At 39.8% G+C, this 121,896-nt stretch overlaps 24 protein-coding genes across 31 annotated transcripts; 14 read left to right on the top strand and 10 right to left on the bottom strand.

The window, feature by feature from the left end:
- Nucleotides 1-13,629: 13,629 nt before the first annotated feature.
- On the bottom strand, nucleotides 13,630-18,395 carry Herc4 (HECT and RLD domain containing E3 ubiquitin ligase 4). Its single transcript, XM_068287251.1, has 12 exons — nucleotides 18,056-18,395; nucleotides 17,721-17,993; nucleotides 17,467-17,644; nucleotides 17,019-17,255; nucleotides 16,210-16,936; nucleotides 15,879-16,140; nucleotides 15,495-15,821; nucleotides 15,129-15,419; nucleotides 14,476-15,065; nucleotides 14,195-14,420; nucleotides 14,021-14,134; nucleotides 13,630-13,950 (listed from the first exon to the last, which is right to left on the bottom strand). Exons 2-12 carry the CDS (start codon nucleotides 17,787-17,789, stop codon nucleotides 13,798-13,800), a joined length of 3,174 nt encoding a protein of 1,057 aa, XP_068143352.1. The 5' UTR covers nucleotides 17,790-17,993; nucleotides 18,056-18,395; the 3' UTR covers nucleotides 13,630-13,797.
- Nucleotides 18,234-19,991, top strand: sturkopf (lipid droplet associated hydrolase sturkopf). Its single transcript, XM_068287259.1, is given in 3 exon segments — nucleotides 18,234-18,761; nucleotides 18,828-19,429; nucleotides 19,431-19,991. Coding segments are annotated over 3 exon segments (933 nt in total). The 5' UTR covers nucleotides 18,234-18,568; the 3' UTR covers nucleotides 19,569-19,991.
- Nucleotides 19,919-24,029, bottom strand: Ctr9 (RNA polymerase-associated protein Ctr9). The gene is made up of 6 exons (XM_068287250.1): nucleotides 23,874-24,029; nucleotides 23,714-23,812; nucleotides 22,694-23,629; nucleotides 21,789-22,625; nucleotides 21,265-21,722; nucleotides 19,919-21,187 (listed from the first exon to the last, which is right to left on the bottom strand). The coding sequence occupies exons 1-6, from the start codon at nucleotides 23,913-23,915 to the stop codon at nucleotides 20,020-20,022; spliced, it is 3,540 nt and encodes a 1,179-aa protein (XP_068143351.1). The 5' UTR covers nucleotides 23,916-24,029; the 3' UTR covers nucleotides 19,919-20,019.
- Nucleotides 24,030-24,317: 288 nt separating this feature from the next.
- Nucleotides 24,318-26,487, top strand: Nt5a (5' nucleotidase A). Its single transcript, XM_068287252.1, has one exon. It carries the CDS (start codon nucleotides 24,457-24,459, stop codon nucleotides 26,038-26,040), a length of 1,584 nt encoding a protein of 527 aa, XP_068143353.1. The 5' UTR covers nucleotides 24,318-24,456; the 3' UTR covers nucleotides 26,041-26,487.
- A 163-nt stretch (nucleotides 26,488-26,650) lies between these two features.
- Acat2 (Acetyl-CoA acetyltransferase 2) lies at nucleotides 26,651-28,381 on the bottom strand. Its single transcript, XM_068287255.1, has 5 exons — nucleotides 28,232-28,381; nucleotides 28,032-28,153; nucleotides 27,825-27,937; nucleotides 27,145-27,760; nucleotides 26,651-27,089 (listed from the first exon to the last, which is right to left on the bottom strand). The coding sequence occupies exons 1-5, from the start codon at nucleotides 28,272-28,274 to the stop codon at nucleotides 26,805-26,807; spliced, it is 1,179 nt and encodes a 392-aa protein (XP_068143356.1). The 5' UTR covers nucleotides 28,275-28,381; the 3' UTR covers nucleotides 26,651-26,804.
- Nucleotides 28,382-28,453: 72 nt separating this feature from the next.
- Nucleotides 28,454-30,087, top strand: Rac1 (ras-related protein Rac1). The gene has a single exon (XM_068287260.1). It carries the CDS (start codon nucleotides 28,840-28,842, stop codon nucleotides 29,416-29,418), a length of 579 nt encoding a protein of 192 aa, XP_068143361.1. The 5' UTR covers nucleotides 28,454-28,839; the 3' UTR covers nucleotides 29,419-30,087.
- Nucleotides 30,088-31,528: 1,441 nt separating this feature from the next.
- scf (Calumenin scf) lies at nucleotides 31,529-32,920 on the bottom strand. The gene is made up of 2 exons (XM_068287258.1): nucleotides 32,329-32,920; nucleotides 31,529-32,263 (listed from the first exon to the last, which is right to left on the bottom strand). The coding sequence occupies exons 1-2, from the start codon at nucleotides 32,792-32,794 to the stop codon at nucleotides 31,749-31,751; spliced, it is 981 nt and encodes a 326-aa protein (XP_068143359.1). The 5' UTR covers nucleotides 32,795-32,920; the 3' UTR covers nucleotides 31,529-31,748.
- A 122-nt stretch (nucleotides 32,921-33,042) lies between these two features.
- LOC137574821 (queuine tRNA-ribosyltransferase accessory subunit 2) lies at nucleotides 33,043-34,558 on the top strand. The gene is made up of 2 exons (XM_068287253.1): nucleotides 33,043-34,163; nucleotides 34,221-34,558. The coding sequence occupies exons 1-2, from the start codon at nucleotides 33,073-33,075 to the stop codon at nucleotides 34,414-34,416; spliced, it is 1,287 nt and encodes a 428-aa protein (XP_068143354.1). The 5' UTR covers nucleotides 33,043-33,072; the 3' UTR covers nucleotides 34,417-34,558.
- LOC137574822 (GDP-D-glucose phosphorylase 1) lies at nucleotides 34,559-35,951 on the bottom strand. The gene is made up of 2 exons (XM_068287254.1): nucleotides 35,503-35,951; nucleotides 34,559-35,453 (listed from the first exon to the last, which is right to left on the bottom strand). The coding sequence occupies exons 1-2, from the start codon at nucleotides 35,878-35,880 to the stop codon at nucleotides 34,599-34,601; spliced, it is 1,233 nt and encodes a 410-aa protein (XP_068143355.1). The 5' UTR covers nucleotides 35,881-35,951; the 3' UTR covers nucleotides 34,559-34,598.
- Nucleotides 35,952-35,982: 31 nt separating this feature from the next.
- On the top strand, nucleotides 35,983-37,359 carry LOC137574824 (SAC3 domain-containing protein 1). Its single transcript, XM_068287257.1, has 4 exons — nucleotides 35,983-36,139; nucleotides 36,204-36,377; nucleotides 36,445-36,981; nucleotides 37,041-37,359. The coding sequence occupies exons 1-4, from the start codon at nucleotides 36,084-36,086 to the stop codon at nucleotides 37,324-37,326; spliced, it is 1,053 nt and encodes a 350-aa protein (XP_068143358.1). The 5' UTR covers nucleotides 35,983-36,083; the 3' UTR covers nucleotides 37,327-37,359.
- Nucleotides 37,360-37,655: 296 nt separating this feature from the next.
- Nucleotides 37,656-41,222, top strand: phol (pleiohomeotic like). Its single transcript, XM_068287261.1, has 3 exons — nucleotides 37,656-38,071; nucleotides 38,161-38,482; nucleotides 38,541-41,222. The coding sequence occupies exons 2-3, from the start codon at nucleotides 38,336-38,338 to the stop codon at nucleotides 40,461-40,463; spliced, it is 2,070 nt and encodes a 689-aa protein (XP_068143362.1). The 5' UTR covers nucleotides 37,656-38,071; nucleotides 38,161-38,335; the 3' UTR covers nucleotides 40,464-41,222.
- A 434-nt stretch (nucleotides 41,223-41,656) lies between these two features.
- On the bottom strand, nucleotides 41,657-42,883 carry ghi (ghiberti). The gene is made up of 3 exons (XM_068286930.1): nucleotides 42,687-42,883; nucleotides 42,548-42,593; nucleotides 41,657-42,350 (listed from the first exon to the last, which is right to left on the bottom strand). The coding sequence occupies exons 1-3, from the start codon at nucleotides 42,738-42,740 to the stop codon at nucleotides 42,190-42,192; spliced, it is 261 nt and encodes an 86-aa protein (XP_068143031.1). The 5' UTR covers nucleotides 42,741-42,883; the 3' UTR covers nucleotides 41,657-42,189.
- Nucleotides 42,884-43,246: 363 nt separating this feature from the next.
- On the bottom strand, nucleotides 43,247-44,400 carry PIG-C (phosphatidylinositol glycan anchor biosynthesis class C). The gene has a single exon (XM_068286987.1). It carries the CDS (start codon nucleotides 44,335-44,337, stop codon nucleotides 43,477-43,479), a length of 861 nt encoding a protein of 286 aa, XP_068143088.1. The 5' UTR covers nucleotides 44,338-44,400; the 3' UTR covers nucleotides 43,247-43,476.
- Nucleotides 44,401-44,660: 260 nt separating this feature from the next.
- On the top strand, nucleotides 44,661-45,728 carry Dpm2 (Dolichyl-phosphate mannosyltransferase subunit 2). The gene is made up of 2 exons (XM_068287275.1): nucleotides 44,661-45,224; nucleotides 45,586-45,728. Exons 1-2 carry the CDS (start codon nucleotides 45,116-45,118, stop codon nucleotides 45,726-45,728), a joined length of 252 nt encoding a protein of 83 aa, XP_068143376.1. The 5' UTR covers nucleotides 44,661-45,115.
- Nucleotides 45,729-45,733: 5 nt separating this feature from the next.
- On the top strand, nucleotides 45,734-47,381 carry LOC137574832 (nicotinamide riboside kinase 1). The gene has a single exon (XM_068287270.1). It carries the CDS (start codon nucleotides 45,734-45,736, stop codon nucleotides 46,778-46,780), a length of 1,047 nt encoding a protein of 348 aa, XP_068143371.1. The 3' UTR covers nucleotides 46,781-47,381.
- Nucleotides 47,382-47,923: 542 nt separating this feature from the next.
- Nucleotides 47,924-51,647, bottom strand: Strip (striatin interacting protein). The gene is made up of 3 exons (XM_068287269.1): nucleotides 50,347-51,647; nucleotides 48,466-50,280; nucleotides 47,924-48,381 (listed from the first exon to the last, which is right to left on the bottom strand). The coding sequence occupies exons 1-2, from the start codon at nucleotides 51,276-51,278 to the stop codon at nucleotides 48,501-48,503; spliced, it is 2,712 nt and encodes a 903-aa protein (XP_068143370.1). The 5' UTR covers nucleotides 51,279-51,647; the 3' UTR covers nucleotides 47,924-48,381; nucleotides 48,466-48,500.
- A 543-nt stretch (nucleotides 51,648-52,190) lies between these two features.
- Nucleotides 52,191-54,201, top strand: Gtpx (Glutathione peroxidase homolog with thioredoxin peroxidase activity). 3 transcript variants are annotated; one of them, XM_068287271.1, is made up of 4 exons: nucleotides 52,227-52,337; nucleotides 53,116-53,309; nucleotides 53,482-53,805; nucleotides 53,883-54,201. In XM_068287271.1, exons 2-4 carry the CDS (start codon nucleotides 53,127-53,129, stop codon nucleotides 54,072-54,074), a joined length of 699 nt encoding a protein of 232 aa, XP_068143372.1. In that variant the 5' UTR covers nucleotides 52,227-52,337; nucleotides 53,116-53,126; the 3' UTR covers nucleotides 54,075-54,201. The 3 variants fall into 3 exon arrangements, with proteins under 3 accessions (XP_068143375.1, XP_068143372.1, XP_068143373.1); XM_068287274.1 differs by lacking the exon at nucleotides 53,116-53,309 and having other exon boundaries at nucleotides 52,191-52,337; XM_068287272.1 differs by lacking the exons at nucleotides 52,227-52,337; nucleotides 53,116-53,309 and adding an exon at nucleotides 52,420-52,690.
- A 1,601-nt stretch (nucleotides 54,202-55,802) lies between these two features.
- On the top strand, nucleotides 55,803-58,830 carry LOC137574685 (uncharacterized). Its single transcript, XM_068287088.1, has 2 exons — nucleotides 55,803-56,342; nucleotides 56,420-58,830. Exons 1-2 carry the CDS (start codon nucleotides 55,803-55,805, stop codon nucleotides 58,682-58,684), a joined length of 2,805 nt encoding a protein of 934 aa, XP_068143189.1. The 3' UTR covers nucleotides 58,685-58,830.
- Nucleotides 58,831-59,272: 442 nt separating this feature from the next.
- Nucleotides 59,273-94,811, bottom strand: kst (spectrin beta chain, non-erythrocytic 5 kst). Of its 6 annotated transcripts, XM_068286997.1 has the most exons (16): nucleotides 94,663-94,811; nucleotides 93,554-93,794; nucleotides 75,960-76,144; nucleotides 75,703-75,870; nucleotides 73,937-74,053; nucleotides 73,594-73,856; nucleotides 73,396-73,525; nucleotides 73,015-73,202; nucleotides 69,980-72,953; nucleotides 69,772-69,911; nucleotides 68,098-69,708; nucleotides 62,116-68,029; nucleotides 61,726-62,053; nucleotides 61,535-61,660; nucleotides 60,609-61,286; nucleotides 59,273-60,035 (listed from the first exon to the last, which is right to left on the bottom strand). In XM_068286997.1, the coding sequence occupies exons 3-16, from the start codon at nucleotides 76,077-76,079 to the stop codon at nucleotides 59,794-59,796; spliced, it is 12,999 nt and encodes a 4,332-aa protein (XP_068143098.1). In that variant the 5' UTR covers nucleotides 76,080-76,144; nucleotides 93,554-93,794; nucleotides 94,663-94,811; the 3' UTR covers nucleotides 59,273-59,793. The 6 variants fall into 6 exon arrangements, with proteins under 6 accessions (XP_068143098.1, XP_068143100.1, XP_068143096.1 ...); XM_068286999.1 differs by lacking the exons at nucleotides 60,609-61,286; nucleotides 93,554-93,794; nucleotides 94,663-94,811 and adding exons at nucleotides 60,259-60,318; nucleotides 77,156-77,450; XM_068286995.1 differs by lacking the exons at nucleotides 93,554-93,794; nucleotides 94,663-94,811 and adding an exon at nucleotides 77,156-77,449.
- A 233-nt stretch (nucleotides 94,812-95,044) lies between these two features.
- Nucleotides 95,045-96,531, top strand: LOC137574425 (osteopetrosis-associated transmembrane protein 1). Its single transcript, XM_068286725.1, has 3 exons — nucleotides 95,045-95,429; nucleotides 95,492-95,676; nucleotides 95,746-96,531. The coding sequence occupies exons 1-3, from the start codon at nucleotides 95,105-95,107 to the stop codon at nucleotides 96,118-96,120; spliced, it is 885 nt and encodes a 294-aa protein (XP_068142826.1). The 5' UTR covers nucleotides 95,045-95,104; the 3' UTR covers nucleotides 96,121-96,531.
- On the bottom strand, nucleotides 96,443-100,793 carry Ythdc1 (YTH domain containing 1). The gene is given in 4 exon segments (XM_068286724.1): nucleotides 96,443-99,399; nucleotides 99,510-99,977; nucleotides 99,980-100,405; nucleotides 100,632-100,793. Coding segments are annotated over 3 exon segments (2,136 nt in total). The 5' UTR covers nucleotides 100,389-100,405; nucleotides 100,632-100,793; the 3' UTR covers nucleotides 96,443-98,140.
- Nucleotides 100,794-100,868: 75 nt separating this feature from the next.
- LOC137574422 (uncharacterized) lies at nucleotides 100,869-103,352 on the top strand. Its single transcript, XM_068286723.1, has 4 exons — nucleotides 100,869-100,957; nucleotides 101,027-101,902; nucleotides 101,973-102,761; nucleotides 102,822-103,352. Exons 2-4 carry the CDS (start codon nucleotides 101,053-101,055, stop codon nucleotides 103,322-103,324), a joined length of 2,142 nt encoding a protein of 713 aa, XP_068142824.1. The 5' UTR covers nucleotides 100,869-100,957; nucleotides 101,027-101,052; the 3' UTR covers nucleotides 103,325-103,352.
- A 379-nt stretch (nucleotides 103,353-103,731) lies between these two features.
- On the top strand, nucleotides 103,732-105,141 carry LOC137574543 (membrane protein BRI3). The gene is made up of 2 exons (XM_068286897.1): nucleotides 103,732-103,917; nucleotides 103,993-105,141. The coding sequence occupies exons 1-2, from the start codon at nucleotides 103,848-103,850 to the stop codon at nucleotides 104,286-104,288; spliced, it is 366 nt and encodes a 121-aa protein (XP_068142998.1). The 5' UTR covers nucleotides 103,732-103,847; the 3' UTR covers nucleotides 104,289-105,141.
- A 225-nt stretch (nucleotides 105,142-105,366) lies between these two features.
- Ids (iduronate 2-sulfatase) lies at nucleotides 105,367-107,104 on the top strand. The gene is made up of 4 exons (XM_068287072.1): nucleotides 105,367-105,567; nucleotides 105,638-106,664; nucleotides 106,731-106,904; nucleotides 106,965-107,104. Exons 1-4 carry the CDS (start codon nucleotides 105,448-105,450, stop codon nucleotides 107,102-107,104), a joined length of 1,461 nt encoding a protein of 486 aa, XP_068143173.1. The 5' UTR covers nucleotides 105,367-105,447.
- The last annotated feature ends 14,792 nt before the right edge of the window (nucleotides 107,105-121,896 follow it).

The following is a 121,896-nucleotide window of genomic DNA, read 5'->3' as shown; positions in this document are numbered from 1 at the left end:
TAAACTGCCGAGTTATTAGCACTTTCCTGTTTTTTGACTTGTAATTTTTTTCAAGTCCCAAATTTAATGCAATTTTTCTAAGCTCCAAATTCAAGCAAAAGATGAAAAAATCTGGAGAAAACTACAAAATCCTTAATATCTCAGCTCTCCGAAGGACTATCGGGATGTCCTTTGCACCAACAATAGTCCCCAATGATTGGAATGTTTGGGCACAACTTTCGTCCTGATCCTTCAAAGGACTCGCGAGATATTCGCCATTTTGTCATAAGCAAAAAAGTCCTTTTATCTCAGCTTCCCGAAGGACATTATAGGAGCTGATAGTGTCAGTCGATGCGGATCATCAAGGACTACAATCTGACCAAAGGACATCTTGATCGTAATTTAAATGACCGAGTTATAAGGACATTTGTAGTTTTTTGTCACTTTTTTGCCATTTTTCTGACCTCCCCCCTTACAAAAATTCGTGCAATATTTTTGGAAGGATAATGGAAATCCTTGAATGCAGATCGATAGTCCTGATCCTGGAGGCTCCAAAAAGGGATGTCCTGGCGAAATCGATCAATGTCCTGCCGAGATATGGCCTCGAGAAAATTATCCTTTTTACGTTTTTTTAGCTCTAGAATCCACAAATCCTGGCGCAGGACGAAAGGACATGGTTTCCTAGAAAGTGCTTGATGATCTCTATCGATTGGCATCAAAAAAACTTGGGGTCGTCTAAGGATGCAGAATATGCAATTTTCTGAAAAGGACCTTTTTGCAGCTATTTAAAGGACATTCCAGGACATTGTAATGTCAGTCGACGCGCATGAACAAGGACTTCCATCTGGACCAAGGACATCCCGCTCATCCTTAAAACTGCCGAGTTATTAGCACTTTCCTGTTTTTTGACTTGTAATTTTTTCCAAGTCCCAAATTTAATGCAATTTTTTCTAAGTTCCAAATTCAAGGAAAAGATGAAAAAATCTGGAGAAAACTACAAAATCCTTAATATCTCAGCTCTCCGAAGGACTATCGGGATGTCCTTTGCACCAACAATAGTCCCCAATGATTGGAATGTTTGGGCACAACTTTCGTCCTGATCCTTCAAAGGACTCGCGAGATATTCGCCATTTTGTCATAAGCAAAAAAGTCCTTTTCTCTCAGCTTCCCGAAGGACATTCCAGGAGCCGATAGTGTCAGTCGATGCGGATCATCAAGGACTACAATCTGACCAAAGGACATCTTGATCGTAATTTAAATGACCGAGTTATAAGGACATTTGTAGTTTTTTGTCACTTTTTGCCATTTTTCTGACCTCCCCCCTTACAAAAATTCGAGCAATATTTTTGGAAGGATAATGGAAATCCTTGAATGCAGATCGATAGTCCTGATCCTGGAGGCTCCAAAAAGGGATGTCCTGGTGAAATCGATCAATGTCCTGCCGAGATATGGCCTCGAGAAAATTATCCTTTTTACGTTTTTTAGCTCTAGAATCCACAAATCGTGGCGCAGGACGAAAGGACATGGTTTCCTAGAAAGTGCTTGATGATCTCTATCGATTGGCATCAAAAAAACTTGGGGTCGTCTAAGGATGCAGAATATGCAATTTTCTAAAAAGGACCTTTTTTGCAGCTATTTAAAGGACATTCCAGGACATTGTAATGTCAGTCGACGCGCATGAACAAGGACTTCCATCTGGACCAAAGACATCCCGCTCATCCTTAAAACTGCCGAGTTATTAGCACTTTCCTGTTTTTTGACTTGTAATTTTTTCCAAGTCCCAAATTTAATGCAATTTTTTCTAAGTTCCAAATTCAAGGAAAAGATGAAAAAATCTGGAGAAAACTACAAAATCCTTAATATCTCAGCTCTCCGAAGGACTATCGGGATGTCCTTTGCACCAACAATAGTCCCCAATGATTGGAATGTTTGGGCACAACTTTCGTCCTGATCCTTCAAAGGACTCGCGAGATATTCGCCATTTTGTCATAAGCAAAAAAGTCCTTTTATCTCAGCTTCCCGAAGGACATTCCAGGAGCCGATAGTGTCAGTCGATGCGGATCATCAAGGACTACAATCTGACCAAAGGACATCTTGATCGTAATTTAAATGACCGAGTTATAAGGACATTTGTAGTTTTTTGTCACTTTTTTGCCATTTTTCTGACCTCCCCCCTTACAAAAATTCGTGCAATATTTTTGGAAGGATAATGGAAATCCTTGAATGCAGATCGATAGTCCTGATCCTGGAGGCTCCAAAAAGGGATGTCCTGGCGAAATCGATCAATGTCCTGCCGAGATATGGCCTCGAGAAAATTATCCTTTTTACGTTTTTTAGCTCTAGAATCCACAAATCCTGGCGCAGGACGAAAGGACATGGTTTCCTAGAAAGTGCTTGATGATCTCTATCGATTGGCATCAAAAAAACTTGGGGTCGTCTAAGGATGCAGAATATGCAATTTTCTGAAAAGGACCTTTTTTGCAGCTATTTAAAGGACATTCCAGGACATTGTAATGTCAGTCGACGCGCATGAACAAGGACTTCCATCTGGACCAAGGACATCCCGCTCATCCTTAAAACTGCCGAGTTATTAGCACTTTCCTGTTTTTTGACTTGTAATTTTTTCCAAGTCCCAAATTTAATGCAATTTTTTCCAAGTTCCAAATTCAAGGAAAAGATGAAAAAATCTGGAGAAAACTACAAAATCCTTAATATCTCAGCTCTCCGAAGGACTATCGGGATGTCCTTTGCACCAACAATAGTCCCCAATGATTGGAATGTTTGGGCACAACTTTCGTCCTGATCCTTCAAAGGACTCGCGAGATATTCGCCATTTTGTCATAAGCAAAAAAGTCCTTTTATCTCAGCTTCCCGAAGGACATTCCAGGAGCCGATAGTGTCAGTCGATGCGGATCATCAAGGACTACAATCTGACCAAAGGACATCTTGATCGTAATTTAAATGACCGAGTTATAAGGACATTTGTAGTTTTTTGTCACTTTTTTGCCATTTTTCTGACCTCCCCCCTTACAAAAATTCGAGCAATATTTTTGGAAGGATAATGGAAATCCTTGAATGCAGATCGATAGTCCTGATCCTGGAGGCTCCAAAAAGGGATGTCCTGGTGAAATCGATCAATGTCCTACCGAGATATGGCCTCGAGAAAATTATCCTTTTTACGTTTTTTAGCTCTAGAATCCACAAATCGTGGCGCAGGACGAAAGGACATGGTTTCCTAGAAAGTGCTTGATGATCTCTATCGATTGGCATCAAAAAAACTTGGGGTCGTCTAAGGATGCAGAATATGCAATTTTCTAAAAAGGACCTTTTTTGCAGCTATTTAAAGGACATTCCAGGACATTGTAATGTCAGTCGACGCGCATGAACAAGGACTTCCATCTGGACCAAAGACATCCCGCTCATCCTTAAAACTGCCGAGTTATTAGCACTTTCCTGTTTTTTGACTTGTAATTTTTTCCAAGTCCCAAATTTAATGCAATTTTTTCTAAGTTCCAAATTCAAGGAAAAGATGAAAAAATCTGGAGAAAACTACAAAATCCTTAATATCTCAGCTCTCCGAAGGACTATCGGGATGTCCTTTGCACCAACAATAGTCCCCAATGATTGGAATGTTTGGGCACAACTTTCGTCCTGATCCTTCAAAGGACTCGCGAGATATTCGCCATTTTGTCATAAGCAAAAAAGTCCTTTTATCTCAGCTTCCCGAAGGACATTCCAGGAGCCGATAGTGTCAGTCGATGCGGATCATCAAGGACTACAATCTGACCAAAGGACATCTTGATCGTAATTTAAATGACCGAGTTATAAGGACATTTGTAGTTTTTTGTCACTTTTTTGCCATTTTTCTGACCTCCCCCCTTACAAAAATTCGAGCAATATTTTTGGAAGGATAATGGAAATCCTTGAATGCAGATCGATAGTCCTGATCCTGGAGGCTCCAAAAAGGGATGTCCTGGCGAAATCGATCAATGTCCTGCCGAGATATGGCCTCGAGAAAATTATCCTTTTTACGTTTTTTAGCTCTAGAATCCACAAATCGTGGCGCAGGACGAAAGGACATGGTTTCCTAGAAAGTGCTTGATGATCTCTATCGATTGGCATCAAAAAAAACTTGGGGTCGTCTAAGGATGCAGAATATGCAATTTTCTAAAAAGGACCTTTTTTGCAGCTATTTAAAGGACATTCCAGGACATTGTAATGTCAGTCGACGCGCATGAACAAGGACTTCCATCTGGACCAAGGACATCCCGCTCATCCTTAAAACTGCCGAGTTATTAGCACTTTCCTGTTTTTTGACTTGTAATTTTTTCCAAGTCCCAAATTTAATGCAATTTTTTCTAAGTTCCAAATTCAAGCAAAAGATGAAAAAATCTGGAGAAAACTACAAAATCCTTAATATCTCAGCTCTCCGAAGGACTATCGGGATGTCCTTTGCACCAACAATAGTCCCCAATGATTGGAATGTTTGGGCACAACTTTCGTCCTGATCCTTCAAAGGACTCGCGAGATATTCGCCATTTTGTCATAAGCAAAAAAGTCCTTTTATCTCAGCTTCCCGAAGGACATTCCAGGAGCCGATAGTGTCAGTCGATGCGGATCATCAAGGACTACAATCTGACCAAAGGACATCTTGATCGTAATTTAAATGACCGAGTTATAAGGACATTTGTAGTTTTTTGTCACTTTTTTGCCATTTTTCTGACCCCCCCCCTTACAAAAATTCGAGCAATATTTTTGGAAGGATAATGGAAATCCTTGAATGCAGATCGATAGTCCTGATCCTGGAGGCTCCAAAAAGGGATGTCCTGGCGAAATCGATCAATGTCCTGCCGAGATATGGCCTCGAGAAAATTATCCTTTTTACGTTTTTTAGCTCTAGAATCCACAAATCCTGGCGCAGGACGAAAGGACATGGTTTCCTAGAAAGTGCTTGATGATCTCTATCGATTGGCATCAAAAAAACTTGGGGTCGTCTAAGGATGCAGAATATGCAATTTTCTAAAAAGGACCTTTTTTGCAGCTATTTAAAGGACATTCCAGGACATTGTAATGTCAGTCGACGCGCATGAACAAGGACTTCCATCTGGACCAAGGACATCCCGCTCATCCTTTAAACTGCCGAGTTATTAGCACTTTCCTGTTTTTTGACTTGTAATTTTTTCCAAGTCCCAAATTTAATGCAATTTTTCTAAGTTCCAAATTCAAGCAAAAGATGAAAAAATCTGGAGAAAACTACAAAATCCTTAATATCTCAGCTCTCCGAAGGACTATCGGGATGTCCTTTGCACCAACAATAGTCCCCAATGATTGGAATGTTTGGGCACAACTTTCGTCCTGATCCTTCAAAGGACTCGCGAGATATTCGCCATTTTGTCATAAGCAAAAAAGTCCTTTTATCTCAGCTTCCCGAAGGACATTATAGGAGCTGATAGTGTCAGTCGATGCGGATCATCAAGGACTACAATATGACCAAAGGACATCTTGATCGTCCTTTAAATGACCGAGTTATAAGGACTTTTTGAAAAAAATTTTAAACCAGTTACCTACTAAGTAATTCTGTTGGCCTGGTATTTCATATTTTCTCCAGTGCGAATTTCGTCGTTAAAAGATCAAATTTCGCTGCCCGCCAAATTCAAAAAAACCGTTTGGCGGTTAAATTTTAAAATTCAAATGCCCAAAAGTCCGTTACACATTTAATAAAAATTTTAAAGCAGTTGCCTACTAAGTAATTCTGTTGGCCTGGTACTTCATATTTTCTCCAGTGCGAATTTCGTAGTTAAAAGATCAAATTTCGTCGCCCGCCAAATTCAAAAAAACCGTTTGGCGGTTAAATTTTAAAATTCAAATGCCCAAAAGTCCGTTACACATTTAATAAAAATTTTAAAGCAGTTGCCTACTAAGTAATTCTGTTGGCCTGGTACTTCATATTTTCTCCAGTGCGAATTTCGTAGTTAAAAGATCAAATTTCGTCGCCCGCCAAATTCAAAAAAACCGTTTGGCGGTTAAATTTTAAAATTCAAATGCTCAAAAGTCCGTTACACATTTAATAAAAATTTTAAAGCAGTTGCCTACTAAATAATTCTGTTGGCCTGGTACTTCATATTTTCTCCAGTGCGAATTTCGTAGTTAAAAGATCATATTTCGTCGCCCGCCAAATTCAAAAAATCCGTTTGGCGGTTAAATTTTAAAATTCAAATGCCCAAAAGTCCGTTACACATTTAATAAAAATTTTAAAGCAGTTGCTTACTAAGTAATTCTGTTGGCCTGGTACTTCATATTTTTTCCAGTGCGAATTTCGTCGTAAAAAGATCAAATTTCGCTGCCCGCCAAATTCAAAAATCCCGCCTGGCGGTTTAATTTAAAAATTTAAATGCCCAAAAGTCCGTTACACATTTAATAAAAATTTTAAAGCAGTTGCCTACTAAGTAATTCTGTTGGCCTGGTACTTCATATTTTTTCCAGTGCGAATTTCGTCGTAAAAAGATCAAATTTCGCTGCCCGCCAAATTCAAAAATCCCGCCTGGCGGTTTAATTTAAAAATTTAAATGCCCAAAAGTCCGTTACACATTTAATAAAAATTTTAAACCAGTTACCTACTAAGTAATTCTGTTGGCCTGGTATTTCATATTTTCTCCAGTGCGAATTTCGTCGTAAAAAGATCAAATTTCGCTGCCCGCCAAATTCAAAAATCCCGCCTGGCGGTTTAATTTAAAAATTTAAATGCCCAAAAGTCCGTTACACATTTAATAAAAAATTTAAAGCAGTTGCCTACTGAGTAATTCTGTTGGCCTAGGACTTCATATTTTCTCTAGTGCAAATTTCGTCGTTAAAACTTCCAATTTTGTTCTTGATGATCTCTATCGATTGGCATCAAAAAAACTTGGGGTCGTCTAAGGATGCAGAATATGCAATTTTCTAAAAAGGACCTTTTTTGCAGCTATTTAAAGGACATTCCAGGACATTGTAATGTCAGTCGACGCGCATGAACAAGGACTTCCATCTGGACCAAGGACATCCCGCTCATCCTTTAAACTGCCGAGTTATTAGCACTTTCCTGTTTTTTGACTTGTAATTTTTTCCAAGTCCCAAATTTAATGCAATTTTTCTAAGTTCCAAATTCAAGCAAAAGATGAAAAAATCTGGAGAAAACTACAAAATCCTTAATATCTCAGCTCTCCGAAGGACTATCGGGATGTCCTTTGCACCAACAATAGTCCCCAATGATTGGAATGTTTGGGCACAACTTTCGTCCTGATCCTTCAAAGGACTCGCGAGATATTCGCCATTTTGTCATAAGCAAAAAAGTCCTTTTATCTCAGCTTCCCGAAGGACATTCCAGGAGCCGATAGTGTCAGTCGATGCGGATCATCAAGGACTACAATCTGACCAAAGGACATCTTGATCGTAATTTAAATGACCGAGTTATAAGGACATTTGTAGTTTTTTGTCACTTTTTTGCCATTTTTCTGACCTCCCCCCCTTACAAAAATTCGAGCAATATTTTTGGAAGGATAATGGAAATCCTTGAATGCAGATCGATAGTCCTGATCCTGGAGGCTCCAAAAAGGGATGTCCTGGCGAAATCGATCAATGTCCTGCCGAGATATGGCCTCGAGAAAATTATCCTTTTTACGTTTTTTAGCTCTAGAATCCACAAATCGTGGCGCAGGACGAAAGGACATGGTTTCCTAGAAAGTGCTTGATGATCTCTATCGATTGGCATCAAAAAAACTTGGGGTCGTCTAAGGATGCAGAATATGCAATTTTCTAAAAAGGACCTTTTTTGCAGCTATTTAAAGGACATTCCAGGACATTGTAATGTCAGTCGACGCGCATGAACAAGGACTTCCATCTGGACCAAGGACATCCCGCTCATCCTTAAAACTGCCGAGTTATTAGCACTTTCCTGTTTTTTGACTTGTAATTTTTTCCAAGTCCCAAATTTAATGCAATTTTTTCTAAGTTCCAAATTCAAGCAAAAGATGAAAAAATCTGGAGAAAACTACAAAATCCTTAATATCTCAGCTCTCCGAAGGACTATCGGGATGTCCTTTGCACCAACAATAGTCCCCAATGATTGGAATGTTTGGGCACAACTTTCGTCCTGATCCTTCAAAGGACTCGCGAGATATTCGCCATTTTGTCATAAGCAAAAAAGTCCTTTTATCTCAGCTTCCCGAAGGACATTATAGGAGCTGATAGTGTCAGTCGATGCGGATCATCAAGGACTACAATATGACCAAAGGACATCTTGATCGTCCTTTAAATGACCGAGTTATAAGGACTTTTTGAAAAAAATTTTAAACCAGTTACCTACTAAGTAATTCTGTTGGCCTGGTATTTCATATTTTCTCCAGTGCGAATTTCGTCGTTAAAAGATCAAATTTCGCTGCCCGCCAAATTCAAAAAAACCGTTTGGCGGTTAAATTTTAAAATTCAAATGCCCAAAAGTCCGTTACACATTTAATAAAAATTTTAAAGCAGTTGCCTACTAAGTAATTCTGTTGGCCTGGTACTTCATATTTTCTCCAGTGCGAATTTCGTAGTTAAAAGATCAAATTTCGTCGCCCGCCAAATTCAAAAAAACCGTTTGGCGGTTAAATTTTAAAATTCAAATGCCCAAAAGTCCGTTACACATTTAATAAAAATTTTAAAGCAGTTGCCTACTAAGTAATTCTGTTGGCCTGGTACTTCATATTTTCTCCAGTGCGAATTTCGTAGTTAAAAGATCAAATTTCGTCGCCCGCCAAATTCAAAAAAACCGTTTGGCGGTTAAATTTTAAAATTCAAATGCTCAAAAGTCCGTTACACATTTAATAAAAATTTTAAAGCAGTTGCCTACTAAATAATTCTGTTGGCCTGGTACTTCATATTTTCTCCAGTGCGAATTTCGTAGTTAAAAGATCATATTTCGTCGCCCGCCAAATTCAAAAAATCCGTTTGGCGGTTAAATTTTAAAATTCAAATGCCCAAAAGTCCGTTGCACATTTAATAAAAATTTTAAAGCAGTTGCTTACTAAGTAATTCTGTTGGCCTGGTACTTCATATTTTTTCCAGTGCGAATTTCGTCGTAAAAAGATCAAATTTCGCTGCCCGCCAAATTCAAAAATCCCGCCTGGCGGTTTAATTTAAAAATTTAAATGCCCAAAAGTCCGTTACACATTTAATAAAAATTTTAAAGCAGTTGCCTACTAAGTAATTCTGTTGGCCTGGTACTTCATATTTTCTCCAGTGCGAATTTCGTAGTTAAAAGATCATATTTCGTCGCCCGCCAAATTCAAAAAAACCGTTTGGAGGTTAAATTTTAAAATTCAAATGCCCAAAAGTCCGTTGCACATTTAATAAAAATTTTAAAGCAGTTGCTTACCAAGTAATTCTGTTGGCCTGGTACTTCATATTTTTTCCAGTGCGAATTTCGTCGTAAAAAGATCAAATTTCGCTGCCCGCCAAATTCAAAAATCCCGCCTGGCGGTTTAATTTAAAAATTTAAATGCCCAAAAGTCCGTTACACATTTAATTAAAAATTTAAAGCAGTTGCCTACTGAGTAATTCTGTTGGCCTAGGACTTCATATTTTCTCTAGTGCAAATTTCGTCGTTAAAACTTCCAATTTTGTTTTTGATGATCTCTATCGATTGGCATCAAAAAAACTTGGGGTCGTCTAAGGATGCAGAATATGCAATTTTCTAAAAAGGACCTTTTTTGCAGCTATTTAAAGGACATTCCAGGACATTGTAATGTCAGTCGACGCGCATGAACAAGGACTTCCATCTGGACCAAGGACATCCCGCTCATCCTTAAAACTGCCGAGTTATTAGCACTTTCCTGTTTTTTGACTTGTAATTTTTTCCAAGTCCCAAATTTAATGCAATTTTTCTAAGTTCCAAATTCAAGCAAAAGATGAAAAAATCTGGAGAAAACTACAAAATCCTTAATATCTCAGCTCTCCGAAGGACTATCGGGATGTCCTTTGCACCAACAATAGTCCCCAATGATTGGAATGTTTGGGCACAACTTTCGTCCTGATCCTTCAAAGGACTCGCGAGATATTCGCCATTTTGTCATAAGCAAAAAAGTCCTTTTATCTCAGCTTCCCGAAGGACATTATAGGAGCTGATAGTGTCAGTCGATGCGGATCATCAAGGACTACAATATGACCAAAGGACATCTTGATCGTCCTTTAAATGACCGAGTTATAAGGACATTTGTAGTTTTTTGTCACTTTTTTGCCATTTTTCTGACCTCCCCCCTTACAAAAATTCGTGCAATATTTTTGGAAGGATAATGGAAATCCTTGAATGCAGATCGATAGTCCTGATCCTGGAGGCTCCAAAAAGGGATGTCCTGGCGAAATCGATCAATGTCCTGCCGAGATATGGCCTCGAGAAAATTATCCTTTTTACGTTTTTTAGCTCTAGAATCCACAAATCCTGGCGCAGGACGAAAGGACATGGTTTCCTAGAAAGTGCTTGATGATCTCTATCGATTGGCATCAAAAAAACTTGGGGTCGTCTAAGGATGCAGAATATGCAATTTTCTAAAAAGGACCTTTTTTGCAGCTATTTAAAGGACATTCCAGGACATGGTAATGTCAGTCGACGCGCATGAACAAGGACTTCCATCTGGACCAAGGACATCCCGCTCATCCTTAAAACTACCGAGTTATTAGCACTTTCCTGTTTTTTGACTTGTAATTTTTTCCAAGTCCCAAATTTAATGCAATTTTTTCTAAGTTCCAAATTCAAGCAAAAGATCAAAAAATCTGGAGAAAACTACAAAATCCGTAATATCTCAGCTCTCCGAATGACTATCGGGTTGTCCTTTGCACCAACAATAGTCCTCAATGATTGGAATGTTTGGGCACAACTTTCGTTCTGATCCTTCAAAGGACTCGCGAGATATTCGCCATTTTGTCATAAGCAAAAAAGTCCTTTTATCTCAGCTTCCCGAAGGACATTCCAGAAGCCGATAGTGTCAGTCGATGCGGATCATCAAGGACTACAATCTGACCAAAGGACATCTTGATCGTCCTTTAAATGACCGAGTTATAAGGACTTTTTGAAAAAAATTTTAAACCAGTTACCTACTAAGTAATTCTGTTGGCCTGGTATTTCCTATTTTCTCCAGTGCGAATTTCGTCGTTAAAAGATCAAATTTCGTCGCCCGCCAAATTCAAAAAAACCGTTTGGCGGTTAAATTTTAAAATTCAAATGCCCAAAAGTCCGTTACACATTTAATAAAAATTTTAAAGCAGTTGCCTACTAAGTAATTCTGTTGGCCTGGTACTTCATATTTTCTCCAGTGCGAATTTCGTAGTTAAAAGATCAAATTTCGTCGCCCGCCAAATTCAAAAAAACCGTTTGGCGGTTAAATTTTAAAATTCAAATGCCCAAAAGTCCGTTACACATTTAATAAAAATTTTAAAGCAGTTGCCTACTAAGTAATTCTGTTGGCCTGGTATTTCATATTTTCTCCAGTGCGAATTTCGTCGTTAAAAGATCAAATTTCGCTGCCCGCCAAATTCAAAAATCCCGCCTGGCGGTTTAATTTAAAAATTTAAATGCCCAAAAGTCCGTTACACATTTAATAAAAATTTTAAAGCAGTTGCCTACTAAGTAATTCTGTTGGCCTGGTACTTCATATTTTCTCCAGTGCGAATTTCGTAGTTAAAAGATCAAATTTCGTCGCCCGCCAAATTCAAAAAAAACCGTTTGGCGGTTAAATTTTAAAATTCAAATGCCCAAAAGTCCGTTACACATTTAATAAAAATTTTAAAGCAGTTGCCTACTAAGTAATTCTGTTGGCCTGGTACTTCATATTTTCTCCAGTGCGAATTTCGTCGTTAAAAGATCAAATTTCGCTGCCCGCCAAATTCAAAAATCCCGCCTGGCGGTTTAATTTAAAAATTTAAATGCCCAAAAGTCCGTTACACATTTAATAAAAATTTTAAAGCAGTTGCCTACTAAGTAATTCTGTTGGCCTGGTACTTCATATTTTCTCCAGTGCGAATTTCGTAGTTAAAAGATCAAATTTCGTCGCCCGCCAAATTTAAAAAAACCGTTTGGCGGTTAAATTTTAAAATTCAAATGCCCAAAAGTCCGTTACACATTTAATAAAAATTTTAAAGCAGTTGCCTACTAAGTAATTCTGTTGGCCTGGTATTTCATATTTTCTCCAGTGCGAATTTCGTCGTTAAAAGATCAAATTTCGCTGCCCGCCAAATTCAAAAATCCCGCCTGGCGGTTTAATTTAAAAATTTAAATGCCCAAAAGTCCGTTACACATTTAATAAAAATTTTAAAGCAGTTGCCTACTAAGTAATTCTGTTGGCCTGGTACTTCATATTTTCTCCAGTGCGAATTTCGTAGTTAAAAGATCAAATTTCGTCGCCCGCCAAATTCAAAAAAACCGTTTGGCGGTTAAATTTTAAAATTCAAATGCCCAAAAGTCCGTTACACATTTAATAAAAATTTTAAAGCAGTTGCCTACTAAGTAATTCTGTTGGCCTGGTATTTCATATTTTCTCCAGTGCGAATTTCGTCGTTAAAAGATCAAATTTCGCTGCCCGCCAAATTCAAAAATCCCGCCTGGCGGTTTAATTTAAAAATTTAAATGCCCAAAAGTCCGTTACACATTTAATAAAAATTTTAAAGCAGTTGCCTACTAAGTAATTCTGTTGGCCTGGTACTTCATATTTTTTCCAGTGCGAATTTCGTCGTAAAAAGATCAAATTTCGCTGCCCGCCAAATTCAAAAATCCCGCCTGGTGGTTTAATTTAAAAATTTAAATGCCCAAAAGTCCGTTACACATTTAATAAAAAATTTAAAGCAGTTGCCTACTGAGTAATTCTGTTGGCCTGGGACTTCATATTTTCTCTAGTGCAAATTTCGTCGTTAAAACTTCCAATTTCGCTGCCCGCCAAATTCAAAAATCCCGCCTGGCGGTTTAATTTAAAAATTTAAATGCCCAAAAGTCCGTTACACATTTAATAAAAATTTTAAAGCAGTTGCCTACTAAGTAATTCTGTTGGCCTGGTACTTCATATTTTCTCCAGTGCGAATTTTGTAGTTAAAAGATCATATTTCGTCGCCCGCCAAATTCAAAAAAACCGTTTGGAGGTTAAATTTTAAAATTCAAATGCCCAAAAGTCCATTACACATTTAATAAAAATTTAAATTTTTTTGGCCTGATATTTGATGTTATCTCCAGCTCAGCAGCGTCGTGAGAGGACAGTCGTACGACTATTTAGTAAAGACGACCAACTCTTTACTTTTTATTCAAAATTAAAAAGGTTAAATTTGTTTGACTTTACAGAAGTATATTGAAACAGTTACAGCTTCAATATTTATTTGTTTTTCGCGCAACAATTTAGACCTTTTAATTATTGTGTGATAATCCGTCGACGTTTTAAAGTCTGGAACTGCACATACATACATATATACATATTATTGATGGGAACTAAACAAGTTTGACATTGTATACATATGTACATACATATATATTATATATATTTTTTTTATTTTTTACAACAATGAATTATTCTGCTAGATATTTTCTTCTTTCGTGTTTAAAGCTATAACACAATATTATTCATTTGATTTGATCGATGATAAATGTGTGTGAGTGTATACTCTGGTTTCCCTTCTGTTTTCAAATTTAATATTTATCAGAAAATAAAACAAAAAAATACATGACTGCGATAAATTAAAATACCTGTACTCTGAATTCTTTATACTAAGAGAAACTAAAAGCGGCATAAATGGAAAAACAAATATCGTTCCCATTTGAATCAGGTCAGATCAGACCAAACTGAAACCCTGAGTTTGTTGTATGGCCTGTTGCAATTTGTACTTAAGACGCTCCTTGGTCTTATAGCGAGGCAGATCCAAAAGATTGAAACATGTATGAGCCACGGGCAAAAAGCGTTCATCGAGTGCGGGTTGGATATGAATCTGGAAAATACATAGAAAACACAATTAGATCTACTTTTGCTTTTTAATGGAATTCCCTTTGAAACCTTACTTGAATGGCCTTCATGCCTTGAATGGGAATGCGATCACTGCCGGTCAAAAATAGAAGAAAACTCTTTTTTTCTGCCTCGGAAAGATCATGGAATACTTCCCAGAACCATTTAATCTAAAATATAGTACAATGCAATTAGGCGAATCAAAAAAATAATCCAAAAAACAAACGTACAGTATCATCGGCAGTTGTATAGCCTTCTTTGTACTCGCAATTATTCTGCAAGACCTGCCAATCGTATTCCTCATTTCCCACCACCATAGCCATTAGCTCCTCGGGTTGGAAAATCTGTATAATGCGGCCGGAACACACCCTCATGAAACCTTTGTGAAAGGCATTGTATGGCAACTCTACGCATTTGTTTAGTACAAAATCCACATACAGTTGGACAAACTCTCGTCTGTAAAAGGATTATGATTTATAGTGATTCTTCACATTCAAAAATACAACCTTACCTATTCTCCATTGTGACGGTAATCTCATTACCATTTGGCTTAAGGCACTTTGTCTCTGATTCCCCAAAAACTTCTCTAGATATTTCAAATGTTAAATCAAAAGTCTCCTCGAAATCGTCTCCATCATAGTCCAATAGAGCGTGCAATGAGTTAGCTTCTGTCGGCGACAATTCCCGCAAATCACTTAAATCTACATTTTTGCCCAAAAGCTTCTTATACAATGCCAATGGGAACGGCATATTGATAATTGTAAAGTTATAAATGGCCAGACCACAAAGGATACCAATTAAATAGTACATGGTCTCTGTCTCAAAAGTAAGATCAGCGAACCATAAAAGCCGGGTCTCTTCAAACACCTTGAACATTCCATATTTTGGATCAACCAGATCCTTTAGGAGCAGCATAAAGAACTCTTTACGAACCCCGCCGGCATCTTCGGCTTCCTCGCCATGAAATTTGATTTTTAGTGGCTTTTTGAGATCACCAAGACTATATCGTTGCAATTCCCGCAGCGAATCCTGTACAATATTGTCCCGGGTCACATTTAAAACAACGTAATGGCATATCGGATCATAATTGAGCAGATCAATCTATTTAAAAGTGAGAAAGTTGACGAATGACGAGCAGAATTGATAAAATAAAATTATTCTTACACTAAAAGCTGCACTGGTCATAGCAGAATACATCTGCCATGTCTGATCCGCCTGGAGCATTGTCGTCTTGGCCGAAGCGTTTAATAGGAATGGGAAATTGCATATATTAAATTCATTTTGATTCTCCGACAATATCCAGCGTAAATATTCTCGCTGCACATCCACATAATCTGAGAGTTCTGTCCAATGGAACAGTTGATAGTTCAATCGCTCTTCCCGTTCGTTGTTTATCTCACAAAGATATTGAAGCAGTCTCAAGATCACCTCCAATTCCAAATTGTAAGGCAACAACTGATAAGCAGGAGAAAGAAAAAACAGGTTGAAACAAATATGGAACTAAATTGAGCTCAATGGTAATTGGATTACCCTCTGTTGTGTGTCCGATGCTTGATGATTTAGGACATTCAAACCCATTTTAAAACTAACTATATGAACGACCACATGCAAAAAATTATTGACCATATGCTCATAGTATTCCATGGTCGTTTGACTCCACCATTTCTTGAGGACTTTGTGAGGATTTTCAGTCAAACTGAAGATGGCTTTGGCAAATGGCACGTGGAGGCTCTTGTAATGTTTGGAATTGACATATTCATGATACAAAGGCAGAAGCAAATACACCCGCATGCTTTCCACATCCGCCGGCGAGGCAACAAGTGAACCAATCAACTCTTTGGTCACATTATCCCAGATCTGGTAAAGGTAAAAAAGATATCGAATGTTTTTTTTTTTTTTCATGGACTTACTTACCACCTGCTTGACGCCCTCGTTCTCCACTCTTCGGAGATTATCAAAAGCCAATTGTGCCGCGTTTAAGTCTAGTCCATGGTTTCGAATAGAGCAAGCAACATGTTTATCATTTGCCAATAGAAATGATGCATTTAGACAAGCCTGACTTTTAAAGATTAGCTCCATAGAATTTAGCAAATCCAAATCACATTGATCTCCCTCCTTGAAACGGGTACATTGATTGGTGGCCTCCGCTGTCAAAGTGAGAATCTGGGATTTGGCTCTGGAAATATCAAAAAGTCGAAACCTTTTTAAATATATATTCAATATGCTATTATTGGCGGGTACTAACTTATAGTGTCGAAGATCAGCAGGTGGAACTTTATCCGCAAGCAATGTAGTGGTAACTATGGATAGATCCCCTCCGGAAAATATTTGGTGTGTGACAACTAAAGACTTCGCATCATTGGATTGCAGAAGAGCTGAATCACTAGGTGATACCCATGGACCAATAACTTCTTTGGGTAATGATAGACTGTTGGTACTTCTATTGCCCAATTGCCCGGAACTTCCAAGCCCGAAGCTATAGACTCGGCCACGTGATGGAACTAAAGCCAACGTATGACGATTGCCGCAAGTCACTTGCGTAATGGTACTACCCATTAGCTCCATGACCATGCGGGGCAGCATTTCGTTTGTATTGGAACCATGTCCTAACTGACCATAGGTGCCAGCGCCACAAGTGAATACGCCACCATCATTGGTGAGGAAAACAGAAAACTCATCGCCACAGGCTACAAAACGGACGCCGAGTGTACGAAGGGTCTTCAGCTGGGTGGGATATGCACGATTTAACTCATCATTAAGTCCCAGTTGGCCACAATTGTTGCGGCCAAAGCCAAATACAGCGCTGGACTTGGAGATCAGGAAAGAATGATTGCCGCCACATGCAATGGCAGCCAAGGGAATGCCCAGGAGTGTAGTTAAACGCAATGGATAATTGCAATGGGACAACTCTTGTGGTGGTTTCACACCTAGCTGCCCATAGATATTGGAACCCCATGAATAAAGTTCACCACCTGTGAAAAATCAGTAACTCAGTGTCTACAAAGGCAATGGACCAAGTATTTTTCTCTCTCACTCTTATTTTTCTTTACTTACAGCTTGTAAGAGCCAAACTATGATTATTGCCACAGGCAATCTGTACAACATGCTTCGACACAAGACTTCGTATAATTTTTGGAAGATCAATAATGCTCTGATCTGTGGATTGACCCAGTTGTCCGCAATCATTGTCGCCCCAACTTAAGACTTGACCCCATTCGGTTAATGCCATGGAATGCCGACTGCCGCAAGCTATAGCAACAACCACATAGTTTTGGAGCTCGGGTATTAAGACTGGAAAGGATTAAGATTATGTCAGGCCAGAGTGTCAACTCCCACAAAGCATTTGCTGAATGACGGAGAAGTGGAGTGTGGCGATGGTGATGGTGGTGGTATTAGTAGTAGTAGTAGAAGAAGTTGTGGTTAATGACAAAAGAAGAACAAAGAGATGGAGACAGAAAAAGAAGTGGGGAAAATAGACGATACGACATATGGAATTACATACGAAATGGCGACATACGTGGCCTTTTAGTTGGCAAATTATGTCCCAGCTGGGCCTGGTCATTGTTGCCACAAGCATAGACTTTGCCATTGGCAGTCAAAAATAATGTGTGTCGGTGTCCACAGGCTATCTGGCGCAATGGTGCATCTGGTTTCCAAGATATTTGGCTAGGTATAAGTATCTGGAGCATAGAGCAAGATATAAGTGGTATTATAAAGCCTCCACTATACAGCCAATATTATCAATGGGTGATTTACCTGCTCACTCTCTATGCCGCCCATACCCAACTGGCCATGGGATGCATTGCCCCAACAAAACAAATCCATGGCACTTCTTTCACTTAGGCTCTCCTCTTTTGTGTATGTGTTGTTGCTATTAATGCGTATCCAATTTGTTGTGGGAACATTCGAGAAGCTACATTCCTTGTACAATTTTCACTTTAGATTTAATATAATTGTTGCTGTTGTTCTTGTAGTTGTCGTTGTCGTTGCTCTCTTCGCACAAACATACAAAATGTTCGAGGCTGCCAACTGTGGGCAAAAGAAATAAACAATTAATTTTGAGCCGGCATAATTGGTTCCACCACAAAGACCTTGCTTCTTGGCCAGATTCTGAGAAATCTTTATTTTATCACCCACAAGCTGAAATGTGTTTTCCTTTTTTTTTTTTTGTTTACTTTTTAATTTTTATGCAGTCGCCGGTAATTGGCAGATTCTTATAAACGTACAAGTTGGCAGCACCGTTCTCTGCTGTTGATTATTGTCGCTGCTGGTGGTGTTTTTGTTGTTGTTAAACACCGTCCGAATTTTTTGCACTGACTAAACGAACTTGTGACCTTTATTTTGTATTGTGTTAAGCAAAAATATTAAAATAAACGAATATAAAAGATAAAGTGTATACATATACAAAAACATTGAACAGAAGACGAATAATACTGCCCACTACACACATAAACATAAATTCAAAATTTACTAGGGACAGACAAAACAAAAACCGGTTGCTTGTCTCCGACCTGGAAAATTAGACAACTCAGCGAAAGAACACCTATTTCCCTGTATTGAGTTGCATTTAATTTCATTTGCCACGCCAACGCGACCCAAAAAACATGCAAGAGGCGTATGTTAATATTAATAATATACCGACCCATATAATAACCTACGGGAAATGGATTGAGGAAACAATAACCGAAAAGGAATTGGTCATATGCATCACTGGAAACCCAGGACTGCCTGGTTTCTATACCGAATTCGGAGCGAGCCTACAGCAAGAGTTGGGTAATCTGCCTGTCTGGGTGATTGGTGAGTAAGCGCGAATTCCAAATAGTCATGCTAGCCTTATCAATTAATTCACCTGCCTGTCTATAGGTCATGCTGGTCACGACGATCCACCCGAAGCTAGCATTCGGGAGGTGCCCCAACTTAGTGGCAATGAGGAGCTGTTTAATTTGGATGGTCAGATAAGGCATAAAATCGAATTCATTACAAAATATGTTCCCAATGATGTGAAAATTCACCTAATTGGTCATTCGATTGGCGCCTGGATGATATTACAACTTCTTCAGGAGCAAAGCATAAGGAAACGGATCAAAAAGTGTTACTTGCTCTTTCCCACCGTTGAACGGATGATGGAATCACCCAATGGTTGGATATTTACCAAAATAGCGATGCCCCTGTATTCCGTTTTTGGATATATATTTTTTAGTTTTTTCAATTTTCTGCCTGTTTGGCTACGAATGATCTTGATACAGATATACTTTTTAATATTCTCCATACCAAAAGTTTTCATCGGTACGGCGTTAAAGTATTCCAAGGCTTCGGTGGCAGAGAAAGTTGTCTTTCTTGCCGATGATGAAATGGCACGAGTCATTGGACTTCAGCACGATATTGTGGAAAAGAATTTAGATTTGTTGAAATTATATTATGGGACCACAGATGGTTGGGTTCCCATCTCGTATTATGAGCAATTGAAAAAAACACTATCCACAGGTGGATGCTCAATTGGATACAAAGAAAATCGATCATGCCTTTGTCCTTAGACACTCAAAGCCCATGGCACTAATTGTTAGGGATATGATTGAAGAGAATCGGGAACCGAGCAATATTTAGTTACTGTGTCAATCTATAGCCAATTGTTGCCTAATGATCTAAGCTGGATAATGATTCATGTTAACTCGATTCATGTTAACTCTTATCACCATTTCTTTAGGCTAGATTTCAATTCAGAAGATAAGGTAAACACCTTATGGTAATTACTAAGTAATAATTAATAGATAAGTATAAACACCGCGTATATTCCAATCCAATTTTAAGGCATTTGATTTCGAATAAGAAATTTACTTCTGTTTCTTGCCCATTTAAGATGTTTCATTCCTTGAGTTTTAGATTGATATTTGAACTAGTAAGCGACTGGAATTCGATGTTACTTTTTATCGACACATAAGCAACTGTCACAGAAATGTTTTTTTAATTTTATTTAATTCTTTTGCATCTCGAAACGAAAGGAAATAAAATTTATTATATTAAAATGAATGGAGTTGGTTTTTGAAATTAAAATTCGTCAATTCTCTGGTGAACCGGAACGACTGCGTGATGAAGACCGGGAACGACTGCCGGAACGATTAGAACGAGGTGATCGTGATCCGGATTTTGAGCGGGATCTTGATCGTGATCTTGACCTTGATGGGGATTTCGATGCCGATCTTGATCTCGACCGCGAACCAGATTTGGAGCGTGATCTCGATCTTGATCTTGAGGCCGATTTCGATTTGGATCGTGACTTTGATCTCGACCTGGATGCATCCGACTCGGCTCCAGAGTCAATGCGATTCTTGGCACGCTTGCGTTGAGTTACACCAGCATCACTATTGCTACCAGAGCTGGATCCGCTGCGACTGCGGGTCCGTTTGCGACCACCACGATCACTGCCACTGGCAGGACTTCTGCTGCCACTGGCGGCACTTCTACTTCCACTTCTACTTCTACTTCTACTTCTACTGACACTGCGACTGCGGCTGCCACTTGGCGACCTGGAACGACTGGCCCGACTGCCACTTCGGTTTCTACTTCGGCTGCGACTCCGTTTGCTATCACTCTCCGACTCGCTTGTCGAGATGGTCTCCTTTGATACGATCTTAAGTCGCTGCTTCGCCGATAGCTTCTCCTTCGACTCCTTGACCGCCTTGGGCTGCTTCTTCTTCTTCTTACCAGATTTGCTACTAGCGCTGGGTTCCTCTTCGCTATCGCTTTCATATTTCTCCGTTTTACGCTTACGTTTGCTTCCTTTCTTGCCATCCGCCTTGGCCTTGCTCTTCTTCGGAGGCCGTTCACCTTCGGCTCGAGGCGCTCCAGTATCATCACTTCCACTGTCCGAAATATAATCATCCTTTCGCGGACGACCACTGCTCTTTTTGCGATCCTTTTCGGCTATGATTAGCAGATTCTTTGTCTTTTCCACATACTCCTGGCGCTTGGCCAGCAATTGATCGCGTGAGGTCTTGGCTTCCTCTTCCCGTCTTTTGCGTTGCTCGGCTACCTTTAATTTGAAAGCTTCACGTTCCTCTTCCTGTTTGCGACGCAGTGAACGCTCCTCTTCGTCGATCCGCCGAGCGCGGCCCACATGATATTGCGCTTGTGAGAGTAGATCCTGGCAGGTATTGGCCTCAATGCCAGCCACCTCAATATTGAAACGAGTCTTATCACCATGCACAGACAAATACTGGAAATATCTAAAGAAGATGATCCAAATTTAATTGATTAATAACTATTTTGTATTTATGCGCAATAAATTGCCTTATCTACTTACTTGTGGGCCAACTCCAGTTCGTTGACCGCCTGCAGCACTATTTCCAATGTCGATTTCTCATCCTTTAATATGGCCATGGCCAAGCGTGATAAGACTACGGCTATATTGAACAATAAAACTGTATCTTGGGGTGCCACACGGCGTGCCTTGAGCAGCACTGCCTTGGCCTCCACCAGCTTGTTTGCCCTGAGATACGCCCGGGCCAGATATTGCATCACCTCCACATTGTTGTGCTTGAAAAATTTCTTCATGCAGTTTTCATACATTTGTATGGCACTAATGTATTGCTTCTGCTCCACATAGATGTGGGCAATGTTTAACCAAACATCGCAGAACTCGGCAGTTGCCTCACGAACTTGAGCAAAAATGTCGCGTGCCTCTATCACACAACCCTTGTGGGCCAATACGGCTCCAATGCCATTGGCGGCCCAAATATTGCGGCAATCATTACGCAGAACCTGTATAAATCCAAATATTGGGTTTAGATATTCTCTCTTAGTTTTACTATTATTCCCTTGCATTACCTGCTTGAAAATGGCCAGAGCCTTTTCCTGATGTTTCCGCTCTTTTTCCTTATCTCTGCTTGGTTGATGCAGTGTCTGTAGCGAAAAGTTTCCCAAGGCTATTAGAGAATAAGCATCGGTCGAGGTGGATGGATTTTTGAGTATAGTTTCAAAATTCTTTTGACCCAAAGCAAATTGCATTTTGGCCAAATGCAAGTTACCCAAGAGAGATCTGGCATCTGGATTGTCATTATTGATATTCAAGGCATCTTTGAAAAAATCAGAAGCCACAAAAATCAATCCCTTATCCCTGGCCATACAGCCCAAGCGTAAATAGCAATCAATATAATTGGGATGCTCCCTAAGGATTTCCTTATACAACTTGTCGGCAACATCATAGCTGCTCATGGCCTCATTAAGACGGGCCAAATTGTATTTCATGGTAACCTGAATGGATTCATAATATTTGACATCCTTGTCCATTTCGGAGGTAGCATGCTGCAGTGCACTCTCCAATGTGTCTTTTGCCATTTTCAGATTGCCCAAACGATAATGCAATGAGGCCACATTATTCTGAATCTCGGCAGGAATCTCATATTTTGCCTTATCGCGCAGAATGCTCGATGCTGTTCCATAGGCATTTAGCGAAGCTTGCAAATCATTCTGCTCCAATATTTGTGCCAACTCAATCCAGGCCTCAATATCCTCGGGAAACTGTTCAGTGACTTTTTTTAGATGCGTTTTGGCCATATCTCGTTTGGTCTGCGAATTGGAATGGGCATACAAAGAGCCAAGAATTTTCATTGTCTCGTAGTTACCCGGCTGGATCTTCAAGACCTTCTCAAAGCACTGGGCGGCCTGCGAAGTAAGAAATGTAAATGGCATTTATTTCTATATTTCATGAAAAATTATCCTTTGTTACGCACATTCTCGGTATCACCGCGATAGATGTACATCTGTCCCAGTCCATAGTGGGGCAACACAAAGTTTGCTGGAGCAATTTGGGTCGATTGATAGTAGTACTGAAACGCCTGATCATAGTCACTCTGGGCATGAAAACTCCGAGCCAATTGGTAACAACTCTCAGCCCGCATAGCTTCATTCTCCGTATTATGAAAAGCATGCAAAGCCAGATGATGAACCTTCTGATAATCCTTTTTAAAGAAAAAATGATTCGCTAAATGATTCAATACCATAGGGTTGGCATTATCGATGGTGTAGGCTTTGGACAGCATTTGCACTCCCAATTTATTTGACTCGGGTTCCAGTTGGTTTAGTTTAAGCACAGCGAGGCCAATCAAGGCACCGACACATTGTTGGTCCAACTGCAAGGCTCGCTCGAAAGCCAATTTCGCCTTCACCGGATTTCCCATTTTAAGAAAACAATGGGCCATGCCTATTCTCACATTAGCCGGACAATTGGGATTAGTGCGCAACGCTTTCTTGTAGAAAGCCATTGCTCCTCGATAATCCTTGCGATTGAACGCAATGCACGCCTTGCCCAACAGAGAGGGTATATTTGAGGGCGATTGATTCAGCACGAAATTGAATTGCGCATCGGCCTGATCCATTTTGTCACCCTCTAGCAGACAGAAATAGGCTCTGCCTAGCAAATGGCTCTGATCGTACATAATGATCTTATCGGCGCTCGTATACAGGTTAGTGGCCTTCATAAATAGCTCGCGTTTCTTGTCTTTTGATTTCTCCCGATACGCCTCCTGTACATAGTGCGCAGCCAACATGTCCAGAGCGCGCATCGAATCCTTGTCGGAATCGCGATAGTCCTTTGTGGCACATATTCCCCGTGATTCCTCCAGTAAAGTAACAAAGTCTTCGGTCTTCTTTTGCTTATAGTAAGCCAGCTAACGAAATGGAGAAAGTCAAGAACAGTACATACATATGTTAAGACCAACATCTCTGAGTCTGCTTTTACCACAAACACTTACCGCAACATTAACCCACACATGCAGTGGAGCACGTTCTTGCTTCAAAATACTCAACACTTCCTGGCAGTCCGGCAATTGATCCGGATCCACTTCGATCACCTGCGAAAAGACCAAATTTTATTGAAAATTCTGCGTGAAAAACTCCCATAGAAAAATATACCTCATCTGTGTCCTGCAACGGAATCTCAATGCAGTTGGACATCTTGGCAGCTTATTTGGCTGTGAAGCCTATCAATTTCAGCAATTTTCACTTATTTTGATTAAATTGTGAAAAATGTACAAAATTTACAAAATTTTCAATCCGATTTGTTTTCAGCACGCTAGTGATTGTAATGCGAGCGATAAACTTGAGAGGCCGCCAAACAGACTTGACAACTCGATAAGAAAAAGGCTAGATCTGTGGGCATTATATGTAGTTAAATGATAATAAATCTTTAAAACTTGATATTCAATTGACGTTATTAACAATGAAATCTACATATAAATTCCTGTGAATAAATAAAACAAACAGATTTGAATAAAGATATTTGTGATGCTTGTTGTCAATTTTTTAGCTGTTTGTTACCTCTAGGCCAAAAACGGCTACTATGCCAGTACTATGGCGGAGAGGAAACGGGGATGGCTCTGATAGAGATAATAATAATACAATGTTGTTGAAACAAATACAAATTAATTCTTGATTAGAATTATTTATAGTGCGAAATCGAAAGTGAAATGTGTTGATAAGGCACCAGATAGTAAAAATGTGCAGCATGGGCTTTGGGAGAATCGGTCAATTATTGGCCCAATCGTGCAGTTTCTCCAGCTCGGCGCCAACTTTGCTCGCCACATCGACAACAAAAACAAACGTCATCCGAACTTCTGTTTCTGTTTGTTGCCAAATAGCATTACGTAATGTGAGATCAAATTCAATTGTTGATGTCAACGGGCGCAGGAGGACCGACTGTAGTACGAATCAGCTGATTAGACGAAATCGACGTTGCGGCCCATTATTTCCCGCCAATTTCTATTCTCGCTATTCTGCTAGCACCATCATGACGTCCTACTGCAAGGAGCTAAATTTTGACGAATATGAAATTATTGGGTTCGATTTGGATGGCACTCTGTTGCGCTATAACATTCATGAGATGACTATACTGATTTACAATGTTCTGCGGCGTTACCTGGTGGAGGAGAGGGGCTATTCAAAACAATTGTTGGAGCAATCTTTGGATGTGGATTTTCTGCAAAAAGGTCTCTTCCTGGATGGTCCTCGTGGTAACGTTTTGAAGCTAGGCAAAAAAGCCACGATTTTGCGCGCTACCCACGGTACTCGTCGTCTTACTGACGCGGAAATTGTGTCTACCTATGGAGCCGAACGACAATGGAATGTGACTTCCAATTTCTACCAAGATCCATTGTCTACTTGGAATGGAGTGCCTGCAGACCAAATGAGGGCTCTGCTAGATTATTTTGATATGCCAGCTGCCATGGTCTTTGCCCAGGCAGTGGATCAAGTGGATAAGGAGCAGCGGGAGCAGCAAGAGTATCAGGTCTGGAGGGATCTACAAGCGGCTCTTATGCACAGCTATAACCGGGATCACTTCTCCAATGATATTAGTTCGTATTTTAAGGATATGAAGGCCGAGCCTCAAAAATATGTCCTTAAAACCTCTCCAAAAGTTATCAACTGGCTGGAGCAGTTGAGATCGAACGGAAAGAAAATATTTCTACTGACGGGCTCCAACATTGATTTTGCCAATTTGACGGCCACCCAAGCTCTTGGCGAGAATTGGCGAAACCTTTTTGACATTGTAGTGACGTATGCAAAAAAACCAGGATTCTTTACTAGCACTCGTCCCTTTTTAAAGGTAAACGCTAGTGAATTGAAAGAGCTTTCGGAATCGGAGCAGCCTGCTGATTCCCATCTAAGCATGAACGAGATATACTCTCAGGGCAATTGGCACCAACTGCACAAATCATTGGCCCATCAACTGCAAAAACCGTCTGCTAATGTTAAAGCCTTGTATTTTGGCGACAATATCATCCAGGATGTTTATACGCCGGTTGCACATCGAGATTTCGATGCTGTGGCCATAGCCGAAGAGATGCTAGTGCAAGATTCCGAATACCCTTACAAAAAAGAGGTGGGTTCTGGGCTGTGGGGCTCATACTTCTCTGTAGAATCTAAACCCACAATCTGGTCAGATTTTATATGTAACTTTGCCCAGATTTGCGTGCCGTCCATGGATCATTTGGCACAAACGCCACCCAATAAGCGTATTTTATGTACAAATCATATTGGATTTTACCCTAAGATGCCCAAAGAGCTAGAGAGCAGCATTTGAGATGCATTTCCTTAGACAGTGTTTTCTCTCTATGCCCCTATCAACACCATCTTGAAGACAATAAATCATCCTCAAGCAGATAATCAAGAACTGGCCTAGACTCTGTCAAAATTGATTCAAGTACAAAAATATTGTATACTAGAAACCTACAAAAATACCTAATTAAAATGATAGCAAAACTCAATTGTTCAATTTATATATACTATATAAAATACTAAAACGCATTTACATTTTCCTCATATAAACTAACTGCAACAAATTATTTTGTCTTTTACTCTCAATGCAATTGAAAAAGTTTAGCAAAATTCTACATACATATGTACTATATTTTACCATTGCCATGTACACATTGAAAATGTTTTTTTATCTAATATGTACTATTACATAGATGATAAAACGGGTTGTGCGTAATCAAATAAAGCTAATCAATTTAAATTCAAGAAATAACTGACTTGGATAATATGTATGTACATACAATTTGACGGACTTTGCATTGCAAAGTCCAAACAAAATTGTTTTTCAATAAGCTGTAAACTTGGGTAAACTTTTATGGCTGTTTATAATTTGCATGTCGAACTCTCTTAATAAGATAAACAAATACTTTGCCATATGCGATCTGAATATAGGAAAATAATTTACTTGCACAAATACAAATTAAAACTTTTAGACTTAATAATTCACACATAGATATAAACAATACAGGATGCCGGAACCACAATTAACAAATAGGCTGCATTACAAAACGATAACAATAAATAAATAATTTAGATTACGCGCTCAACAGCTAGAGCAATGCCCATGCCGCCGCCAATACAAAGGGAGGCAACGCCACGACGACCGCCTGTTCGTTCAAGAGCATATAGCAGTGTAACTAAGACACGTGCACCCGAGGCACCAATGGGATGACCCAATGCAATAGCACCACCATTCACATTTACCTTCGACGCATCCAGTTGAAGGCCCTGCACCACAGCCAGAGACTGAGCAGCAAATGCCTCGTTTAGCTCATAAAGATCGACTTGGTCTTTTGTCCAGCCAATTTTTGAGAGCTGGAACAAAGCATTGCAAAATAGAAAAGAAAGTGGAAGAATTTAATATGCTTACCAAAGATTTCACAGCAGGAACTGGACCCAAACCCATGACATTTGGCTCGATGCCACTTTGAGACCAGCCTACAATCTTGGCCAGCGGTTTTTGGCCTGACTTAGCTACCTGCTCGCCGGACATTAACAACACAGCTGCAGCTGAGTCATTGACACCAGAGGCATTTCCGGCAGTGATGGTTCCTCCCTCCTTGAAGACAGCCCTCAACTTTTGCAGACCCTCAATACTACAATCGGTTTTAATGTACTCATCTTTGCTAAATGTTTGTGTACCCTTTCTATCCTTAATCTCAACAGGAACAATTTCCTTGTCAAAATATCCCTTAACTTGGGCGTTTTCCGCTCGCTTCTGCGACTCCACGGCATAGGCATCCTGAGCTTCCCGACTTATTGTAAATTTGTCGGCCAGGTTTTCAGCCGTAATTCCCATATGTATATTCTCCATGGCATCAGTGAGGCCATCATTAACCATGGAGTCGACCATAGTGCCAGGACCCATTTTTACGCCTTGCCGCAGATATATGGTGTGAGGAGCTAGCGACATATTTTCTTGACCACCAGCAATGACTATGCTGGCATCACCCGAACGTATGGCCTGGTAACCCAAAGTCACAGTCCTGTCCAATAAAATATTATAAGTTAGTCAAGTTTCGTACAATTTAAACAGACGTGTGGAATTACTTTAGTCCAGAACCACAAAGCATGTTAATATTATATGCAGGAACTTCAATGGGCAGGCCAGCTTTGAGCGATGCCTGTCGTGCCGGATTTTGGCCTTGGCCTGCTGTCAACGCCTGTCCAAGATTTACATAACAAAATAAATGAAAGTCTATGCAAATTTCCCACGAAACGTGCGTGCTCCTTTTGACTCCGATTATTCCCGCTTACCTGACCCATGATGACCTCGTTAACTTGATGAGCCTCTACATTGGATCGCTTAAGTACCTCTTTTATCACCACACTCCCAAGATCAGAGGCTTTCAGTTTAGAAAGCGTTCCATTAAAACTACCTGTTGATGTTAGAGAGAAAGAGAAAGTTTCCAATTGGTATTTGATTATTTCATCAGAATTATAATTTATTTGTTTACCAATGGGTGTGCGCGCTGCAGAAACAATAAACACGTCAGACATGGTTTGTAGGCGGCGTGTAAAATAGAGCTGTGTGTATCTTAAGCAATAAACAATTAGAAACTAAAACTTATTCGAATTGTGTTTGAAATAGGTTGTAAAATCGATAGGTTAAATGCAACCGATAGAAGCAACAACAATCGATGATTTTCCACTCAACGCTGCACGTACCAAGTATTTTTCACTATTGGACGATAACCGATAACCATATTGGACGCTACTCTGTTGAATTTTCTAAATTTTTTGTTAATTTTTTAAATTAAATTAAACGCACAAAACTTAAATTTTAAGTCGTCCGCGGCGACGAGGCGACTCATTAGAGTCTCAAGGACTAAACGGGAAGTAAAAGAAGCGGCCGCCTAAAAGTATTTCAGTAGCCGCAAGCAAAAAGCAACAGTCGCAGACAGCCCTCGCCCAAAAAGAACGACGACCAGCACCATCACCCGTACCCGAACCCCCCTCACTGCGCACAATCACACACACAGAAAGTACTCTACTCGCACACAACACATTCAATAATAATAATAATAACAACAACAACAACAGCAGCAATAGCAAAAACACAAATATGCAGGCGATTAAGTGCGTTGTAGTCGGCGATGGAGCTGTGGGTAAGACGTGCCTCCTCATTAGCTACACGACAAATGCCTTTCCAGGCGAGTATATACCCACCGTGTTCGATAACTATTCGGCCAATGTGATGGTGGATGCCAAGCCCATTAATTTGGGCCTTTGGGATACAGCCGGCCAGGAGGATTATGATCGCTTGCGTCCTTTGTCGTATCCACAGACAGATGTCTTCCTCATTTGCTTCTCGCTGGTGAATCCGGCCTCATTTGAAAATGTGCGAGCCAAATGGTACCCAGAGGTGCGTCATCATTGCCCCAGTACGCCCATTATACTGGTGGGCACCAAATTGGACTTGCGCGACGATAAGAATACAATTGAGAAGCTGAGGGACAAGAAACTCGCTCCAATTACGTATCCGCAGGGCTTGGCCATGGCCAAAGAGATTGGGGCGGTCAAATATTTGGAATGTTCGGCTCTCACACAGAAGGGCTTGAAGACGGTGTTCGATGAGGCTATACGGTCAGTGCTCTGCCCTGTGCTCCAGCCTAAATCCAAACGTAAATGCACTTTGCTTTAAGAACAATAGGAACGGGATGTTGCTGAATAAAATGATGATGACGTTGACAGCGCAGAGCAAGTGGAATTGGAGGCGGAGTTGGAAGCGGAGACGAAGGAAACACCCACGAAGCATTATTTGTCAGTTCTATGTAATATTATTAATTATTTTATGTAACATTTAAGCATTAGCACTGCTCTTTTTTTTAACTCAATCTTTATTTCAATAGAGGGGGAATTTCCCTTCCTTTCTTTTCTGCTTTAGTTTCGTTCTTGTTTCCCCATATTCTCTCTATGTGCATTAATTTCAACTAAAAGTTAAAAAAAAAAAAAAAAAAAATTAACGAAAATCTGTAACTGTAAACTGTATTTTGTATTATTTAATAACTTTTTGTAATTAAATTTAATGTTGTAAAGGTAAAACCAAAAACAAAAAGCAAGAGATGGAAAGCCGCGAAGATAAAGCAAAACAACATGAAACATTTAATTAATGTAATTTTGTTGACGTAGTAGGATACTGGATATTGAATGAAGGAGATGATAGAGATAGAGTCAAGTAAAAGTAAAGTAAAGTAAAAACGTTCCATTGCAATTACAATTAACATTACTACACATGCATACATTTGTATTTAGATGTTGTTGGATCACAAATGGAAAGAAAATAAAATGATTAATGAAAAAAACACACACACACACTGACGAAAAGTGCATCATTAATAAAACAAAAAAAAAAAAAAAAACGTTAATAGAAAACATTTTGCTAAGAATCACAAGGAACTTACCAAATAAGATCAAAGTCCTTCGTATACTATTGTACTGAATATAACAAAACTGAAGCAAGAAAGAAACAAGAAAACAATTGCATACAACAACACTGAAAAACTTTGAATACTTTGTATTTTAAAACAAAAAGAAATTATTCAAAAAAAAAAAAAAAAAAACAAACAACCAAGATAATTATATAAATGTGTCTATTTCAATGAAAATCAATAAAGCATATAGAAAACAACAAACAGAAATTTCGAAAACAGTAAACATGGGATTAGAGATTAATTTTTAATTAAATTCATCGATGGTTTTTGATTGCGTAATATTCAAAAAATACTTGGGCTTAGATTTTTTTATAGTTTTAACAAACGTTAGATGGAACTGTAAACGATATATTATGCCCCAGTCTAATTACAATTTGTTGAAGAACGTATTTAATGTTAAGCCGTGTAGTGTAATTTATAAAAAGTTTGCCAATTTATTTTCAAACCAATCTTTTAATGGCAAAAGGTTTAAAAAGCATGTTATCCCGAGTATCGATTCCAACAGTTTTGTTCAGAAACGTTCCTATGTACATATATTTTTCTTTGTTAAGTATTTCCGTTTGCCATACTTTCATTTGGGTTTTAATCGAAATTTCCAAGAATTCTAATTGAAGGAATCATCAGTCTCACACATTTCCAGTTGTCATCCTCATATTTCGAAGACTGAATACATACATATGTATGTATGCACATACATATGTATGTACATATATTGAGGTATCAGCCGAAATGAAAAATGAAAAGAATATAAAAAGTAAAATTTGCTTATCTAAGCAGCAGAACAAAACAAAAAAAAAAAAAAAAAAAAACTCGAATCAGCTTGAAACTCAGTTGAACTGAGGAGTGGGATTTAATATGATTCGTTCTCCTCCTCTATCTTTTCTTTTGCCCCTGGTCATGCCGATGGCTATGTGGCCGCTGCACACAATCAGACATATGTACATATATATACATTTGTATATTTGAATGTACATACACTCATAAGTGGAATGTTCTCGCAGCTGGAATTTAAAAGGGGGGCAACAAACAACAACAAGCATTAATGTTTATGTTACAAAGACGAAAAATCTGAATCTGAATCGGTGTGCGTTTGTGAGAGTTCGAACCCATACATGTACATATACATATATGTTCAAGTATACATATGGTGACTATGACGTGTCCATATAGCAAAGGCAGGGGCAGATTATTAATGGACCAAAAGCTGACGTGGATGTGTTGGGATGCTTTTCAATTAGGTAAACTAACTAAACGAAACAAAATCAAATCAATTGATGGATCATAGCAATCTTAAATGAAAATAATATTAAAGCGAAAAGGTTTTTGTTTAGTTTGGTTTGATTTAGTTTCTTGTTGTTCATAAAATGCACTTCATGTTGGACCTTAGATCTAGAAGGGTAATAAGAGTGTACAAAAAATTACATATTTGGCATTTGAGCGGGAGATTCTTAATAGTTAAAAACGTAAGAGATTAATCTCAATTTTGTTGGGGGTGGGTGGGTATTGGGCTAGTAGTAGTAGTAGTAACCGGAAGATCCGTTTAGAACTCATCATGCCGGGCCAAAGCCTCACCAAAATCGGTGGCTTGAGAGCCAACAAAGACATCGTATTTATCGAGTATTTCTGCTTTGCTTAACTGCTCATCATGATCCATATCAGCTTCGAATATTAAATGCTTGGCCTCACTTTCTGCATGATCGAAATCTTGTGGAACAATCCATTGGCGCACTTCCGCTTCGTTAAGATAACCGTCATTGTCCAGGTCACGATGTGTGGCAAAGGCCTCTCGTTCGCTCAAAACCCATTCAGGCTCTGGATCATCCGACTCGGCGGGACGATACATGTCACCAATATACTCGTCTACGGAGATTTTTCCATCCTTATCCTTATCCAAATCATCAATGGTCTCTTTTAAAACCACATCTTTCATAGTTGGGTGATCCTCGGGATGCAGAAAAGCTGTAAACTCCTCCCGTGTCAGACTGTCATCCAAATCCTGGTCGGCTACTGCCCAGCGGCGACGATCACGAGCTAACATTTTTGAGTAGCTAATGCCTGTAAAGATTTTTCCAATTTAAATTAAATAATTCCTGATGCACCGATATGGATCTTCTTATTACCATTGTCTTCGGCTTCCCGCTCCTCTTTGGAAAGATCATCTAAAAAGCCATAGATAAGCTTACGGTAAACCTCCCAAGGAATAGTCTTATTATTATCTGGATTATGCTGGCGCCACAGCCGACCCACATCCTCGTCAATGTACCTCTTTTGTGTGTATTGTATCCAATTCTTTAACTCTGCTAGCGTTACCAATCCATCTTTGTCCTCATCTATGCGATCCACTATCACTCCCAATCGGCGTTTACTTTCTTCTGGCGTCAGTTCATCAAATTTCTTGGCTTCGTCCGCACCCAGAAAGGCATCGTGATCAAACTGGGTATTGTGCTCGCCTTCCTCAAAATGCTTTCCATGAAAAGCAGTGTGTTCCAGGGGCAAATCGGCGGGGATGCTGGATGCCGATGTTGAGCTTATCGCAACCGATGCTGCAACAATAACCACAAGTACCACCGCACTATATGTGGCCATACCGAACAGCAAAGTCGTCCTATCCTTTCGAATGGCAAGCAGCAAATAAAGTCCGACAACAAAACACAAAACTATATATAAACTATAACTGCCCAAAAGTCGAATATTCACATCTTGACAAAAATAATGTTTTTTTTGTCTTTAATCCGCTATTTTAACACCCTACTTCCCGACTTCATACTACTGTTTCGCGTACCCTGTATTTTAGGAAAATTAAAACATTATTTTAACATCCCTGATTAGAAGTTTCGATGCAACCCTAGTAACAGCGTGCCGCAATGAAATTTCTTGTTGAAAATATAAATAAAAATTCCGGTCGCCTAGGTCTGCTTGATTTAAAAGCAGCTGGCGGTGGTGTTGAGTTAAAGACCCCCCTGCTGATGCAAACCACCAAAGGCGGCAGCATTCCATATCTCAGTGCCGAATTGTTTGAGAATTATGTCCAAAACAAGAATGGTCAGGAGCCAGTTCCGATACTGCTTCAACTCACATTATCGACTATGCAACAGATGGCAGAGTCCCTGGCGCTCTGGCCAGCCAGCTTAAGTCAATATTTAGGATTTCCTAGCCAAGGAAATGTCTTGCTTTTAAGAGATCCATGCGAGAGCACGCCCAGTGGAGGGAATGACCGGGATGTGGCTCCAATATTCACACGACAAGGCAAGGAATCGCTGACACCTCAGAGTTATATGGAAATTATTGCCACCTTTAAGCCTGATATCTATCAAGGACTCTGTGATGCAGACACCAATCTGGAAAGTTCGAAAAAGCGTGTTCAAAAGTCAGTAGATCGCACTGAACGTTTCATGGACTATGTTTATGAGCAGCAAGGAAAACTGCAATCAGCATCGTCTAGTTTGCTTGCGCCCATAGTTGGCGGCTACAATACCTTTGCCCGCACACAGTCCATCAAGCATGCCCGCCAACAACCTGAAGGCAAATATGGTGGTTATATTCTAGAGGGATTTCATAACAATGGGCTGACGGCTACTGCTTTGGATGGCAGCCAACTTTTACCCATTGTGGAGCATTGTGTAAAGCAATTGGAAGAGGATAAGCTAAAAATGATGCCGGGAGCTTATAGTCCTTTAATTATACTAGAGCTTATACGCCTAGGAATAGATGTCTTTGACACTTCTTATGCCTATTGTGCAGCTGTTAATTTTAAAGCTCTTGTTTTTAATTACGATGAGAAGAGCATAGAACCAAGACCCACTCCATTTTTAGACATAACGGATGAAGCTATCAAAGAAGAATTTGTCCCTTTATTAGATAGCTGCAAGTGCCTCACTTGTCAGAAACATACCCGTGCCTATGTACATCATTTGTATAAGACAAACGAACTCCTGGGTCCCATTTTATTGATGATGTAAGTGATTTAATCTGCGATCTTTTCATCTGATTTTATGTTTCTATTTCTTTTCAGCCACAATTTGCATCATTTCATGGGTTTCTTTGAAACCATCCGCTCCAGTATTGCCCAGGACAAGTTGCCCAAATTGATAGATTTAGTGTGTAAGCAGAATGGCGATTCCAAAGTGGATTATTGTATTGTAAAGAATATAAAAGTTATTAGCAAAGCTGTCGTAGGTAAGGGATTTGAGACCACTACAGAGAGTTAACGATTTATCTATGGATAAATTTTAGGTTAACCTTGATAACAATCATAATTATTAATGATATATTGTACAAAAGACGAACAGTCAAAGCAAATATTTCATTATTTAAGATATTTTGCTTTAATTAAAATGATTGGAACTACAATTATCCTCTAGAATTTTGCTTTTATTATGATCTATTAGGTTTAATTAATGAATGGCAACTGCCAGGTGCTATTTGTACCATTCACAATGTGCTTGGCCTGCTCATACACACTATCCATAGCATTTCCAGTTATCTCTTGCACCCGTTGCACCACCACCGTTTCACTTAGATTCCGCATCTTTTCCTCATTACCAAGGGGAATGAATCCGGCCAACTCACAAAAGCCAACATTGAAAGCTGTTACGTCTTTATTCACACAATATGTCGATCTGGCAAAAATAAAGATGTGCAGGTTGCCCTGCTTGCCTGGAGAACGATTCTGGGTGACAAATAAATTGTGAGGTATATTCTTTTGGCACATCCATTCGGTAAGCTTATACACATTATTGACTTTTTCCAATATCGCTTCATCATTATCATTGCTGGCAATGATAACACACAAAGCCTGTATAGGCATTTCTTGAGTGGTGCGATATAAATAGCTGCCAGCCAGGTTCTCCAGTTTAACATTATCGATATATAATTTCTGGGGCATGTGAATTAAATGAAAATGCAAATGATTGACCGATGCCAAGGCTCCAGGACTATTATAGCCCATCCGCATGGTATCATCATCAATGTTCCTCAAAAATGTAATGCAAAATCTCAAGGCTTGTGGTGTAATGCGCTGGACTAAATTACTCTTGACATCGGGGCAGATTAGGGTATGATATTTGGATAAAGGACTTTTATTGATAATCATTTGAACACTGCCCATGTCCTGCTCATTGTCTATAGTCATCAACACCTCCAGATCATCGACTTTATTAAAATTGAATTGTTTCGGCTTGAATTTGGGACTCAAAGTTTCTATGGTCTGTGGTTGGCGTCTCTTCAGGGTACGATCAGTATTGAGCTAATAAGAGAATTAAGATTAAAGGCATTTTTCGACTAATCCAACGTACCTCTGTATAAAACTTATATTGCCCGGGCAAAATCCGATTCGGCCGTGACTTTGCCAACTGATAGGCAAACAGTCCTGGAACCTCTTGCAGGTGTTGCCATCTGACCTTTAAAGCATTTAAATAATGCTGTGCCTTGCCCTCCAGACTCATTATATACTTATCTTTACTAAATATTCGTTTCTTTTGAAATTTATTGTCGGTGTTGTTGTTTACATTTATTGCTGCCTTGCATGCGGCTATTTTAACAATGGCCAGTGCTGCCACCCGTCTTTGCGTCATATAGCCGGTATACCTGTTACTCCAATTGTTTATGGCAAAACTAAGAATTTTCCAAATGTCTCTATGCGGTCTGAAAATTTGTTTAAAACGTGCAAACATTTTGAAGCTCTCAATTATGAAAAAGGCCTACAAAAAAAAAAAAAAAACGTCTGAGTGGAAGGCGGCAAATAATTGTATTTATATATCTACATACATATGTACATACATATTTCATTTGTTCAACTGACAACTCGGTCACCGCCAGCAACAGCTGAGTTATTGTAATTTCCAGCCCTGGAGTTTGTATCATTCCAAGTTTTTAAATGGACCATATAGTTGGTACCTGTGATCACCTTTGTCCCACCGACGAAGCAAAAATGTGAGAATATTTAGATCAATAATCATGTATTTATACACAAGATTTTCCTCCATCCGACTTTTAGGCGCATACGTGAAAAGCTTTTACATTTTTATGAGTTAAACAATGGTGCAAAAAATCAACCTGGTATCCTTGTCAAAGAATTTACACGATCGGCTGCTGATGCTAAGACACCTAAGGCTAAGGATTTGCGCACTGAGGCCAGCATAATGAGGACTCTCGAATATCTTTTAAAAGAGCAAGTATTGACAATTAATTCCGTTTAATGCAATTCTTTTTAATCCATTTTTTTAAAATTCATTTAGTATACTGATGGATAAGCGGAAACCCTATAATGTGGCCTATGATTTTATTTTCGATCGTTTACGTGCCGTACGTCGTGAAATTGTTATACAGATGTACGATTCAGCCAAAACAATTTGTATTTTAGAGCCAATAATATCGTTCCTCGCCTATAGTCGGTATCGCTTAACCGAAGAACCCATAGAAAAATTCGATCCGAAAATATGCGATCAGCATTTGCAGGAATGTTTGAATGGTGTTCTACGCTGCTATGATGAATTGGATGGAATTAAAGGAAAAGAATCATTCACTCTACGCCAACTAGAACGAAGATGCTTCATAGAGTCATTGTATCAAATATTTCACTTAGGATCTTTAGGACCTTTGGCTCGTGGTCTCACTTTACCCGAATATGTTCGCCAGGACGAGGGATTTAGGCTTTGTTTCGGCATAAGTCTGGCCTATCAGCAAGGGAATTTGTATAGAGTTTTGATGGGTTTCCCTCGCCTACCGCATATTATCTGTGCTTTGGCAGCCACCAAGTTGCAGTTTATTAGAAGGTAATGAATTAACATGTATTTTTGACCAATATTGATTTTCCTTTTTTTTCTCCCCCAAGGCGTTTACTCCAAATATTTACGCATGCCTATCACAACAAACAACTATCCGTGCCGGTATCGTACTTGTTGCGTTTGTTACTTATTGAATCGCCTGATAGATTAATCAAACATTGTAGGCATTATAATTTATCGGTATCTAGCGATCAAAAGGCAGTAAATTTTATAAAGACTGATTTCAATATCTCAGCAATTACCTTGCAGGCAGGCAATGAGCCATTTGTGGAAGCAAAGTTAGCTAAAATATATTTACCAGAAATTTTATTGTTAAAGGCACTTAAAAATTGAAAATAATTAAAACAAATAATTTGTTAAGAATGACGATGTGAGTTTATCTCGATATTAAGTGAAGCAAAAAATTAAAAACAAGCTGTATATGTCAAAAGCATTCTCCAACATGTGAATCTTCTTATACACACGTCCTTTCGTATAATGGTGATGTTAATAGTTTTAAAAAGTAGTGCTGGATTTAAATTAAGCTGAAAAGGCTGGCAACACTGAAAGGCCGCAAAGCTATCGATAGTCGATATTTATACTAGTAATGCAAATTTTCAATTACCGTCATTATAGAAAAATATACAAATATTCGGAAATCTGTGTTTTAATATTGAGGTCGTGTTGTTTGTACTAAATTCAAACTGAAAGCATTTGGTTTTTGTAAAAGCAATTGACAATTTGCGCGCCGCTCGATTGGCAGGGCTGCAATTCGATGAGAATGCACACATACACGAACGGCCCACGCACACCAACAACAAAACGCAAAGGCAAGAGAAAGTGCTTGGAAAAATTCATATTCCGCCATATTAAATTTACCGGCAAAATTCAAAATATTTACATAAACATTAAGACAAGGTTAAACAATTGTTGAAACAAACAATTGTGGGCCATCGGCTAAAAGAAGCGAGAGGGCGAACTGAAGAGAACGGTGCCGTCGCCGTCTCCGTTTTGTCTGGTCTGGCAAGTTTCGGAGGAAAGGGAAGCAGCAGAAGAACAAATACCGACAAAACGATACAAGGGCTGAAGAAAAAACTTGGTTAGTAATACAATATTGTGTGCATTAAATTCATTACGTTTCTTGTTTTGTTTTTAGTTTGTTTTTCAATACATTTTTTTTTTTTGCAGTGGCTGCTAACCAACACAGAGAAGGACCGCGCGCACTTACACATATACACACACAGAGAGAGCTACACAATTATACTCACGCACACATACAGAGGCAGCTAGACAGAAGCCAGCGAGCGCGCGTATAGAGAGAATCGAGAATCCAGCAGGGAACGGGAACGAGGCACACAAAACGATGACAAGTCATCATCACGGCGGTGGAAACTACCATCATCATCATCACCAACATCATCATCATCACCATCATCCGCATCAGCATCAGCCGAGAGCTGCAATAGTGAAAAATTTATCCCTTGCTGCTGCAGCCGTACCCCCTGCCCATGTCCTCTTCTTCCTCATCATCCAATTCTGCATCTGTATCTGTGGCCCCGTCATCCTCGTCCTGTTCGTCGGCTTCATATTTTACACCGGCGATTGTGGAGCAACATCCGTATACCAGCGATTTAGATGCAGCAGAGAACGAAAGTTTTTTAATTGAGGAAATAATTGATGATTATGATGATGAGGCGAATATAGTCATTGATACAGGAGAGTTCTTCATATCGGGAGATGTCTATGAATATTATCCCGTTGATCGTTTGGATAGAATAGCCACAGCAGATGCTTTGCCCCCACCTATAATAATGCAACAGCAACAGGCTAGCGATGACGAACTGGACGATTTTATAGCCGAAGATGATATGCAGCGGGACGATTCACAGGAGGATGACGCCGAGGAAGAAGCTGCAAGGGGAACAACAAATGCCTTCGAAATCGCCTCTGAATTGCTGACCACAATCGAGGCAACAAATATCAAAGAAGAGCAGCTGGAGGCAACTAGCGATTACTACATGAAAGACGCATCGAATAGCCAAACGAATGGTGAGGACTCAAATAGCTCAACAGCTCAGGACTTTAAGCCCTTTGGCGGTGCCGTTGGCTGCACCCAGAAAAGAGTAATGGCCTCAACGCGTCGCTGGAAGCAGACCAAAGTTCCCATACGGATAACCCAGGATGAATTCAATGTGACGCTTTGGTCATCACTCAATTCGGAAGATGAGGACGAAGAAGAGGAAGACGATGAAGTGGATCAGGCGAGTGATATAAAAGAAACTCAACCAGGCAGTGGTGTACCCAAATTGATAATAGATGATATGCCCCATGATATTTTAAACGATGGAATTGGCAATGAATATGTTATCTTGCCTGATCCCTTCAGCGCCTCAGCCGTCACTGATGTCGAGGAAGTGGTCAATGCATTTATGGGCAATCATGAGGTCAAGGGCGAGGAAGATAGTCAACCGCTTAGCGAGCAATTTGTTTATGCAGATAACCATTTAGATGAGCCCTATGGCCATATAGAACTCATAGAGAATATGCCCCATAATGTGGAGCTAATCGCCACATCATCACCTCCATCAGTAGCAGCTGCGGCTGGCGTATCGACGGCAACAACAACCAAAATGGTACTACAAAACAGCAGTACGAATGTGCGACTGAAAAACAACAACTCCACAACGATGATGGCAGCAGCAGCAACGCCCAACGCAGTAGTGGGTGGAGCCACAGCAACTGGAACTGGCGGTAGCATAACGTTAAAGGCCATCAAGAGGCAGCAGCAGCTACTAGCAGCAGCAGCCGCCTCGTCAGTTTCCTCATCCTCCACCGCTGTCAATTTCCATCCGCCGCCTGCTGCGAGCGGTGGAATTAACCGTCTAAGCTCATCTGCGGCGGCGGCGGCGGTTGCTGACGATGATGAGGATTCATCAAAATATCGTTGCACCCACCGCGGCTGCTTGAAGGAGTTTCGAAATCAATCGGCAATGCGCAAACATATGCATACTCATGGCCCGCGTGGCCATGTCTGTTCGGTGTGCGGCAAGAGTTTTGTGGAAAGTTCCAAGCTCAAGCGTCATCAATTGGTCCACACAGGAGAGAAACCTTTCGAGTGCACATTCGAGGGTTGCGGCAAGCGATTTTCACTAGATTTCAATTTGCGTACTCATGTTCGAATCCATACGGGAGATCGCCCCTATCATTGTCCCATTGATGGTTGCTCCAAATGCTTTGCCCAGTCTACAAATCTTAAATCCCATATGCTCACGCATACGAAACCGAAAAGAAAATGGCCTCGTGCGCCGCAGGTTAACAATAATAATAACAATAATAATAACAACAACAACAAGACGCCGCTAGTGGCACGTTACGGTCGGCTGGAGTTTGGTGAAGATCCGCGTCTAGTTTATGTGGAACCCAATGGGGAAATGCAATCATCATCATCGTCATCATCAACGTCTGCGGTGCTGCTGGATAGCACATCCTAACAAGCAGCGGCGACCTCATCATCATAACCAGCACCACCACTAAGAGTAGTGGTCATTAAAAAGAAGCATCCATGAATGAATTGTACAGATAGTTATAAGACATAGGAGCTAAAATGGTTGACACTTGGTGTTGCTACCAATAAACTCCCAACAAATACTGCTACCTTCTTCTTTATTCATTGCTGCTACTGCTGCTTAAACACACAATTTAAGTATTTCGAGTGGCCAAGATGGGTGAAGTCAAGGAGGTAACTGCAATTTGTCGAAAACAGTTTTTAGATTGTAGATTTTTTTTTGTATATGATAAGGCAACCTGTCTAACTTCTCTCTTATCCCGTCTTTTATCTACATACCTCACAACCCTTTTCCCATGCTGATTATTGTACTGTACTGTATGCGAGTGGGTGGTGGTTGATGGTTAGTTGGCCGACTGGCTGATTGGTTGGCTGCTTTTAAGGCATACAATCCACCGGACATTCATTCGAATAATAAAATCCTTCTGCCTTCTCCTCCACTTGCTGGCATACGCAATATTTTCTCTTACCATATTTAATTAACCAATAGAAAACTAACAACAAAACGATACAAAACAAATCATTTATATACATATACCATAGGCTATACTTCTATATATATATATATATAAATATATATATATTTTTGTAATGAATTGTAACTTTTAGCAAGCATTGAAGTGCGAAAGTAAAGTACACACGCATATACATATATATCTATCTATATAGATATATAAAACATTGATCAGTTTGTGAGTTATTATTTTCTCTACTAGTGGATGGGTTATTGACAAGACGCATTTGAAAACTATATCCTCTTCCAGCAATCGTTTCGACTTCGTTATCAATTCTAGATTTTCCGCTTATTGTTGTCAACGCGTAGGTAGATACTTGATGATTTACCTCTGATTGTACACAAGGAATGTTTTAAACATTAAATTCTTAAATTTGATATTTACATATACATTTAAGGACTTAATGTGTCAACTGATATTTACTTGTGTAAAGCTTAATATAATTATTTTGATAATAATTAATCTAATTCATTTTTAAAGTGTGCCTAGACGTACATACATACATATGTATATATTTGTCAACGTTTGGCTGAGGAAAGACGATTAATCATCATATCACTCAAATGTCGGATGTAGCTATCAAAGTTTATTTAGTTTCAAGCGATTAAATTTTAACTGGTTTATATAAATGTAAATCTTTTTTATATTTATTTAGTTGTTGTTTAAAATCAAAACTCGAGCGCCTGAAACTACACATAATACATACAAAAAAAAAAAAAAAAAAGGAAAGAAAAAATAACTAAAGGCTAGATAATATTTTCTTAGTTTAAATACTGGCTGTCTGATTGACACTTCCGCAGACTGCTGTCGAGCTGCACTTTGGTCTCTTCTTCAAAGCCACTTCAGTTTTGGATCAGCTGGCGATTAACATATCTATATCTATATATTTGTATGTTTATATGTATATTTGTATTTGTAGGTACCACACACACCTGACAAGGTGCTTATAGGTTGATTGATTGATGTAAAGCGCTTGTGGATTAGATAAAGCTCTGGGCCCACACTTGGTGAGTGCGAGTGTTGCGTTGCGTTGAAGAGGCACAAATTACACATATGTATGCATATTAGATAATTTAAATATTTCAACAAATTAAATTGATACATGTATGCATTTGGTGGTCGATGCCATTAAGGCCATTAAATGACCTTGACGCCCTGCCCTGCCACTTGGGCGGCTGCTGCTGCTGTTGGTAAAATATCCACAATGCCTGATTTAGGTCCAAATAATCCAGCAAACGAGAGCAGCACCGAATAGTTGAAATATCCGAAAACGCAGAACAAGACCATAAATATGACGTCTGTGTGGGATGACGAAGGGAGGAGAAAAATATAATAAAAAGATAGATTCGCCGTGCGAGAGAGTATGGAAAAGAGAGGGTGTAAAAATAATAACAATAACAGCGAGATAAGCAACAAATTCAACAGAAGAGCTGATGGCGATGACGAATTAGGCAGCTTTATTATGGGAATAGCCCAAGTATGTAATAGTACTCACGTATGGTAACACGTTCCCATTTCTCAACCATATACAGTTCCGTTACCTGAAAGATGTGCAAAGAGATTAATTAACTTAACGCCAATTAAGAGCGAGTTAAAGGTTAGCTTCAGCTCTAGATTCGGAAGAAAAAACGTACCATTAAGTAGCGGAACCACCAATAGTTTGCAAATTCAATAAGGTTGTCCAACATGGTTACGGCGGGCGTTTAGGCTGAAGATTTTGTAAGAACGTTTGTTAAATGCCAAAACCAAATGGAAGCCAATACAAGCGCGTTTTGACCAAGTTCAATTTATCCCACTGCCTTTATACCAAGTCCGACCGAGTGTTGCCAGACGCGCGTAATATCTGCTAGATGGCATCACCCAAAAAGATAGCTGGTAACATTACGTTACGTTACTCATTTACATTAATATAATGTTAATATTTCTTATGACATGTTAATTAACACTGGTCATGTTCGATGTTGAGATAGGTCAAGGCAGAAGGCCCTACGAGTGGGGGATCCCCCTCAAGGATTTCTTGGTCAGATCGGGCAGAATGTTGATTAAATAGCTTTTACTTTTGCCAAACACTCCCATAGTATGATTCTGCAACAAAGAAAATAAGAACTTTTCGAATAATTTCATATTCTGCAACGTTTCTGATGCCCAATAAAATAAGTCGTAAATGACATTTGAAAAACAGCTCGTCCTGTACTAAGTTTAAAGTTTTATAGCTAACAAACTACATTAAAATTTATTTACTAAAATAAAATAAAATTTTTATAAATATGGAAACAAATAAATATACATATATGTACAGGTACTATACTACAGGTATGTATATACATTTTAGATAAGGAACCAATTAAAATGGACTTATGAATTAATTGATGACTTTCCCACATTGCTAGCTTCTTGCTGCTGTTGTAGGAAGCGAAGCTGTCGCTATAAATTTTCATCGAGGTTCTTGTCCGTGTTCTCCTCCACAATGGCCTCGTCCCAAGGTCCATGAATGTTGAATTTGTATTTTTGCTGTTGCACAAATATGAATGGACAGACAAAATTGATAAAGATTGTTGTGGTAGCATAAAGCCAGAGTACAGAGTGTGAAATCCAATAAAGAGCCGCACAGCAAGTTATAAAAATGGGCAATAGAAACATGGGATTCCAAATTCCAGCCGTCATTATGGGATACAAGACAAAGAAAATAGCTGCCTCCACAAGCAGTACAAAGGCATGATACGATGTAGATAATCGGGATGCCAAACAAATGGCTCCAAATATGGCAGCATTCAGCGAAATGGCTTTTGAGACCATGGCCACCTCTAAACCGTAATCCGTAAATATAAGATTTGCCAGGAACACAAAAAAGGACATTGTATATATGGTATCCGTGCTTATGGCCTGTGTCAGGGTGTGTAGCATTGGTGAGAAGATATAGCCAAACAGAAAGACAGTGACCAATGTTTTGGAATCTTCCCCTAAGAGCGACATGCTCAAACGCCTTCCACGATAGCAAAGATAACCCAATCCTGTAATGGCACAGCTGGGCAGGAGTATGGTAGTAGGCGAGGTGGTATCACTAAGCATCATCTGGTAAAGCATTAGAAAGCCGGCTATGCAGGAAATCTGATTGTTCAGGACTGTTATGCCGGCGATGGCCTCGCGGTACGTATAGATTCGTACGTGTAGATTTGTCCGCAAATCCTTAAGAAAACTGGCATCTGTATAGTTATCCGGATATTCACGATTCGAATAGAGATTCTTAATCCACGGTTTCCGTTTCGTTTGCGTTGTTCTAGCCATGTTTTGTTTATAAAGTGAAAAATACTTGAGACTTGTTTATATTTTGCATTAGAGATGACATAACTATAAAATTGACAGAAGGAGTGATATTAGTGATGAGTCAAGACAGTTATTATCGTCACTACAAATGACAAAGAATTTTTATAAAAGTAAATAATACTCAAATTGAAAACTTAAATGTGACATTTTATCTATTAACTCAGATATATGTAATATGAAATTGATCAATACTCGATGCACAAAAAGGTTTTGAATGAAAGTAGAATAAAATCACGCGCACTTTCCTATCGATATGAGCGCTATCGATTAAATTTTTGGGCCACATTTTGTTTATAACAAATTTAGATGATACGAACAGAACCCGACCCTCAATACCGGGCCCCCCTAATTTAATAAATTTATCCAGTTTTTAATTAAAAGTGACACAACTATATCGAAGAAATAATTAAAAAATTATCAGCAATTAGACTACAGTCCAGTGTTTTACGTAAGAAATAGCAATTACAATTTGAGAAGGTGTCAAAAATAAGGAGTGGGGCGCGCGCGACAAATCGCAAGAAGAGAAGAGAACTATAACTAATAATTACACACACAATTGACATTGGTCGCCGCCGCTGGTCGTTGGACAGCAAGCACGCCACCTGTTTGTTTATGACTAAAATTGTTAATAGCCTGAAGTGCGTATATGCATGTGTCATTTTAGTGATAATAAAACCCAGTTGTCGTCGTCGTCACTAGTTGTTGGTGGTATTGCTGCTGCCGTTTTAATCATTTATTTATGGCTTCAAATGCGCAACTCGGAAAAATTATATTGATAACCGCAATCGCTGTGTTTTTCTACTATTTCTTTTGGGTGGCTATATTGCCGTTCATGCTGATCGATGAAGGTGAGTACCCAATCGGCATAGGGCATAGGCATAGGCATCGCTTTTGCCTCATATCAGTTCAGAGACAGCTGAAGAGTCAGCAGCATCATCATCATCATCTGCTGATTAAATAATTCCCGCTTTTGTATGGTAATTAAAGCCGGACTTGAAGTGACCAGCTGTGATATATACATATGTATGTATGTGTGTATGTATATAATATGTACACCTATTGCATAAACATATACACACATGTGTATATATTCTACGTGAACTGTTACCTGTAATACATTCTAAGGTTTAAGCTCTTGCCAAGGTCAACTAATTATCTGTTTCTGATTCTCTCTCTCTGCTCTCTTCCTCTGTCTCTTTCATATTTCAGGCAATCCAATACGCTTGTTCTTTCCATCATTGAAATACGCCTTCATAGTGCCCACTGTATTTGGAGTTATCTTTCTTGGCGGCATTGCCATATTCTCCTTTTATCACATTTGGATATTGAAGACAAAACGTGCCGTTGCCTAATCATAATGCCCCAGTGGCTTGTTATTGGCATATCAGGGGTTACTTGTGGCGGCAAAACCACATTGGCTCATGGCTTGCATGATTATTTTAAGGGATTATGCGGAGCACCCCTATGGAATACACCTTATACCATTGGCGAAGTGCAGCTAATATCGCAGGATGATTACTTCCTGCCTGTGGAGGATAGGCGGCATAAGCGTAATGAGAAGTTAAATGTCATAAATTTTGAGCTTCTCACGTCTTTGGACATGAAAAAAATGTTAAATGATATAGCGCGCATTCTTAAGGCTCACCATGAGACTACAACAACGACAACAACTGCGACGACGACGACAGTTCCTGCGGATCAATTGGTAGCGGCAGTTTCCTATGCCAATTTCGAGCATTATGCTCTTCAATTCCAACAGCAATATCAGCAACAGCAGCAATATAACGCGAATTATTATAAGCAAACAGGCGGCGGAATCTATCAGTATCAAAATATGCATGCCATCCATCAGCATCATCATCATCACCATCATCAGCAGCAGCAACATCAACATCAGGTACAATTGCAACAGCAGCAGCAACAGCATCTCATGAGGATAGCCGCTCATCTGCAAGATAAAAAAATCAATGTCTTACTCATAGAGGGCTTTATGATATTTAATCAACCGGAACTATTGGGTCTATGCAATCTCAAGTATCACTTTCATTTGCCCTACGAGAAATGTTTTGAACGGCGTCGTAAACGAACCTATGATCCTCCAGACGTTACCGGCTACTTTGAGCTATGTGTATGGCCCTACTACGAGAAAAATTTTAGTGATTATCGGGATTGCAAAGATATAACATTTCTAAATGGCGAGATCTCCAAAGAGAAGATCTTTAAATATGTCTTGCAACGTATTGTCCACTATTTCGAGGAACGTTGTGAGGTTACCTCAGCTTTGCCGCTTCAAATAGCTTGTACACCTCAGCAAAAGAGATTCGGTGGTATGCTCTATGTCGGTCCCCGAGCGGCAGCCAGTAATAACAATTTGTTGTCAACGGCTTTGCCCATGGAGCAATAGGAGGAACACTACCCAATTGCATTCAAAATATTGTAATATAAAAGATTAATTTAACTAATCCTCATTTTTTTTGTTGTTTTTTTTTTCAAATGCAATTGGGGTAGCCGATTATAATAATTATGAGTACCTAAGTTTGTAAATATGAAATTTAAATGAACAATATTGAAATCTACGTTCGCTTAGAAAAGTTGAAGATCAATCTCAAATAAGTTTACCAACTGTTAACTTATACACTTATTTGACTAATTAAAGAAGTGAAAGTGTAAAATAAATTGTTGTAACATTCAACTATATGATAATGATTATATGTACATATAGAAAAGGTTAAAGTCACATAACGGTCAAGAAATGCATCCAAAGTTTGATAATTTCTTCTTTTTGAAACAATGTATATAAGCCTAGATTCAAAACTACAAATTTCTGTATACCCAATAATTATAAACTTAATATTTGTTCTACATTGTCGGCGAAAACACAAACGAGAATAATGAAATTGTATTTACGCTCTGGCTCTCACCCAAGACCAATATTTATTCAATTTTATATATATAACATATATATATATATATAGGTATATATATATGTATATATAATTTCTTTATGCATTCACGTTTATTTAATACATTTTAGTATAGTTCTTTAATTGGGTGGATATATATATATATATAGTCTCGTTCTCCCTAGATTTTGGAGTTTATGCATAATGAAAAGGGAAAGGAAATTCAGGTTCAGGAATTTATATATGTATATATATAAATATACTGTATTAGCTGTGCTAACTATTGTTAATTTGGTATTATGTATAGAAAAGAAAACATGAAAAATTTTTAAGAATAATTTGTGCTAACCATTTGTGAAGGTATATGCTAGAAATTACGTTCTCGGTTAATGGGGAACTGTTAATATTATTATTGTACTATATATATATATATATATATATATTAACCAATATATATATATATATGTATATAGTGTATGCACCTTGTAAATATTGTAATTTGAACTAGTTATAAGACTATTAACTAATAGAACTCCATTTTTTTCTTGTGCGAAATAAAACACACACATTTAACCACAAATTGAATTAATGATGGATCCAGATCTGAATCAAACTCCGTGTTTTTACTTTCACATATTTTTGGGTTTTGGTTTTCATTAGTAAAACGTTTTGTTTTTTTATTCCGCTTCGGAGACGGTTTCTCTACTTTTTTCTTTGTTTGTTGTTGTTGATGTTGCTTGTGTTTGTAGTTATTTGATTTGTTTTTTTTTTTTTTTTTTTTTTGAACAGAAAATAATAAATATATTAATTATTAAGTAGGTATGATTAAATGTACAGGCATTATTTATTTTTTTTTTTTTGTTTTGTTGTCATCATCGATTAGAGTATGTTTGAGTGAAGAGTCAGGAAAAGAACTGTCAATAGCCAATTTTATTTAGTTCCAGACACGGCCAGATGTTCCAGATCGGCTGCTACATGGATTATATCAATGCATTGGGTTCATTTTTGTTTTATTAGATTTAAGCTTAGACTTTATGGTAGTTAATAACTTTTTGCTTATATATGCATAGGGGTGATTCAAATGTGAGGGGGGCGCGATGATCTGTAATTGAATAGAAAACGGTATTAGCTGGTCCATGGTCCTTACACTTTTTGATTAACCATTTCTGGCATTAATGTTTGTTACCTTTGGAGCCACGGGGTAGCGGCACAATGGCCCATCTAGAGGGCATCCCAATCGGTTTGATTGTTGTACACCTCCTCCTCGAGCCACACAGCATAGTTGGCCTTGAAGTAATCGGTTAGTTCCACTTTACGATCCCACCAACCCGAATGGCCAAAGAATGCGAAATCTGAATGCGTTAATATCTCATCACTTGGAAAGCCACCTTCCACTCCATAGTCGTGGAGTTGCTGCTGCTGCTGATGGTTAACATTATTGGCTCCAATGCCGCCGACACCACCACCACCTGAACCATTATTGCCGTATCCATTAGAGTCGCCGCCGTTGTGACTATTGCCCGCATTCATATTTGATTGCTGTGCATTTTCAGCATTTTGGGCAGCAGTGCCATTATTGCCACCAGTTCCGCCAGCACCTCCCGATCCGCACTTTTGGGTTGCCTCCGGATATCTTCTCAGATTAAAGCGATCAACACATGCCCGCAGTGTGCATTCCTCAGCCTGAAAATCCCAGGGACGGGACTCAAGATCATTGCCGAAAGCCCAATCGTCATTGAGACGATGCCGAACCTTGGCATAAATTGCGCTCATGGTTTTCATATTGGATTTACGCCACTGCCGTCCCAAATACTTGGTCTGCATTTTGAGTAGCTTAAGCACATACAACTGCATCATGGCATGCCGCACTTTGAGGGTCTTTTTTAGAATGGGTGCCGATTTAAATACGACCAACATCATGACCCGCGAATGCTTCCATTTGATCAGCTTATTGAGAATTCGAAGAAGATTAATGCAGGAAAATACATTGCGCCATGAATAGGGCTTGTCGGATAGTTCACCACCGTAGCCAAAGCTATCGCCACTCAAAACCGGCGGTTCGCCAATCACACACGATGGGAAGTCCAACAGAGGAATGGAATTCTTGGTATTCACATACTCGGTAATTGTTTGATTGAAAAATTTCAGGACCAATGGAATACAATTGGCAAAAACCAAGTGCTGCGACATGAACTCAAATTGATAGACATGATTAATTTTAAAGTGCTTAAGATAGAGTAATATAATAGCCGACACGGCCTTAACAATGATCTCCTTGTGTCGACCCATGTCTATAGTCAGCTTGGTGGATTGGGTAGCCGTCAGTGGCATTTTCTTCGGCAAGACATCGGCCATTATGTTAATGCTTTCCGTCTTCGATTTGGATGTGGGCGAAGCAGCCAACAAGACTTTTAGCAGGGCTATCATATATTGCGGTAGATTGGGCAATATGGCCTGATACAGAGTCTCGGCCGGCGTTATTTTGATTTCGTCCTCATGTGTGGAAATCGGATTTCTGGCAATATCTTCCTCCTTTTTTATTTGCACATCGGCCAGACTGACATACATGTGTCGTTGCAGGGTCTTAAAACCTTCGTGTATGGGCTGCGGGAGACCAGCCAGACTCTCATGGTCACCAATCAGAGAATAGCCAATAAATTTGTTTCGAGAAATATCTAAGAACTGATCGATATCCTTTTGTCGAACTTTCGGTGTCCAGGGCAGGCGAGCTGTCATCTGTATAGGAGGCACAGCTGTAGGAGGTTGCGTATGACTTGGCTGATTATTGGGATTGGCCGTGGCAGTGGTGGAGGAGGAAGTCCCCGACGAGGGATCATCAAAGGGCCGATAGTACTGCGAGAGCTCATCTTCGCCATTGCCGCTACCATTGTTAGCATTCGAGTTGTTGGCATTTGGATTGGCGGATCCAGTTTCGTTTCCACTTAATTCCATGTCAATTTGTTCTGGCTCATCAAGGAAACGCTGCTTCATAAGCGATCGCCTAATACAAGAGAAAAACGGAGTGGCAATTAAAAATAATAACTCACTGAACCCATTTATAGCTCACTTAAACTTCTGTTTCGGATACTGGTTTTCCAGTATATCTGTAGCCGTAGCTGGTGGTGAACTAGCTCTCATACTTTTGGTCACCTCCAAAGTGTCTTCCGTGATGAGTTCCAGGCCCACCTTTAGCCTATACTCGTTCTTTAAATTCTTCAAAACATCCAAGCCACCCAGACCCAGCAGAGAAACTTTCCACAGCAATAACACAACCTTCTTCATGGGGAACTGTGGAGCTGCCCCACTACAGAATCGGGTAATCATACCCAGTAATTTGACAGCTAACAGTTCACCATCGGCCAGTGGAGAATTAATCTCTTGTACGAATGACTCGGACACTTCTTTATAATCCTCGCTGCTCTTCTCTCGCTCATCACGTATTGTCTCCGTTATAATGTAGAGGACCGACAATATCACACGAATATCTCTGGAGTCGACAAGAGTGACATTTGTGATCTTCACAGCCACAAGCGAGCAGGCGGACTCAATTTCCATATTGAGCAAATCTATAAACGATGCGAACACGCCCAGTTGATAGAGGGCAAGCACATTGTCTCTGGTATTCTGGTGTTGCTCCTCATCTGATTGCACTTCTGCCCAACATCCTTGAGCCAAATACAAAATACATCTGGCTGCCTGCATACGAAAATCACGATTTGACACTTCCAGCTGATTAATCAGCTTCATGACGATGCTTTTTTGGGATTCGGCATCTTGCTTCTGCCAATTGGGTGGCAGATTGTATAATTCCATTTGGTCCTCGAATGCCTTGACATTCATTTGGAATTCAATATATTCCGTGTAGCTATAAAGCTCGGCGATTTCATTCTGATAGGTATCGACATCTGCATAAATAAAATCCAAGTCGGGACCATCACAATTGGCATCTACATCATGCGTATCCTGCTCGAAGGAGTTGTTTATGGATGAGAGCATCATTTAGAGGCTGTTTTTCCTCCAAAACACCAACACGAATACAAATTTAAGTCCTGCTTCTATATGTAAATGTATATGTGGGCGGATGGATGTAAATGAATGTTTGTGTATGTGTGTATATAATATACGTTCGAATTTGTTTCTCTCTCTTCTGTGGTGGTTGTGTAAATTGGCTTAGAAAAAGAACGTAGACAACAGGACCACGGTATGGTTTTCTACGCCCATCTAAATGCTCGCATAATAATGGAAATTGTATTTTGTTGCATTTCACTAAGAATTTCGCCAAAAAAAAAAAAAAAAACACACGAACACACGCACAAATCGAGTAAAAGTAGTGATGATAGTTGGCTCGATATACCAAATAAGCAAAAATGAAAGTGTCGTGTGAACGTTTTAGAAAAAGTTGGCAGCTCCGTATAATTTCAATGCCCAATTTCGCTTGCTTTGTTTTCATTATCAAATGTATTTTCGAACTTAAAATACTTGAAAATCATAACGTTCTTTATACCACAAAACAGTCGAATAAATAGTTTAAAAAATTATTATTTCTTATATGATGGTCCTTTCGGTTGATTTTTAAACATTGTTAAAATTCTAAACTTAATTTATCAGAAACCCCCGTAAATTTTTTGTACTTTGAATCTTACATTGACTCTATAGTTCAAAATAAGGCGCGCTACCAAAATCTTATCGTTTATCGATATCGATCAATTTTGCCGCTCGTTTACTGCCTATGGCTATGGTCCAGAGCTGAAAAATATCGGTGTTTTATAAAAATACTAAACCCTAAATGTATCGATAGTATAAGTAGTACTTGTCGGAGTTCGACTCCGTTGCTCGATGTTTACTCTTTTGTTCGAAGTTGGACTCTTTTGCATGAACTGCACTCTTTTGTTGCATGTTGGAAGCTCCATAGAGCTGGCCAAACATCGATAATGCTGGCCAAACATCGATGTCTTATAAAAATACTGGGCCCTCAAAAAGCTATTTATTTGTGTTTATCGTCGTAGCCGGCCGCAGTTTCATTTTGACAATTTAACTAAACGATTACGAAATAAATAAGTAAGCAGAACCATCATAAATAATAAGAAAAAGAACACAATTTTTAGCTTTAACATATCAGTGACAAATCGGTGGTAATAGTAAACAACAACACCTGGGCAAAGCAAACTAACTGTACTTTGAACCCTGCTGCATATCAGCGTGAGGTTGCAGAAAATCGGTTCTATATATACACAAATATATAAACATATACATAGCATCGACATCCGCACATCTGACTATCCCAGCATATCGTATAGATTGTGGTGAAATCCATCCATAAACCGAAGAAAATGTCCGGTCGTTCGATAATTCATTTTGTGTTCGGAGCCTTGGCCATAGCCTTGGGCTCGTACATCTACTTTACCATGCAAGTAATTACACAAAATAATTCAAAACACACAAACGTACTTATGTATACTATGTATAATTATTGCTTGCATGCCCAAAAAGGGGTTGCTTATCAGCAAGGGCGTAGAGGAATTCTTAATCAAAAAATGTTCAATAATACATCCCTTGAACTGGATGACTTAAGTTCTGCGATTTGTAACGTATTTCGTTTCCCCATTTGAATAAATCAAAACTTTGGGCTTACGTCCATGATATGGGATAATTAAAGTATTCGTGGTCAATCGGGACTGGTTCGCACGCAATTTTATACTTAGTCGTGTGCCAGTGACACATCAGTAATTTCTCGTATGACTTTTAACCTTCATTCGTGTGTATTCTATGACATATGTATGACAATTTGCACATTTACTTAACCTCCCCTCTCTTAACACCCCCTGACTATTTGCAGCCTTTAAAATAATGAATCTCCGTCAGTTTCAAAGCATTTCGAAGCAGGCTTTCAGGTGCTACACAACTCGTGCCCGTATCCTAGCTCCAGCCATTGAGTTGAGCCAAATTCAGAGACAGAATCTTCGCTACTGTGCCCTAATCTTGCCAGTTGGCTGTGCGGCAACCGCATCCCAGTTCTCTACAACAGCTGCCGTGAGTAGTTTGTTGTGTGTAGTTGACTAGTTGACTAATAACTTACTCGCTTGCTTTTTCTGCCCAACTGACCAAAATTGAATCTAACATTTTCTTTTCGCCTTTAAACCATGTGTATTTCCTAATGCCCATGTACTTTTACTGACTTGTATCTTTAAATTTGTTTTTGCAGCTCGACATGTCGTCCGGCGGTGATTATAAGAATGCTACCTCAATTTATGAGTTCACTGTAAAGGATACTCATGGCAATGATGTTTCTCTGGAGAAATATAAGGGCAAAGTCTTGCTTGTTGTGAACATCGCCTCCAAATGTGGCTTGACCAAGAACAACTACAAGAAATTGACCGATCTTAAGGAGAAATATGGTGAACGTGGCCTGGTCATATTGAATTTCCCATGCAATCAGTTCAACTCACAAATGCCCGAGGCAGATGGTGAGGCAATGGTCTGCCATTTGAGGGATTCCAAAGCTGATATTGGCGAGTTGTTTGCCAAGGTAATGAATCATCATCCCGTTTTGCCAACTAAAATATATACCTACAAAATATTAATATATTATCATTAAACATTTAGGTTGATGTCAATGGTGACAATGCCGATCCCCTTTACAAGTATTTGAAGTCAAAACAGACTGGAACCCTTGGCAGCGGCATTAAATGGAATTTCACCAAGTTTCTGATCAATAAGGAGGGTATTCCAGTCAATCGATATGCACCCACCACCGATCCCATGGACATTAGCAAGGATATTGAGGCCTTATTGTAGATCTCAATCACCTAATTAGACTGTAGCTTGTAATGGGCACATGCCGAGCATGTTTACATATTTTACCTTATTTAACCTATTCACTGTTCAACACCACAATACATAAATAAATACAACAAAAAACAAATTCTGTGATTTGATGGTCTAATTCAAATGCATGGCACAAACACACACCAATTCATTACATGGCTTGAACATACATACATGTAGGTTTATATATTTTAGGTGAACGATGATGATCACTTACCTCCAAGTTGACTTGGTGAACCTGCCTATAACGCCTTGCCAGATCAACAACTTTTACGATCAATTTCAATCCTTCAACTTTTTGCACCTGTGTCAATTGACAGGTCCCCTCATCCCAAAACTGTTTCTTTGTCATGATTAATAAAATATATATATGTATACATATATATATGTATTTGTGTATATATCTACAAAAAATTATGTGTTACGTTTTGGGTATAAATATCAACCAATTTTGACAAAACTACAAATGGTTTATTGATACATACATAGATTCATAATAAAATGAATACTCTGGACAATTTATTTATACATACATAGCTCTTCGAATTGCCAAAATCGAGAAAAGTTTTTTCTTTTCCACAAACTTTCAAGTTGTTATTCACATTTTATTGTAAGGAAATAAAAAAATTTGACAAATAATTTCTAAAAAAATCAAAGTCGTATGCGTTTTTATTTTTTTTGGATAAAGTTTGGGAAGGATCTGAACAAATACATATGTTATACATACTCTTTTTGTATATTCGAAATGAATGAATGAGTAAAACCTCCATATACTCAGCTTAACCATTCACGACCAATTCCCACTTGGCTTTGATTTTATTCACTTTTCAATTTATTCCAAACGAAAAACGAAAACTTCACATTAACCTTTACCTTCTTTTGTTGTTGTTGTTGTTGTTGCAGTTGTTTTTTGTGTGTTTAGTTTGGTTTGATTTGGTTTTATTTTTGGAATCGTTTTGCAAATTCTTCACCTCAACTTCAATTGCGTAAATTTGCCTGACTAGCAATTGCCAGTTACCCTAATAAGTCGCCCCTCTTAAGCCCCACTCCGTCCAACAACAGAGAGTGCCTGTCCCAGTCCTCAATCTCAGTCGGTCTCGGTGTAAAATTCAAGTTCAAACTAGTCGCCAATTGTTGACCTTCCGACAATTACATCAAAATCGGGCATTAGCCAATTACGGATGCTGAGATTCTGTTCAGTTTGTTTTTGGGCAATTAAAATTCGGTTTTTGTTTCGGATTCGGATTCAGAGCGTGCCACAACAAGTGTCAAAGCGATGACAGCAATTTGTTGAATGCATCATCGATCATCGATCCATACATACGGAGGGGGAGGAGGAGCTGGGATGGGATGGGAGGCATGACAACACACCAATCGAGGAGAACTGGGGCAAACATCTCCGCTATGAGATTGATCCCTAAACAGGGTGTTTGTTCGGGTCATTCGGGTGGTTGACTTTGACACTGATCGCGATCGCTCCCCCATTTCCATTTCGAACGCGATCTTCACTGGCTTTGGAATTCATTTAGTTTCTTCTTTTTGTGCTTTTAGTTTCGTATAAATATGCGAGGCATGTTCCATGATTGTTCAGTCCAAGTGAGCCATTCGATTTGGCAGGTGGATAGTGTGGTAGTGGATTGATAATTGCATTTTGCTTTTTGGGTTTCTCGGCAGGATTTGCTTGCAATAAAATTGACAATGATGAGACGAGTGTTGGTGGTGCTCCTGTTGGTGGGTTGGACGACAGCAGCCACCCATGTCAATATAACCATAGCTCAACAGCCGGCAACTAATCCAGCTGATGTTAGCTATGTGGATGGACGAGCACCGGCTGAATTGCGTGCAGGCCCATTTAGGTATGATGATTCGCAGCAGGAGCAGCGTTTTGAACGCTTACAGGAGCGACCTCAACAGCAGCAGCAGCAGCAGCAGCAACCACAACAGCAACAACAACAGCAACAGCAACAACAGCAGCAGCAACAACAAGGCCAAATCCCACAATCCCAACAATCCTTGTCTCCACGCCAGGGCTTGGGATTACAACCGCCGGCAGCTTCTCATAATGGACGCCTACCTCGTCGACGTGGTCACAACCGTCGTCCTTTGCCTCATCAGCAACAAGCCTTTCTTAGTCCACATAACGGCCAGTTCCGTCAACGGAATCAGCAATTGCGACAGAATCAGGAGTTTGAACGTTATATCCAATCGTATCACAGTCATGGACCCACCGTAGAGACAGTAAGTTCAATCCCCAGCGACCCTGTTTTTCGTGGACTTAATTGATATCTTCTTTCCCTCCCCCACGCCTTTATTAGGTATTTGAGACATCGAGTCCATCGCCCCAACGTTATACCCAGTCGCAATCACAATTAAGCCTGAGTTCCAATGATGACAGTGCCCCACAGAAGATTGTAGCCATTGGTGGCTCGAGATCGCAACAGTTGCGCATGTTTGAGCGTCAAGTTGCTGCCCCAGTGGGAGCCGCACAGAGTGTGCCAGAGCCGGTACAGGATAGCAAACCCATATACGAGGCACCAGCGCCAGCAAGTGCCAGTTCTTCGTCCGTTTCGTCATCGTCTGCGTCTTCGAGCAGCTCTGGGGTCAGCAGTGCTGCCCCCGCACCAGCTGCTCCAGCTCCTCAGCCCGCTGAGCCTGCCACCAGCTATGTAAATTTCAATTACGACGATGGCCAGGATGTGGACTATCAGGATCCATATGCACCCGAAGTGGATGATGGCCAAGGCTATGATGATTATAATGACCAGTCTTACTATGCAGGTGGCTTGGGAGCAGGATCCGGATATTTGCCGCCACCACCATCGAGAAGCTATGCCCCACCGCCTGCTCCTGCACCATTGCCCCAACGTCCGCTGGTGACCAAGACCATACAGATTGTTCAGCCGGCTCTCAAGGCCAAGAAATATGAAGTGCGCCATCCGGCCATCCAAAAGGAATTCTATGACATTGAAGAGCGAGTGGTTATCAAGCCGGCTGGAACCCTTGTCGTCGAACTAGATCGTCCAGTGGCCAAGATACCCAAGGGTGAAACACTTCTACCCTTGGGTCATCCACATCCGGCGGTTGCCTCCGCCTATAATAACAATGGCAATATTCAGACCCAAAGCTACAATAACAATGGCAACGAGTATCGGCCATCCTATGAGGTAGCTCCAGTTCCGACTCCGGCTGTTAAAGAGCAGCAAGCGACGACCATTGGATCCAGCGTAACGACCATGCCCTCATACGATCAGGCCCCCAAGGATGAGTTTGTAGAGTCACAACTACAGCAGCAGCAGCCCTCTGTTGGTAGCGATGCTACCGATGGTCGTCTTCCATCCTCCGTTTCGGCCGTCGATGGCAATGGCAACTCGTTCAAGATCAATACGAAAAATCTAACACCCAATATGATTGTACGACCGGAACAAGAGCAGGATTATCCACGTATACCACCGAATGAGGCCAGTTATGAGCGATCACCTCCTCCTCAGCCTCAGCCGCAGCCACAGCGTGGCTATCAGCAGAGAACCAACTACAATCGTCCAGCCTACAATGCCGAGGATTACTTCTCGGGTGAGTTTCTGCCCAATGCCAATATCGGCAATGTGGACGCCAAGCCAGCTCGCCTGGAACAGCTCGACCAGGCCCAAGTACAGGAACAGGAGTCACCCCGTCAGCGACCACAAATAATCAAGCATGAGCACAAGATTCATTTGCCCCCATCCCAGCACAATATCTATTTGGGTCGACAAGCTCAAACACCGCCCAAGGAACGCAGGATAACGGAGGTGCCAGCCCACGTAGCCGAATTGAAGCCCTATCTGCGCAATCATAATGGACCCACCATAGTCTATGCCAAGCCAGCGGGAAGACCAGCTTCAGTAACGCGCACTTATTATCCACAGGTGTCGTCGCGTCAGCGTAGTCCTTTAGCTGAGGATCTTGAATACAGTGCTCCCTATTCGCAAATGCGCTTCAGTCCTGAGTCAGAGCAATCAGCCAGACTGGTCGATCAGACAGTTCCTTCCTCCTCCTCCAAACAGTCGTCACCCAAAACACATATTCAAATCCAAATACCCAATCAACAAGATGCCGATAAATCTGTGGTGGTGGCCTCCACCATTAGTCCCGATTGTGATAGGCAACAGCAACAGCAACAGAGATCCTCTCGTCTGCAGCAAAAATCCCAGAGATTAATCGAAACCCCCGCTTCGGAGGTGCCGGCCACCCAAGCCACACCCACGCCGGCCCAACCACAACCAGATGTCGATGTGGCCCTCAATGGAGCCGCTGGTCATTTGCAACCAAATGAACGTGTCATAGCGGCCACACCCGCACCCACAGATGCCGCTGCCACGTCAGAGACCTTCCACAAGCGACGCATTGTGGTCAATCATCCCTTCCAGACGGTTCGCGAAGTTGTCGAACATGAGCCCATTACCAATTACCATCAGATTCAGGTCAATGAGCCGGCATCGCCAGCTCTATATCATCAGGCTGCCTATTACCAGCAACCAGTGCAGACTCATGGCAATCTAGTGCAATTCCAATCGACCTCCACCCATGGCCATCTCTATGGTTAGGACCCATCACCGAACCCGGAATGCTTGAAAACTTGGGCTAGGACTCTAGCTCCATACACACATTATACATATATATTAATTTTTTTATGTTGCATTTAGTTCGTTGTTTTTTTTTTTTTTTTGTAGCTTTTAGCTTAGCTATTACCCCCCCCACAAAATGGAAAAATTGTTCGGTGGAAGGGCCCTTTCCATGGTTTGATCCTCATCCTATCTGTAATTGTTAATTAAGGTCTGCAGTTAAACTTGCCATTGAATAAATAAATATATAGCATACAAAATGCGTCGAATGAAAAATGTAATCTATGACTTTTTAAACTTTAACGAAAACCAAACCAAAAATCATAAACGAAAATCACCCAACGATAAGGAAAGGAAGGAATCTAGTTTTCATGCCATATCAAAGGTTTTCTTTTTTTTTTTTTTTTTTGTCTGGTAATTGTGAGTGGAACAGAGATAGACAGAGTGAGATAGCATAAACTTGAACATTCCAATGGCTATATGATTGCCGTTATACTGATAGATTACGTTTAGTCTTAGCCCATATGATTCATAGGGTCTGTTCAGAGGTCAATATCAATATCGATTCGATTTTCTGTGTATTTATGTATATATTTTTATTATATTTTCTTGTTGGTTTTTGTTTTACGAAAAAAATTAAATTTAATTATACAACGAACAAACTTAAAGTTATAATTCTTCTTTCTTGCTTTTTTTTTTGTTTTGTTTAATATTTTTTTAATGCAATTAAAACATTGACTTTATATATATCTATATAATATTATTGTTTTTATACCTTTAAGTAGACAAAATGTAGACCTTTTTGTTTCACATGGGGATTGGTTGTGGGTTAAAAATTAAATATGGTTTGTGGTTTTGTTTTGTTTTCTTTTTTTTTTTTTACATACTTTTCTTTGTATAAATATAAAAAAAAAAAAAATAAATTGAAACAGACGAGACGAATGAATTATAGTGCTATTTTACTATTTGCTTTCTTCTTTCGTTGGCTTTTTTGTTGTTTTCGCTTGCTGTTGGTGAATGCTTCATTCAAAATATCGTCCGAAATGAAATAAGTTTTCCGATTTGTCGCTAAATGTTATTTGTTTTGTTGCTCACTGTGGCGGTGTTTGACTGGAGCGACGTTTATCCTTCTCCTTGTCGCCTTTGCGTCCAAAGATGCGGAACATGCCGCTGCGACGCTCTTCCTTGTTCTTACTGCCCTTAATGCCGGATACGGAGGAAATGGATTGGGCTTCACTTTCGCTAGAGCTTTCGGCCGAAACGCGCGAGAAGCTAATGGAATCGGGTTGCAAGGAGACGGGTCGATTGCTCTCAAAGCGTGAATTGCCCCAGCCTGAGGATAATGAAGAATACACAGGGAAATACTTATAGAGTTTGCTCAAAATGGGTGTACTAGAGAAAGCAAATCATGCAATGTAATGCAGTGTAAAACAAAAAGTTTGTGTGTGCGCTGTGAGTGAGTTTAATATTATTAATTAGAGCGTATAACTAAAATGATTATGTTTTTATGTAAGCCTAGAGAAGAGGAGTTTTAATAGTTGATAGAATAGAAATACTTTGCAAACTGGTGCGCAGATAGGATCGGCGTGTTAGTTTCACCGATTTGACAGTTGAACCTTTGTGTTTCACACATGCAAATATCATAGAAAAAGAAGAGTAAAGAGAAAGATACATATGTATGTATGTATGTATACTTCGAGAAGAGAACAAGCCATAATAAAAGAAAACAACAGCAAAAAAATAAAAGGCGAACCATATCCATTTTCAAAATAAACATTTAAACATGCAATAGAGTAACAGGTTAACAGGGGAGAGGAAACAGAGTGACAGAGAGGGCGCTTTGTAGAGCGTTGGAATTTGGGGAGTTGTTGTTAAGGATTAATGCAAGTTTTCATTTCATTCTAACCACCAATTCCAATTGTTTCATTATTGTTATTCAAATGCAGACCCATATAGCTTGGATTACTGATGGCATTGTTAGGCTCGCCTGAGCCGATTATTGATGATGATTTTGTCGATGATGTTGGTGAGCCCGATGTTAGATGCCAAACTGTGCGACTGCTGCTTGATGACACATTATGTTGTTGTTGCTGTGTCGTTGTTATTGTAGTTGTCGTTGTTGTTGTTGTTGACGTTGAGATATTACCATTGCCATTGCTGCTTGCTCCACTGCTAGAGTAACTAATTGTCCGCTTTGTGGTGCTATTGCTGCTGCTGCTGGTGTTGCTGCTGTTGGCATTATTATTGGAATTGGAGTTTCCATTTGTACCCGATGAATGAGCCTCCATTTCAATAAATTTACGTGTACTATCAATACGTCCAGAAGGTACACGCTGTGGTGATGCCAAGTGATGATGTTGTTGCTGCTGCTGGTGTCTAATCACATTGTTGTTATAGTAATCCGGCTGTTGTTGTTGCTGTTGATTGGCCGCTGCATTGAATGCATTGATACGCTGCTGCACTTGAGCCTGATGTTGATGCTGATGCTGATGCTGTTGATGATGTGGTGGCGGATGACTATGCTGATGGTGATGTTGCTGACTGCCTAAAGGCGGCATCGTTGTTGGCAATGGCGGCGGATTATCTATTCGTTTCGATCGAGTTCAACGGGGGGAGGGGGACAATTTTCGTTTGTTTTTTTGTTTTACAATTGTGAACAATATATGTATGTATATAGAGATATGTATGTATTTATGTAGGTAAGTGAAGGATTGTATGAAGGAGAGTTGTGGAGTGGGGTGGTTGGATGGGTGGGTGGTTGATTGGTGTTTGGGTGGGACATAGACAAATGGCTAGCCGATTGTTATAATCCCCCTACACTACTCTACTTACCCGATTGTCGGGCTTCGCTATTGCGTTTCAGTACAATGCTGTCATCCTTGCTGCTGCCATTCTGTTGTACACCAGTCAGACCGGCGGGTAAAGTGGCGGATTGTTGTAGCCGGCCTTCGGACAGATCTTTAAGAAATGAAAAGCGACGTAGATTTAACCATTTTATTCAATAATAATGAGAACAGCTTTACCATTGTTTGAACTTTGGCGTTGGCGCAGAACAACTAGATTCTCCTGGCTCTGACGATTGCTGGCTACTGGTGGGCCACCACGTGGTGGTATTGGTGGTTTCTGATCGAAGCCCACACTTGTGGGTGAACTAGGTGAACTGGGTTGGGATTGCTGCTGTTGTTGTTGCTGCATTTGTCGCTGCAGGAAGGCCATCTGGGGTGTGGCAGTGCTATCCAATGTCTGGCCACTGCTGGCACGACGCTGGGAATCGGGTGAGGAGTTACGTGAACTGACAGGCGATTCAACGCTGCTGGTCACCTTGATGTCCGGTGAGCTGCTTGATTGTTGCTATTATTGGAAGAGGAAAGTGGGGTCAGCATTTCAAGAGATCTGAAATCAAATTTACATACCTTCATTGACTCATCGTAGCTGAGCAGCTGTAGGTTTGGTGGCAGACTAGCGTGGAAGGATATCTTGCGTACCCAATCGTTCATGATGTCGAGGGAGGGAGCTTCGAATAGGAACTCCGAACCATCGGGCAATCTCAGACGGAAGACGTACTTCTTCTTGGTGTAATCGTCGGCACGTTCGCATTTGGCACCCAGAATGTTAACCGGAGCCGTAGCTGTCTTCTGCTGCAGGAAATCATTCTCATCTTTGAAGAAGCAAACCAATTGACCGCATAGTACCGTGTGGAATTGTTTCCAGGATCGAACTGGTGCCTTCTTACCGCCAGATTGTAGGCCATGCTTACGCTCCAGCATGCCCTGAATCTCAACAGAAGGCAAATCGAATCCTTCGCCCTTCTGATTCTTACGGAATGATTGAGCGCGACGGCGGGTGGTGAATGATGGTGTACGTTTGGGTTGCTTGGGCTGAACCTTCATGCTCTCGGCTCGTTTCACATTGGCATCGGCTGAGCCACGTCGCAGGCGATCACCGAACATACCACTGGAGCTGCTCTTCTGCAGGCCCAGCTGCTCCTGTTCATCCTGGAATGGAGGTCGTAGAGTTGTCGAACCCACAGCAGGCGATTGGGGTACACTGGCTGCACCGCCACCGACCGAACCGCCCGAGATGGTGACCATGGGTGAGGAGAAGATCGGCGTCTTCTCCTGGGCGGCAGCATTCTGACGATGTTCCTGTTGCTTCTCGGCTCGCCGGCGTTCGTCATTAAGACGCTGCAGTTCCTTTTGCTTAAGTTGTTCGAGTCGTTCCTTCTCGAGACGTTCCTTCTCCTTCAGTTTGGCCAATTTTTCGTTTTCTTGTTGCTTGCGGAAACGCTGCTCGAGAAGTGTGATGCGCTTAATGGCTTGGAATTTCTCCTCCTGGGCGGCCACCGTCTTCTCGAAGTCCTCGTGGCGTCGCAAAAGATCCTCAACTTGTGGTATAGAGTCGCCCAGTTTGGAGTCCTTCAGTTGGGGCTCGCGACTACTGATCCATTGCTCCAATATCTCAGCATCCTTGAGGAACAATTGGGTATCCAGATTAAGTTCATAGATCTCCTTGCGTTGCTGTAGTGTATGCTCCAAGAGTTCATGACGCGATTGCAAAACCTTAATCTTATCCTCAACCTCGTGGGCCAAGAAATGCTTCTCCTTGATTAGCTTCTGACCATTTGCCGTGAAGTTGGCAAAGGTTTCATCACGCGCCCGAATTTCGGCATGATGATCCTTGATGCTAGCCAAGAGAAGTTCGGCTCCAGCCACACTGTTGGCCAGTTCGGGGGCTGTAATCTTGGCCAACATCTCATTAATCCAGGCAATCAGGTCGCGATACTCATCGAAGTACGACTGCAATTGCTCGGCCTGACTGAGTTTGCTCTTGCGAGCTTTGGTCTTGTCCTTTAGGTCTGTCCATGCCTCAACAGTTTCATCACGTTTCACCTCAATGTGCTCCTTGGCATCGGGATAGATCTCGCCCAGTTTGACGGCTTCGGCCAGAACAGAGTCAACTTGCCCCTTAATGGCCACCAATTCGGACTCGAATACTAAATGCTTGCGTCCCAAAGCTTGAATACTTTCCAAATCCTGTCCGTAGTCCTCAGAGATGAGTGAAGCATCCTTTTCGTTGATCAATGTGATGGTCTCGTCGGCCACTCGATCGTAGACATGCACCTGCTTGGCACCAGCCAACGCATCCTGGCGGGCATTCACCAAATCCTTGAGCTCATCCCACAGCTGTTTGGTTTCATCGCGTTTCGTCTTAATGGAACTGCGATAGGGATTATTTTCTTGAATCAAACGATCGCCTCGCTCCAGGCAAGCATCGACTCTGGCTTCGTTGGCATTTAGATTCGAAACGAATGACTCAAAGGCCACCATCAATTGCTCCACATGCTCCACATCTTCACCATAATCTTCACTGGCTGTGACTGTCATTTGATCGCCGATCCATTCGTGCAGATCCTCGGTTTCGCGCAGATACTCAAACAGTTTCTTGCACTCACTCAAACGCAACTCACGCTCCTTGGCAAGACGGAGAAGATCGGCATACTGCTGGGCAACCGTTCCGTTCTTTTCCTGAATGTTGGCGCTGTCAAAGTGATGGCGTTCAATGAGGCCTGTGGCCAGTTTGTTGACCTTGTCAATAGATGGCTTAAAGGCGGTTAGTTCACGCTGAAGAACTTCTAGTTTCTTTTGATGTGCCTGCACGGAGGTCTCATCGCGTCCATAGTCGCTGCTGACCAATATGGGACGTTTCTCTTTCATCCAGGCATCTGCCTCGTTGGCCTCCACATAGAAGAGTTGACTCTCAACGGCATCGAGGAGGCGTAAGCGTCTAATGGCGGCCAGATCTCTCAACTGAACTAGCTGCTTCTGCAATAATTCCGATTTGTATTGGACTTGCTCGCTGGCAAAATGATTATCACGAATCATCTGTTGGCCACGCTGCAATAGAGCTTGAATCAACGGCTCCTGCGAAGTCAATTCGGCCTCGAGGGCATTATGCTTCTTCTGCAGACCCTGGACGGCCAAAAGACTGCTTCCCAAATCCTGAGAGCCTGCCACTAATTGCTTCTCACCCAACCATTGCAACTCATCCTCTGCATCGCGCAAGAACTGCTGCAGACTAAGTGAATCTTCGAGATTCTCTCGCCGTATGGCAATGGGTTCGTGCAGCGTATTGTACCTCTTAATGCTGGCCATGGCTCTTTCGTGAATTTCGTGCTTTAGGAAGTGATCCAGTTGGAAGAAATGTTCGTCCTTTAATTTCAATTGATCGGCCAACTCATTGTGATGGGCCACATCTGCCTCCAGGCGTTCGTGTTTCTTCAGTAGATTGCTGACCGTTGTCAGATCTTTGCCATAGTCTTCGCTGGACAGTTGCTGTTCGATGTCATCCATCCAGTTGTTGAACTCATCAACACTGCGATTGAAGGCTAGTGCATCGTAAGCTTGTTGCAGTTTCTCCTTCTTCGCCTGTGAGGCACCCTTAAGTTTCAACCAATCACTCTCAAGGAGTTGCACCTGTTGAGCAATATCGTCCTTGGCAAAGTGGGAGCCCTTAATCAAGCGCTCGCCCTCACTAATTACAGCCTGGACGCGTGGAGAGTTACTCAAGAGTTCAGCATCGAAAGCCGAATGCTTTTGAATTTTGCTTTGCAAATTGCTGGGCTCACGATAGTTCTCATCCAAGGCCACTTGAAGTTTCTGCACCAACCAGCGATCGATCTCGTAGAGACTGCGTAAGAATTCCTGCAACTGCAAAGATTGCAACAGTCGTTGCTTTCGCTCCTCCGATAGATCCAAAAGTTTTTGTTTACGCCTCAAAATGTAGGACAACTTCTCTCTGATCAAATCGGCATCCTTGGGTTCACTCTCCAGAATGCTGTTGGCAAACTTTTGTAGGGCATCCACATGATCGGCATCTAGTAGCTTCTCAAAGGCATCGTGTTTCTTAAGAAGACGCTCAACGGCTGTATACGAATCACCCAGATCATCGTTATTGAGGAAGGCCTCTTTGTTGGCCAACCAAATCTCGACCTGTTCAACTTGAGCCTTAAACAATTGCAGTTGATGGGCTTCGGTTAGGTCTCTGGCCCGTTCACTCCAAGCCTCGTGTAGCGTTTGATGCAGATCCTCAAGTACAAGCAAATATCGCTTGACATTCTCCGATTGCTTGTCCTTGCCAGATAGTTGTTCACCATGTTGCTTAAGTCCCGTGAAAGCCGGATCTCTACCCTCGATTTCCACTTTGCGCTCCTGATGCAACTCCAATTGGGTCTCGCAGTCGTTGATGGTGGACGGAGCCTGGGCATTGTTCATTTTCTTGACCATATCGTTGACCCAGAGTTCGAGTTCCTTTACATCAGACACGAACTTGTGCACCAGATAGGCTTCATTGAGCACACTCTGTCGCTTGACGGACAAATCTTGAAGATTACCCCAGGATTTGTGCAATTCTTCAAGTTTCCTTTTAATATGCTGAGCTCCACGTTCGGGATATTTGCGAATCAGGAATTCGGCGGCTGTCTCATGTTCATCGATCTTTTGCTTCACAGCGGACATGTCACGCTCCAGAGCCTCTTCGCGACGAATCAATGCCTCAACAGCTGCCAGATCACGACCAGTGTCTGCTGAGCTCATGGCCAATGCCTTTTCGGCAATTCTTTCAGCTGTGTCATCCACATCCCGATTAAAGACATGAATCTCATGGGCTCCACCCAGTAGGGCACGATAGGCGTTCAATGCACCCTGGAGCTGGCGCCAATTGTGATTGAAATCGTGTCTGCGTTTATCAACACTCTGTGTATCCTCGGGAAGTTGAGCCTGGTTGATTAGTTTATCGGCCAGCTGATTGATATGTTTCACCCGCTGATCATCCACACGCATATCAGAGTCGACATCGTCCAGTTTACGCATCAGGGCACTGCAATGCTCCAAATCTCTGCCGGTGTCGCGGGCCTGAACCATCATTTCCTTGTCTCTGATCCAGGCTTCAATCTTATCCAATTGGTTGTTAAATTCAAGAATATCTTGGGCTTCCTCTAGGCCACGACCACGTTGATCCAATTCGTCGAGCAGACCCTGCCAGGCATTGAGAACCCTTTCGATGGCCTGTTTGATTTCTGGAGACGATTCATGCTGCTTGCTCAGGAGAATGACACCAGTGTCCTGGATCTCCTTGATGCGTCCCTGATTGGCAGCCACCTCGGCTTGGAAGGCTTGATGTTTCTGCAGTTTCTTGATCTTTTCATCCAAGTTTGTGACTTCGGCATAGCTAACGGCATCTGCTTCCAGTTTCTTTTGCTTCTCACTTATCCATGATTCAGCCTCGGCACAATCCCTTACAAACTTGGCATAGAGTAAAGCATCCTCAAGCTTATACCTACGAACGGCACACAAATCCTTGACCTTCTGGCGACGTGCCAACACTCCTTGGAGTATGGTCTGAATGTTGGCAGAGTCGTAATGACGCTGTTCGATCAATTTACGGCCATGTTCTTGCAGAAGGGCCACCTTCTCCTCTTGCGTTTGGATCACACGTTCGAATTCATCATGTTTCTTGATCTGATTCTGCACATCTTCGACTGTTTGGCCAAAATCGGAACTGGTCAGGGCAGCTTGCTGAGAGCTGGACAAAGCGTCAATTATTTTGGCATCGCGCAGGAAGCAGAACAAATCGATCTTTTGTTCAAGCAGAATCTTCTTCTTGTTCCAGGCGGCATGCAATTTCTGACGTTCATCCAGCATGGCGGCACACTTCTCTTCCACATCGGCGGCCGCATAGTGACCCGTTTGGACCATGGAGTCGCTTAGTTCATTCAAATAACGGAATTTATCCTCTCTGGCATCAATTTCGCCATAGATGGCATCATTTTGAATCTTTAAGGCGGTAGCACCGGCAGCATCACTGACATGTTCCTCAGCTTGGAGAGCCGCGCGCAGATTTGATGACCAAGAGACAATATCTCTGACATCGGTGAGGAATGTCTGCAGATCGGAACTGGCTGCCAGACGATCGCCACGTGCTGTGGAACGCTCCTTCAAGTCATTCCACGCAGTAACCACCTTCTCCTGTTGCTGGGCAATGGCTGTGGCATTTGATGGATATTTGGCTTGCAATCGCACAGAATCTTCGACCAGGACCTGTAACTGAGCCTCCAGGGCGACCAGATCATTTTCAAATCCTTCGTGCTTGCGCAGCAAGGCCAAAGCGGAATTCAAATCCCTTCCCAGCTCCGACGAAAGAGCGGCATTTTTGTCCTGTATGCGGAATAGGGCTTCAGCCACGTCGCGATGGAATCTATGAATTTCGCCGGCAGCATGCAGTTTCTGTTCACGCTGATTGAGTAATTGTAGCAGATTCTCCCAAGACGTTCTAATTGGAGGAAGAGGAACAAAGATTTAGTCTGTGTCTGAGCATGGAAAATGATTGATTATTGTTACCTTAGTTGTTCCTGTCTCTTTTCAACCTCATTGGCATAGGGACTCTCCGAGTCGATCAGTTTCTTGGCCAGCATTTCACACTGATCAACACGATCTGCTCCGACCTCAACGCGATGTTTCAGATCATCGAATTTGTTTTGCAAGAGCTGTAAGTGTTCGAAATCTTGACCATAATCCTCCGAAGAAGCTGTCTGCTCTTGCTCTCTAATCCATTGCTCCACTTCATCGGATTCAATGAAGTACTCGTGCTTGTACAAGCTCTCCATCAGTCGAACCTGTCGCTGCGAGGCCAACTTGTGCAGGGATTTAAGCATTTTCTCAATCAATTGCTGTTTGGCCGATAGAACCTTGCTGTCCGGATGATGTTGCGCCACCATGGCGGCGCAAGTGTGGCCCATTTCGGTGACAATACCCGAATATGTGTCCAACTCCAGTTCGATGGTCTTGTGTTTGGTCAGCAACTTAGCCGCCGAATCGCGATCACGGCCGTATTCGGTGGATCGCAGGGCATTGTTGCGTTCACCCAACCAGGACTCGATCTCGCCGGCGTCGAACAGATATTGTTGGGCCTTCAGGGACATTTCCAGTTTGCGCGTGCGTTCGCTGCAATGCAGTTCCAGATCTTGCCAGGCCTGCTCCAATTGTTGGCACAAAGCCTCCACTGCCTGCTTCTCCGGATGATGCTGCGAGACGAGAGCATGTCCCGACTGTAAGGCCTTCTTAATCATGGGTGTATGTCCCTTGATCTCGGCCTCTAGTTTCTTGTGTTTCTTGTGCAGTGACTGGGCCTGATGTAGATTCTGGCCCAATTCGTTGGACTTGGCTGCCGGCAGATGATCGTTGATCCATTGGAACTCAGCATCCAATTCAAAGACAAATTTGTGATAGTTTAAGCTCTCTTCCAGCTTATCGCGGCGCTTCTGTGTGGGATCGCGTAGATCTTTGAAGCGTTGTTGCAGCTCCTTGGTCTCATCCTTGATGTTCTTGGCATTGAAGTGACCCTCATGGGCCATATCGTCGCCCGTGGAGACCAGCTCCGCCACCTTTTGATCCCAAATAGTGATTTCCGATTCGAGAATTTGCTGCTTATTGATCAGATCTTTGCAACTACGCAAATCGTTGCCCACATCCTTGCTCTTAAGGGCGACATCTAGTTCTTCCACCTTCTTCTTGGCATCTTCAATGGAGCGATTATGTTCACGCTGCGAGGCAGCTTGCTCCAGTTTGCGTCCCTTATCCTCGGAAAGGGTTAGCAAATCTTTCCACTTCTTGTTCAAATCCGTAACACGCGATTCCACTTCGGGCACACGATTGCCTGACTGAATCAAATCCTCGCCATCCTTATTGACATTACGCAACTGGCCCTCATTTGCTCGCAGTTCACGCTCGAAGGCTTTGTGCTTTTGAAGCTTACGTGGCAGATTGGTTAGATCGCGATAATTCTCATCCCCTGCAATTTTTGTCTTGTCCAATAGCCAGACCTTAAGATCATCAGCTTCGGCCGCAAATTTATGATAGTCCTTGGAAGCCTGCAACAGGCGTTTGCGTTCGAAAGCCCGATCCTTGACAGCCTTGCGTTTACCCAACACCTGATTGCGACGTTCGGCAATGCTAATATGGAGTAGGAGGAGCAGTTAGATTCACAAGTCTTTAGAGGCTATCCCGAATACTTACTACTTGGCATCGTAGTGATCATTGCCAATTAATTTGTCTGCATTGTCGGAAAAGCCTTTTAGAATTTTATCCTGGGCCATCAGGCTCTTTTCAAAGTCCAGATGACGCTTCAAAATGGCTTCCACTTCATCAAGCGAGGACTGTAATAGAAAAGGTGATTGTGCTTTCGATTAGAAACTGGACAACTATTCACTCCCACACTACTTACGCCCAAATTATTGTACTCCAAGAAGGCCTCATGACTCTTTGTGGTGGCATCGATTTTGTCGGCCTCACGGTTGAACATTTGCAATTCGACGCATTGGAGCAACCATTTCTGTTTTTCCGCCCAGCCACGGTGAATGGCATCCTGTTCGGCCTTAAGGCGTTCGATAACAACAACCGTTTCGGCCATATGGGGTTTGCCATCGGACAGTTGCTTGCCCAGTTGGATGACCTCAACGAATTCGGTATCATGGGCTCGAATGTCATCGCCCAAGTCGTTGTGTTTCTTTAGCAGATTGTTGGCAGTCTCTACATCGCGGGCAGATTCATCGGCATTAAGTTGATCCTTAACTGAATCGATCCAGGCGAGCAAAGTCTTGGCACTGTTGTTGAAGATCTGTTGACCCACCTCGCTTTCGATGCGGGCACGTAGATCATTGCCACGCTGTTGGACCTGTTGCCACATGTCCTGGACCTCCTGCTGTCTGGCATTGACATTGTCACGTTCGGCGGGATAAGCATTCTTTACCGAGTTACCCAAGTAGATGACCCGATTGACCTTGTCTTCCACTGGGGCCAGTTCACGCTCCAAGTTCTGATGACGACGCTGCAAAGCCTGAACGGTTTTCAGATCTGGAGTGATGACTGCTGTATCCAATTGCAACATCTTCTCGCTCATCCAGACCTTAGCCTCGTCGCAGGTGCGATTGAAAAGCTCCACACTTGAGGCACCTTCGAGACTCTTTTCCCGTTGGGCCTTGGCATGGTTAAGTCGCTGCCAGATCTGATGAATTTGACGCTGACGAGCAATGATCTTATCCAGCTGTGAGTGACCCTGATGGCGGAAAGTATCCACGGCACCGTCAATCTCCTCCACACGCTTAGAGGCCGCTGAGAGGTCGGTGATGAATTTCTCGAATTTACGTTTAGCGTTTTCAACGCCTTCTCCATCATCAGACTTGATCATGCGTTCCTTCTCCTTCATCCACTTCTCAAAGTCATCGCATTCGCGATAGAAGCCAAACAGATGAATGGAATCCTCGAGCAGGGCATGTCGCTTTTGGGCCATCTCTTGCAATTGATCGTACGTGGCATTGATTCTTTGCTGGCGCTTTTCAACGCTATCAGCATTCTCGTTGATGCTCTGATTGGAGGTTCGCCGTTGCACAAGTGGCTTGGGTGCAACACTAACCGGCTTGATTCTCTTCACTGGCACCACTTGACGCACAAGAATTGTTTTCTTCACCTTCTGCAAAGATTTGACCTTCTCTGCCTTGGGCACAATGCAGGCCACTGGACGTGGCTCAATCTCTCGCACATAGTTGGCCGGCACAAAGCCTTCGTGTCCATTATCCTTGCGTACGCACCACCAATCGTCGTTGGTCTTGGATTTGAGGAGCATCACCTCACCCTTATCCATTTTCATGCCCTGACCCTCGAACGGAAACAGAGATCGTACATGAGGTAACATTTTCGTTTCGGTTACTTTCTTGTGTTCCAATTTCTCCACCCATTCATCCTCCCAGACTTCTTTGGGCACCAATCTTGTTTCATTTACCCACTCTTCTTGCTCGACTTCAGGTAAATCAGGTTCGACAGCCGATAGTTCCAACGTGCATATGCCAGCCTTGATCAGTTTGTCAGCCTGCTGATTCAAATTGAGAATATCTCCCGAATATGCATTGAGCTCTCCTTGCAAGTCCCTATGACGCTGGAGTAGAGCCTGAGCCGAGGGCTCATCGTTGCCATAATCCTTTGAATTCACCAAAGCCATTTTTTCATTCAACCACGACTCGGCCTCATTGGCATCGGTGTAAAACTGATAAGCCTCGGCGGCATCTTCCAGTTGGCGTCGTCTTAGCTCGACCAGGGCTTCCAAGGCTTGCCAGTGTTCGGCTAGAGAATCAATACGACTTTGGATCTCACTTGCTCGTGGATGTCTCTCACCGATCAGACGCTTGCCAGCGTCCGACATTTGGGATGATTTCGGTTTACGTGACTTGATCTCATCCTCAAGGGCCTTGTGCTTTTGCTGCAGGGAGAGCACAGCCCTTAAGTCTTTGGCAGTGATGCCTGTCTTGCAGATGCGTTGTTTGTCCACTAGCCAACTCTCCTCATTGTCATAGTCCTCCATGAAATGATGGAAATTACGGGCCTCCTCCAGTCGGGCACGACGATCAGCAGAACGCTTAAGCAGTTCCGAATATGCCTTCTCCAATTCTGCCAAACGGGTGGCCAGTATAGCAGCATCCTTGTGCTCTGAGTTCTTGTAGGGCAGTGCCTGGCGATTGAAACGCTTTAGAGTCTCGCCGTAGGTATTAACCTGCAATTCTTGCAGGGAATGAGCCTGCAGCAACTCTTCGACACCCAATAAATGTGGACCAACATCCTCGGAGGCAAACTGCTGTTGCAGTTCCCTCACCAACTCTGTGGTACTAGCAATCTCTCGCAGTAAATTCATTAGATTGCTCATCTGGGATAAATTCAAACGTTGATTCTCCAAAAGCTCTAACAACTTGCGCCACTTTTCCATGACCTCTTGTTCACGTTTCTTTACACGTTCCTTGCCATGATAGTTCTCCTTCTCCAATTCATTGGCCATGGCTGTCAGATCATTGAATCGTTCCACACGTGCCAAAATATCTGCCGAGATGGCCTCGTGTTTCTTCAATGTGGCATCGACTTGACGCAAGTAGCGCGGATCGGATAAAACTTGAATCATCTCCTTCAGATAACCCTCACGGAGCACAGATTTCTTTTCGAACTTATAGTTAAGTTGTTCCAATTTCTCCTGACGCAAGAGCTCTTCACGCAGGGCCACCTCCCGATTGTGTTCGGCATACTCAAGAATTTGCCAGGCCTTCTCAATGTCATTTACCAGTTGACCCTCTTGAGGATTGTAAGGCGGTTGGTTCAAAGCCTTCAGCAAAGTGTTAACCGTAAAGTATAGGGCTTCGATTTCGCTACGCTCTTTGTATCTATATTTAAAAAGATAATTGATTAATAATATTTATATTTATTCTGACATATGTCGCTTACTTTGGTGGTTTCTCGATGGTGCGATATTCCTTAAAGGCCAATAGTTCACGTTGAATGCCTTCCAATGAATTGGGTAAATTGCGCTGCTCCAGTTCCAATGTCTTTTGTCGTATCCAGCTTAATAGATTGGTGGTAAGGCGTTCATATTGCATTTTCTTGCGATCTGCATCCATAAGTTGGCCCACAATCTAGACATCATTCAAGGGAAAGACAGAAAGAAAGGCAAAGACAAAAAGAAAGGGTCAATGATAGACTCTTCACGGACAGGCCAATCCCCCAAAGTGAAGTAGAGCGTTAACTATGGAATGTCATGGCGTTACGCTGCATTGGTGCCATCCGACCCAGTCTCCAATCCCCCCCCAAAAAGAATTCGAAACTTACATTCGCTATACGCTTGCCGCTCTTCTGTTCGTTCTTCATGCGTGCAAAGGTGTGATAGTATGAGGCCACATAGGTCAAGATCGATTTCTCATCGGGCCGTTGCGAGTCAACATCCTCAGCATCAAGCAAACTGAAAATGGAATAAAAATTTACAAAATGTTGGAATGACATGGGAAGGGGGAGGAGGTCGAGACTCACCTTGGTATGCCCAATTCATTGGCTGCCGTATCAAAGGCATGATTTAGATTATCCAAATTGGAATTTTTCGAATTGACAATCGTACTGTATTCAAACAGATCGGGACGATGTGAATGGATAAGGGCATTGAAACCCAAACCGGAACGCCACGATGATGTAAAGTCCGTGATATTAACACCCTGATAGCCATGCGTTCTCCGTTGGCACCACAATAGCAGAGCATCTTTGGCTGAACGTTTCTCACTGGATTCGTTTTCTTCATCCTGTTTGAATTGCCAATCACATAAATCAAATCGTATCAAATCTGACAAGACGAACAGTCTTCTACACAATTATTACTTACAACATCGATTTCAATTTCCTGAATTTGAAATCGCAAAATGATTGTCCATATCAGACCTAAAATCAATCTGGGATTACCATCGACAATGTCCTCAGCACCAATTGACTCCAAGCGCACCTGTGTTGTAGAAAATAGAAATCATTTGCATTATTCGTTCATCTTTTGTCTGTCTCAAGGAGGGTGAGATGACAGTGGAAGGGAAAAGACATAAGCTGAACGCGTATCAAGTTACAAACTGAACTGGGTCTCTACGAAGTCACGCATTATCAGGTGTAGGTAGCCTCACGCCGAGGTGTTTGACCCGTCTTTCTCTCTCTCTCTCCCCCTCTCTCTTTCTCTTGTTCTATCCATTTACCTTGTTGGTTTAACTGCGTTGGGGTTCATATGGGTCGACATTTGAATTTATTTATAGTAGGTCAGGGCACGGATTCAAAGCGAACACAGGTAGACCCCATGTAGACCTCCCCCCCCCCCACAAAAATGTGATAAACATGGGCGAAGAAAGCATAAGTTATGTATGTATGTATGTATATAGAGACAGAGACACTACATATGAAAGATATGTATGTATGGGCAAATCGTAACAAACGATGAGTATACATATGTACGTACAGATATATGACTGTGGCGCATGCCCAGAACCTGATTAATGAGATTTCGAACAGAGAATAATACAAAAGAACCCACAAAATTGAAGTACATAGAAGGCGTCTTCGTCTTCATCGTCGTCAAGGTGTAGAGTAGAGTAAATTAAAATTTAAGTGATTCCAAGAGCTGTGTGTGTTTGGGGTAATGCTTCAATGAAGCGACCCAAAAAAATCCTTCCTACAAAAAAACATAACGAATATGTTGTTCACTTGGGCGTGAACGAGAAATGCTTCTTCAAGCCAAAAAAAAAAAAAACCAATTAAAATGCATTGAATGCTGTTGTCACAAAAAAAAAAACCAGACAAACCCAAAATACGAAAAAAAAAACTAAAAGTAAAAAACTTTCACTGAACCAAGTGAAATAGACATACACACACACACACACATCTACATACATATGTATATACACATGAGTGTATGTAAAAAAAAAAAAAAGAGTTTACTGGCATTTAATAGGCATTAACAGCTTTTGTCTTTGTTTCTAATTAGATTAGGCCCCCCAACTAACTAACTAACAATGAAACTATGTCGATTGCATGGCACTGGCTTCCATCTCTTCTCATCTCTATGCAGCAATTTGAAATTCATCATGATGATGATAATGATGATGATGATGCAATGAAAGTAACTTTAGGAAAATGCATTAGAAAGTATGCAAATATTTCTTTAAGAAAAATTGCCACAACACCAGAAAAACAAAAAACAAAAAAACGAAAGAAAGAAGGAAAAACAAAAAAAAAAAAAAAAACAAAGGTAATTAAATATATACAATATACACACACATACATACATATGTACATATACATGTACGTATGTATGTGTTTCTCTTGGCTTTGGCAGTTGTCGTAGTCCATACATCCAACTTCAATTGCTGCAACTCCTCCCCCCTCAATGCGTCCTCCATCCCAACAACATCATCCTCATCACAATCTCATAAGACAAACAAAGCACGCAATGGCCATGGCCACGCGCAGCTGCGCAAGCGCGACTTGCACTTTCTACACATGCGTAGGCCTACTCTATCTATATCTCTCCCTCTCTCTTTCTCTTTCTTTCACCTCCCACTCCACCCTCTTTCTTCAGGGTATGTGCATCTCTTTCTATTTGAAAACACTCACCTTGGTGTGCAAGAATGCCAGACTCTTGTTGACATTTTCGATTTTATGTACACGCATGCGTCCGCTATTCGGTTTTCCCAGTTTCTCCGACGATATAATCTCAAGCAATTTGAGTAACTTGATGCCATCGGCTAGATCTGTGAATAGGTCTTCGACCTCCATTTTGGCCTATATAAATTGGAATAGAAATATGAAAGAAAGTTACAATTTTTTTCTAGTTCTTTTGCTCCGTCTCTCTCTTTCTCCATCTGCCTTACCTTGATCAGAAACGAATTCATCCATTTTGTAAATGTTTTCTTCTGTATGTGTAAACGTTCCTCCTGCAGTGTCTTAATCCGTTCATTTTCAAACTTAATAATGCCATCACGTTGGGTCATATTGGCAGAATTTCGATTCGATGAACCCTGAAGTGTTGAATAGCCACCGGGCTCATATTGTGATGCTATGTGAAAGGAAAAACGATTGAAATAAAATAAGGATTAGTTGAAAAGTGAAAACATAGAAATAGCAAAAGCAAAACCAACACACATACATATGTATTCATGTACATATGTATGTACTTAAGTCGAAAAGACAAAAACAGAAAACGTTTAGTTATTTTGTTTTGATTTTAGCCAAGTGTTTAGTGGCAAGGCGAGCCGGCTTTGGCTTTAAACAATTCCAACCCTAAATCAATAGTTGGGTGGGCGAAATTTAACACCTGAATATCTGATACAAACACACGCACACCCACACACTCTCACATACCTTATATGGCATTGGCAATTAAGTTTGCTAGCACAACTGATAAGAAATTATCGCAATCGCTCCGCTCTATAGGTGTCTATAAAATTCCATTTTGTGACTAAACTTAGACCTGTCGTTTAGATGCGATTATTTTACACGTAATGCCTAAATTTAAAACCAACAGAAACTTTTATCAAGTCAACTACATCATCATGAGCCCGAAAAGCAACAAATTAGTTTTGTTTTGAAATACTCTCAGAAACTATCAACAAGTTATATGTCCTTGTTTTCTTCATCATGTTCATTAACCAGAAATTTCCATAATTCAAGTAATTTATATACCCTTAGGGTCTTATCTACACACACACACACATGAGAAGAACTTACGTAATAATTAAGAAATTTGTACTAAAAACAAAAACGGTAACAAATCAAAAAATAATAAAAGAATGAGTGAATTACTTATGAGTCGACACTCATTCGTCAAATATTTGCTTATCACAAAAGACTGATAAGAAATTTCACTATTTTGGCTTCCTTATTTCAAAGAACCCCAACCCCGCCCCTTTCACTTTGTCGCATAGCTTTCATTGGAATTTGCTCTTTTTCGATGAAATTGTATAATATTATGTACATAATGATAATTTCATGACGCCACCACAGCCAACACACATACATTTGGAAAGTTCAAGTTCAGGATATTTATAAAAAAAAAAAAAAAACATACCCAACGATTGGCGATCAAACGATATATATCTCCTGTATTCATTTCTTGTGAAATTTGAACGCAAAACGCTATTATATTCCATTATGTGTGGATATTTAGAGGGCTTTCAGATCCACCGTTAACCAACACCACCATCAGCATTAAGCACCACCAGCAGAACCACCAAAAACCAACCAAACAGCCAAAACTGATAATTTTTTTGGATTATTTCTTGTTGTTTTTTTGTTATTTGAAATCAGAATTCGTATTGTAGGTTGTGTTTGTATGTTAAAATGTTTTTGAATGTTTGATTATTTATATGGCGTGTAAAACATTGAATATTTTTTGGTTTTTGAATTATTTTTGTTATATCAAAGCACACTTGTGTTTCGTGTTTCGTATTCTCTTGTCGTTTTGTCTCGAAGGCAGTTTGGACACTGGTAAAGTAATTTTATCAGATGTCAGACGACTACGAAAAATTATAAAAGAAAAAAAATACAAAAAATGATACAAATACAACAAACACGACAAGCAAAAACAACAAAAAAAAAACCGAAAGTGGCAGAAAAAATTCTTCTTCTTATGGTGGGTGGTGGGTGGAATGGAGGGCTCTATGGTGAATTCCTTTTATCGTTATCGCCCCGAGTGGTTTAGTGTATTAAAGCTAAACTGATATGAGAAGGTAGTAGGCTGGATGGAGACCCAATCCAATCACATTGCTCTCTCTTTCTCTCTCTCTCGCTCTGTCCCTCTCTTTACATCTCTATAGTGCGGAAATCCCTTGAATTGGCATTCCAACAACAGTTTGACGGAAGGTTTATCTTATCTTGTGATAAACCTTGACGCATATGTTGTTTAGTTCTTGCCAGCAGCGATTATGTTGAGTACGATGAGCGCTATATTATTTATAGATATCACGGAATATAGAGTTATTTTAGCCACTGTCATAAATTTAACCATTTTCAATCTATCCACATTTGACAAGTCAACACCCTTTGTTCCATCTCTCTATCCCTCTCTCTCTCTCTCTCTCTCTATCTCACAATTGTCATCATTTGCATAAAAGATCATTAATTTCAACAAAATCTTAGAAAAAATTATTAACCACCCACCATCGAAGGCCCAACCCCTTGGCTGAGGTCATCTACAAGGCATTCCATTCTTCTAAAGAGTCGGCCAAACAAAACACTTTGCTTCAAGCAAATATCAATAGCAATATGTGGACCAAGAAGACGGTGGAGGGGGCTAAGGTTAGCGGGTGTAAGCAGAAACAGAAATCAATTAAAAAAATATAGAGGTGAAAACTAAACAATACAACAAAAAGAAAACAACAAAATTGCAATACAAATAACAACAACGACACAAAAAAAAAACCTCGGGCACTCTGTATGGCAATAAAACTTTACCATAGCCGCGATAATTTCTGTTATCAATTGGTTATGAAAGGGAAAGAATGCCCCATGAAACGAAATGCGGCATACCTTTAGGCTTTTTGTGGGGCAAATTATAGAAATAAGTGCCTACTATATAACAGTTATAGAAACGGGGACAGAAGTAATTAACAAAAGTTATTGTTTACCATTTGGTTTTTAAATTGAAATCCATTAAACAAATCCAAAACTATCCACACTTACTCATATTGCAAGTATTTCAATTATGAAAGGGAAATTCCATTAGGAGTCAGTGTTCCAATGTATTTTCATGATTTATTTTCTGATGGAATCCGTTTAATGGTAACTATTAAAAGATTGAAATAATATTCTATATATGTATGTATGTAGGTTTGGTTTGCAAACCTGTAACAAATTTTTCTTAAGTAATATCAAAGGGTTTTCACCCTTAAAGATAAAATCAATCAACATCAGCAGTTGACCTCAATTCGAGAGTTGTTCGTATTTAAAAATGATCAGAGACAGGCCTCTAAAAAGGGCCATTTATCTGGAAAATATACGAATATACATACATAAATAAAAGTCTAAGATAAAATGTAAACTCCTCGTCCCCATTTTGAGAGCACACTAGATGCATTGCATTGCATGCAGCTGCATTTAAAATGTATTTTTAGTTTAACATTTCGTTTTCCTTTTGGAAACAAAGTCATAAAGCATCCTGTTTACAGGCTACACTAAAATAAACATACAGAAGAAGCAACGACACTCTCCAGGCAAATAGTTAAATATAAATAAAAATCATTTTACATCCACGACATAAGGAGCACACATGTGTGTGTGTGTGTGGGTGTGGGTGTGGGTGTGGGTGTGTAACAGCAGCTGCAAAAGGAGCACATACGATATGCTCTAGAAAGATTTCAAAGATTATTACAACAATTTGAGCTTGAACTATTTACCATGACTTTAATTTTAACACATTTTATTTGTTGTGCTAAATAGTTCTAATGGTTAATTAAATTAGCAAATTTTGCAGTCGGTCTTTTACTTGCTACAGGGTATCTACATACATACATACATACATACATATCTCTCAAGTCATTTGATGAACACACGGACTGGTTTTGTTTGGGCCCCCACCTCCATCCCCTGGATTAGGCCATGTCACTGGATGTTTATAAATAAATACATGGAGAACGATCTCTCTATGGGTTTTCATCTTTCTTGTTATCCCGCCTCGATCAAAATTTCAGTAGCTTCATGTTTCTATATCTACATACATAAATGTTCTACATCGATAAACCTAATGAATAATTCGTGCAATAACCTCAAAAAAGAAAGAAGAACTTTAACAAAAAATTTACATAAATCAATAAACATTTAATGCCAAAAGATATCTATGTATGTAAATACAAAATATAGTTAAAAATTAAAAAATTGCTAAATCATTTAAATGCGCCAGGCGTTTAGCGTTTAAAATTTCTTCTTCTTTTTCTTTTGGAGCTCGAATTTAAATTACATTTCTGATTGAGAGAAAGATAAAACAACAACAACAACAACAACAACAATGTTCATTTCACAGACATTTCTTTAGAATACAATTCGTTTGTTGTTGTTGTTGATTTTTGTTTTTCTAACATTAAATAATGAGACCTGTAGAACGACAACCATTTTTTTTTTTTTTTTTTTTTTTTTTGCCTATTTTGGGAACTTGTTGTTTGAAATTTCATACATAAAATTACCTCATCAGTCGCTAAAATATATCTAAACAAAAACAAATCAAATTAAAATTCAGTTTTGACTTTGAGCAACAACAACAACAAATAGGCTTCAGAGAGTCAGTCACAGAAAACAATGTTATAAATTCTTTTGTCTGTGCTTGGCATGTTAAAACAATTTTCAAAAAAGAGAAAACGTCCAAAAACAAAGCAAAAAGACAAAAACCTTAACCGACAGAGAGATCTATGTATGTATATGTGTGTGTAGATACAATAAAGAGCAGCAGGGAACAGGCAGATCCTCAAGGGGGAATTACTCTCTATCTAAAGTCTTTATATTTGTAATTACCCATTTAATCGGTTACAAGCTCGAATTGAAATGCGGAATAGATAATGCTTTGCACTCAATGGCATTCCAGCATTTCATTTCATTCAGATAAGCTATAGAGTTATAGCAGACATGTAAATGTTGATAATTCAAATCTGTCGTCTATCTATGCAATTTATTCCTTTGATCAATCATTTAGTTTACCTGAAATGATTGCCAGACATTTTTTAGGGGCATCATCATTATTATTATTAACTCATAACTACAATATTCGTAATACTTCTTCGACACGTACATGTCTTATATATGTACATATGTACAGACATATACGATTATGTATCATATAGTTATATAGTTGGGTTTTGTTGAAATCGAAATTGTGTTTTATTGCGCTTTGGTACGCTCATTCGTGCTTTATAATGTGTGTGCCCCAAAAGTTATTTGCGAAAATTAGTCAATTTCTTGTCTCCTACCACTTCTCATCACCCCCTCACACACACACACACACACAGGTACTTCTCTATCTTTATCATCTCTTTCCTTCTACCATCTCTAACCATCATCATTCATTGGCCATTATTAATGCTTCTGAAGTTATTCTTTCTATCGAATCAAGAAGTCTAACAATAAGTGTGTTTGTGTGAGTTATTTTTTTTTTTGGCATTTGTCACGCCTTCTTTTAAGCGCAAAGGGGGCGGTCGAACAATATATATATATGTATATATTGTATATAAAACACCCGCACTATATAGATAAACATTTGCCCATGACATCATCGGGCGGGTGGTGGCTATGTAGCCAGCTGCCTCAGAAATTTACGTTACGTGTTCTTCTTTTGCGCATGCGCCACAGCTCTCACCCACACCCCCTTACACTCTCCCTCTTGTCATCATCATCATCATCATCGCTCGCCCTCGATGAAATAATTTTTGGCTACTGAATTTGTTCATTGGTTGGCATGCAAATGTTTCCCAGATGAATTCAAAACCTTTCAGAAGCAAAATTGGCTTTGAAATTTGTCCGTGAAATTTGTTGTTTGTTTATTCTTCCTAATTACAATACCAATCCCAATTAACTGTTTTTTTTTTTCTATTTCTATCGGTGGGAATATAACTTTTTGTATAGGTTTCAAAACCAAAGCCCATCCAAAGGGTGTGGAGTGGTTCAAGGGGCAACAAAAGTCCATCCAAATAGTCCACTGATGACATCATTTAGCAAATAGAAATCTCTGTGAGTGTAGACAAAGAATGGTTTTGCAGCAGCTGCTGGTTTTTTTTTTTTTTTTTTTTTGGTTAAGCTTGTGCCATTTAACAACAGGGAGTCGGTCGGTCGGTCGGTCGGTCGGTCGATCGCTGATCACTCCAACACGCTTTGGGTTGGTCGTCATTCAAAAAATTTCACTTAACATTTTTCGCTTCTTTCTTTTTCGCACAATAATAAAAATCAATTAAAATGACAAAAACACTGCAAATTTTACCCTTTAGAATTTATAATGGGGCGTTGTTAAATTTTTATGAATTTTAATCGATGCCAAGTCATAGGCAATCGATTCATTAATTATATCTAGTCTCAGAAGAGAGCACGCGTCTTAAAGTGTAATTAAGATTCGTTATGGCGGATATGGGCCTATTAAATTGAATGGTTTCTGTAACAGATGAGGCGCTAGATTAACCCCAAAGAGGGACCCCGCATCACATTAGGTGTATGAGAAACTGGTTTGCACATCTTTGATTGATTTCCTTTTATTTGTCATAACCTACGGACGGTCAGCTAGTCAGTCGGACAGTCTGTCTGTCAGTCTTCTAGAGGGAAGTGCCAGACAATTAGAGTTTTCAAAGAATTAGCGACTCGACAGTGGAACTGTAACTAAAATGCTTTGATTAATTATGGTCCAAGTTTCTTGAATTAAACATCAAATACATATATCACTGATATACAGTACATAAAATAAGGCTTCAACTCGAAATATTTTAGTTTGATATTGACAAAGTTAATAGTAATAGTAATAGTTCATAATATCATCAGAATCCAAAGGATAGACATCAATCCCAAGTCCTTTGCCATTCCCATAAGTAACTTATAGCAATTCTTATAAATACACAAACGAAAAGACAGAAAACGACTTTTGAAATTTTAAAGATTTTGATGAATTCTTAAAGAATAAGTACACTTTTGTAGACTTTCAGTCGAGACCTTCGGAATAATAGCCCTAGAAGAGTTTTTGGGAGCTCCTGAGAAAAGAATTGGCATTGCAAAGGGTATACAAACATTCTTTATGGCCAAAATAACCCACGTCTCGTTGGCGTCTTCTTAACCATATGCTGATTGTCTCACCCAAGAGGTGCTTTAAAGAACAACTTAATATAATTTATTCATAACTCATTGTCAGAGAACAGAAAAAACAAAAAATAAAAATTGTTAAAGTAGAGGACAAAATAAAATAAAATTCTTTCGATTTATTGATGATGTATGCCCAAAATTAATAAAATGTTGTTCACAATTGTAATTGAAAACTTTTTTTTTTTTTTTTTTTTTTTGTTTTGGGTTACGCAATGGGCAATGGCTTGCCTTTTGTTTTCGTTTTTTTGGATTGGAGGTTTAAAATGCAATATAAAATATTTGTTTTTTCATTAAACACTTTGTTGATCACCGTTAATGGTCGTCGTCTTCTGTAATAACAAACCGAGGTTTCTTCAGTTCAGTTAAGTTCATTTCGGTGTCTCATAAAAAACGCATTGAAAATCGTTTGAAATTCATTAAAAACCCAAAAAAAAATAAAAGACAATAAAACCATAAAACATTATAAACAAATGGATTGCCGAAAGAAATTGAGAAAATTGTTTTTCAATATAATTTTGATTTTGTTTTTTTTTTTTTTTTATGAGCTGTTAAGTGATGAGAGAGAGAGAGAATAAGCATTTTGATTTACTCTTTTCCTCTCCCTTGTAAAGGGGAAAAGTGTATTTTTCAGTCGTCTTATTGACTTGTTTACGTGGATTTTCAATTATTTGGAATTTCAGTTCACAGGCTTAGCCCAATTAAAAATTCATAGGGTTACCCTGTGAATATATATACAAATGTGTCATCACATGATTTCAATTAACACCAAGTTTGATATTGAAATAGTCAAAAGATAGAGTAAAGTAGAGTGGGGGGGGTTTAAAGGGGAATGGGGCGGGGAGCATTCATATCACTCTATTCTTCTCTTTAGCTGTCAAAAATGAAATTGGAATTGAAATTGAAATGTTTCCCATAAGATGTCAACTTGTAGACGAAGATCTTTTTTTGTTTTCTTCATTTGCTTTTTTTGATTGTCGGTATTTTGTTTCCCTTGGTACATTTTAATTAAAACTAAAGCAGCTGCTGATAGGAAATACATACATACATACATACGTAGGTCGTCGTCGGTTTTTCTATTACTTTTGAAAAGACCTTCCCCTAGTTACCCAGTTGAAAGTTTCTCGAGATAACAAATTATTTTGGGTTCGGTAACTTCCTGGGGAAACGGAAATATTTTAGAATATCCAACCAACACTTGGTAACCTCCCCCAATAACAACAACAATGAGTGACTGAGTGCTTAAGAAGAAACAAAAAAAAAAAAGTGTTAGATAATTGTACAAATATTTAAACTTTAGCCATGAGTCGAGTATCTTTCTATGTGTATTTTTCATTAACATTTACAGAGACACTCTGAGTCACATTATTATTATATTTTGTTCAGTTTTGGTTTCGATTTCACACGTGTTGGTTGATTTTTTTTCTATATATGTATGTACATATGCAAATGATCTGAGATTAAGTCATGACAACGAGAGCGAGAGAGAGACTTAGAGGAAATGGTCAAGTGGGTGGTAGATATGGGCTTATTTTAGACAATGCCTATTAATTAGAGAATCCCCCGAAAATATGAATGCAGATGACAGATGATTTCATTTTTTTTTTCCACATGTTTCTAATTTTTGAAGGGCTTTACAATAATCTTCATTATAAGAGCTAAAGAGAAAGTCTCTCTCTCACTCTTCGAATGACATAAAAAGAAAAACAAAAACAAGAAACATAACTAAGCAAAACTTTGTGTCGATTGATTGGGTAGGGCAACTTTGAAAACAACAACAACAAAAAGCCAACTCAAAAATTGAACATTATTTTTGGTATAAAAATATGATAAGCCTCTAAGAATTTCAGTCATAAAAAATGTTAAACGAAAAAGAGGAAGTCAAATATTTATTTAAATGCCAAGCGAATTTTCTTCCCTTGCTTTTTCAATATAATTTTGATAAGATCATGTTTGAATATATTAAAACTTTGTTTGTATTAGCTTAACTTTAATTCCGAGGGGGATGAAATTGAAATTAATTCAGGCTTCTTTTCAATATTAGACCATTTCAAAATCATTTTTAATAAAAATCTCATCATTATTTTAGCAGAATTTCCAAGCTTCTTTCTCAAATTCCATGTAACGGTCTTGGAAAAGGTTTTCGAAAGGGTCTGATAAAACAAATCTTAAGATTTTCAGTAATATCAATTACATCTTTGCCATTTTTGAATACAATATTGCATTTTTCTATGTATAAATAAAAAACATTTCAATGATTTTTTGAATTTCATAACTTTTATCGATTGATTTTGTTCAGCATTTTCGGATTTCCATCTTTATAAACTGAATATAACCTTTTATTATATGGGAACAGAATATGTATCTTTTTGCCTTGCGGCATAAAAAAAAAAAAAACATACAAACATAAACATTTACATACATACATACATATGTATATTTTTTTTTGGTAGTCTCAAGACTTCACGCTACAATGCTAAACAGACGAAACAGTTTTAAGAAAACCGGTAAAAAACTCAAAAAGAAAAACAACTCCAGCTCCAAAAGAATTTCAGCTCCACCACGTAGCTGACGTCTCTGTTCTCCCGCTCTCAAATATATACATATGTATATATCTATATAGTAATTGTCTGATGTCAGCATTTAAGCAAATATTTTGTTATTTAAGCGTGTAATTTTATTTTGAGATGGAACAAAAGAAAATAAAACGAATTTGTAACTTTATGCAATCGGATGACTTTTTATACTAAATCAATATATGTAGTTGTAATAACTAATTGTTAATGCAGTTGTTGCAGTTGTTCCTCAAGGTTAAATGCAAATTGATTGAGAGTCACACGAGAAAGAGAGGCTGAGCCAGAGACAGAGATCAAAATGATCTCGACTCGATGAGTCTAGACTCTAGATGGGGGTCTCTCTTTGGCGTTCACATTCCCAGCTAATTAATCAACTTAGTTTTATACTATTCTCAAGCTGAGTCATACTCAGACAGACATACTTGAATGTTTTATTTCATATGTATGTGTTTTGTTCAAATTTACTGCTGACATCATTTTTAGCAGCGAATTCTTTTTTTTTTTTTTGCTATCAATTTCTGCACTTTGCAGTTTTTGTCACATCAATACTTCTTCTTCATTTCGTTTTTGCAATACTTTAAAGTTTATCGCATTTGTGGAAGTGATAAGACCCCAACAAGAGGGCCCAACACTGGGCACTATCTTTTGGAAATAAATAGATCTATATGTGTATATATAGAAGTTGAAAGATACCGGTAAAGTCCACTAAAGGCAAACTGAAAGAAAGTCATAAATTGCTTGTAAAATTAGCTTTTGAGCTAAGTCACCTTTTCCGCTAGGCTAAGAAATAATAAAAAAAAAAAAAAAACCAGAACCTTAGCCTCATTAGACAGATAACATTGCGACTTTCTGAGTAATTTTGCTAAAATAAAACAAACGAAAAGAAAAATAAAATGGGTACCTGGATTACACAAAGACAATTCATTTTATTTTTGCTTTTGTCATCATCATCATCATCATCATGATCGTCGTCATGATGTTTATCCATGAGAATTTTTGGCTAAAACGTTTTCACCGATCTACCGGTTGGTTGGACAGAGCAACGTTTAGGGCGGCCAATATATTGGTATTCAAGGTAAAAGTCTCCCCATGTGAAAGAAGTGGAACGCATAATGCCCATAACATAAACCAAAACACACACACACACACACACACACCGAGAGAGAAAAAGTACGCCAAAGTATGCCAAAATGTAGGTACCCACTACATTCTCGTATCGGATCGCTTGGGATTGGAATTGGTATGTTTATATGTATGTATATATGTATGTATGTATATAGGGTAGGGAGCCGCCAACCAAAGCGGCAAGACAACAACAGCAACAACAGGGCAAAAACAAAAAAGCCTCCAGCAAGGTAAGCCTTAAAAGAGGGCTCAAGCATGGGTTTCTTGTCACATACACTTGAAAAATTGGCCATGCAAATAATGCCTTGTGGCAATTGAAGGTATTACCTAAGATTAAAATATAAAAAGATTTACCCTAAGTCATGTTCATATGTGATTCTTTTAGGAATATATATAAAAATTAAGCGATTGATTGCCCTAAATGGCCATAAAAGAGAGTCTACGTTTGGGGGTTTAAATGCAGTCGAAATGCATAAACTTAAATTGGATCCAACCGGACCATTTGAAATCTTTCAAAACCCTTCTTTTGAAAGGTTATCGATTGCTGATCAATAGAGAACTAAGCTTTGAAAAGTTACATGAATCGTATTTCCGATTAATCATCATATGGTTCTTCAAATGTTTCTTCAGATGCGACTACTTGATGAGCTTCATAATAATTCCTTTTTCAATCAGTTTCGTCTTTTTCTAGAGTAATATTTTGATTGTGCTTTATACGAATCATATTTTAGTATGTGAAAGATTCATTTACATGTCTTCTCGTAATCAAGTACTTGAGGTAAATAGACTTAACAAGGTGATTTGTATTACAAAAATCCTCCATACGCTGTGTGAGCCGCAAGCTACACTAGAAATATGTTAAGATCGTGTCCTAAGGTTTAATAAATTCACCAATTGAATTATGTCACTGCCAATCTATGGCTAAGATGGTTTAAGAATTGAATTTGGAATTTCTTTCAGTGTAGAACTCAATCTTCACAGCTGAGCTGAGACCGTTGTTGGAACTGCTTTGAATATTTGGCATTTTCTGCTTTGCTCTCCTCTCTCACTCTGTTACGCTTTTTGATTTCGATCGATGTCGATGGTCGGTCGTCAGCAGCAGCACGTAGATATGTATGTATATAGTATGAAGTGTATATGCAAAGTACAAAAAAGAAAACAATTTACGAGTACAGCACATGCGCATTGTTCTTGAAACCCGTGTACTGGCTGGCTGGATGACTGACTTTCAGCCCATTCCTCTAGCCAGCTAGCTAGCCTGCTGGCATTAAGGAATTAAAATCAATGCCCCCACACACACACACACACACACACTAGCAGGGGGAATGTTGGGGGTGTGTGTGTGTGTGTGGCTATCATCAACATCAACACCTTCTTCTACCACATGTCTTTCGTCCCCCCGCAAGGGTCTTAGTCGTCGTCGTCGTCGTCTCAGATGCACAAATACAAAAGCCAGAAACCCAGAACAAGCGGCACTTTTATGGCTTCATATTGTATCTTCTTCTCGGTTCTTAGCCCTTTTGTCTTAAACTGTTTTGACTTGGCATACAACAAAATGTAGGTACTATAACAGAAACAATATAAACACAAAAAATGCTCTTTAAAAATCAAAATATCATTGAAATTTCTCGTTTTCTTGGGGCAAACAAGAGACCAAAATCTCAGATTGTGCTAATATACCCCCGCCAGGGTCTAGAAGGGCAAAAATAAAGAGAAACAATTACGAAATTCAACCGCTGTCGGTGTAAAACGGAAATAAAGTGCGCAAAATGTAATTAATTGCCCCAGCAACAACAATTCAACTTCAGGGAAAGAAGACCAAGATCCGATGTGGCATCCTTTCTTTCATCTCGATTACAAAGTTGCCCCTTCTTCTTTTGTCTCTGTTTGTTTGTATGTTGACTTTGTGCAACTAATAAACTAAATATTTTGATTCGACGCCATGCGAAAAACAACAAACAATGAAGAGGGAACAACAATTTGCTGCTGCTTGTCACAAAGATCATTAAATTCTTTTATTTCTCTCTCCCCCTCTCACTCTCATTCTTTTATTTTCTGTGTTCAAGATGATTGCCAATTTGCTCAAATTAAAAACAAACCAAACATAAATCAAGGTTAAAATGTTTGTAGATTATTGTGGACTGGAGTGGAGTGGAGTGGAAGGGAGTGCCTCTAGTGAAATAATACTGATAAGCTTAGACATAATTTTAACCACTTCCGTTTTTATATCCGAAATGTTTAAACTTAAAAAAAATGCCATGTCAAAGAGTAAAGACAGAAACAGAAGAAGTCTCAAAAAGCAAGTTTTCAAATGCTTTGAAAACTTGAAAATCGGGTAAACTGGCTGTGGGGTGCAAGGGGTTGAGGCGGGAACGAGGACGGGGGCGGTGCGACCCCAAAAAGATTGCCTGAGAAATTTCACTGATGGCAAACAAAAAAGAAGGAAGGCAACTAAAAAGTAAGTTTCAAGGTTGCCGCTTTAATCGCTGACAGTTGGCGTTGTCTTTGGATTCAGTTTTAGTTTCGTTGAAATTCAAAATCGAAAGCTAAGACACGAGAGAGATCTGAAAAGTGTTTTGAAATTCGTTTTCCTTATCGGAAGAAAATCGAGTAAGTTTTATGTTTTGCCAGAGTTTAAAGAAATGGCTGGAAAATTTATAGAATATAATACATTTTCTATCACTAAATTTAAGCGAAACGTTTTCTAATAATTTTTTAAATTAAACATTACTTAGAAAGTGTGATAAAATAAATATTCTAAAATTGTTTCTAGGATATGTTACACCATCTTTGAATGTCATTTTACAACACTAAAACATATGTATTTGCAACTTTTCGAAAGGGATAAAGGGATATCGAATAGGAATAGGATTTCATAAAGTTTTCTATATTTACATTATTATTTGTTTAGAACAGAGAACAAACAATTGATGTGTTTATTTTCCTTTCCCTATGAAGATAAATATCCCCTTAGAGGATGAACGAATATTAAGATTGTGGCCAATTCTATGAAGTTACTCGATTTTCCGGAAGATCCGGTGTTATAGATTTCTTGCAGTGCATTTACCGTAAAGATATGTAAGTTATTTATCGCTCACTCATCGAACGAGTGTTCGAGTGTTTGATCTTTCACATAACCTCAATTAAAAATTGAATTTCAGTGAAATTACAGGTCCTAAATGTAAACATTTTGTATCTCTTGTGTGTGTGGGTATTTCCTGCAAATTTTTCTGCTTATTGTTGTTGATAAGCTCTTAGCATATTTTTGGCCACACTGCATTTAAGACAGGCAAAACAGAAAAAAAAAAGAAAGCAAACCACGATTAACCAACCCAAAAAGAGTATGAAAGAAGGCGGGCGTGGAGGACGGGGATGGGGAGAGGTTTGGGGCGAGAGACAAGAACCAGTTTTCCGAGAAACTTGGTTGATGTTGTTGCAATTGTTGTTGGTGTTGCTGTTGTTGTTGTTGTAGCCTTGAATGTGCATTTCTGTGTAAGTTTTTTTTTTCCTTTGGTTTTTGGCGCGAGCTTAAAAAAAAATTTTTTCGTACAACAACAAAACACATTAAAAAAAAAAAATAATAAAAAAACGAGTTAAAGTTTTAACCAAGTTTTAGCCAAAAAAACAAAAAATATCTATATAATATATATATGTATATGTTTATATTTGATAGACAAGTGAAATGAGAGAGCTAGATGCTAGAGTTCAAGAGAGAAAGAGAGAGAGAGAGACAAAGAGGGAGAGAGCAACAGAATTAACCTGTCCAAGTATAAATGACTATTGCCTTCTCATTTGCTCATTCTCCTAGCGGTTTTGCACTTTGCTTACGGTTATTTATATATATATGTATATATTTGTGTGTGGCTTTTTTTTCTAATTGCCTTTTCAGCAATTTGCATGGGAGCTCTGACACACTTGGCAAACAGATCGCCAGTCAACCAATTGGAACTTATCTATTCTATTATAGAACTGTGTTTGTATTCCCCCTCTCTCTCGCTCTCTCTCTGTCTGTGTGTGTGTGGAATGGAGGTTAGGAATGCAAATTACTTTGGATAAACTATCTAACTATGTATATACATATATGACATAGTTGCAAAAACAAAAGAAAACCGATAGGTAATTGATATCTACCACTACTTATATAGTTTTATCTGTTTCTGTTTTACCTTTCCCACGCCCATTTTGCACTTTCCCCCCAAAGTTGTTGTCATCATCATTCAAAATCAACGTGTCAAGTGCCGTCAACCCACCTAGTGACCAGTCCCTGATTTCTTATCAACAACTAACAGTCAAAGCCTTTCAATGTCGCATGACATAAGCTATATTTAAATATATTAATTATGTATATTATATACATATATGGTTTTAATATTTCTAATATGGACTTAGTTATATACTATAAATGAATAAAAAAAAATTCATGCTGATAACAACAAATGCTATTCAATAATAAATATTTATAATAATTGGGTCTCAAAAAGAAAAACAGATTTATTTGTCATTGATTGAAATGAACTACATATGTAGATGAAGAAAAGGAATGCATTTTAACCCCATTAGAATGCAATACCGCATTAGACAGGAGTAGCAAATGGTACAGGTCCTGCGCCTAACCCCCCTCAGGGCACCATTCAGACCCTTGAAAAGTTCTTTCAATACCAAACTAGATACATTAACTGAACATTCTCTGATTCGTTTAACTTTCCCAAATTTCAAGCGATCTTTGTAGTGATCTTCTCAACCAAAACTATATTTGTAAAATAATCAACAACAAATGGTTTGTTAACAATACCTTTTATACTTATTTAGTAGGACCTTTTATTTACAATATGACTCAAATGATTTAAGATGTAAGTTTTACTTTTCCTTTGTTTTTACTTAAATGGAGGAGATTTTTATCATTTATGATTAAACAATCTTGAGTACAAGTTCAAATCAGTCAATTGGTCGGTCGTGCGGTCGGTCGAGTTGCTCTTGATTCACTTTACTCTCTTTTACTTAATTAAATGCAACAACTTCAACCCCAACAATTAGCCTGGTTTGTTGTTGTGTTTTTTTTTTTTATTACAATTATGGCAATTATAAAACTTTATCTATACAATGTTGAATGTGAAACACTTACATATTTGATTTACGAAATAGAGGGGCAAAAAAAAAAAAAAACACACACACAAATTGTACTAATTTTATTTTATAGATTGGCTTTGATTGATTGGTAAGCAGCGCCTTTTTTCAACTTGCCTACAAAAGGGGCAAATTGGGCAAATGTGATTGATTGATTGATTTGGAGGGAATGTGAGGATTAGGCAAGGTTGCCTAAAAGCCCAAAAGACAATATCATATGGAGAGATATCTCTATACATACAGAAATATGTATATTTCTATATCTGTAGACATATGTATGTATGTAGAAAAGTACAGCACACAAATTGAGCAAAATACATACATATATGCTTAAGAATGCCAGACCCAGACCCAGGCCGAGGCCCAGGCCAGACCAGACCATGGCCAGCTGCAGCAGCCGCAACGACTTCTAATTGCCATGAAAGGGAGAACAAACAACAATGTGCAGACAGAATGCATACAAGTGTGTGTGTGTGTGTGTGAATGTGTGTATGTAGGGGGAAAGGGGGCAAATTGTGAAAAAGAAACCAAAAAATGGACCAACTTGGTTTGGCAAATAGGAATTATGTTTCGCTTATATCCCCCTCTATATGTATGTATATCTCTCTTCCTCTCTCGCAATAAGGAGTGTATCGAAATAAAAGTGCAATAAAATTCTTTATGACATTCGATTATAAACATACAGCTAATATAGAGCTTAATTTAGTTCCAAGTCGATATAATCAGAAATTAATTACAAATAAACTAGTTGATTCCCGTTAGAAAGTTAATCAATAATATTAAATGCAGCACTAAATGAGAAGAATTATATTTTCCCAAACAATCGGTATGAAGTAAATGGCAGGGGGTTTTAGAAGCGCTGGATAGCTGGCTGATATTTTTTTTTTTTAATCCGTTGATGCTGCAGTTTTGTTTTTTTTTTTTTTTTTTTTTTGTTTCATCTGTATATTTTGCCGTCAGGGCATCTGTTGCATCTGTTTAAATTTATGGGTGGTCGGAGAGAGGGGGTAGGTGGAGGAGGGGGTTAAGGGCATTAGCATCTGACACTCTTTATCTCTCTTACTCTCTTGCTCTTAAGCTATCTCTTTCTGCGTTTAAGCGTAATTTAATTTACTAACTTTTTTTTTCTAGGAATGATTGTGATTATAGTAAGCGTTATTATTATTATTATTATGTTTTCTTTTGCTTTTTTTATGTGCAATGGCTCTCCAACTGTGCCGACCTAACGGGTTGCCTAATGAGCAAACTCAAAAGCGGAATGCGGTTTAAGTCAGCAAGTGAGCGAGAGAGCAAAAGAGATAGACATACCAATAGAGAGAGAGACTAAAACGTGCTTTGCCTAAGACCCTATTTAGCCTAGTTTATGACCGCAGAGAGCCAGAGAGAGAGCTAAAGACGGGCTTTAAACACGTCGCACCTGTAAAGAGACAGAGAGAGAGAGAGAGCGGGGAAGAGAAATTTCATAGTAGCACCGACTCTACTTCTACCCTGCTGCATCAGGTGTGAACTATGGCTTGGGAGGGGCCAAATCACCTACTCCCCCCCTTTTACTAGTAGTATCTCTCCCTCTCTCTCTCACACACACACACACTCTCTCAATATTTTATGCAAATTCCCAGCAATTCGACAACAATTTTGCCATTTTTTTTAACGACTTGACACGCAAAGGAATGCCCTTTTACAGTTTGAATGAAACTGGGTCCAAGACCAGATTATGTAAGACTTTTTAAGTGGGCGTGTTGTGTGCGTGTGTGTGTGGATGTTGGCTATAAAACTTAAAAGTTGCATTTTTTAATTCTTATTAGTATTTAATTGGTTCTTACCTTTGACAGCCTCGTAGTATCCCAAATCCAGCGTGAATGATTTATGTCAATATCCTTGGGCAGACAAAAAAACTATAGGTGTATTTTTGTATGTTTCTATCTCGTTCTCGATCGCTCTCTTTCTCCTTCTTCTTTCTCTTTCTGTTACACACACACAATCGCCGTGAATTGAATTTTTATTTATTTTTCACTCTATTTGCTTGTTTACGATCTTTCTCCTCCTTTCCCTCTGCAAATGATGCTGAAAGACCATAAGACGCGTAAGACACGAAGATGTTAAAAAAAAAAAAAAAAAAAGCACCAAGCTGAAGAAGTTGGTGGAAAAACCGGAAAGTTGTTGTTGTTCTTTTTGTTGTTGTTGTAGTTGAAGTTGATGAAGAGAAAGAACACAAAAAAAAAAAAGAAAAAAAAAATAAAATAAAAGAAGGGAAACCCATAGAGAGCAGCAACGAAATCGCTACACGCTTTCCGATCTAAACTCAACCGATTTGTTAAAGAAATCTAATCAATATAATTAAAATTCTATTTTAATACAGTGTATTTACACAGCTTTCAATTGATCCGGAATATACATACATATGTACATACATACATATGTATTTATGTACACACATTTCTATATAATCTAATTGGGAGACGCTTGTTATTCTGCCCAAACTTAATATATGTACACGTTTTTTGTTTTTAATTTTGCCAAAGAGTATAAAAACAGAAAACAAAAAATAAAGTGTTAAAGGCGCAAAGATGAAATCTTGAAAAAAATAGAGAATTGTGTATTTACAAAAGAAATTCCAGTTCTCGTAGTTTTTTGTTTCTTTTCATTTAGTTTTTGGGATGCTGTTTTAATTTATGCTTAAGAATTTTTGTCACTTGTTGCGCTAAGGTTTTTTTTTCGGGCTTGACCCTAATAACAAGCGTAAAACCAGATTTGAAGCTTGAGTTTTTTCTTTTTGGGTTAACAATTAGAATTAGCCGCGTTCCAAAACGCCGGCGCAACAGCGGCAACGCTAGCCAAGTCAACAACAAGAAATAGAGCAACAGGTAAAGGCAAATAAAAAAAAAAAAATGTGGAAATATATACACACACACGCGCGAAATTTATACGTTACGTTTTAGAAGAGATGGTAGAATTTCTGTAGTTTAATACGATATTGGCAATTTGAATTATGAATTAATTTTCTTTTCTCGTTTGGCACTTCTTTCGGTTAAATTTTCACTTTGCGTTGCGCGCTCATTTCCACCCACGTCTTTTCCACAAGAGAACAAAAACAACAATAAAAAAAACAACAAATCGAGTGATGGTAGCAACATCGATAAATCGACATTTCTTGAATATCGATACATACCGATGATCGATTTCGATGTTGCTGCATTTATCCGGTTCCCCATTTTTGTGATATTTAAATAGTGGGATATGTTAGCCCTAGATGGCGGCGCCACAGTGCAATGTGCAAATCATGTACTCCAGCCCTGGATGTATTTAAAATCTGGTCACACTTGTCCGGTCTTTCGCGCAAGTTTGTTTATATTTTATTTTTAATAAATGATAAAATGTTCAAAAAAATTCTGAGCTTTCTAATACTAGTTGGTTGTTGCCACAGCGCAATTTCGCATAACAAAAACAAGTCATGTGGGCATCTGCTACGCGAGCTGGCCGATTCACAAAGCAAATTTGTGTACTGTGTAACCAATCATTCGGTTCCTGTAGCTCTTTGTGTTGGCTGCAAGTCACTTCACGCAAACATGTACAACGCCTACCAGACTTTGTTGTCGATTAAGAACTGCTCGAACATCTATTTTAACACCGATCGTATTAACATAGTATCTACCACTCAGGAGGTGCTAACCTATATGTGGAATAAGGCCAATTGTGATGGTAAGTCGTCCATGTTGCTTCTCATATGGAATCTTTAAATACTGAAGCTATTTTGATTTCAGATTGTTTTCGGGGAAACCACACAGTACGCTATGAAGAATTGTGGAATACATTCGATGGTTGCCTGAGTCACCATCCTTTGTCCGGGTGTACTGATTGCAAAATCGACTACCTTACCTTAAATAATTTCTACCTTGAAATGGATAAGGCTAACAAGGGACGTGTGTGCTTTGATCTGCAGGACAGTGTAAGTCGAATATGGTTCAACAATGAATTGTCTAATTGTGCCAATACCTACGTCGTTGATTGCTTGCAGATGAATCGCACTCGCCTAAAATGGTCCGATGAATTAAAGTGCTGCCAGCGGGAAGTTAAAACGACGATATTCCTCATCACCGTGTGCCTGGTCGTCATTCTACCTCTTTGTATATTCTACAGCACAGCCGTCGTATTGACCAAACGACGTGAGGCTGAACACGGAGTGATTAATCATCTAACACCTGAACTAGAAGATCCTGCTCCATCGACGTCGGCCTTGATAACCGCTGCCGTCTTGTCCACACCCCAAGAGACATTGTCAGAGGTTCAAGCCCAAAATGAAAAATTAGCCGATTTAATGGAGGTGCCTCAAACAAAGGCGTTGCTTAATTTGTCAGACAGTGACGATGATAAACCAATACTTGATGGTTAATGTCGTTACTTAACCTATTTGTTATAAGAAAAGTCCCAAGTAATTCATTTTATTCGAATATTGAAAACGTTGGACTATGTGATAATTAATTAAAAACAATTTTGTACATTTATATCCATGCCATTACAAGACTCCACATTAAAAAAAAAAGCCCCATTACCATCTGTGAAAACGGGGAAACCCCTTTATATACATATGTATACTTAATGATGACTCATCAACATGGTCATTGGCATTTATTGCGAGTTTACCAACCACGAATTGTTGATACAACTAATATATATACATAGATATATATATGTATATAAGTTTTCTTTTCAAGTATCTTTTCATTAATATCGCTTTTATTTTGAAAACAGACAACTTTTCATTCACATACGATTTAAGGCAAAATAAAAACAAAAAAACAAATTTGGTCGACTTGTTTGCATTAGCCAAGTGTAGATCCTTAAAAGTCATATCATCAGTCTCAGAGTCTCTCTCATTTGGGTCTTGAATCCTCACTTGGTTGGTGTCCTCTCTCGGTTCTGCGGCTCTGCAATGAAAAAGCAAAGACAAAAAAAAAAACGTCCACATTCCTAGCCACCGTCCGAAATTGTCCGAAAAAAAAATCATCTACATACTTTACAGTCTGCTAAAAGCCTCAAAATTTTTGCTTTGGGTTGGGTTTTAGTTTTGTTCGTTTTGCTTGTTCTTGTTTTTGTGTTGAAATTTAAACTTGAAAATTTTGAAATGCAGTTTTGTCTCCTTTTTTTTTTTTTGAAACAGTACGGACGGGAAATCTATTGACTGGAAGGAGGTCTACTAACGATTAAGTGTGAGCGAATGAATGATTCGAAAATAAGTTTGGCTAAAATCTCTGAAAATGGGATACAGTTGAGATTGAGTGGGTTGGGGCCCTGGCGCTTTTTGGTGTGTCCTTACGATTAAATGTCGTTCTAAGTGTACATATGGATGCGGTACACATAAATAGATATGTGCATACATATGCAACTGGATACATATACAAATATGTACATATATATGTATGATATATAAATACAGTTAACAAATGGTTTTTGGCAAACTTTCTTCTCGGTTTTGTTTTGCGTTTTTTAATTACTTTGTTTTGGTTATTTGGTTTATACCAAATGAAAATTTTTGCTTTTTGTTTTGGTATAAGAAAGTCTCTTGGATTTCAATTGAATTCGATTCGATTGGATCGGATATTTCGATGTTTTCGATATTCCTTGGGTTTTCTGGTCCAACTCTCATTGTTTTTTTTTCTCTTGATTTTGCTTTTTTATTTATTTTTTTGGCTTTGTTTGACGGGGTTTGGTTTTGTGGTGGGCGGAAAGGGTCGAAGCACAGGGACCAAAATATTTAGGGGGGACAGCGGGACACACACACACACATACAAGTTGCACTGCTTTGGATTTACACAGTTTAAACGGTACGTTATTCTTGTTGTTGCTATAGTTGTTCTTGTTGTAGGGTTAGTTTGTTGTTGTTGTTGCAGTTGCAGTTACTTGTTGTTGTTTGGGCGTCTCTTGATTTCAGTCTTTTTTGGTTGGTGTTGTTGTTGCTTTTTACGTTTTTAAATAAAGTTCCACATTTTACATAATATTCTCTTATTTCATTTTTCTCATTTTTTTTTTTTTTCGTTTAAAATATTTTTTAATTAGATTGATTTTTCTGCTTGAATTTGAAATTTGCTTATTTCGTAAGTTTTGTTTAAATCTTATAAAGAGTTTTTTTTTTTTTTGCGGGGGTAGTAGATGTTGAGAGGGGTGGGTGGGTGTAAGGGGGTCAGAGTTTTCTTTTTTGTTTTTAATGGGTGGTCGATTGCAAGACAGACAAATAGTGAGTGAGAAAGAGTTAGGGGAGGGGCGGGATGATTGATAGAGAGAGAGAGAGAGTTGGAGTGTTGTGTATATCGATATAAGGGAGAGGCGAGGCGGCTCTATGCTGCTTCATTTCACACGCGCGCACACAATTTCTGGTGAGGATTACACAATTAGCCGATTAACAACAACCGATCTCAACGCCTGGTATCCCGATAACTTCGCTGGCCACCACGAAACGGACGCGAATCTCGCGAAGATCCACCGCCAACTCCACTCCGATTGCCGCCGCCGCCGTAGTCGCGTCGTCGACTGCCGGCTGAGCCATTATTATCCCGACTGCGATAGGAACCCGGACCGCCACCGCTGCGATCACCAGATCCTGAGGATCCACCACTAACGCCACCAACTCCGGCAGTGACTGCAACTCCAGTAGCCCCATTGCTGCCACCATTGGCCGCAGCACCATATACACTTGGAAATCCTGGAGGCGGAACTGTGGGCAAGCCCGCATTCTTCCAAGCGGCAAAGTCCTCATAGCTTGGTGCCTTGTCGAATCCTGGCGGAGGTGGCCGCATCGGTTGCGGTGGTGGGTAATCTGGCAGCGGTGGTGGTCCAGGACCATCGTAATAGCGCACAGGTGGCGGTAATTGTTCATACATTGATGCATTTGCACCGGGAGGCACTGAGCCGGCTGCACCCCCAGCCCCTGCCCCGGGCAGTGGCAGCTGGGCGAATGGTGGAACAAATGGCAGCGGTGGCAGCTGGCCATGCATGTTCCTCATGTAATCCGCCACATAGGCTTCTGCTGCAGCAGCCGAAGACATATAACGCTCCCACGAGGGCAAGGTCATGTCGCCAGCTGCGCCGCCACCAGGAGCTGCACCACCCATTTGCCGATAGGGTGATCCGTTCCTCTTGAAACCACCGCCTGGTGGATAATTATGATGATGACGATAAGGACGATGATGGTGATGAGGTGGTGGTCCTCCTCCTCCGCCGGCGCCGCCTCCGCCATGATAGCTCCTCTTGTGGCGCATGGGACCAAGCTGACTACCGCCTCCACGGACGCCATGTCCTCGCGAGGAGAGACTCCTTGGTGCTTTATAAATTACGTGAATACCCTTCTCCCTCATCACGCGTGCCGTCTCTTTGGATTTTCTCAAAATCGGCGTCAATTCAATCTGCTCATCCTCGGGGAATAGCCGACATAGTTCTCCGCCGATCTTCGGTTCAATTTCCTGTCCGTCTCGGCCAATCTTCACCGGCTTGCCCTCATTCCAGGAGTTGTGCAAATGCAAGGTGGCATTAAACGAAAGTTCCTTGCGGCAAATCCAGTCCAACTCAATAACACCTCCCAGAGCCTTGGGCGAGATGCTAGGGGGCAAAACCCAGGCAACTTGGGGAATGTCCCGACGTGACGGAGCCGCCATGCGAGCAAAACCGGCGAATTTACCTGTCGAATAGATTAAATAGACGGGATTTTGGGGGAGCGGGAACAAAACAAGATGGTATTAAATTAAACGATTGAATTCACAACGGATCAGAATGGAATCGATGGCTTACCGCTCTCATTAACGGAAAAGATCAGCAAAACATTTCTGGCCTCTTTAAATGCCTGATTCAAATTGGCATCGTTCTGGGGCAAAGTGGCCCATACATTCTTGCTCTTGGACAATTGGACATTATCACTATTATTAGACTTAATCAGAAAGAAACGTGTATCCCGAAATAGATAGTTCAGTTTGGTCATATAATCATAGGCTTTCTGTGAGTTGCCACCTGAAGCGCCGCCGCCGCCTTGATTATTATCATCTTTCTCAGGCGTTGAGCTCTTGGAGCTAGTTTTGCCACGCCCGCTGCCGGTACCGCCATTTCTTTTATGCTGTGTACCCGAATCCGAATCGGAGGATTCACTGTCTGACTCAAGCGCCGGTGGTGCTGGCGGCTTTTCATCTTCGGCATCGCTTACATCGGATTTTCTTTGCGACTCAGTGGGATTTGTTGTTGTGGATGTTGATGTTTTTTTGTGACGGGATTTTTGGACTCAAATTCTGCAGGTGGCGTCGATTTGGTTGATTCATTACTCGTTGTTGTTGTAGTTGTTGTGGTTGTTAATGACTTTTTTGTCTTGGATTCGCGTTGCTTCTTCTTCTTGGCACCGTTCAACTCTTCCTCTTGGGGCGAAGCCTCCCGTTTTGATTTCTTTTGTGGCAACTCCTTGACCTTGGCCTTGGTTTTCGTGGTTTTTCGCTTACCACTTGAGGATGGTGCCGTACTCACCGAGCTTATACTCGGCTCAGAGTCATCCGAGCTGGCCCCGCCATTCGATTCGGATGCCTCACTTCGCGTATTAAACTCAAAATCCTGCAACTCCTCAGCTATATCGGCTTCATTTTCGTCCAGACCAAGATGCACTGCGTCCAAGTCGGCCATGTCGCGCATTTGTTTACCTTCGTCTTCTGCTGAATGAGATGAGAATGAGGCATACATACACACACACACACATACACATAGACAGTCACATATGTATACGCACATATAAATATATATTTTATATATGTATGCACATAGTATATATACACGCACACACAACACACATACAGAAAATGGTAGAGAAAAAAGCCGATCGATTTGGACAGTGAGTAAAAAATAATTGTCTTCAAACACAAAATAAACATCACTCACTCGCCTATGGGGTTGGCAATTGGGTGCATCCAATACTTGAATAACTTTTAAAAATCTAATTCGGCTAACCAATTCGCTAAATTAATTCAATTTTCGTTTCTTGTAAAATTTACTTTTGCGTCGCTCAGAAAAATGCAGTTGCAGAGCTGCATTTGTGTACGAATCGAATAAAAGCGTACCGATAACCACGAGTAGTCGATAATTATTGACGCCGCCGGCGATAACAGGTTACCATATCGCTTACACCCGCTACAAAGAACCACACAATGGCAGACAAGATAACGGCGAGTTTTTGTGACGTCATTCATGCAACACCACCGACCCATGTAAGCATTTCTGACGCATTATCGGATTTCTTGCGCTATCTTCTGCATTTGCCACATGATGGCTTTTAGTTTTTGTTTACTCTTTTGCAGCCAAAATGTGCGATGTGAACTTATTAACGTTGCCCTTGCATTTGGTGGATAACAATGATCTGGAGCCACAACGCTGCTATTTACCACAATGTGTGTCCGGCATTAAAGCTACAGGCTGGTCCCGATGCTGGTTTTCCGATGGCAGTCATTCTATTTGCTGGGTCAGTCAAACTCGTGCGGGCAGCGAGACCTGTTGCTTCTTGGACAGCATGGTTAGTTCTAAGCCCCAGCTAGTTGTGACCAATCAGCATCTTACTCAAGTAGAACCACTTTTACTGGCCACAGAGACTGTCGACAAAGTTGCCTGCATGCTAACCATAAGCGAGAGATTCCTGCAAACCAACACTCAGATTTCTGTGGATGAATTACGAGAGGATTTACGCATATTTTTGCGTCATCTTAAACTAGCCAACAATTGTTATGTACAGCACGAACGGCTACAAAAGATAGGCATAACCAGTGTGCAAATATTACATGTTACCGGCCTGCAGGAGAATGAAATTTTTGAAATTGAAGAAAAGACTCCGCTGCTCATAGTGGATATCAAATTGGAAATGCCAATGTCCTTACGTGAACATACCAAATACCTAAGTTATAGCTTTGAGACGGTCATGGAGGTTCTGGAGGAGCAGTTAAATTTATCGAAGAGAAAGTATTCATCAAAAATCCTGCTAGTTGGTCCCATGGGCTGTGGCAAGAGCTCTATACTATCCGAATTCTTGAATCGCCAACAAGCCAATTGTTTTTACGTCACAGCATCCAAAGTGCTAAGATCATATCCTGGCGAAACGGAAGAGGAATTAAGAAGAGTTTTCCATGCTGCTGAGAGTTTTCAACAGAAACTGCGCCCGAAATGTAACCCACCCCCCAATTACAATATCAACATTCACCTTAAGATTAATTGTTCTGCATTTTTATTTTTCAGTACCCATTATACTGGTCCTGGAGGATCTAGAACTGCTTTGTCCAGCTTCTACCAAAGAATCCACAAACTCACTACGCATTTCTGCTGAACTTTATAGATTAGTGGACAATCTGCCACCAGGAATCTTGTGCCTAGCTAGTACAAGTTATCCAGATTTACTGCATGAGCAGGCTCGCAGGGCTGGGAGATTTGGTCAGGAGATCTCTATACAAATGCCTAATGAGGAGCAACGTAAACTAATTTTTCAGGATCTGCTCTGCGATTTAGAGTTGCCAGGCAATCTACTTGAGCATTTAGCTAAAAATACTCAAGGATATGTACTGGCCGATATGGCCTTGTTAGCTCGTCAAGTTCACCAGCAAATGTTGAAGAAAGACTTCTCCGAGTTGGAACACACTGTAAGAGAATTATTGCTAACCCATCAACCAAGTGCCTCTCGATCGACGGATGTACGTGTTGTGAAGATGTCCGATGGATTTGAGATTATAGGCGGCATGGAATCTCTCAAGAAAACACTTAGAGTCACGGTTCTAGCGGGTTTAAGTCAATCTGCTGCTTTTGCCCGTTTTGGCTTAAGTTTGCCCAAGGGAGTTTTGCTTTACGGGCCACCTGGATGTGCCAAAACTACCGTAGCCAAGTGTCTGGCGAAGGAGGCAAGCATGACATTCATTGCCACTTCAGCGGCAGAAGTATATTCACCTTATGTGGGCTGTGCAGAGAGATTCATATCCAGGATATTCGATACAGCTAGAAAAAATGCTCCATGTTTGATTTTTCTCGATGAGATTGGTAAGTTAGATGATCTAGAAAATAACTACATACCCCATAAATGAACCAAAATCTTTGCAGATTCCCTTGTTGGCCGTCGTACGACTACTGGTGCAGGGTCCGGAGGAAGTGGCCAAGTTCAAATGAGAATTCTTTCCACATTACTCACCGAAATGGATGGAATTATTGCCGGTCAAAATCAACATCATATATTGGTGGTAGCCGCCACAAATCGTCCTGATATGATAGATGATGCCTTGATGCGTCCCGGACGTTTTGATAAGCTAATTCATGTTCCTGCTCCAGATTTGGAATCTCGTTTAGCGTTGCTCAAATTGCAAGCGAAACGTATGCCATTCCATTGCGATGTGAATCTAGAAAATATTGCTCAGCTTACGTCGCGCTTTTCTGGAGCCGATTTGTGTAATCTCTGCAATGAGGCTGCCATTGAGTCTATCCAACGAGATTTCGATGCCACGGCCATTGAATGGCAGGATTTTGAAAAGGTTCTGAACAGACAGAAGTCATCGCTGACTCAAGCGCAAATCGATGCTTATTATAAGTTTGCTTATAAATTTCTGTAATAAAATTAACATTTTACGATTTTGACAATTAGTCGTCTGTCGGCTGTCATAAAGGTCTAGAAGTTTCTTGGCACACACCCTGTATTAGATTTAGATACCCTTCTCTTTCACATGCATGCTTTCTCTGTCTCTTTTATGTCAATTTGCTGGAGATATATGTATGTACATATGTATAAATGGGTTCTCTTTATATAATCTTTAGGCTGAAATTCTTTAAAATTCAATAATGAATTTTATTGGAAATCATTTATTTAATCTGCCAACATTAAAGACCAAATAATAAAGAAATAACAAGATTTAAAAAATAACTGAAACATTGTGCTAGCTATTCTTTCAGTGCTGCCTTAAAGTTAGCCAATTAATGGCTAGTTATAGCTGCTTTTAATTTCGATTGTTACTCAACACTAGCCAGTGATGAATTCCGATATTCATTGCGACTGTCAAATACTAATAAAAACAATAATATTAACAATAAACATTAACCAATAGAAGTGACTCACCGGGAAGAGGAACAACTGCCGCAATGGCAACTGATCCCAGAAAAGATGCAGCGCCGCCCAGCTATGAAGAGGTCATGAATAGCACGTCGGAAGGTAAAGTAAAGTTCAAAAGTTCTAGAAAAAGTACTTCAGGTGATCATTTTATGTATGTGCGTTTTTCTTTTTTAGGCCTCATAGCGGGAGTGCATCATGGTGGAGCGACGGCTCCGCCTCCAAATATGCATATGGCAACATATGGAGCATTCGAAACGACACCAGTGAGTGTGATTGTGCAGCCAGCGCCAGTGGCTCTGCCCACAGAAATTATTGTGATCGGAGGGTGTCCGGCTTGTAGAATTGGTTACCTCCAGGATACATATTCGGCATTGGGCCTTTTTTGTGCCATTTTCTTTTTTCCTGTCGGCTTGCTGTGCTGTCTAGCTATGCGCGAGAAACGCTGCAGTAATTGTGGAACCGTTTTTTAAAAATCAATCAGCCATTAAATATGGGTTAACAGATGGCAATTGGTTAGAAATGTATAGGAGTATAGGAGAAGAATAAAGGGGTCGGCTAAGGCAATACAAATTGGCATTCAAAATGCTCATCATCATAGAATATATGTATGTAGCTTTCCATTGTGACTAATTTTTGTTTTGTTGCATAGATTCCCAAACTATTATTCGTTGTTAATCGTTAGCCTTTTAATCATTAAACCATTATCTGTAAATATGTAAGCAGTCAGATTTATGTCAAGTCTCTCTCTTTATCATCCTCTGTCTTTTAGTCTCTATAAGAATGTTGCTATAGAAATATTCTCTCGGATTCTTTATGTATACATACATATGTATGTGTATATGTATGTCCATCCAACGTTGTTGTCGAGCCGCGCTTCCGTTAAATTTAATTGAAATATAATGGGGGAGGTTTTAAATTACGATGACCGTTTTACTTGTTCAAGTTGTTGCGAACGACTAAGAAACACCCTGTAAGTTTTGAACTCACAGAAAGTAAGGGAAATTCTTGTGATAGTTGCAGAATGTACTAAAAGTAGGTGAAGGAATTAAAATTATAGCCAATTGTTACACCACATAACCAGAGGGTCCTATTTTGCAATATTAAAACATAAACCAGGTGACTTAATCTAGAAAGGATTACAAACACATACATATATTGGATATATCTATAAACTCTGGGTCATACACATTCCTCTCCATATCGTAAAGATGGAAATATGTTTGTTATAAAATTGAAATTATCATTTTGGGGCAATTAGAACTTAATATCAATGTGTATAATCATAAATAAAAGAAATAGAAAACAAACTTTCATCTGTGGAAATGATGAAATCATTATAATTTCAGATGGCATAGATATCTATATTTATCTGCATGATTTAACTGATATGCCCACCTGTTGGGTTTCATGGTCGTAGGGTAAAATAACAAACACTCACCGGCGACCGGCAACATCCGCCGTGTCAGCATCTTTGAGATGGGCAGGCAGTCGCAAATGTCTCGCTTTATCGACATCATGTCTATAATTTGTTTACCGCTTTGCCTGTTGGTCCACCTTATTCTCCTCCTCTTGCTCTGCTCTGACGTGGGATCATCGGCAGCAGCAGCATCTGCCCCGTACAATGTAGTGATGGTTATCTTTGATGACCTGCGTCCAGTCTTGGGCGCCTATGGCGATACATTGGCCCGTACACCGTATTTAGATGGCTTTGCCAAGGGAAGTCATCTATTTACCCATGCTTATAGTCAGGTGAGTAAATGAGTAATGTTTGCCATCTTCTTTCTATTCCACTATTATATGTATGTTGTTTCGTTTTTAGCAAGCTCTCTGCGCCCCCAGTCGAAATTCTTTGCTAACTGGCCGACGTCCGGACACTCTGCATCTGTATGACTTTTATAGTTATTGGCGAAATTTTGTTGGAAATTTCACCACATTGCCGCAATACTTCAAAGATCATGGGTATTATACATATAGCTGTGGGAAAGTGTTTCATCCAGGTCTGTCCTCGAACAATAGCGATGATTATCCCATGAGTTGGTCAAAGCCGCCATTTCGGCCACGAACCGAACAGTTTATGAACTCACCAGTGTGTCCGGACCGCAACGGTATACTCCGTAAGAATCTAATATGTCCGGTGCAACTGCAAACGCAACCGTATAAGACTTTGCCAGATATTGAGTCCGTAGCGGAGGCTTTGCGCTTTATTGAATCGCATGGAAGTCAACAAAAGCAACAGCCATATTTCTTGGCCGTGGGTTTCCATAAGCCACATATCAATTTTCGTTTTCCACGACAATTTCTCCATAAGTTTGATATCTCCCAGTTCTTTAACTACACAGAGGATGATGTTAAGCCACCAGATATGCCACCAGTTGCATGGAATCCCTATACAGATGTCAGGGCCAGGGATGATTTTAAGCATACGAATATTTCATTTCCATATGGCCCGATTTCCAGACATCAATCGGCCCAGATACGTCAGGCGTACTATGCTTCTGTTTCGTATGTCGATGATTTATTTGGTAAACTAATTGCGGGTCTCGATTTGGAGCACACAGTGGTCATGGTACTGGGTGATCACGGTTGGTCCCTTGGCGAGCATGCCGAATGGGCGAAATATAGTAATTTTGAGGTGGCTCTGCGTGTTCCATTCATTCTGCGCACTCCGGAGTTCCCATTGAACGAGATGAGACGTTATCATGGCATTACCGAGTTGCTGGATGTCTTTCCCACTCTGGTGGACTTGGCCCATTTGCCAAGATTACCGCCATGCAATGGCAATCGAAATGTTCTCACTTGTGGTGAGGGCAAAAGCTTGTATCCCCAATTGAAGGGTTTGCATTTGGGTAAGTTGTGGCCCCCCAAAAGAAAAGGTATGCATTTTGAAACATGTATGTATGTACATATTTAAGGTGAGAACTATGTGGCATTGAGTCAATATCCACGTCCTGGTATGTTACCCACTAAGCATCCAAATAGTGATAAGCCCAAATTGCGTAATATCAAAATAATGGGCTATAGTCTGCGTACCGATCTGTATCGTTATACATTATGGATCCGATTTCATGCTCATAACTTTAGTCGAGGTTAGTTTAAAGGGTTTGCGATAAGTTTCATTGAGATGAAATTGAATTTGATGTTTGCAGATTGGAATGATATTTATGGTGAGGAATTGTATGATCATCGTTTGGATTCTGGTGAGGAGTTGAATCTGGTGCCAATGCCCGAATTTGATGATGTGCGTCAACGACTTCGACGGCGTCTGATCGAGGCCGTAGGCAGCTAGGAGGTATCTCTTACGCTCTCGCTCTCACTCTCGGATTTTTCTTATGAATAAATTTATAATAAAAGCACAACAAAACAACACAATGTTGTCTCTCACTTGGGGAGGGAGGAGGCAGATGGAGATGGTGATGAAGGAAATGGAGGAGGAGGAGACGAAGCAAAAATCTGGTCGCCATAATTGGAATTTAATACTTCCGGTTTGAATGCTGCACAACGACAGCGACATGAAAGGCATTGCCTGGCCTGGCCCGGCCTGGCTTGGTTTGGCTTGGGCTGCCTGCCTGCATATTTTTCGCTGTAATTCGCTGACAACAGCAACAATCCATCCCTCTCTATAACGCTCCCCATCCTCCACCTCAAACCACCTCCGCCACCATCACCACTCCCCCTAGCAGCCCCTAGTCCATTCAGTAAAAGTTCAGACGCTGCGCGCATGCGTGACTTGTGTCCATTGCCTTTTTGGTTTCATTCGTTCGTTGGCTGTTTTTTCTTTTTTGTTTTTTGTGAATTTTTGTGAATGAAATTTCATTCAACGTTGGCGGCGTTGCGTTGGCGTTGACGTTGACGTTCACATTGGCGGTGCGACGACGACGCTGACGCCCAAAATTGGAGACAAAAAAGAGAAAAAAACACCAAATGAAACCTCCAACTGGCTTTCCAATCGACTGTTGCCAGGCAAGTGAAAATGCTGTTGGCTTTTCGATAATTAAATCTGTCTGACAGTTGATGGAAAACGTTGTCCAAGTATGTTATGGCTGGCCATAACACTCCCTGTGTCCAAAGGGTTGCGGTTTCAGGAAAATGTGTTGCATGGCATTCTGGACCGCTTGATGGTGGGCTAATGAGTCCATTTGGCCACTATGCATGTGCATACGCTGCGTATGCGTAATATGTGTGCATGCGGTTAGGCCAATGTTAAATCAGCGGCATAACCACTGTGAGTTGGCTAAAATTAAGGTAGCCATTTGAGAGAGGTCCACTCAGGCTGCAAATCATTAAAATTTGAAAACTCATCAATGAATCCAAATTGGCTACATCCATACATTCGTCTAATTCGCATGCCTAAACATCAATTGGTATTTTCATGATGTCCTTGCCAAATTTCTTCACTTTTTTTGCATGAAAAACTAAAAATTTTGTTAAATTAAAGAAAATCTTAACAGATAGTTGAGACTAAACCTCTTTAAGGATCATCTATGTATATTTGTATGCCCAGATCTTTGTTTTTCTTAAACTTTAACCTTCACTTAGATCATAGATTGAAACGATTTGGAGTAACAATGAAAGTATTGTTGTTCTTACATGCAAACATATGTATGTACATACATACATACAACAAGAACTAAGATTCAGATTTATGTGGATTCATTAGTTGATATATTTACCACTTCGTTACGCTAGAATTCCTGAATCCCCACCCAATTAGAAAGAAAAACCTCCTTAGTCTAACCTCACCTTAACTTTGGGTTTAGCTTACCTCACCTTCTCTGGCTGTCATAGCATTTCCGTTTATTTTTGGTTTTCCCTGTATGTAATTCATTTTCTTTACCGTTGCATTGTTGACAGCGCTTTTCTAATTCGCGCATAAGGTGAGGCATAAGGTAAGGCAAGGCAAGGCAAGGCAAGGTCTCTCCTCGGGGAGACACCTAGGGTCTGGGTGTGTGTTGTGTGTGGCGTGCCTGAGTTTTTTTTTTTTTTTTTTTCTGCGGCTAACCGCAGGAATAGTCAAAGCGCATGTATACATACATACAAACATACATACATACATACATATGTACTATGTATAATAATCTATGGCACTTTGGAGGTTTAGCTCGATAGATAGATAGTTAGATGGAGGTTGAAAATTGTTAGACAGACTGACTCTAAAATCATATCTCTATGTTTGTTTGTTATTTTTTTTTCCACATTCAAGCCCACGAAATGTTTTAAAGTAAATACCAAGAAAATAATGCGCGAATACAACTTTAATTTGAATTTGTAGGTTGCCCCGTTTGCCGTTTTATTTCTAAGCAAACTTAGATGCGTGGGCGTCTCAAACGAAATTGCAAAAGATGCGTAGGCAGACTGAGAGGCAGTCAGTCAGGCAGGCAGGCAGGCAGGCAGGCAGGCAGGCAGTCAAGCCGGCAACTCAGACCGCAACCGAGACCGGGTCTATGTCTCACTACCATGCCAAAAGGTGTGCGTGTGTGTGTGTGTTTTTTGTATGATGTGGGATATAGTTCATCAAGAGGCTCTAGCTGATTTTAGGTAAACTCAAATAAAACTCTGAACTGAACTGAGATGCCCGTCTCAAAGCTCCAAGCATCAGAGAGTTTAAATCGAGTTGTCTCCGGTTGGTCGGTCTGTCGTTTGCTCGCTTGGTCGGCCTCCCGCTGTAAATAAATAATACAAAAAAAAAAAAACAAAAACAAAAAAATGCTAATTTTCGTTGACATGCCATAGTTTGGCTAATGACGAAGGTTGTTTGTGAGTTGACGCCGTTGCCAAAAAGACAACCAAACCAAACACAACTCAAAATACTAATGTCTATATAGTTCTATCTAAACAACGACCTCAACAATACCCTGCAATTGAAGTCAGTGTTGCGGCTTTAACAGACAAGTATCAGAATTAGTTGTGAATCTAATTACTCTTTAAATTTAAAAGTCTAAATGAGCTAAATATGTCTTCTTCCTCTGCCCCGATATTTGTCTCAGTTGATATTAATAGAACTTATCGAACCATTCTCGTATATATTGTGGAAATTGTAAGGATTTCAGATCATTTTATCCAAGTAAATCTTATTAAAGATAGAATTTTTCAAATTTTAGGAAAAAACTTAACATTTTACGACTAGGAATAGGAAGTTTTATCTCTAAAAAATGATTCTTATTCAATTGTAACATTGTTTATTGGAAAAGTCTTATCACACAATATTAGAGCCGTTTAAGTGAAGTTTAACCATTTCAAACTCAAACTATTTATATTTGAAATATTATTAACAAATGAATCTACCCGTTTAATAGGGTATAATATTTATATATGTATAAACTGGTTGCTGCTGTGTGAGTGCAAAGTGATTTCGAGGCGAATGGTAGTCGTAGTAGTAGTAGTAGTAGAAATAGTAGTATTAGTAGTAGCCGGTGTAGGAGGGGAGAGGTGTCAAGTCCGAGAGAGCTTACACCAAAATAGAGAAGAATAAAATTTCTTTTGATGGAATTTCCATGAATTAATATTGCTGCCGGATTATGTCCACCACCACCACCAACAACCATCATCATCATCATCATCATCATCATCATCATCATCATGGTGATCATTGGTTATTGGATGTTCGGGTTCGGTTGCTTCTCCTCAGGTGTCTGTCAATTTATATGCATTATACTATATATACGATTTTTATGCCCAAACAGATGTCAAGCTGCGTCAAGCTGGAATTTAATGTTTAGATGATTATAGATTATTTGAATGGAAATCTTAAGAAACAAGGAGAGAGAGAGAGAGAGAGAGAGAGAGAGAGAGAGGGGAGAGAGAGAGAGAGTGTTTACAATTTACAGGTAAAATCTCTTCTATCTAGATCAGAAAATATTTCAATATTGCAAAATTGTTTGAGAGAAAGTGATTTCAGAGTTTGAAAAAATTGCAATTAAATAAGCACAAGGATGAGATCGTTTGCCTTTTTCTTTCTCATCTTCATTTCTTGGGCATTCTGGCATTTGATCAATGTCAAGGCCTGATCACTTCATCAGATCCATAACTACAACAAATAACTTTTGGTATTTACACACACACACACACACGTATACAATCGATCTACAGCCTTGGCCAACAATGACTGCAAAATTTATATAAAAAACACAAAAAAAAATGAAGCAAGTAAGTCGACTCGTCGACTCGGGTATACCATACACCAGGTGAAACAAATTTTTTTAAATTTCGAAAACCAAATGTACATATGTACATATGTATGTCTATTAAATTGTTTTTACATGTTTCATAGTATGTGCTATCTCGCTCACTCTACGAACACACGAGCACTCTAGCGCCGCTACTAGCCAACGGCCAATTCTGGCCTTGTGGACCGCGTAGTAAAATACGTTCATACGCATATTTTGCATGTTTCTAGTCCGATTTCAATAAAATTTGGTAGTTTTGTAGAAATAGATAAGATTAATTAGTCTGCCGAATTTGAATGCGATAGTCAAAAAACTACAGGAGAAAATCGGTTTTTTCTTAATTATGGAGGCGGAAGTGGGCGTGGCAAAATATGAAAATATATATACTCTGCGCGAATACTAAGCCAGTATACATACTAAATTTGGTGACTTTAGCTTTGTTTGTTTTTGATAAAAATCAGTTTTGTTTGATTTGCGGGGGGCGGAAGTGGGCGTGGCAAAATTTTTAAATAGCCAGTTTCTGCGCGTCTATGAAACTAGTCTGCATACCAAATTTGATGTCGCTAGCTGTCATAGTTTTTAAGAAAATCAGTTTTATGTAAATTCCGGGGGCGGAAGGGGGCGTGGCAAAAAGTTTAAACAATTAGTTTCTGCGCGCCAACTAAACGAGTATATAAACCAAATTTGATGTGTCTAGCTGTTATACTTTTTAAGAAAAACAGTTTTATGTGATTCCTGGGGGCGTAAGGGGGCGTGGCCGAAATTCCAATTAACTCTGAACATGTGCATACTACACGAGTATACATACCAAATTTGGTGGCTCTAGCTCTTATAGTCTCCGAGATCTGCGTGTTCATACGGACGGACGGACGGACGGACGGACGGACGGACGGACGGACGGACGGACGGACGGACGGACGGACAGACGGACATGGCTAGATCGACTCGGCTATTCATCCTGATCAAGAATATATATACTTTATAGGGTCGGAGAAGCTTCCTTCTGCCTGTTACATACATTTTGGCGACTTTAATATACCATTTCACCCTATGGGTGTATGGTATAAAAACCATCCAACAACAACAGGGCCAAAAAGAAATTGCTTAAGTCAAAAAAGAAAAAAAAAAAAATTTTGAATGAAATTCACGCGAGGCAAAAAAAAAAAAAAAAAAAAACAACAAAATGTATATATATATATATATAAAAAACAAGATCAACGATGACCATTCAGATGGGGGGGGAGGGGAAACAATGAAGTAGAAGAAGATCGTACCCGAACCCGGCCCCTTTTGGACATCGTCTGTCTTGTAGCAACAAAATAATTTATTGAAATTCAAATTTATTATCTGAAGATGTTCCTCGTTTTCATTCTCGGGCTTGGCTTCTTTGCTCGATTCTTGATTCTTGATTTTTGGGTTTTTTTTTTGTTTCCTCAACCCAAAACCAATTCAACTGGAATGCAGCAAACAAAAACACATATGGCCCAGAGCGTAAAACGAAACGAAACGAAACGAAACAATCAAGAATGAGTGTAGAAATTCCACAATGAGCCCACGCAGTGACTTGGGCTGAGGTTGAAGCTGGTGGCATGGGTATTGGGTACGGATATTGGGTATGCTAAGGTAAGGTAAGGTTAGGTTAGGTAAGGTAAGGTAACTTAAGGCCCAGGTCCATGTCATGCCAGGCTGGCAGGCGGGCAGGAGGGGAAAAATCTGTATAATCAACGTTTAGCTGAACGGATTAAGGCAAGAGACGGTTGTTTTTTTTTTTTTTTTTTGCTGACTGCGTTTGTTACATGTGGAATAAACAAATATACATATATATATACCAATACTATATACATATATATGTATGTATAAGCCATGAGTGGGCGCGGTAGGCGGCGGCAACAGCAGTGGCAGCTACAATGGTGAGAGGCTGAAAATAAGGTAAATATATATGTATATGTATGTATGTGGAGATGGGGGTGAAGAGTGACCGACCGCAAACATTTTGAGAGGCCTCCCGAATACAGGCAGCCGTTGTAACGCGTGCTAAACAAGTTTCTCGATCGGTTCCAACAACGATCAGAGTAAACCAAAGCAAAGTAGAGTGATGTAGAAGAGGGCAAAGGGGAGCAGAGTGAAGGGGGGGCGGGCACGTCTTTGTCTTTTGTGTCTTGTCTTGTGTCTTGTCTTGCTTGTTGTCTTTTTTGTTGTTGTTGTTGTTTCTTTTTGATACCCTGCCCGCATTTGGGGCAATACTTCTTCAGGGGTTAATTGTTTATTGACAAAATCTGAACAACTCATAAAGATATATATGTACATACATACGTATGTATATGTATGTATATAATTCATTAACAGTTCAGTTGATATAACATTAGGATAAAGTATCCTTACACAAACCCACCTGAATCCCTTAGCAACTTCAACGTCTTCTATGCTCATTACAAATAAATGAGAATGGAAATGAAATCATCTGTGACTATAATTTAAAGTAGACTAGAATAAATTAGCAACTACTAGTTAAGTAGTTATAGCTAACTTTTTTACTATAACCAATTCGGATTTTGAATATAATATGTTGATGATGTCCACAGAATCGTAACCTCTCTATATATATAGTCTGGATAGTAAACTAATTGGCATGTAAACCCGAATAATAACAATAAGAACAACCGAAACCCATAATAAAATGATAATACTAATCATTATCAATATTTAATATAATAAATTCTGCTTATTACTCAATCAAATTAATATAGATGGAAATTCTTAAAAAAAATCTGAAGAACTTGATGGTTCTTGAAATGGCTAAACACATTTTTTCCACATTTTTTGGAATACCTTTTTTTCTTCCTTTAAAGGATACTCAAACCGGCTTGAATCTAGATAGAAAATTGAAATATTTCAAGTCCTTTGAAGGGTTTTATGTTTTCTGCATACTATAATAATTTGTCTTTCTGCTAAAGAAGGTTTCTCGATTTGTTGGCTTAGATCCTTAACTCACAATCACAAGTTGGGCCAAATGCAAGTGAAAACTGATCATCATCATCTAGTCGAACCTCGTGGATCTAATATAATTTGATGTATTTTTGTTTTTTCTTGATGGTCGCAGCACAAAAGGTTTATAACTGGGCTGTTTGGTGAAGTCCGGGGGTGGGGGGTGGGGCCATATGAAGAACTGAGCTGGTCTCTTTCATCGGTTCTTTGGGGTCTTTTTATACCATACACCCATAGGGTGAAATGGTATATTAAAGTCGCCAAAATGTATGTAACAGGCAGAAGGAAGCTTCTCCGACCCTATAAAGTATATATATTCTTGATCAGGATCAACAGCCGAGTCGATCTAGCCATGTCCGTCTGTCCGTCCGTCCGTCCGTCTGTATGAACACGCAGATCTCGGAGACTATAAGAGCTAGAGCCACCAAATTTGGTATGTATACTCGTGTAGTATGCACATGTTCAGCATTAATTGGAATTTCGGCCACGCCCCCTTACGCCCCCAGGAATCACATAAAACTGTTTTTCTTAAAAAGTATGACAGCTAGAGACATCAAATTTAGTTTGTATACCCGATTAGTTAGTGCGCAGAAATTAACTGTTCAAACTTTTTGCCACGCCCCCTTACGCCCCCAGGAATCACACAAAACTGTTTTTCTTAAAAAGTATAATAGCTAGAGACATCAAATTTGGTTTATATGCTCGGTTGGTTAGCGCGCAGAAACTAATTGTTTAAACTTTTTGCCACGCCCCCTTCCGCCCCCGGAGTTTACATAAAAGTGATTTCCTTAAAAACTATGATAGCTACCGACATCAAATTTAGTATGTAGACTAGCTTAATAGACGCGCAGATATTGGCTATTTAAACATTTTGCCACGCCCACTTCCGCCCCCGTAAATTAAACAAAACTGATTTTATCAAAAACTAACAAAGCTAGTCACCAAATTTAGTATGTATACTGGCATAGTATGCGCAGAGAATTTAGATATTTTCACATTTTGCCACGCCCACTTCCGCCTCCATAATTTAGAAAAAAACGATTTCCTCCTTTAGTTTTTTGACTATCGCATTTAAATTTGGCAGACTAATTAATCTTATCTATTTCTACCAAACTACCAAATTTTATTGAAATCGGACTAGAATCATGTAAAATATGCGTATGAACGTATTTTACTACGCGGTCCACAAGGCCAGAATTGGACGTTGGCTAGTAGCGGCGCTAGAGTGCTCGTGTGTTTGTAGAGTGAGCGAGATAGCACATAGTATAAGACATGTAAAAACAATTGAATAGACATACATTTGGTCTTCGAAATTTGAAATATTTGTTTCACCAGGTGTATGGTATACCCAAGTCGACGAGTCGACTTACTTGCTTCATTTTTTTTCTCTCTGCCGCGATATAAAAGACATTGAGAAATTGTTTTCCTTTTCAGTGGGGCGGCTGCTGATGTTGAATGCTGCGTCAGCTTCTTTCTACTGCCGCATTTTATGATAATAAATATTTATGCTTTTCTTGAGCTCTCTGTACGTACATATATACTACAGAAATCGGTGACTGAAAACGAAACGACAAAAAAAAAAGCAAATACCCCTCCTCCACCCCCCACCCACAGAGATCAGAGATCCAGATTCTGTTCTCTTTCTGATTCCCGCCGCTTTTGCTACCATTGTGCCTTATTTACGGCCAAATAATTCAAATTACGATCCGACCTCTTCACCAGATGAACCACAAGAAGTATCTGTATCTGTAGTTGTATATCTCAACACCACACACATCTGTGTGTGTGTGTGTGTGTGTGTGTGTGTGGATGACAATGGCCCGGCAAGGGGCCGCGTGCCAAAATAAAAAATAATAATACAATTTTGATGAACTACATTAAAAAAAATAAACGACAGCCAAAAGACAAAAAGAGATCTCGACCTCAGCAGAAATTGTTCACAGGGTTTCCTGGAAGCGATCTTTTTTAGCCACTAGCCAAAGGTTTTTTTTTTTTTTTTTGTTTGCTTGTTTTTGTTTTTCATCTTATACCCTTTAGTGTCGCCAAAAAAAAAAAAATTTATATGGAATATAAAATGGAAATCAAATTGGTTTCCTTCTTCAACTAGATAGATCGTTTATCTATAACTTTTGATATCCAAAATAAGCCAAATGAACCTTGAAAGGGTATAGAAATGTCGGCATTAATTAAATTGTATCATTTTTTTTTAATTTTTGCTCTGCTAAGCAAATTTGTTTGACCCATTGCAGTATTTGGGGTGATTGGGGGAGTGAAAGGGGGCACGATCTCCACCCCCTCCGCCCTTACCTTCTGCTCTCTGGCAAGTCACTCTGACGCTGACGTTTGTGGCCAGGAAAAAAGTTTACAATTAAATGATTTAAACAATGTTTTGCCATTTTACGGTTTACACCTGTTTGAGGTTAAAACTATAAATATCCATGCCGTAAATAAGTGTATATCCATGGCCATGGTTCGAATTTATTTCCTCATCCTCCCTCTCATCCACCCCATGTGGGTGAGTGGGTGTGTGGGTGTCTCTCACTCTGGCCACTACCCTCAATCGTTTGCCCGATCGCTTGCTTTCTTCAATCTGTTGAAGATTTTCATTTAAATTTTCCAATTTTTACGCTTTAAATTTAATGAGCACTTCAGGTGGTAGCTCAGGTGCCGGGTATAATGGATTGGACGGAGGGAGGGGGGTTGTGCGAGTGTGTGTGTGGTTGGTCTATGGGTGTTGGGGGATAGAGGCCAGCAGCAATTGCTGGCGCCAGTTTTTCGCTAAATGTTATTTGAAATATTTTTCTTTGTGTTTTATTTGCGGAAAATTTCGCATTTAAAAAAAATGTTTGGACTGCCTCCCTCCGCCTTATTCCCCACATCCCCACACACACAAAGAGAGACACATAGAGCGAGAAATGTTTGAACTGTGTGCGGATATGGCAACGCTGTTCAACTGTAGCAATGCGGACTTAACCTCAATAAGCCGAGTTATAACTGTCAGAAGTCTGTAAACAAATACATTTAAAGGACCTTAGGAAATGGTTTCAAGTTGGTGAAAGGTCAAAACTTTTTCCATGTCAAAATTTTGTAATAATATCCGAAAAGAAAAGCTTAAAGTGGATCCTATCCCTTAAGATCGCGTAGATCATTGAAAAATTTGGAAAATTTTTCTCCAAAACTTCAAATAGTTTTGAGTTTCAATCTATAAGATGTATATAGAAAATTGGATGGGTATGATAGAGTCTTTCTCAGTTAAGGTATGGACAAAGTATTTCTTGTTTGTAGATCTTTTAATCCTCAGAATATTTGACATCATTCAATATTGGCCTAAAAAAAGGTAAAAGGTTTAACACTTTTGTTATTCGCTTATTCTTATGTAAGTATTTTTTGCCTTAATATGTATGTAATTGAGATGACTGTTGTAGGGGGGGCGGCTGAGGCGTGGCAAAGGGCTTGGTTTCTCTTCATGGAAACGGCTTTTCCGCTTTCAACTGCAAACTGCAACCTCTATTGTGGGTCTATGGCTTGGTGCGGGTGCTGCGATTGATGGAATGAATCTATCTACATATGTACATACATACATATGTAAGTATGTATGTATGTATGTATGTATGAATGTATGAACGTACACAGCACACACATCGGAGAGGAAGTGCTCTTCCGGTCTTGAAAATGATGTAAATGAAAATATGTATTTTCTTGTTGTTGCTGCTGTTGTCTATGTTGTTGTTGGGGTTTTTTTTGTAATTTTTTTTTTTTTAGTTTTTTATTTTATTTAATTTTATTTTATGAATAGATTGCTTTACGCATACAGAAATAGGCAAAGCGATGGCGGCGGCGGCGGTGGCGGCGTCAGTTGATGGCATCGTCATGTAGGAAGGAAAAGGGGGATGAAGAAAGACGACAAAGAGGAGTAGCATGGGGGCGGGGGAGGCGGTTGTGGTACTGGGGAGGTGGTTGAGAGTGGGGGAGCCAGCCAAACGATGGATGGATGGATGGTTGGATGGATGGATGGATGGTCGCTTTGGCTTGGATGAATGACTGATTGTGCCTGTGTGTGCGTGTGTGTGGCCTCCTCACATGGATCGGCGGATCGTTGGATCGTTGGATTGCTGGATCGCTTGGATCGCTTGGATCGCTTGGATCGTTTGGATCGAGCCTCATGTCGCGTAGGGTTTATGTTTATCCAAATAAGCTGCGGCATTGTATAAAGTAACAACTGCCTCAACTGCCGCTGACTGCTGTGGGGTGCTAATAAATAAATCGCATTTGATGTGGATGTGCAAATGTGTGCACATACTTACACACACACACACACATGCGATAACTACTGTGCAAGGCAGAGTTTGTTTAGCTATCTAAATATGTAAGCAGATACTATAGTTTCACCTCGAATCGAATCGGGGAATACAACAACACAAAACTATTCAATGTTTACATTCACAACGACTCTTGAAGGGCGCTACAAATCAATAGTTGCTTCTTTTTTTTGTTTTGTTTTGTTTTTAAACAATAGTCAAAGGGTTTATAAATAAATACAAATTTTTGAAATCTTCTTATTACTTAGAACACAAGAAAGATAATGAAAGATAATAATCATAGCTTTAATTTGATTTCATTTAAAGTAGTAAGAAAAAACAGAGGGCAGATGGGGATATAAGATCGTCTGATCGAAAGAGATGGAAACTATCTACATATTTACTTTAACTTTAATTTAATCAATCTATTGTTCATTCAAGGACTTCAAAAGGGATAAGAAGCGTGGTAGATCTAAAATTTTTCCTAAGGTTAAAAAATTTGCAATAAATTGATAAAGTTTTGGCATTAAAAAACGAAACTCAGCTAAAGCCAAATTTGGTCTATTTTGGTCTTAAACTAAACTCTCAATGAATATTTAGAACAAAAAATATTGAAATTACTTAATTTTTAATGGAAAATTCAATGATAAGTATGTATGTATAAAAAAAAACTCAAAATGAAGCTATCAAAAATCAATTTCTATGGGTTATTTCACAAGTGTTGGATGGTTTCTCCAAACATTTTGTAATTTCAAGTAGCACTTTAATGTTTCATTGAACGGAAAACATTGATTGTATTTACCAAACATATGTACATATATATATAGATATAGAGATATATATAAGTATAATTTGGAGAGAAAATGCTCTAGCCATTCAATCATTCAGTCATCCATTCATTTTGAGTGTAGTGCACCCCACTCAAACATTCAAACACACACACACACACTCACACTCACACTCAATTTGAATCCAAACTGAAAGTAATTTGATATTCAGTGAGCAACTGCACAGCAACAAAAAACCATTGTGAATGGGCTGCGTACAATATTTGTTGTAGTTGTTGTTGTTGTTGTACATTTACATTTACATTCCCATTTGCATTGATTGTGCATGACTCTATGTAATTTTAATCACAACTCACACACACACACACACACACACATATGCCCCAAAGCTGTTGTAAAAGGGATTTCCTGTTATGAATATTCCATCAACATAATTATTACTTACAACTTGGCATTTACTTTACTTACTTATACTTTACTCGTCGTCGCCTAGGCACTCTCTGATGCCCATACGCAATCATTTCCGTTGGTGGCCAGTTTGGTGTTTCGTTTCGTTTCGTTTTTACAGTTAACAGCTAATTAAGTTAATATTCAAAACAAAAAAAATTAGAAACGAAAAAAGAAACATTGTACCTCCAGAATTGACCCCAAAGTGACCAGAGAAATCTTCTCTGACTCACACCCAGCACAGATCAGCAGAATGTACATACATATGTATGTATGTATGTATTTTAACAGTTAAACCATAAAAATTCCTTGTCGATTTGATTAATTAATTAATGCTCAACCCTTTTGTGTCACGCTCATCTTAAGTGTCGGCATTTGGCACTTTTAAGAAATATGTCATTACAGTAATAATCGCCTCCCGACCTCTGATGTTGAACTTGAATGAATGATGATGATGATGATGATTAAGCCCCAATGAAAAACCATACTTAATGATGATGTGACTCACATTACTCAGACAACAAAAAAAAAATTGGAATGCCAATATGAAGAAATAGAAGGATATTGAAGCCATTCATTGGGAATAAATGTTGTCCATTGATGAGGGAAAACCACTCTAACTCTCTAACTCTCATACATAGGCTCCACCTATGCAACACCTGTGACTGGGGGGATCTTTGCCCCCTAAAGTATGCAATAGACTAGAAATATATTCATTGTTTTCAACGAAGTTAATAAATGTTACCTAAAAATGGTTTATGAACAATGTTTACTTCATGAGGACTATCTAACATTTTATTTATGTATGCTTTTTGCATACTTTAGGGGGCTAATTTTCATCCATTTGAGAGTTTTTTATCGGCCTTTTTATAATTTCTGATTTCTTTTCGTGTTACCTTTCCTAAAGTTGAATTTGTAGGTCTCACAATTAGTTAGTTAGTTTTTGCATAGCATACTTTTGGGAACTACAATAGTTATTAAGGAATCTGTTCAATTAGTAATCATTTCATTTGCAAAAGTCCTTTCGATTGCTCATTAATTTTTCATATGAAAACTAAAATCGGTTTCAAGATTGAAATTCTGTTTTCTCAAGTGTTTACGATGTTAAAGGCAAAAGCTATGCACTCTGTTCTTTGGTAATTTCAAGCGAATATACAATTCCAACACCAACAAAACGGAAAAACAAATACATACATACATACATATACAACAAGAACAACAACAAATACACGTTTAATGACCTTAAAGGACGTAAGAAAAAATGCTTAGAGATTTCTCTAGAAAACGCAAAAACAGTCGCTCCAAACGACAGAATGAAGGCAGTTTTGGAGCTGAAAGTGAACTGAGGTGAAGTCCAAAGCTGGAGGCCCTCCAATACAAGCAACAACAACAACAACAAACAACAGTGCATAATAATAAAGCTGCTGTTGGCTGTTGCTGCTGCCACGCCCAGTCAGCCTTTTGCACAAGAATCAGGCACAGTCGAACAGAAAGAGACCGAGTGAGAGCGAGAGAGAGAGGGCAAAAGAGAGAGACTATTAGCCATAATGTGGTCTGGCCGTGAAGGCCCCTCACAAACGAGAAGGCAACTCGAGCATCGATGGATGCTGAAGAGAATTTTGCCAGCATGCGCGCAGCTACTGTGCATTACCTCAACTCTACTGTCCCCGCCCCCCAGCCCCGCAGCAAAGGCTTCCCTGCCAGCGAGCGGGGACCGAGCGACCGCTCATGCTCTGGTTGGAGGTTGGGGGATCCTCAAGTCTTCGACCAGTTTGCTGCTGCTGCTGCAGTTAAGCCGCACGCACTAAACCCAAATGACCGACCGACCGACCGACATACGGCCGGACGACGAAGCAGAAGAAGAAGAAGGCTTTTGTATTTGGTTTATTTGTCTGTCGTGTTTTTTTTTTTCTTCTTCTTTCTTTCTTTGATTTTTTTTTTTTTTTGTGTACAGGTTTTCTTTTATTCATTATTGTATTTTTTTTTCACCAGCGTCATCGTTCACACACACACACAACCGCACACTTAATGTGTGTGTGTGTGTGTGTGTATTCACGGCTGTGGCTACTGTGCTACGCTTTGCTTTACGAGCAGCTACACTGAACAAAAATCCTCATCAAGTTGCGCCTGCGCACCAAAAAAAAAACGAATAAATAATAATAATATAAAATACGAGAGAGAGAGAGAGAGAGACAGTGAGAGTGATAGAGAGAGAGGGGGAAAATACAAAAATTAATTTGAATGGAATAATAAAGAAATCTGAAAATAAAATAAATAAGAAAAGCTTTTGAGTGCTTGGGGGCATTTGTTATGGACTTGGTCCCGTGTCTCTGGGCATGAGAGAGATGGAGTCGAAGTTGGAGTTGGAGATGGGTGGATGGGTGGAGGGGGGGTGCA

Source organism: Drosophila tropicalis, unplaced genomic scaffold, assembly GCF_018151085.1.
Source record: "Drosophila tropicalis isolate 14030-0801.00 unplaced genomic scaffold, ASM1815108v1 contig_463, whole genome shotgun sequence".
Taxonomy (NCBI): domain Eukaryota; kingdom Metazoa; phylum Arthropoda; class Insecta; order Diptera; family Drosophilidae; genus Drosophila; species Drosophila tropicalis.
Note: the sequence above shows the minus strand (reverse complement) of the source record. Positions and strands in the feature narration are given on the sequence as shown.

Bases quoted from the DNA above. Each gene is read 5' to 3' on its own strand.
- LOC137574832 (XM_068287270.1), top strand. From the start codon at position 45,734: ATGCCCCAGTGGCTTGTTATTGGCATATCAGGGGTTACTTGTGGCGGC.
- Herc4 (XM_068287251.1), bottom strand. From the start codon at position 17,789: ATGGATTTGTTTTGTTGGGGCAATGCATCCCATGGCCAGTTGGGTATG. The intron at 15,822-15,878 runs GTAAGTAAGTCC...TACCTTTACCAG, and splicing joins ACGAGGGCGTCAAGCAGGTG to ATCTGGGATAATGTGACCAA. The intron at 13,951-14,020 runs GTAAGGTTTCAA...TGTATTTTCCAG, and splicing joins AAGGCATGAAGGCCATTCAA to ATTCATATCCAACCCGCACT.
- LOC137574821 (XM_068287253.1), top strand. From the start codon at position 33,073: ATGAAATTTCTTGTTGAAAATATAAATAAAAATTCCGGTCGCCTAGGT. The intron at 34,164-34,220 runs GTAAGTGATTTA...ATTTCTTTTCAG, and splicing joins GGTCCCATTTTATTGATGAT to CCACAATTTGCATCATTTCA.
- Ctr9 (XM_068287250.1), bottom strand. From the start codon at position 23,915: ATGTCCAACTGCATTGAGATTCCGTTGCAGGACACAGATGAG. The intron at 21,723-21,788 runs GTAATGCAAGGG...GGATTTATACAG, and splicing joins CTCTGGCCATTTTCAAGCAG to GTTCTGCGTAATGATTGCCG. The intron at 21,188-21,264 runs GTAAGTAGATAA...CATCTTCTTTAG, and splicing joins GAACTGGAGTTGGCCCACAA to ATATTTCCAGTATTTGTCTG.
- phol (XM_068287261.1), top strand. From the start codon at position 38,336: ATGACAAGTCATCATCACGGCGGTGGAAACTACCATCATCATCATCAC. The intron at 38,483-38,540 runs GTCCTCTTCTTC...CCGTCATCCTCG, and splicing joins CAGCCGTACCCCCTGCCCAT to TCCTGTTCGTCGGCTTCATA.
- LOC137574422 (XM_068286723.1), top strand. From the start codon at position 101,053: ATGTGCGATGTGAACTTATTAACGTTGCCCTTGCATTTGGTGGATAAC. The intron at 101,903-101,972 runs GTAACCCACCCC...TTTATTTTTCAG, and splicing joins ACAGAAACTGCGCCCGAAAT to TACCCATTATACTGGTCCTG. The intron at 102,762-102,821 runs GTAAGTTAGATG...AAATCTTTGCAG, and splicing joins GATTTTTCTCGATGAGATTG to ATTCCCTTGTTGGCCGTCGT.
- Dpm2 (XM_068287275.1), top strand. From the start codon at position 45,116: ATGGCTTCAAATGCGCAACTCGGAAAAATTATATTGATAACCGCAATC. The intron at 45,225-45,585 runs GTGAGTACCCAA...TTCATATTTCAG, and splicing joins GTTCATGCTGATCGATGAAG to GCAATCCAATACGCTTGTTC.
- Gtpx (XM_068287271.1), top strand. From the start codon at position 53,127: ATGAATCTCCGTCAGTTTCAAAGCATTTCGAAGCAGGCTTTCAGGTGC. The intron at 53,310-53,481 runs GTGAGTAGTTTG...TTGTTTTTGCAG, and splicing joins AGTTCTCTACAACAGCTGCC to CTCGACATGTCGTCCGGCGG. The intron at 53,806-53,882 runs GTAATGAATCAT...TTAAACATTTAG, and splicing joins TTGGCGAGTTGTTTGCCAAG to GTTGATGTCAATGGTGACAA.
- PIG-C (XM_068286987.1), bottom strand. From the start codon at position 44,337: ATGGCTAGAACAACGCAAACGAAACGGAAACCGTGGATTAAGAATCTC.
- kst (XM_068286995.1), bottom strand. From the start codon at position 77,237: ATGGAATATAATAGCGTTTTGCGTTCAAATTTCACAAGAAATGAATAC. The intron at 72,954-73,014 runs GTAAGCGACATA...TTTTAAATATAG, and splicing joins ACCATCGAGAAACCACCAAA to ATACAAAGAGCGTAGCGAAA. The intron at 61,661-61,725 runs GTAAAGCTGTTC...CATTTCTTAAAG, and splicing joins ACGCCAAAGTTCAAACAATG to ATCTGTCCGAAGGCCGGCTA.
- Strip (XM_068287269.1), bottom strand. From the start codon at position 51,278: ATGATGCTCTCATCCATAAACAACTCCTTCGAGCAGGATACGCATGAT. The intron at 50,281-50,346 runs GTGAGCTATAAA...CTCTTGTATTAG, and splicing joins TATCCGAAACAGAAGTTTAA to GCGATCGCTTATGAAGCAGC.
- LOC137574425 (XM_068286725.1), top strand. From the start codon at position 95,105: ATGTTCAAAAAAATTCTGAGCTTTCTAATACTAGTTGGTTGTTGCCAC. The intron at 95,430-95,491 runs GTAAGTCGTCCA...TTTTGATTTCAG, and splicing joins GAATAAGGCCAATTGTGATG to ATTGTTTTCGGGGAAACCAC. The intron at 95,677-95,745 runs GTAAGTCGAATA...GATTGCTTGCAG, and splicing joins GCTTTGATCTGCAGGACAGT to ATGAATCGCACTCGCCTAAA.
- LOC137574822 (XM_068287254.1), bottom strand. From the start codon at position 35,880: ATGTTTGCACGTTTTAAACAAATTTTCAGACCGCATAGAGACATTTGG. The intron at 35,454-35,502 runs GTACGTTGGATT...TTCTCTTATTAG, and splicing joins AATATAAGTTTTATACAGAG to CTCAATACTGATCGTACCCT.
- scf (XM_068287258.1), bottom strand. From the start codon at position 32,794: ATGGCCACATATAGTGCGGTGGTACTTGTGGTTATTGTTGCAGCATCG. The intron at 32,264-32,328 runs GTAATAAGAAGA...AAATCTTTACAG, and splicing joins GCGGGAAGCCGAAGACAATG to GCATTAGCTACTCAAAAATG.
- LOC137574685 (XM_068287088.1), top strand. From the start codon at position 55,803: ATGATGAGACGAGTGTTGGTGGTGCTCCTGTTGGTGGGTTGGACGACA. The intron at 56,343-56,419 runs GTAAGTTCAATC...CGCCTTTATTAG, and splicing joins ATGGACCCACCGTAGAGACA to GTATTTGAGACATCGAGTCC.
- Ids (XM_068287072.1), top strand. From the start codon at position 105,448: ATGGTTATCTTTGATGACCTGCGTCCAGTCTTGGGCGCCTATGGCGAT. The intron at 106,665-106,730 runs GTAAGTTGTGGC...TACATATTTAAG, and splicing joins ATTGAAGGGTTTGCATTTGG to GTGAGAACTATGTGGCATTG. The intron at 106,905-106,964 runs GTTAGTTTAAAG...TGATGTTTGCAG, and splicing joins TGCTCATAACTTTAGTCGAG to ATTGGAATGATATTTATGGT.
- LOC137574824 (XM_068287257.1), top strand. From the start codon at position 36,084: ATGGACCATATAGTTGGTACCTGTGATCACCTTTGTCCCACCGACGAA. The intron at 36,140-36,203 runs GTGAGAATATTT...TCCGACTTTTAG, and splicing joins CCCACCGACGAAGCAAAAAT to GCGCATACGTGAAAAGCTTT. The intron at 36,378-36,444 runs GCAAGTATTGAC...AAATTCATTTAG, and splicing joins CTCGAATATCTTTTAAAAGA to TATACTGATGGATAAGCGGA.
- LOC137574543 (XM_068286897.1), top strand. From the start codon at position 103,848: ATGGCAACTGATCCCAGAAAAGATGCAGCGCCGCCCAGCTATGAAGAG. The intron at 103,918-103,992 runs GTAAAGTAAAGT...TTTCTTTTTTAG, and splicing joins CATGAATAGCACGTCGGAAG to GCCTCATAGCGGGAGTGCAT.
- ghi (XM_068286930.1), bottom strand. From the start codon at position 42,740: ATGTTGGACAACCTTATTGAATTTGCAAACTATTGGTGGTTCCGCTAC. The intron at 42,594-42,686 runs GTACGTTTTTTC...CACATCTTTCAG, and splicing joins GGTGGTTCCGCTACTTAATG to GTAACGGAACTGTATATGGT. The intron at 42,351-42,547 runs GTGAGTACTATT...CATCCCACACAG, and splicing joins ATGGGAACGTGTTACCATAC to ACGTCATATTTATGGTCTTG.
- Acat2 (XM_068287255.1), bottom strand. From the start codon at position 28,274: ATGTCTGACGTGTTTATTGTTTCTGCAGCGCGCACACCCATTG. The intron at 27,938-28,031 runs GTAAGCGGGAAT...AATCTTGGACAG, and splicing joins ACGAGGTCATCATGGGTCAG to GCGTTGACAGCAGGCCAAGG. The intron at 27,090-27,144 runs GTAAGCATATTA...GCTTTGTTCCAG, and splicing joins TTCCTGCTGTGAAATCTTTG to CTCTCAAAAATTGGCTGGAC.
- Rac1 (XM_068287260.1), top strand. From the start codon at position 28,840: ATGCAGGCGATTAAGTGCGTTGTAGTCGGCGATGGAGCTGTGGGTAAG.
- Nt5a (XM_068287252.1), top strand. From the start codon at position 24,457: ATGTGCAGCATGGGCTTTGGGAGAATCGGTCAATTATTGGCCCAATCG.